Raw genomic sequence first — 144,179 nt, forward strand, 5'->3', positions numbered from 1 at the left:
GGAGAGCAGAGGATGACGCGTGCCACCCTAAGACGAGCGAGACGAGAGCAAGAGCAAGACAAGCAGAAAGTTATGGAACCTCCAAAGTGTACTTATAGTGAAGCTGTGGGAAGGGCGTGGTCCAAAGAAGATATAGGGGTCATTTCAGACGTGCTCCAAAAGCTTTGGAGCGTCAAGATTGGTGACTAAATCTCTAATTTAGAATGTCAATGGATTAAATTCATCATAGAGGAGAAAGAAAGTTTTTCAATATTTAAAACAATTTAAGACTGATGCTATTTGTTTGCAAGAAACGTATATTAGGGTTATGGACTAAAAGTATTTATTGAATTTAAGATTGGGTACGCAAGCTCCTAATCAATAACAAGTTGATTTTTCTTAACTTACTACATATAAAGGTTACTTAATTGGATTATAAATTTTTTAAATTTTTTATTTTATTTTCATTGGAGATTGGAATGGTGTCCTAGACGTATAAATGGATGATCTGGAACTGTGAGACATTTGGTGTGATATATGCAAGAACTATTTTTGATCATAGTTCAGTTTGGTTGAAGATTAATAAGGTTAATAGAGATAGGTGCTTTTGGCGCGTAATTGAGAATTTGTTTAGAATTTAGAGAAATGTGGGAGAATGTAAATAGTAGATGAAAATTTTTTTTTCTTTTTTGAAATTAATATGAATAAGGATTGGGATTAAGAAATTTTATTCAGTATTTGAGTAAAGTTCCTTTTCTGTTTTCTTTCTTTTTTTTCTTATCTGTAATAGTAATATTGTTTGTAATCATTCTACATGAGCTAGAGGGTGATAGAATTAATAGTTTATTGTGATAGCATATGGATACTTATGTTTGTTTTTCCTTTTTATACCCTGTATTTAGCTCTGGGAAGTCGGGGGGGGAGGAGGGAATGGGGGAGAGGGATAGGGAGGGTTAGATAGGGGTGGGGGAGGGGGGATTAAAGTTAAAATGTACTGTAAAACTTTTTAAATAAAAAAAAAGAAGTGGATGAAATATTTAGAATGAATTCAAGTTACGCGAGGAAACACAAATAGCCCAGATAAGTCTATGTAAGATTTATAAAGAAAACAATGAGGGATGAGATATTAAGAAGAGTCATAGATAACCCATTACAATATAAAGAAATACTAGTGCTGAAACAGATTCCCAAGAGAATAAGGGATACTTGAAGATAATATTATTTGTTGACTACAAAGCTGATTGCAAAAGGAGTACATTTTATATGACAGATGCCAGAAGGGATTCTAATCAATTGGCATAATACAAGATATCGTTTGGATTAAGTGTGGAAGGCAGAGGATTTTGATGAGAGATATAGAGCATTTCTGGGAGAAAGAACACAATATCAACAAGAGGATGGAAGTTTTAAATAGAAACATTAAGCAAGATCCAGAAATTAAAGGATTGAAAATAAAAGGTGACACCTACAAACTGCAGGAATTTTCAGATGATTTGGTATTCATTCTAGAGGAACCTTTAGAGATGATTCCTAAACTTTTGTAAAAGATAGAACAATTTTGAGAGATAGCTGGATTAAAGATAAATACCGGTAGAGAAAAAACTAAAGTGATAGTTAAAAATCTTACAGATAAACGAAAAAAGCAATTATCAGAAAAAAATAGAATTGCAAATAGTCAAAAAGGTCAAATACTTGGGAATATATTTGACAGCAAGATGTTCAACAATAAAAGAAGATAACTATATTAAATTGTTAAATAAAATAAAGCTTGATTTGGAAAAAATAGAAGAATCTGAAACTGTCGATGTTATGAAGAATTGCTACAGTGAAAATGAATATATTACCAAAAACATTATTTTTGTTTCAAACAATGCCTATAAAACCGGAGAAAAAATTCTTTGAAGATTTAAACTCTATAATTAAAAAAAATATCTGGCAAGGAAAGAAAGCTAGAATTAAATTGAAAATGTTACAAGAAGCCAAGGGAAATGTAGGTTTTGGCTTGCCAGAATGAGTTTTATATTATCAAGCATCAGTGCTAACATGGATAAAAGAATGGTTAACTCTTAGAAATAAAAGATTGCTGAAAAGGAGGGACATGATCTACAACTTAGTTGGCTTGCTTTTTTATGGTATAGGAAAAAATAAAGTACATAAATACTTCCAAAACCACTATATTAGAAATGCACTATTATTGACATGGGAAAAAATAAAATGTAAAATTTATTTGAAAATTCCAGGATGGCTTTCAACAATAGAAGCATTTGTACATCCAAATCTAGTCAGTCTCGATAAAATATGGACATACAAAGATATTCTAAATTCTGAAGAGAACTTAAAATTCAGGCAAGAGATGGAAAATCAGGGCATCGATTTAAGATGGTGGTCACATTTACAAATGCAAGTCATATATGACAAAGATAGTAAACAGTATGGATTTTATAAAGAGCAGACTATGTTTAATCAGATATTACTAACTTCAGATGAAAAGTTAATTAAAAAAATGTACAATTTGTTATTAAATTTCAAAATGGAAGATGAACCAGTAAAAGAGACAATGACAGTATGGGCAAAGAATTTTGGATATAATATAGACTTAGAGAACTGGCAAAGTATGTGGGAAAGAAACTACAGTATAAATTGACAATGTCAACTTCATATAAAGAATACTTATATAAAATGTTCCATAGATGGCACTTGCCACCAACAAGATTAGCAAAAATGTTTAAAAATATGCCAGAGAAATATTGGAAATGTAAACACAAACCAGGTACACGTAGTAAACATGTGTTAAAGCAAGAAGATATTGGATAATAATCCACACTTGGTTAGAAAAAATGTTAGAGAAACACATAGACTATAAACCTGATTTTTTTTACTAGGTATAATGCCAGAAAAACCTGATAAGCAAAGTACATATTTGATTCTACATGTGATAACAGCAGCAAGAATTATATTTGCACAATATTGAAAGAACGAAGAAATACCACCAGAAAATGAAATAATAAAAAAAATACTAGACTGTGCAGAAATGGACAGACTTACTTTAAGGTTTAAAGAAAAAGAAGAAACAGAATATTTTCAAACTTGGGACCTATTTTATCAATGGTTAGAGAAAAGATTTAGGGATTAGGAATTTAATTTGTATTAGTGAATAAGATACTCAGCACATTTTTGTTGAATGATTACTATTGAATTCTGTTAAAAAAAATAATCACTAAAACTTTATACAGTATATATAAAAAGAATATCTAAATCTGTTTGGGACCCTGTCTTTGGCACTATAATTTTGGTGGGAATAGTGAAAGGTGGGATGGATTGACTTACCATTAGATTATTTTCACCATCCTCATCACTATCATAAGGGCCAGAAGGGGCAAGTGCTCAGGTGGAGCTCTTGCTTCTCCTTGGGACACAGAGGAGATTTTGATAGCTTGCTCCTGTTGAGCCCAATTAGACTTCTCTCATCCTTCTCATGGTGGTGGTTTTCTTGGCTTAGTGGTCAGTGCTGGTGCTTTCACTTGGGGGGGGGCAGGGGCTAAGCAGTTGGCGGCACAATGACCTGCTGTCATTGTGAAGCATTTGATAGGAACCCCAGCTGGTGCCTGAGAAGCATCAGCTGTCAAGGTGGCTTTGGGTCGCCATCCAAACAGGTGCTTCTCTGGACCTCATCTCAGTTTTGGGTTGGTGGTAGCTGGTTTCTTGACACCATACAATTTGATGTCTAAGTATACTGCCATGCTGTACCATTCTCATAGCTGGTTCAGGATCCCTCGGTATATGTAAGCTTGGAGTAGGTTGCGGTCCAGCCTTTGCTTGAAGTAGTGGATCAGTGACAACTCTGGCCATTGTCCCAGGCAACCTGTGACCCTCTGGAACTCCTGAACATATTCTTTCATTGGGCTACCTCTCTGTCTCAAGCAGTGGATCTCCTTTTCCACCTGCAGGGCTTCAGATTCATCCTCAAATCTTGCCCTCAATTGCTCTATGAATAAGTTCACATCATAAAGTTGGTCACCCACTCTGTCACCTCCTCTTCCAAGTTGGCTGTCACTGCATTCACCATCTTGGCATTATCGGGGTAGGCATAAGCATAGCAATCATGGTGGACCCACACTTGGTTTAGGAAGAAAGGCAACCTCTCAGGGTCTCCATCGGACATGGGCTTGATAGGGGGTGGTTCCAGATGTTGCAGGGCCAGGTACACTGGTCACTGAGCAGTTTGCTGATCTTGGGGTTGTGGCCATACACACTCCAGAATCCCCTATGCTGGGTTCCTGGGCTCACGGCCCGATGCTGCCATAGAGGGATTGGCTCGGATCGGGGGCTTGAGATTGCTGCTGATGGGGGAGCGGGTGACACAGCCCAGGCCCCAGCAATGGGACTGGGACTCTGGCAAGGTGATGGAAGTGATGGATAGGTTCTTGCTTTACTCCCCCTCGAACACTCATACTGGGCTGAAGAAACCACCTCTGACTTCCAGCTGGTCAAACTTCTCCTTCAGCTGTTTGACTGAGGGACTGTGGACTGCCATCTGATACTTCCACTCCATGGGGTGGTTCCAATCTTCAACCCCTTCCCTTTCTTCTGCACTATGGAAGAAAGACCTTGGAGCAGAATTAACAACAGCTCCTCTTCAGCAGTCTTTGGGTGCTTCTGCGCTTAGGGGCCATCTCTGCTGGGTAGCGTGTCACTGAGGTTTTTTTTTATTTTTTGTCAGTAAGCTCCTTGCAGTCTGTTTCTTTGCAAGTTGAATTGTTATCTTATCTTTGTAACCATGGTGAGTGTCACATGTTCAGCCATGTATTTTGTTTGGTTTTATATTTATTACTGTGTGTGCATGTCCAAAGCAAAAGTTACTTTCTTTTTCCTTTCCTTTGTGCTCTCTGGGGAGATAGACATGCAGGCATGAGTCTTTCTGTGTTTTTACAAGTTTCTTTGTAATTAAAAGGTTAATAGCAGAATATATTCTTCGGGTTTTCTTTGTTTTACTTGCTGTTTATCATGCATCAAATGAACCACGGTTCATCGCCCTCTGATAGAGCTGTTTATTTACTCTTCTGACATAGAGGTCTGCCAGGATCGTGGTTCCCTCTTCCAGCACCAACTTCCCCAGTTGGATTATTCAGTTCTTTGACCAGGCCCTCATCATTAGACTTTCTTCAATGGATGTAGCACCCACTTGCGCTCCACCAGCCAAATCCCTGCTGTGACCAGTGGCAGATTCCTCTCTCTTCTTCATACCAAAATCTTCACTGAGTCTTCGTTGTCCTCCCAAGGTGGTGGATAGGCAGGAGGGGCTCAGCACCCCAGGAAAATAGCATTTTGAGTGAGACTTGGTTAAGGTTCTGATAGACGAGACCAAACAAATCAGAACTCCAAGGATAGAAACTCCCTCAAAAACCATGTTTATTGGCTACATAGTATCAGCATGGTCAAAAGTAAAATCAAATCTGAAATCCCTTCCAAAGAGAAATACTATTACAACATTAGACTACCCACCCCAGTGCTATGCAATCAGCTATTTTTCCCAATAGAACAATTTGGCCGGCTTTCTAACCAAATACTTATGGCCCCCACCTAACTGACAGAAATGACCTTTGTTCCCACAGCACAGTGTAATGTTTAGACTAGCAGAAATCCTCCGCACCCTCTCCCATTCTTGTGGCAACCTAGAATGAGCAAGATGGCTACAGCCAGGTTTGTTATAGGGTTGACATTACATTTATTCATGTATAGCTTGCGCTGTAAAATTAATGACTTAGTAGCTAACCTAATTTTGGTTATGTTATTCCATCCCCTGCTTTTTGTATAATTTTGCCAATAATCTTCATTGATTTTTTAAGATAAGAGATGAAATGAGCATATAATTTGCACAACTGTTAAAGCAATCTGTTACAGCATCTTTTAAATGACTAAGTTGCTTAAATTTCACAGGTGATGAATGGTGCACTGCATATAAGAAATACTTTTTTTAAAAAATGGGTGGGGGGGGGAGAGAAATCCACAACCCTCCTGGTCTTTGCAATAAGCTATTAATTTCCTAAAGCTAACTTGCTATCAACACCAATTCTTTGTCATCTTAATTTTTTAAAAACTAAAGAATATAAAGAGGAATCTATTGCTTCACTTTCAAAATGAACAAGACTACCTGCAAAATTGCAAGAATTATTTCCTGCATCTAATGGATGTTGCTTTTTTTATCCTGGGTATTATTTAAAATAGCACAAGCTTGGTGAATAAATTGAATTCTGCCATTTTAATCATTTCTGTTTCTAAAAGAGCAACAAAGATGATTAGGGGACTGGAGGCTAAAACATATAAGGAACGGCTGTGGAATTGGGTATGTCTAGTTTAATGAAAAGAAGGACTAGGGGTGACATGATAGCAGTGTTCCAATATTTCAGGGGCTGCCACAAAGAAGAGGGAGTCAAAGCTCCCGAAGGCAGGACAAGAAGCAACGGATGGAAACTAATCAAGGAGAGAAGCAACCTAGAACTAAGGAGAAACTTCCTGACAGTTAGAACAATTAACCAGTGGAACAACCTGCCTCCAGAAGCTGTGAATGCTCCAACACTGGAAGTTTTTAAGAAGAGACTGGACAGCCATTTGTCTGAAATGGTATAGGGTTTCCTGCCTGAGCAGGGGGTTGGGCTAGATGACCTCCAAGGTCCCTTCCAACTTTACTATTATGATTATGATTAAATATATATTCATGATAATTGTTTTTTATTATTACTATATTTCTGATTCAAATGACATATTTTACTATTTATTTGTTTACTATGCCACTCATCTCATATTACTTGGCATATTAGTAGTGATTTTGCTATAAATTATTTTTATTCATGTTCATTAACTGCTTAATTCCCTTTTTCAGAAAGAAAACAGATTTAGATCATTGAAACTTAAAAAAATACTGAATAACTAATGAATTTAACCATTGCCTTAGACAAAGGATCCAACTGAAATTTCTTGAGTGTTATTCATATTTGACCCACTGAACATGAATGGGATACTTGATGATATTTAGAACTGAGACTTATCAGTTATGAGACAGAAAGCATGTTTTGAGGCTGTGTGAACAAAAATGAATTGCAAACAGAATGTTTTGTGTTTTTGATTATGGAAATAACTGGAATAATTCTTAAAAATTTCCTAAATATTCCTGTATTATTTTTTTAAAAAAATCAATTTGAATTCAGTGAGATAAGAGAGAATTTTGTTTGGAATTATTTCAGAAAAGAGAAAATTTCAAGGTAGGGTGAAGAATGTGATGGCTTTGCGATTACTTAGTGACAGAGTACCAAGAGATACTGTATGTCTGAATTCCTGTCTTTCATTATAGAATTCCTTCTCTGATCATGTCAGCTTTCCTAGATTTTAGGACTTCACCTAAACCCAAGTTGAACTTATTCCACAATGAAAGTTTTTCTGAACAGGATAGTGAATGCCAGTTGGGAGGCACTGAACACAAACCAGAATCAATGATAGCATTTTCTTTTCTACCATTAATAATCTCAGAAACATTTTATTAAATGTTAAATAAGGCAATCAAGTTAATAATAACAACATGAACCAGTTATTACAAGTAAAAATTACTTGCACTTTGGGTTGCTGTTTTCCAGAATGGAATCATATACATTCATGGACTGCTCAGTTCCTATTTGAGTGTGCAGCAATGTTTGAGTTAAAGAATTAAAGAATTAAGATGGTCTTGGATGGTATGTCTAACGGTGTTTTTAAGGATTTGGACAAAAACTCAATGTGGCTTAATTAATATAGAATTAAATACAATAGTTATTATTGATAATTTTTACATTGGTTCACAATAATAATTTCAGTGGCAATTTTTGGAAGCAAAAGCTTCCAAAAGAGCCAAAAATATTGAGTGTCCCTATGATATTTTATAAACAATGAGAAACTGAAAGAAATTAGACATAAACTACTGTGAAAAATAAATCATGGCATATTTAATCCACATATACAAAGTTCTGTGCATCAGTTCTGAAAAACTCCTTAAAATGATGCCATTCATGTTTAAAAATCCAGACTTTTCACATCCAGATTTTATTATTTTTATTAATTTTAAATACAGAAATATTTTCTTTTATCTAGATCAGTGTTTCTTAATCTCAGCAACTTTAAAACAGGTAGACTTCAAGGCTAAAGAATTGTGGGAGCTTGCCAAAGAAAGATACAATCTAGAAGTAAGGAGAAATTTTCTGATACTAAGAGCAATTAATCTTTGGAATAGCTTGCCTCCTGAGGTTGTAGGTGCTCCATCACTGGAAGTTTTCAGAATTTAAGAACAGACAGAACTATAATCCATTTGTATAAAAAAAATTCAATTGAAACTTTCCAAAACAAACTTTTTTTAAAAAAAGTTTCTGAATTTACATATAACTTATATTTCCTTAGGACTCAATTCCAACTTTGTACATATAGCTTCCAGCAAGAAACATGTCATATGCTGGAACCACTATGAACCTCCCTTATGATTGGGGGGGGGGATGTTTACTGTAAAATCTGATTGTAATGTTGTGAAAATGAAATATTTTAAAAAAATGTTTACTCCTCTACAATTAAATTAGGTAGAGAGAGCAGGCAAAATATGCTTTCCAAGCTTTTTCGGTTGGAATCATTTACCAACAGTAACAACAGGAAGTATTTACATGTAAGCATTTCTGTGTAAATGTACTTGTGTGTTTCTGCTATTACCTGGTGTGATGTATTAGTGTGTTGTGTACATTTTTGCAAATACAAAGGAGGGAGAAGATGAGGAACTTAGAATGGAAGAACTGGCAGTATTCTGAGCCACTGCATAACTACCTCTCTCATAGGGATGCTTGGGTGTGTCCCCCTCCCATATAGTTATTCTCTGAAACTCCCAAATCAGGTTCATCCCATTTTCAAACTTGACCTTTCCTTTGCCACCAGGATAAATTTGTTTCAATTTGGTTCAATTTTTGGAGAGTCATTCTACTGACAGATACATTTCTTTCTAATATTTTGTTGTGTTAGAAAGAATTAAAAACACTTTTTTAAGAACTGGTAATTTATAATTAAATAAATAGGTAATCCACACTTCCATCTCAAAAAAAGAGTGCTGACATTAACAATTTGCAAGTAAATTTTAATTGATTTTAATGACGATATATTTGTCATAATATTTTTCCATTAAGATGTCCCAGCCCTGCCTAATCAGACTGGGAAAAAGAGTCAATCACCTGCTACTTGTTGTAACTAATAAGTTATTCATCAGAGATAAAGTTGTTCATATTAGGGGAATGTAGTCCATAAAGAATACTAAACAAATTGCTAACAGTATTACTATAAAGTCCATCTCTTGCATCATTTTATTATTGTAATTGTTCAGCCAGCAGGTATCCCAAGACTCAGGCACACTATAGTTCAGTGTTTTTCAACCTTGGCAACTTTAAGATGTATGGACGTCAACTCCCAGAATTTTGAAAGCTTGCTAGAGCTGAAATCTACATAGTATAACAAGTTGAAATTAACACTGCCATTGTTGCTGGAAACTCATTTTCCATCTCTTATGCTATGCTATGTGACAATAAGGCTACAGACCCTCAACTATTAGCATCCAGAAGATATTAAGAGAAAAGTTCTGTGTCCAACCAAGGACTTAAGAACTAATTCCCTCATCTTACCTCTTCCCAGCAATATGGACAGCTGCATTTGGAAGTCTTTCTTGCCACCTGAAATCTTTTATACAGTTATGACATAATTCAATTATAGCCAAGATTTTTAGGATCCCTTTATGTTGTCAGAATTGAAGGTGTAAGAGCAACGTTTCGACGAAATCTCATCCGTCATCCTCAGGCTGGTGGCTTCAGTTTCGTTCTTCTGGGAGAAGTGTGTGGTAGTGGCTGTTTGTTCCTCTTTTTTAAACTGCCAGAGGGGGTGTGTTCTGTGGGTGGAGGTGTGCTCTGATTGGGTGGGGGGTTAGCTGTGTTCTGATTGGGTGGGGGTGTGTTTTGAATGGGGGCTGTGTTCTGATTGGGTGGGGGTGTGTTTTGAGTGGATGGGCTGGTCTCAGCTGCCAGCCTTAGACCTGAACTGGTGAGTTGTGCTGCTTTTGTTCGGCTCCGTGTTTGTGGTGGTGCCATGTTTTTATAGTGGGTGTCAGTTTGCTTATTGTGTGGTTTGGAGGGGTTTAAAGTGGCTGATGTTGCAGCTGTAGTTAGGTTTCTGTTTTGTGGTTGTGTGTCGTTATCGTTGTGGGTTCGGATTTGCTTTTTGAATGGTTGTGTGGTGATGTCATGTGATGTTATCATGAGTTTGGGTCTGGTATCATTCTTGGTGGTTGGGACTTGTCTGTCAATCAAGGCGGGTTTCCAAATGGCTGGTAGGCAAGAGGTATCATCTCGTTTGTTCATTCTGTGGGGGCGTTTTTCTATCTCAATGGCTTCTCTGATTATTCTGTTGTTAAAATGTTCAATTTTGGTGATAGTTTTGGTTTTTTTAAAATCAATTTCATGTCCCGTGGCTTTAAAGTGTTGGAACAGGGATGAAGTTTGTTCTCCCTTTCTGACACCCACTATAAAAACATGGCACCACCACATATATATATATATATATATATTAAAATTTCTATTGAAAATAATAGGATTTAAAAGTGTTTAACAATAGCAGGAAATGGTCCTGTGTTCCATTACAACTCCCAGAACTACTGGATTGCATTCAAAGTCCAGTATCTGGAATATACGGTTAGTGGAGTATATGTTTCTGAAATCTAGCATTGAAAGGTAAGCCATGAAAAACAAAAGAATATACCAACTTTTACCAAATTTTTGGATAATTACAGTTTTAAGTTTTTGACATCACTCCAAAGCTATAGAATGTACTACCCCACTGAATGTTTGCCCTCTCATTCCCAATCTTTTAAAAAAAACTGTCTAAGACCATTTATTTTTATTTTTTAATGGTCTTTGAAATCCAAAACCCAGCTGATAACCTTTCTTTATATAGATTTATTATGTTATCTGGCTCTTTTATTGCTGAGTTTGGAGTTGATCTAGACATTTTTTTGATTGCAGTTTAGACATTCTGCAAATAAGTAAGTTCAAGAGTTTTGCATACACACTTTGGGTCAGTTTAATTCTAACTAAAAATATTGCAATATTGTAAATATGGTTGAAGCAAATGTGCATTATAAAACATTTGTATAATCACCTTTAGTATGATAGACTACTGCAATGCTTTCTACATGGGGCTGCCCTTGAGGACCACATAGAGGCTTCAGCTGGTGCAGAATGCAGCCGTGCGAGTTGTGATGGGAGTCTCCCGATACTCCTGTGTAACACCTCTTCTCTGCGAGCTGCATTGGCTTCCAGTTGCCCTCCATGTGAGATTCAAGGTGCTGGTGATGATGTATAAAACTCTAAATGGCATGGGTCCGGATTATCTCAGGGAGCACCTGCTGCCAGCATCAACTTCCCATCGTCCTGTACACTCCCACAGGGAGGGCCTCCTCAGGGTCCCGCCGGTCAGGGATTGCTGGCGGGCGATCCCCAGGGGGGGAGGGCATTCTCTGTGGGCACGCCTGCCCTATGGAATCAATTGCCAGTGGAACTCTGGATCACCCCCAACCTTCGTTCGTTTCGCCGGGACCTAAAAACCTGCCTTTTTGAGTTAGCTGGCCTGGACTGAGGGGTTTTAAGGTTTTTAAATTCTAATTTTAAATTTTGGGGCTATTGATTTTATTTTATTTTAATTTTTATATTGTATTGTTTTAATTTTGCCCTGTAAACCGCCCTGAGTCCTTCGGGAAAAGGGCGGTATATAAATTGAAATAAATAAATAAATAAATAAATTCAAGGTGCAATTCCATATTTGATTTGAAATAGTTCTGACAGAAATTAACAAAAAACAAATAATTGCAGTATAAATTTGACAATACCTATCCACAAAATTGAGATTGAATAGGGGAACACATATTCATACAACAAACACATTTATATTAAATGCTATTTCTTAAAAGTTGAAAACCAAATATGGCCAAATTTAAAATAGCCAATCTGCTATGTTCCCTCTGAAGGGAATGTTCTCTATTTTGTCATTTTGTATCCAATATTTTCAAAATGATGCCTGATGTGTATGAATACAAACTTAGCAGAAAAATCATAGGTCAAGGTGATTTAATGAAGAACCCAATTTAAGATTTTCTTGCATTATTGACTCTGAGCTTTATTTGCAATCCTGGAAAAAATAATTTCTTGCAAAACACGGTTAATTATCCCCAAATGCCAATATGAATGACTGCCATGGCATAACTACATCTGGCAACAATGAAGACAAATTAACAAGAAGAGTCAGAAAACCTGGCAATTGGATAAACAAAAGCATGAAAAATCCATTCTGTACAGCGAGACCACCAGTGTCTGAAGATAGATTAACTTCCTGTCTCCAAAGCTAAATTAAAGAGGGAAATTATACTGCAATCTGGATACCAGGTTCCTTGATAGGGGAAAAACCTGGCTTCTTTGACATTGCTAGATGGGATGGTGCAAATGGGGGAACTTTTCTTCCGCATCTGAAATATGTGGCTTATACAGTTCTGTCTAAACAGCTGCTTTCAATTTTCTTTTGAAAAGATCTTGACAACTATATAAATTTGCTCTTTCAAAGTGAATGGGTTGGATGGGGGAGGAAGCCTTATAAGATTAATCCATAGGAAGATACATGGGTCTCAAGAACATTGCTGACATGAAGATTCAGTTTTCAGGAGCCTAGACTACTGTATTGATGGAACAGATGGGACTGTACTAATTTATCCTTAATTGCCCCAAAGTACTACTCTTTGATATTTTAACCAGAAAAACAAGCTCTGATCCTTGATTTGAAACAACCATTAAGGGGCTTTTCCTGAGGGGAGAAGGTGAAGGAAGGGAGGGAAAAGGAAAACAGGATACAGTTTTAGTTTAAGTTTGAGTGAAAAATGATGCACTTTTCAGTTTAATTTTGAAATAAATTTGTGAGAACGTGAGATTTGAAAACTGAGTAATTTCTGAGTTAAACACTGAATTGTTTTACTTTTAATCTGAGTTTGTTCAATTAATTCAAAATAAATTAAACATACATAAGCTCAGCCATTTGCAGAAATACTTCATGGTGAAGTTTATGACATAGTATGATGAACTCAGAACACCTGAAAGCAATATCTAAAATTTTAATCTCTGTAATGAGAATTGTTCTTAATGAAAGTGATCAAAAAGAACAAAATCTCAGCTTGGGTTTCCTGTTAAAAAACTAGTAAGAAAGTCAACTTTTTAAATCCTGATGTTAGGCTTTCAAATAAATAGCTGGACCAAAATATTACAGCTTCCTAGTACTTTGTCCCCTTCATGGATTACTGCCTTGTCGTGGAAAAGGACTTGCATAATTCAGTGAAGCTATGAGCTGCCGTGCAGGGACACCCAAGATGGATAGGTCATAGCAGAGAGTTCTGACAAAATCTGATCCATGGAGAAGGAAATGGCAACCCACTCCAGTATCTTTGCCATGGAAACCCCATTGACAGTACCAAAAGGCAAAAAGATATGACACTGGAAGATGAGCCCTTCAGGTCGGAAGGAGTCCAATATGCTACTGGGGAAGAGCAGAGGGCTAGTACTAATAGTGTCAGAAAGAATGAAGCGACTGGGCCAAAGCCGAAAGGATGCTCAGCTGTGGATATATCTGGTGGTGAAAGGAAAGTCTGATGCTGTAAAGATTTTTTCTCCATAGGAACCTGGAATGTAAGATCCATGAACCAAGGCAAACTGGAACTGGTCAAACAAGAGATGACAAGATTGAACATTGACATCTTAGGAATCAGTCAACTAAAATGGACATGGGTGAATTTAATTCAGATGACCATCAGGTATACTACTGCGGGAAATAATTCCTCAGAAGAAATGGAGTAGCCTTTAGTCAATAAAAGAGTAGGAAATGCAATACTGGAATACAATCCCCAAAATGACAGAATCCAAGGCAAACTATTCAATATCACAGCAGTCCAAGTCTATGCACCAACCACCAGTGCTGAAGAGGATGAAATTGACCGGTTCTATGAAGCCCTACAGCACCTTATAAAACTAATGCCAAAAAATGATGTCCTTATCATCATGGGGGATTGGAATGCTAAAGTAGGAAGCCAAAAGATAACCGGAATAACAGGCAAGTTTGGCCTTGGAGTACAAAATGAAGCAGGGCACAGGATGAGAGAATTTTGTCAAGAGAATACGATGGTCATAGCACTCTTTTCCAACAACCCAAGAGACGGCTGTACATGTGGACATCACCAGATGGTCAACACAGAAATCAGATTGACTATGTGCTCTGCAGCCAAAGATGGAGAAGCTCTATACAGTTAGTAAAAACAAGACAAGGAGCTGAGTATGGCTCAGACCTTGAGCTTCTCATTGCAAAATTTAGGCTTAAACTGAAGAAAGGAGGGAAAAGCACTAGGCCACTCAGGTATGAACTAAATCATATCCCTGATGAATATACAGTGCAGGTGACAAATAGATTTAAGGAATTAGATCTGATAGACAGAGTGCCTGAAGAACTATGGACGGAGGTTCGCAACATCGTACAAGAGGTAGCAACTAAAACCATCCCAAAGAAAAAGAAATGCAAGAAAGCAAAATGACTGTCTGAGGAAGCTTTGCTGAGGAAAGAAGGGAAGCAAAAGGCAAGGGAGAAAAAGAAAGATACACCCAACTGAATGCAGAATTCCAGAGAATAGCTAGAAGAGATAAGAATGCCTTCTTAAATGAACAGTGCAAAGAAATAGAAAAAAAAACAATAGAATAGGGAGGAACACAGATCTCTTCAAGAAAATTGGAGATATGAATGGAACGGTTCATGCAAACATGGGCATGATAAAGGACCAAAATGGCAGGGACCTAACAGAGGCAGAAGAGATTAAGAAGAGGTGGCAAAATTGCACAGAAGAACTATACAAAAACGAGCTTAACGTCCTTGATAACTATGATGAGGTGGTCACTGACCTCGAGCCAGACATCCTAGAATGTGAAGTGAAGTGGGCCTTAGGAAAGCTGAGCAACAAAGCTAGTGGAGGTGACAGTATTCCAGCTGAGTTATTCAAAATCTTAAAAGACAATGCAGTAAAAGTGCTACACTCAATTTGCCAGCAAATTTGGAAAACTCAACAGTGGCCACAGGATTGGAAAATATCAGTTTACATTCCAATTCCAAAGAAAGGCAGTGCCAAAGAATGTTCAAACTATCGCACCATTGCACTCATTTCACATGCTAGTAAAGTTATGCTTAAAATCCTACAAGCTAGACTCCAGGAGTATGTGGATCAAGAACTAGCAGAAGTGCAGGCAGGATTTCAAAGAGGCAGAGGAACTAGAGATCAAATTGCCAACATACGCTGGATCATGGAGAAAGTTAGGGAGTTCCAGAAAAACATCTACTTCTGCTTCATTGACTATGCTAAAGCCTTTGATTGTGTGGATCACAACAAACTGTGGCAAGTTCTTAAAGACATGGGAGTACCAGACCATCTTATTTGTCTCTTGAGAAACCTATATGCGGGTCAAGAAGCAACAGTGAGAACTGGACACAGAACCACTGATTGGTTCAAAATTGGGAAAGGAGTTCGGCAAGGCTGTATACTGTTGCCCTGCCTATCTAACTTACAGGTGAAACTCGAAAAATTAGAATATCGTGTAAAAGTTCATTTATTTCAGTAATGCAACTTAAAAGGGGAAACTAATATATGAGATAGACTCATTACATGCAAAGCAAGATAGTTCAAGCCGTGATTTGTCATAATTGTGATGATTATGGCGTACAGCTCATGAAAACCCCAAATCCACAATCTCAGAAAATTAGAATATTACATGCCCCTTTTGCAGCAATTACTGCCATAATGCGGCGTGGCATGGAAGCTATCAGCCTGTGGCACTGCTGAGGTGTTATGGAAGACCAGGATGCTTAAATAGCGGCCTTCAGCTCTTCTGCATTGTTCGGTCTCATGTCTCTCATCTTTCTCTTGGCAATGTCCCATAGATTCTCTATGGGGTTCAGGTCAGGCGAGTTTGCTGGCCAATCAAGCACAGTAATCCCACGGTCATTGAACCAGGTTTTGGTGCTTTTGGCAGTGTGGGCAGGTGCCAAGTCCTGCTGGAAAATGAAGTCAGCATCCCCATAAAGCTTGTCTGCGGAAGGAAGCATGAAGTGCTCCAAAATCTCCTGATAGACTTCAAGCATCTTGCAGTGTGTGCCTCTCCATTCTTCCTCCAGACTCTGGGTCCTTGGTTTCCAAATGAGATGCAAAAGTTGCTCTCTTCAGAAAAGAGGACTTTGGACCACTGAGCAACAGACCAGGTCTGTTTTTCTTTAGCCCAGGTAAGATGCTTCTGACATTGTTTGTTGTTCAGGAGCGGCTTGAGAAGAGGAATACATTTGAAGCCCATGTCCAGGATCCGTCTGTGTGTGGTGGCTCTTGATGCACTGACTCCAGCCTCAGTCCACTCCTTGTGAAAGTCCCCAACTTTTGAATGGCCTTTTCCTGACAATCCTCTCCAGGCTGCGATCATCCCTGCTGCTTGTGCACCTTTTTCTTCCACACTTTTCCCTTCCACATAACTTTCTATTAATGTGCTTTAATACAGCACTTTGGGAACATCCAACTTCTTTTGCAATTACCTTTTGAGGCTTTCCCTCCTTATGGAGGGTGTCAATGATGGTTTTCTGCAAAACTGTCAGGTCAGCAGTCTTCCCCATGATTGTGATTCCTACTGAACCAGACTGAGAGACCATTTAAAGGCTCAGTAACCCTTTGCAGGTGTTATGGCTTAATTAGCTGCTTAGAGTGGGACACTTTGAGCCTAGAATATTGCACCTTTTCACAATATTCTAATTTTCTGAGATTGTGGATTTGGGGTTTTCATGAGCTGTACGCCATAATCATCACAATTATGACAAATCACGGCTTGAACTATCTTGCTTTGCATGTAATGAGTCTATCTCATATATTAGTTTCCCCTTTTAAGTTGCATTACTGAAATAAATGAACTTTTGCACGATATTCTAATTTTTCGAGTTTCACCTGTATATGCAGAGCACATCATGAGAAAGGCAGGGCTAGATGAATCAAAAGTTAGAATTAAGATTGCTGGGAGAAATATCAACAACCTAAGGTATGCAGATGATACCACTCTAATGGCAGAAAGTGAAGAGGAACTAAAGAGCCTCTTGTTGCGGGTGAAGGAGGAGAGTGCAAAAGTTGGCTTGAAACTTAACATTAAAAAAATGAAGATCATGGCATCCGGCCCTCTCAATTCCTGGCAAATAGATGGGGAAGAAATGGAGGTAGTGACAGATTTTATTTTCCTGGCTCCAAGATCACCACAGTTGGGGAATGCAGCCAAAAAATTAAAAGACACTTGCTCCTGGGGAGGAAAGCCATGGCAAATTTAGACAGCACACTAAAAAGCAGAGACATCACTCTGCCAACAAAAGTGCATATAGTCAAGGCTATAGTCTTCCCAGTTGCAATGTATGGCTGTGAAAGTTGGACCATAAGAAAGGCTGAGCGCCAAAGAATTGAGGCCTTTGAACTATGGTGCTGGAGAAGACTCCTGTGAGTCCCTTGGACTGCAAGGCAATCAAACTGGTCAGTCCTACGGATCAACCCTGACTGCTCTTTAGAAGGCCAGATCATGAAGTTGAAACTCAAATACTATGGCCACCTAATGAGAGGGAAGGACTCACTGGAGAAGAGCCTAATGCTGGGAAAGATGGAGGGCAAGAGAAGAAAGGGACGACTGAGAATGAGGTGGCTGGATGGAATCACTGAAGCAGTAGGGGTGAGCTTAAATGGATTCCAAAAGAGGACGGGAAGGCCTGGAGAAACGTTGTCCATGGGGTCGCAATGGGTTGGACACGACTTCACAACTAACAAGTAGTTTGTGGATCAATTATTATATGAACAGAATAGTCTACACCAGGTATCGCAAATTTTTCCCCATTGCCAGCAATGGGGTGGGCGTTGATTCAACATGGCGTATCTGGCCCATGGGCCGGCAGTTTGACATGCCTGGTCTACACTTAGAAAGACAAAAAAAAATGACTATTTTTGAAATGCTGAGCTTTTTGCTTAGCACAAACAGGATTAGGTTATGCTACAGAAAACCTAGCACTACCATGGTAACTTAAAGTGTCAACATCATTATAACCATGGATTTGGAAGGTACAAGTTCATTGAAACTATGGCTTCTTTCATGTCTCCTCGTTTACCAAAGCAGTGTAATAGGATAGTGGCATTAAAGCTACAAACTTCACCAGCCATTGTGTTTCATCAGCCATCTCCTAAAGATGACCCAACCACTCTCTAATCACCATTTGAAGTTTTAATTAAAATGGTTCTGTATTTTTAAAAAATACAAATACCCACCCACAATGATGTGTGCAAAATGCAATAGCATTCTTTCCAGCAATTGTCCTTTCCAGATAGATCTATTCTCCCCTGTTATTAAATTCATAAGTGTGCATGACTTCCCTAACATCAGATACTGCCTTATATTTGGTAACACTTTTCAATCTAATAGCCCAATTCACAATCTTATCTTCACAAGTATGTGCAATTGAATTAAATGAGTGTCTTAGGATAAGGATGCAAAGGAATATGGACCAACCCAGCAGTCTTCTTTTACTGGTTACAACAATCTAGGGGTCAGTCCAAGATCTCAAATGGATGTTTCCCCATACCTCTTGTCAATGATCAAACTTAGAAAGTCAATATTGGGTTGTACTGAATGCAGTAATTTAAGTGGCTTGTAAAAACCAAGGGTACATTACTCCTAAAGATAAGTAGATTTAGGACAAGCAGGGCCAAAACAAAGCTAATTGTGACCAGGATTTCCATCTATTAAAATATAACCTAGAAATGCAAATTGAATTACTGGAATGGATACATTATAATTTGAGATTGCTACTAATTTAGTTTGATACTGACCATGCATATTAACTAGACCTGGAATGTCTATGGGGAACAGGAAGTTTACAAGTGCATTTTTGCATATATCCAAAACATCTTTTCTGACACTGGCAACATTATGCACCACAGTGCAAGGGAAACTATCAAAAAAGATACAACTTCCTCATTCCCCTGAATATGATTCTTGCCTGTATATGTTCTTATCAGTGCTATTTAATGCAGAAATCAACAAAATGTAAGTATTATGTCAGATATTAATGTTAACCATCCATAATTTTTGACAGTTCCTTAAATCACAGAAACACATGAATTGGTATTAGTTGAAAACACTCATTAGAATAAAATGAAGTCTGTCTAAGTAACAAATGTATAGTTATTATTCACGCCATTAATTTACAAAAAATACAGTTTGGTTAAACAAAACTGTATCTGAAATATAAGGAATGTATAATCTGCCTGATAGAATACATTTTGTAAATAAACCAGCATCTGTATAAAAATCATAAATCTCTCTTAAAATACAACCAGAAGTTTCTTTTTAAATAATGTCCACTTTGAGGTAGTATAGTTCTTTATTTCATGAGTTGATTTTGGGTTGGCACTGATGGCAAACTATGTATCTAAGTCAAAAGACTGAAAAGTAGGAGTTCTATAGTTTTCAGCTGGTTGCCCACAAATAAAATTGCTATTGTCCACTTCAGGAAACGTCCTAATCATTTTTTCACCACCTTCAGACTCTGAGTCAAAATCCAATGATTCATTAGAATAATGTTGGGAGGCTTGTGGCTGCAAAAATGAGGACTGCTTATAGCTTGGCAAAGAATCGAGCTGGTGCTTCCATATAGGTTTTCCAAATGTTCCTAAAGAGATAAGAGAAAACATTTATTAGCAATTATAAAAATGAACAAGCAAAGTAAATTCACAAAATAGCCAACAATCAAGTCTATGTTAATATCATAAATTTAATAATTACACTTTCTAATTACTCAGTTCAGACCTATGTTCACAAAGTTTATTTGGGAGAAACAAAGCAAGACATTGATTTCCTATTCATCTTTCAAGATTTGGTGTCTTGTGAGTGTTAAGATCTGGGTTCACATTTTTATGCAGTCATGAAGCTTAGTAGATAGCCTTTGAAACCTGACATAAGTCTGTATGGCTCACTAAATGGTCATTCAGCCTACTCTACTTCTAAGGTTTATCAAGGGGATAATACTGGAAGGTATTAAGACTAAATATTGTGTGAGCTCTTTCAAGAAAGAACAAATAACATAGATGCTTGATGAATGGGACCTTTACTTCGGATGTGTGTATTTTGTCAGTTAGCAACCATATAGGAAAATGGGACTTTTTCAATGAATAGAGTAGTTTAAGTCCTCATTTTTCAACTTTACAGCCTTATAACTTTATTGCTTGCATTCTAATGTAGTTGTTGTGATTCAGGGTCAGCCTGTGGGTTCGGCAGTTGGGTCGGACGACTCAGAGGAGGAGGGGGGCGTTGAAGAGCTTGCTGAGGGGGTTGGAGAGCTTGCTGATGAGAGCCCTCAGCCAGGCCCCTCCCACCTGGTCACGACGCAGACCCAGCTGTATGAGCCTGACAGCGTGGATGAAGATGACCCACAGCTGGCCCTGTTCAAGGACACCCGACGCAGGAGGCAGTCAATCAGGAGTAAACAGAGGAAGGCAATGGGGCACCTCGGAAGGAGGCAGAGAGAAGCCACGCCCTGAACTGTATAAAAGGGGAATGCGTGGGAGGGCTGGTTTGCTGAAGGCAACCACTTGAATAGCTCCTGTTTCATGGTTCGTGTCTTGTTCTGTTTGCTTTTGTATCCATAAATTCGGCAGGCTTAGTTCCAGCCTCTTGCCTTCTTGTAAAAGGGGTTGTCCCTGCCTTTTCTGCAGGGCCGGTAGCAGGATGGTACAGAACAGTAGTAAGGCATAGCTTAAGCTATCCCAATATGGAGACATGCTGAAAATATCTTAGTGGGCATAGGCCACTAAGTGGTTACCCAAAGGCAAACCCAATGTTTAGTTAGCACATCTTGAAAAAATCTCTAAAGAAAATGTTCAATGGGTATGGAAGAGAACACTTTTTCAAAAAGCAATTCTGTTTACTTAATTTCAGTGTGGCTTGCTCCCCATTATATGTATTTAGGATTTCTGGATTAGAAAACAATTAAAACATACCCATGAAAGTGGTGCTTAGTGTAACAGAGGACAGTTTTTGATTTCTCTTAAATTCACATGTGTCTACATTTAAATGTGAGCTTCTTGTTCTATCCTCTTCACTTGGGGGATAAATAGAAGGAATCAACTTATTACTTGGCATGTGTATTCTGGAGATACTGAGATATCGGTCAAAAGGATCTTCAGGTAAGTGGATATATGGGTAGCAATCTTTTTTCTTTAAGCAGCTTAAATCATAAAGGTCCACGCATGCTATTCTTTGCTCTGAATTGCTGCCTTAAAAAAACCAACAGGGAAAGAAAAACCTTTCAACTTTACTAAAGACTGTTAAAATTTAAAAAGAGGGAAATAATTAAAACATGCATATAATATAAATTACCTGTATGGTATGCTTCAAACATTTCTGGGCTACATAAATTTCTTTTTAAATGCAGGCTTCCTGAACTTCCCAGGTAATGGCATAAGAATGGATCTGTTACAGCTTCCAGATCATTTTCACTGTAGCTATCTGTATGACAAAGTCCTTTGAAAGGGAGATGACATATATCAGTCTCCTTTTAGATTTTTTTTCAAACCAAAACATCTTCTTTGTACAGGTATTCCTCGAGTTATGAACATTCATTTAGTGAATGTTCAAAGTTACAACGTCCACGCCAAAAGTACTTACGAACAGGTCCCAAAGTTACATATGTTGCAGCACCACAATGGTCATTTGCCCTTATGAACGATTGCAGAAATGCTGCAACATGCTCCTTTGGTGCCATGCCTGAGAGCTCCGTGCTGTCCACATTCAGCTCCAACACAGCCTTGAGTGCCAGAGCCCTTGTCCAGCCAGGCAGAGAAGCGCTGGGCCAGCTTCTCCCCTTCCCCGCCGAGCCCCAACCTCTCTCACAAGAGGGCATGGCCCTGTCCTGCTACTTGCTGGAGCACCAAACATGCCCAGATTTCACAAATTGTGCCATTGTGGAGCTGGAGAGCTTGGTGTGCCACTGCCCTGCTCCCCTCACTTGCCAAAAGCACTCCTTTTCTATATTGCAAGAGGGGCTCCTAAGCAAACCTGCTTTCCAGCTTCATCAAGTTTCTCCCCACAACTCAAGACACTCTTTCACTGGAGAAATGGAAAAGCTGTGTTGCAAATGGAAGAAACATGCAGGGAATCCAAAGAAGTATCCTCTGAACTCATCACTTCCTCCAATGTGGAGCAGGAGAGATAAAGCAACTTCAAGAGACAAGTTCATGAGGCAAAAAAAAAAAAAAGTAAGACCAGCCTTTCCAATTTCTGGTGAAAAAAAGTAGGATTTCACGAAGTTGGAAAAGATGATTTTACTTTTCTTTTTAGCTTCACGAACTTGCTTGGTCTCTCCTGCTCCGCATTCAGAGGAGCAGCGAACCTGTCTGGATTTCAATAATCTTCAGAGGATTCTTCTTTGGTTTCCCTGCATGTTTTTTTTTTCCTTTTGCAATACAGCTTTTCCATTTCTCCAGCAAAAGAACAGTATCTTGAGCTGAAGGAGAAACATGACAGAGCCGCAAAACAGGTTTGGTTAGAAGCATCCAAGGATTCCACACCCGGGCATCTATATAGGAGATTTCAATAGCGCCCATACCCAATGGAGATATATGCTTAATGATACTAACGGCGAGACCCTCTGCGAATGGGCAGAGCAGAACAACCTATACCTACTTTTTGATGCTAAAGATCAAGGTACTTTTAAATCAGCTGCCTGGAAGAAAGAGTATAACCCTGACTTATGTTTTGTTACACAAGATAAAATCAAACCTGTACCTGCCTCTCGGCAAGTGCTACCAACCTTCCCCCATAGCCAACATAGACCTATTATCATTAAGACAGGAATAAAGATACCTATTATCAGATCTATACCCCGACCAAGGTGGAACCTGAAGATGGCCAACTGGGAAAAGTTTACGATGGACCTTGAGAACACAATAGGACGTATCCCGGCAGTTAGTAAAAGCTACTATCGCTTTGTCGGAGCAATTGTGTCATCGGCTAAAAAAATCCATCCCACGTGGCTTCCGCAAGGAATATATCCCAGGATGGAATGAAACCTGCGAAAACCTATACCAAAAACATCTAGAGAATGGTGATGCTGCGATAGCCGATGAACTTCTTCATAACCTTGACCTGGCGCGCAGGCAGAAATGGGAGCAAAGTATGTCTGGACTAGACTTTAAACACTCAAGCAGGAAGGCATGGAGCCTACTGAAAAAATTGAGAGGAGACCAACCAGCTCAACGCAAACAAGAAGAGGTTACTCCAGATCAAGTAGCAACTCGAATTGTCAACTTAACTAGAGTACCCCATGATAAGAAACATACTAAATTAGTGAAAAGAGAACTAAAGCACTTAAAAGGTTTATGCTCGCCTAACCAGGAATATGCTCGACCCTTCCAAGTGGCTGAAATAGATACTGCCCTGAAGAATGTCAAAGCTGGAAAATCTCCTGGTTTTGATGGAGTAATGCCTGAATTTATCATCCATTCTGGGCCTCGCACAAGAGAATGGCTGGCAAAATTCTACACAGATATCCTAACTTTCAGTAAGGTCCCTCCAGAATTTAAGAGTACCAAGGTAATCGGCATATTAAAACCTGGAAAAGAAAGCAACAAGCCAGAAAACTATCTCCCCATTGCTCTGTTAAGTGTTTGTTATAAACTACCTGAAAGGTTGATACTTAACAGAATTGGACAGAAAATTAACGAACAAATACCGATTGAACAGGCTGGGTTTAGATCTTATTGGAGCTGTGCCGATCAAGTCCTTAGTCTTACTAGCCACATTGAAAGCAGCTATCAGAATAAATTGAAAACATCTGTTGTATTTGTGGATCTCACAGCAGCATACGATAAAGTGTGGAGGGATGGTCTATTAAGCAAATTCCTCCACGCTGTCCCTTGTAGTACCATGGGCCGCCTAATAAATAACTTGCTCTCAGCAAGGACCTTTCAAGTCATCATGGGCGATAAAATTAGTAAGCAAAGACATCTGAATAATGGACTCCCTCAGGGCTCTGTATTGGCCCCATCCTTATTCAACTTATATATTTCCGATATACCACCCACGCTATCAACAAAGTTCTCTTACGCTGATGACTTGGCATTAGCATATAGCCACAAGGACATCGAAGTTACAGAAGGTGTACTTGCAGCGACCTTACAACTCTGAGCACATACATCCACCAATGGAGGTTAATCCCAAGCGTAAGTAAGACAGTCACATCATGTTTCCACCTTAATAATAAACTGGCAAAAAGACAACTCAATGTATACCTAAATAACAAATTGCTCCCATATGAGGCAACTCCAAAATATCTGGGGGTCACCTTAAGACAGGACCCTGTCTTTTAAAAAACATATTCAGAATATGGCTGCCAAGGTTAACAGCAGAAACAACATTCTGCAAAAACTATGCGGAACAACTTGGGGATCTTCAGCTCCAACTCTTCGATGCGCAGCCCTTGGGCTTTGCTACTCTGTAGCGGAATACTGCGCACCTGTATGGATAAACAGCTCACATACAAGACTTGTTGATGTTCAACTCAACCATACAATGAGATTAATTACTGGGTGCATAAAATCTACACCTATTCACTGGCTACCAGTTCTTAGCCACATACTTCCCCCGCACTTACGACGACAAGAAGCTCTCATTCAGGAGTATAGTAAGATCCTGCTAAACTGCTCTCTACCCATTCATGCCTATACCTCTAATCTCTTAAGATGTCGATTAAAGTCAAGAAATCCACCACTCCTCACAGCGCTTAAGCTGCTGGCTGAACATCAGAGCACTATACAAAAGTGGATGGAAGCATGGAGTAGCTATACCTCCCAAGATATTTCTGAGCATATTAATCCTAATAGTATACCTCCAGGATTTAATCTACCCCAACACATATGGGTGACATACAATAGAATTAGAACGACTTATGGGGTGTGTGCCGATTCTCTGTATAAATGGGGAAAGACACCTTCAGCACAATGTGATTGCGGGGCTCCCCGACAGACTATCCAACATATAGCGAGGGAATGCACTAATAGAAGATACCCAGGAGATTTTAAGGACTTCCTCTGCGTAACAACGGCAGCTACTGATTGGATCTCCAAACTCGACATTAAACTCTGAAATGTTATTTCTGTTTTCCTCTTAGGTTTTATAATTGCTTCTTTTTTTAAAAAAATGTTTTAACTGTTGTAACTTGTAAATATGAAGTGCTTTTAATTCTGTGTGTGACCAGCCATATGCTTGCTTGCTAGCTAGCTAGCTAGCTAAATAAATAAATAAATTCATTCATTCATTCATTCATTCATTCATTCATTCATTCATTCATTCTCTTACAATTTGGAAAAGGACTGCTTCTGGCAAGTGAGGGGAGCAGGGTGGTGGCACATTAAGCACTCCAGCTCTGCGATGGTGCAATTTGTGAAATCTGGGCACATTCGGCGCTACAGCAAGTGGGAGAGGTTGGGGTTGTGAGAGAGGCTGGGGTTCAGCGGGAAAGAGGGGAGGCAGGCCTGGTGCTTCTCCGCCTGGCTGGACAAGGGCTCCAGCATCCAAGGCCATGCAGGGGGCAAGCGTGGGCAGCACAGGGCTGTCAAGCATGGCACCAAAGATAAGTTAGCAGTTGGTGATGGGGTGGGGAAGAAAGGCCGAAGCAGCTAGGGACCCCAAAAGGTGGGAAGAAGAGCATGGGATCTCTCAGTGGGTGGGGAAGGCCTTTGGTGGCTGGACACAGTGGTCTTGTCCCTGCACTAGACCTCCCATGGCCTTCTCCACTCCTGAGGTACCCTGTGCGTTCTTAATGACCCACACATTCAATTAACGAATGCATTGGGGAGAGGAGGGATGGGGCTTGATCATTTAATGAGTTCCAATTAACAAATCCTCGGGTTATGAATGTAATTGGCAGACTCCATTACATTCGTAACTCGAGGATTACATTTATAGAGAAACCTAGCCAAATACCAAGCAATAATTAGCTGTGGTATGACAAGTTACAGATTCTTTCAGCAGTCACAATCTCGGTGGCTTCCAAATTTTTAGTAAGACACACTCTCCATTCACTTATTCACTAGCCACAAATTAAACACTCTATTGATGGATATCAAATTGATTCTGTTGGGGGAAATCATTAAATTCCTGTAAATAATCCTAACTTTCCCAGGCAGCTCTTCAAAAAAGTCTGAGGAATCTCTATTATGAGGGAAAAATACTGGAAAACATTATTATGCCAAAGAGTATGTTATATGACAAAAATCTAAAGTTATATTATGCTGAAATTCTACCTCTAATCCTGAAATAAACCAGATTGGAGGCATTGCCTAGATCATGGTTGAAATATTCTTTCTCCAGATGTGTGCACATACAGGGAGTGCAGAATTATTAGGCAAGTTGTATTTTTGAGGATTAATTTTATTATTGAACAACAACCATGTTCTCAATGAACCCAAAAAACTCATTAATATCAAAGCTGAATATTTTTGGAAGTAGTTTTTAGTTTGTTTTTAGTTATAGCTATTTTAGGGGGATATCTGTGTGTGCAGGTGACTATTACTGTGCATAATTATTAGGCAACTTAACAAAAAACAAATATATACCCATTTCAATTATTTATTTTTACCAGTGAAACCAATATAACATCTCAACATTCACAAATATACATTTCTGACATTCAAAAACATAACAAAAACAAATCAGTGACCAATATAGCCACCTTTCTTTGCAAGGACACTCAAAAGCCTGCCATCCATGGATTCTGTCAGTGTTTTGATCTGTTCACCATCAACATTGCGTGCAGCAGCAACCACAGCCTCCCAGACACTGTTCAGAGAGGTGTACTGTTTTCCCTCCTTGTAAATCTCACATTTGATGATGGACCACAGGTTCTCAATGGGGTTCAGATCAGGTGAACAAGGAGGCCATGTCATTAGATTTCCTTCTTTTATACCCTTTCTTGCCAGCCACGCTGTGGAGTACTTGGACGCGTGTGATGGAGCATTGTCCTGCATGAAAATCATGTTTTTCTTGAAGGATGCAGACTTCTTCCTGTACCACTGCTTGAAGAAGGTGTCTTCCAGAAACTGGCAGTAGGACTGGGAGTTGAGCTTGACTCCATCCTCAACCCGAAAAGGCCCCACAAGCTCATCTTTGATGATACCAGCCCAAACCAGTACTCCACCTCCACCTTGCTGGCGTCTGAGTCGGACTGGAGCTCTCTGCCCTTTACCAATCCAGCCACGGGCCCATCCATCTGGCCCATCAAGACTCACTCTCATTTCATCAGTCCATAAAACCTTAGAAAAATCAGTCTTGAGATATTTCTTGGCCCAGTCTTGACGTTTCAGCTTGTGTGTCTTGTTCAGTGGTGGTCGTCTTTCAGCCTTTCTTACCTTGGCCATGTCTCTGAGTATTGCACACCTTGTGCTTTTGGGCACTCCAGTGATGTTGCAGCTCTGAAATATGGCCAAACTGGTGGCAAGTGGCATCTTGGCAGCTGCACGCTTGACTTTTCTCAGTTCATGGGCAGTTATTTTGCGCCTTGGTTTCTCCACACGCTTCTTGCGACCCTGTTGACTATTTTGAATGAAATGCTTGATTGTTCGATGATCACGCTTAAGAAGCTTTGCAATTTTAAGAGTGCTGCATCCCTCTGCAAGATATCTCACTATTTTTGACTTTTCTGAGCCTGTCAAGTCCTTCTTTTGACCCATTTTACCAAAGGAAAGGAAGTTGCCTAATAATTATGCACACCTGATACAGGGTGTTGATGTCATTAGACCACACCCCTTCTCATTACAGAGATGCACATCACCTAATATGCTTAATTGGTAGTAGGCTTTCGAGCCTATACAGCTTGGAGTAAGACAACATGCATAAAGAGGATGATGTGGTCAAAATACTCATTTGCCTAATAATTCTGCACTCCCTGTATAGAGGGGGAACCTCTCCTTCCTTTTTTGCAGGAACTTTAATCATGGATAGACAAAACTGTCAGCATAAAATGTAGCCTCTTCCTGTTCTGCCATGTGCTTCATAAGATCACTGCTGAGAACACAGGTTTAAGTTTGGGGTTAGGTTAAATCTTTAGAGAATATCTTGGAATATAACTTCTATTTCTTCTTTCACAACTGTGAAAAAAAATCAGAACTTTTCTGTCCACAGCAAGACCTTAGCTAGTATTACAGTTGAAAATACCTAGCAGCAAACTGTGTGTTTTTAGCATCATGGATTTTTGTTGAAAAACATGGCTCTAGGTAAAAACTAAAAATGAAATATGCAGAGTAACAAGAATGTTCAAGTCATTTCTTGGAAGTGTTCTTCAGCTGGAAAAAGCACACATATCAAGAAGATATACAGAATAGCACTACTGTAAAACTAGAAAATCTGGACATATACTAGTACATCTTTGGGCCAATAATAGTCAGAAAACAATCTTTCATAAAAACAGTTGATGAGCAATTTAGAAATAATAAAACTATTGTTCTCCAATTTATTTGGTCAAAGAACAAAAGTAGTGGAATCTTAAACTACAATTCTGCAGCACATTATCTTTGAATGAATCCCCAAATACACATGAATTACATAGATCTGTTAGATCCTTACCACTGCTTTCTCTCTGCTGAAAGAAATATCCACCTATGGGGGAGGACTGTACAAAGTGATGCTGGCTTCCACTCTCTGATGACCCATATCCATCTTGTCTTTCAGCTAAAGTTCCTTGGGATGACAGATAGCTTGGAACATCTGCAGGTAAGTTTGTCTCATCTATGATAATCAAATGTACATGCACAAAACTATCAGTGGCTGAATTCTTTGAAGTATTTTACATAAGCTACATAAGGATCAGTTTATTTACGTTTCTGAATTTGAATCAAAAGACAAATATTTCTGTAAGGAAACTTCAGGACGGTAACGAAAAACATCTCTGAGAGTTCTGTTCCAAGTTCTAGTTTACTCACCTGTGTTTGTGACACTGCAATCTTCATTTCTTCTCCTCGTGTGGTATATGATGACCACCCACACAAGGGAAGTGCCAACCACACAGCACACCACAGCTATGGTCACTACTCCCACAGTAGCCCATCCATCATCATCGAAAGATAGGGCAGCATTCTGTGGAGAATCACAGGTAGGAGTAGGAATCACATTAAGGCGAATATTGCCTCTCTCAGTTCCAAGTGTGTTAGACATTTCACATGTGTATTTCCCAGCATCTTCAAAGTCTGTGTCTACAATAATAAGCAACTGATTTCCCGCAGCAAAGAAATGCCTCTCTGTCACTGCTAAAGTGCCATCATCTTTGGTCCAATTCAGCCGAGGAGATGGGCTGCCCCCAGCAATACACTGCAAGACTGCTGTTTCACCTTTCATCACAGTTCGATCCACCAAGGGCCTCAAAAAGGAGGGTGTTTCTGAAAATGCATAAAAATTCTGAAGTAACTTAAGTAAACTCATAAAGTTCTCAGGCTAGAATCTTAACCACAGACTTATATTTAAATGTATTGAAAATAATAAGGTAAAGGTTCCCCCGCACATGCGTGCTAGTCGTTTCCAACTCTAGGGGCCGGTGCTCATCTGTTTCAAAGCCAAAGAGCCAGCGCTTCTCCGAGGACGTCTCTGTGGTCATGTGGCCGGCATGACTAGATGCCAAAGGCGCACAGAACGCTGTTACCTTTCTACCATAGTGGTCCCTATTTTTCTACTTGCATTTTTACGTGCTTTCGAACTGCTAGGTTGGCAGAAGCTGGGACGAGTAACAGGCACTCACTGTGTTATGTGGCACTTGGGATTCGACCTGCCAAACTGCCGACCATCTGATCGACAAGCTCGGCATCCTAACCCGAGCCACCGCATCCCTTTTATTGAAAATAGAGCAAGTCTAATACAGTTTTTCTTGCCATGTACATGTATACATAATCCAAACTAGACTGTGTTGTCTCTGTGTCATATAATATATGTGGGTATATGCATAATTCTGTATTTATTTATTTACGTCATATTTATGTAGTGTATATTGGAGGTGGTGACCCTTTGAGAGCTGTATGAAAAGAAATTTCATTTTAATGTATGCCGATTAGTGTACATTCAGTGACAATAAAGTTATTATTCTATTCTATTCTATTTTAATTTTAATTTAATTTAATTTATTAATATTTTTATACCGCCCTTCTCCCGAAACACTATGTGTATTAAGTTCTGTTTATTGTTTTCAAAAACAAAATGGTGAGCTACCAAATTACCAGTATTCAGCTGCCAGGGTCATGATATCCTTACCTAGTACTGTTAATGTTGCATTTGCAGAAATACTGCCTGCAGTATTCTGAGCTGTGCAGCTGTAAACACCAGTATCTTCAATTTTGACATCCACAATAAAAAACACATCATCCTCAGGCATCACATGCATGCGTCTCTTGCGTGCTGCAGGAAAGTCAGTACCACCATCTTTCTGCCAAGCAATCTGGGGCATGGGATGACCAACAGCAGCACACTCTAGCCGTGCTGTTGCCCCTGCACGGATTGTAAGATCCATGGGCATCTTGGTAAACAATGGAAGCACTATAAGAAAGAACAAATCCACATATTGGGAATGTTTCCAATGGAGATTTGTCACGAATTCTTTCAAGGGAAGGGCACAACTGATTTCCAATTCCCAAAAGAATAAAATAAAATGTCTTGCTTTCTCGGAACATTTTTTTCTCTATCTTGCTTTTGTATTTGTGGCTTTGACTCAGTCTTGATTCCTGGTAGTTGCCTCAGCAAGTACAGACAACTTTCTTGGCAGTTTTTGAAGTGGTTTGCCTTTGCCTTTTGCCCGACTAGGTGAGTAAGCACAACCTGAGTCTTAGCCTGGTGTCTTAGGTACTATACTGGAGCTTAGTTTGTAAATTTGCTGACAATTTATTGATTTACTTATTGATTTTTAATGATTTATCATTTTTAATATTTATTGTGAACTTTTTAGAGAAGACTGATGCTGGAAAATAAACAACAAAAACAAACTATTATACTGGTAGGTTTAAAGTCTTAAAAATGAAAACAGGCAAACAAATATATATCTGGTAGCACCTCTAGAGAGACAATTTTACCAAAAGGATGTTACCACCAAGAATCTTTTTGCTGCCACCTGTTTTTCTTCACTTCATAGGGTTCCTTGAGAAGACCCACCCATCATAGAAGATCGAGCAGATATAAAGATTAGAATGTTTTTATATAACCGCATTCTCTGGTTTATAAAGAACCTCATTTAATTCCTTCAGGAGAGCAGAAACAGAAGAGCTCATAAGAAATAACAGTTCTAAACCTTGCTTCTAGTTATCAACTGAGCAAATATATTTGAAATAGTTATTTCTAGCTAGCACTGAAATATAGTTTTAATGTTAATAAATTCCCAGGGGTTTCCACATGTTGTTGAATACCTTACAGAAACTCCAGCTAGAATAGCCAGGCATTGTGGATGCTGGGAGCTATAATATGAGGAGCCTAGTTATTTTACCTACAAATTACAGCAATCTAAATGGAAGCTTGCAGGTACAAGGAACTATGATTGAAATGAGAAGCAGGATTTACTCTTTTAAAGCTCTTCAATAAAACTTCAGCAAAAAAAAACTCATTTATTTTCTCATGTACTCATACAGCCAGCTAATACCTGCTCAATATCTATTAAGTATGCTAAGCAAAACCTTTTGGAAAGAATGCTATATCATATATTTTTATTTTAATGTGTAAGTATATTTTAAATGCTTACTGTTCACTGTAAGTTTAGCCTTAACAGAGTACGATGAGCCAAAGTGATTGGATATAACACACTGGTATTTTCCTTCATTACTGAATTCAACATTGCACAATCTAAGGATGGTGGTGTACTCCATCACTTCACCACCTTGTGCCCTAAGGTGAGCATAATTCTCCATTTCAGCATCACGTATTAATTCATTATCCTTTTTCCATGCAAAAGTCATCGGGGAATCACTGCTGCTGGCTGCTGAACATACAAAACTTAAATTGGAGCCTTTGACTGCTGACTGAGTTTCAGGTTGGACAGTTATCTGTGGCTTTGGAAAATCATCTATAAAAAAGAGCAAAACAAAAAGAGTAGCACTGAATAAAACCACACAATTTCTTGTCCATCTAAAAAAGTGAGATCAGATTTGAAAACTTATTAGTTCTGATACAGTTAATTTTATATAACACATTTTAAAAAAACAGTTGTTTTACTAATCTTTGTCTAAAACAGTCTTCTACAATTTGGTTGGGACCAATGCCAAATTAGGAATTGCTAATCTAGTAAATGTCAATCTTTCATGAATATTCTGCTCAGAAATATGTACCATCGAGTTCACAAATCCTTGTATACTTATATACAAAGGCATTCTGTATGGTTTAAAAGAAATTAGTTCCATTTTCCATAGCACACTCAATCACACAGCTACTTATTGAAAAGCTGGCTACCCAGTAACCTAAAAGCATAGAGAAGGAAAAGCTGCACTGATACAGAGAGAAAGACTAGATAGCTGTTTGTGCCTGGTCATCTCCCATTTAGATTATTGCAATGTGCTCTACATGGGGATATCCTTGAAGAATAGAGCTGGAAGGGACCTTGCAGGTCTTCTAGTCCAGCCCCTCGCTCAAGCAGGAGAATCTATACCATCTCAGACAAGTGACTATCTAGTATCTTCTTAAAAATCTCCAGCGATGGAGCACCCACGATTTCTGGAGGCAAGCTGTTCCACTGGCTAATTGTCCTCACTGTCAGGTTGCTTCTCTCTTTGATCAGTTTCCAACCATTGTTTCTTGTCCTGCCCTTTGGTGCTTTGGTGAATAACATGACTCCTCTTCTTAGTGGCAGCCCCTCAAATACTGGAATACTGCTATCATGTCTCCCCTATTTCTTCTTTTCTTTAGACTAGCAAAACCCAAGTCCTGCAGCTGTTCTTTGTATGTTTTAGTCTCCAGGCTAAAGAAGTTGCTCTTCTCTGATTTTTTTCCAAAGTCTCAACATCTTTTTTGTAGTATCGTGACCAAAATTGGTTGCAGAATTCCAGGTGTGGTCTTACTAGGGTTTACAAGACGGTATTAATACTTCATGTGATCTTGATTCTATCCCTCTGTTTATACAACCCAGGATTGTATTAGCCAGCTGCACACTGCTGGCTCATAGTCAAATGACTGTCTACTAGGACTCCAAAGTCCCTCTCACAGTTGCTGTTTTTGGGCCAGGTCTTACCTAATCTGTACTTAAACCCTTGATTTTTCCTGCCTCAATGTAAAAGTGTACTTTTCTCCACATTAAAACTGGAAAAGGCCCATTGTTCAAGTTTGTCAAGATCTTTTTGGGTCCTGAGTTTGTCTTCTGGGGTGTTGGCTACTCCTGCTAGTTTGGTGTCATCTGCAAATTTGATGAGTTCCCCTTCAATTCCCTCATCTAAGTCATTGATGAAGATATTGAAGAGTACTGGGCCTAAGATGGAACCTTGTGGTACCCCACTGCTTGCTTCTCTCTGTATGGATGTAGTGCCATTGAGGACTACTCGTTGAGTACGGTTTGCCAGCCAGCTACAAGTCCATCTGATGGTGATGTTCTCTATACCACCTTTTTGTAGCTTACCGAGCAGTAGGTTGTGGTCTATTTATCAAATGCCTTACTGAAATTTAAGTATACTACGTCCACAGCATTTCACTGGTCTATTAGTTTAGTTACTTTGTCAAAGAATGAAATAAGATTGGTTTGGCATCATCTGTTTTTAACAAACCCGTATTTTCTGGCGTATAAGATGACTTTTTAACCCATGAAAATCTTCTCAAAAGTCAGGGGTCGTCTTATACGCCGGGTGCTGAAACTTTAGGGACAGGGCTGGCTGGAAAACCTGGAGTGGATCTCCCATTTGGTCTGCAGAAGCTGCAGTCTGTGATTTTTTACAGGCTGGGAACTGGGCGTCTTTCCTTCTAAAGTTGAAGAGCAGCTGCAGTCTATCCCAACTTGAAAGGCAGGTGGGGAATGCAGCAGCCAGAGCAGCTGCTTAGCTCTAAGGACACATTTGACTCAGGAACTGGGTGGGCGGGCTGGCTGGAAAACCTGGAGCGGATCTCCCATTTGGTCTGCGCAGGGAAAGCTTTAGAGTGAATTAGGAAAAGTTTAATCCACTTGCACTGTTTTATGTTTACATGTTTGATAACAAACAGCCGTATGTTTATAAGTGACAGTTTTCCTACTAAGTACCTGCATGTCATAAGCATTTGAATTAAAATTACCATATTAAAATCAAATCTTATGTTTTTTAATTTTTATTTGGTGTGCGTTGGAAGAGGAGTAGTCTTATACGGCGAGTATAGCCCAAACCCTATAATTTAACAGGAAATGTACGGGGTCGTCTTATACGCCCAATCGTCTTATATGCCCACTCGTCTTATACGCCGAAAAATACGGTAGTTATAATTTTGTTTGCTTCTAGTTGTTCGCAGATCTGTTTTCTGATTATCTTTTCTAGGATCTTCCCAGGTATTGATGTTAAACTGATTGATCTGTAGTTTCCTGGGACTGTTTTTTTCCCTTTCTTGAAGATGGGAACCACATCAGCCCCTTTTCAATCCTCAGTTACTTCTCCAGTGCTCCAAGATTTATGAAAGATGTGGTGCAGCGGTTCTGAGATAACATCTGCCAGCTCCTTCAGAACTCTGGGATGTAATCTCTCAGGTCCCAGTGATTTATATTCGTCAAGGTCAGATTGTTGTTCTCTTAACATTTTCCTGCTTATTTTAATTTTTGTTTCTAATTTGTCTTTTGCAGTGGTTTTTTTGGTATGTTGGGCTATAGTTTCTTTTTTTGTGAAGACTGATGAGTTAAGCTTATTCTATTATTATTCTATTCTTTACATTTGGTTAGCCTAGTAAAGAAAACTGAAGTTTGTCCATCTCCTGAAATAAACTGCACAATAATATTAATTCAAATAGTAACTCTTCTAAATGGCATGCTGGGAATTTATTTTAAAACTATTAAGAAGCCAGGTGCTGCAAATGCTATTACCAAGTATCTTATTTTATATAAGATATGAAGTGCTACGACTGGATGCTTGGCAGTTGGTTACCTCTACTTCAGTTCAACTGAAAGTTATGAACAGTGGAATAGAATATTATATATAAATTACTTTGCCTCTTCTTTTAATAGAGTCTTAAACTGTTGGAGAAAACAGTAAAACAAACATGAGAAATTACACTGATGCTTAGGTAGTAAAACCATTATTTCCCTTTCTTTATCAACTTGATCTCTTGCTATAATGAAAGTCCAATGTGCTTGGCACTTATTTCTAACTGAGTACAAGCTCACTTGGAAATTAACCGTATAAATGCGGCGAGAACAAGATTAACTATTAGATTTAAGATGTGAAGTTTCTCCTGGACCAGGGCACCAATAATATTTTCACAGAGCAGGTCTCCCTTTCTTGATGGAAAGCACCACAGTCACTTGTTTGAATTACAACATGCTGGACTAAGGTGAAGCTTAAGCCAATAAAGGATATTTTTAAATCTCATTTACCCTCACAAACTCTGTGCCTTTTAAAGGCATTTTTCTTTCAGGCTTCCTTTCCAGTTTCCTGACTATTCTTCAGATATAGTAATATGTGCCCTTATTATGGAAATATCAACCCTCCTATCTGGACTGGAACAGTCCAAGACCAACTGATTAATCTCCTTTTACATAACATACTAATTATTAGATAACACTGCAAACATAAAGTGTTTTTCTTGCAATTTTTCAATTGTGAGCATGTATCCTTTCCATTCAGAAATGCAATCTATAAGATGTAGGGAACCAGTAGTCCTTCTGTGTTATTAAACTTTCAGAATCCCCAGCTACAACAACCATGATAATAGTTGTTGAAAGTTGTAGCATATCAACATCTGGATAACGCTAACTTTCCCAGTGTAGCTGAGATAGTCTTATGACATTTAGGCAATAAGAGGTGATGCTACAACTCTGAAAAATACCAAGCCAGAAGATGGACAGTGCCATGCTAAATGGAAATAAATATAGCATATACTTCCTAATACTACAAGAATGTTAGAAACACAGAGTATACTGAGAAGACAGCAAGAAAAAAAAGAATATGGTTGCCCTAATTACATAAGTATAGTCAGATATAAGAAAGATTTCTTTTAATGAGAAAATGGACAGGGATTCTGGAGCCATATTCAGGATTCTCAAGCATTTCTAGATTTGTGGGTTTTATTGTTGTTTTGTGCTGTTTATTGTCCTATTGTTTTCTCCTTGATAATGAATTGCTGTATCAAACTATTACTCTTTTCTTACTGTAAGGGCCAGTCAAAGATAGTAATAAAAAATATTTGATTTGGTTTGTGAGGAAGAGAAGAAGGAGGAGGAGGAGGAAGAGGAGGACTGGATCTGATTATTAGTTAATCATAATCATATTTAATCATAGTTCATAATCATATTTCACAAGTGAAAATGTCACGCTATTTGCATTTGAGAACACTAAACTTGCACCAATTTAAACATATTAAACTACATTTCTTACCTAACAAATATATGTATTTTACGACCCTAGCATATACCGTACATAAGCCACCTTCACTGTAGAAATATGCATGCATGATCAATAATTACATGTGATTCCCAGTCTGAAATTGCTTACTGTAATATATGCAGTTCATAGTACATGAAGAGTTAGAAGAAAAAGATTATCCTACACACACATATAGTGAAAGAGAATTAATTATAAAACATTAAAGATAAATCTTGTTAACTCTCTTTTAGACAAGAGTTAAAAAGGACAGTTTAAACTTACCACATACAAAACCTTCTAGGCTGACAGCAAAAACATTTCTTCCTTTTAATGCCTGAGGATGGGCACATGTGGCATTTACAAAAGTCTGGAATGTATTGTCTATTAGCCATTCAGGTAGCCATTTCAGCTGGCAATCACACAAAAGGCTTGATGTATTTATATATCTGGAAAACAAACAGGAACACATTAGAATTGTAAGAAAAATAGACCTCTACATCTGAAGGGAACAATATTAAAAATAACCCAGTGGATAAACAAACAACAAACTGATGCCCAACATCTTGCTCCATCATAACATATCAAGACAGTAACAAGTAACTCTCACATGATGGTCTTTCCGTCCAGGTTCCTAATAACAAGCTTTGCATTCTTTAATAACATATGCCTACTAGGGTCGTGCAGGGTCTCAAAGTTAAAGAGAAAAAATTGATTGAGAGCTTGCATGGGTGCACATGTAGCAATTTATAGGAACTCCTTAAATTATACATGTGTCTTCCCAGACATGTGACTCTGGGAAAAAGATTTAACTGCTTCAAGGAATTCTGCATATTTCAAAGCAACTTTTTGTCTTTAAAACTAGAGCCTTAACTCTTCATGATGGCCCAATTTGGAACCTGTATTCCATGATGATCTCTCAAAGCTGATTTCAACTCATATCAAACTCATTGAAACTAAAAAAATCCTCTGCACTCTATCAACACAAAACACATTTGAGAACACTAAGCATGCACCAAACATATTAGTATCTACAGGATTTTAAATAGGGTGTGATACAGAAAGTATGCCTACAAAACCTAGAATTATCCTGAAGAAAAATGTGATATTTCACTAATTAATTTTACTTTTCAGTATGAAGTCTTAAAAATATTGTTGCTTGAATTCCATTAAACACATGCTTTTTTCAGGGTTTCAGAACAAGAAGTCAATTTCCCCTCTTTGTTTTATTTTAGTCATGGTGAGATCTGATATCAGGGTATTTTCCACAGTGTGAGAACTAGGTCTCACAGTTCTTTTCACAAGTGAGCAACCTCCTCCCCCTTATTTCATTGTGTCTTAATAAATGGAAAGACTCCTCCAAATTAACCTAAATGTAATTTCATGAAAACTTCCATGTGATTTTTGGGGAGAGGGAGAATAATACAGATGTGACTTACCACTACCTCATTCTGGGATTTGTTCCAACTGTCTGGTTCCCATCTCTCACCTTGTGATTTCCCAATGCAAGTACTAAGTCTAGATTTAACTTTTTTTAAAGCTTAGCTTAGGTCTCATAAATACTGCAACCTTAGATAAACTCAACTATTATTGGGTATTTTTAACTAAGTGAAAGCTCTGTTGGAGGAGACAGATAGATACCGTACTTACAATTCTTTAAGATTCTTCATTTGTAAAAATGTGTTTCCTTGAATTGACATGATTGCATTGTTACTCAGATCTCTATAGGAGAAAAGAATAATGCAGATCAACTTAGGGCAAATTATATTCCAAAAAGGAGAAAATAGACCATTTGTATCTCATTGCAATTAGACAGAACAATTTACCAATATTTCTGGATAAAAATAACATTAAAAATGGTAAAGGTAAAGGTTCCCCCGCACAGGCATGCTAGTCTTTTCCAATTCTAGGGGCCGGTGCTCATCTCTGTTTCAAAGCCGAAGAGCCAGCGCTTGTCCGAGGACGTCTCCGTGGTCATGTGGCCGGCATGACTAGATGCCAAAGGCGCACGGAACGCTGTTACCTTCCCACCGTAGTGGTCCCTGTTTTTCTACTTGCATTTTTACGTGCTTTCGAACTGCTAGGTTGGCAGAAGCTGGGACGAGTAACAGGCGCTCAGTCTGTTACGCGGCACTCGAGATTCGACCCGCCAAACTGCCGACCATCTGATCGACAAGCTCAGTGTCCTAACCCACTGAGCCACCGCATCCCTAAAAAATAACATTAGGTAAGGGAATTCTTTTGATGAATTAAAAAAAGAGATTTCAATTTTTTAAAAAAAACTGTAAACGTGTTTGGATTTTTAAGAAATTAATACAGATAGTCCTCGACGTACAACAGTTCATTCAGTGACTGTTCAAAGTTATAATGAATGGCACCAAAAAAAGTGACTTTTGACCATTTTTCACACTGATGATCATCGCAGCATCCCCTTGGTCACATGATCAAAATTCAGAAGCTTGGCAAGTGACTCATATTTATGATGGTTGCAGTATCCCAGAGTCATGCAATCACCTTTTACAACCGTCTGACAAACACAAGTCAATGAGGAAAGCCAGATTCACTTAACAACTGTGTTACTAACTTAATAATAGCTATGATTCACTTAACAACTGTGGCAAGAATGGTCGTAAAAAGGGGCAAAACTCACTTAACAAATATTTCACTTAGCAACATAAATTTTGGGCTCAATTGTGGCCATAAGTTGAGGACTACTGGTATGGCCTAAGGAGGGAGAGAGGAAGGAAGAAAGGAATGATAAAAAGGTGATCTTAACTTCACTTTGTGTGTCGGTTTTCATCATTTTTTTTTATAAAAAAGCCCTTTTTAATTCTTTAAAGTCTTTAAAGTCTATCTAGCCTCTTGTTGCGGGTGAAGAAGGAGAGTGCAAAACTTGGGTTGAAAGTAAACATTAAGAAAACCAAGATCATGGCATCTGGCCCTCTCAATTCCTGGCAAATAGATGGGGAAGAAATGGAGGTAGTGACAGATTTTATTTTCCTGGGCTCCAAGATCACTGCAGATGGGGACTGTAGCCAAGAAATTAAAAGACGCTTGCTCCTGGGGAGGAAAGCCATGGCAAATCTAGACAGCACACTAAAAAGCAGAGACATCACCCTGTCAACAAAAGTGCATATAGTCAAGGCTATGGTCTTCCCAGTTGAAATGTATGGCAGTGAAAGCTGGACCATAAGAAAGGCTGAGCGCCAAAGAATTGAAGCCTTTGAACTATGGTGCTGGAGAAGACTCCTGCGAGTCCCTTGGACTGCAAGGCGATCAAACCGGTCAGTCCTAGAGGAGATCAACCCTGACTGCTCTTTAGAAGGCCAGATCCTGAAGCTAAAACTCAAATACTTTGGCCACCTAATGAGAAGGAAGGACTCACTGGAGAAGAGCCTAATGCTGGGAAAGATTGAGGGCAAGAGAAGAAGGGGACGACAGAGAATGAGGTGGCTGGATGGAGTCACTGAAGCAGTAGGCGTGAGCTTAGATGGACTCCAGAAGATGGTAGAGGACAGGAAGGCCTGGAGGAACATTGTCCATAGGGTCACGATGGGTCGGACACGACTTCGCAACTAACAACAACAAGTTGAGGTTCAAGGGTAAAACATGATTGATGTACTTCCTAAAATGACAGAAGTCGATACTTCAAAGAAACTTTTACTGCTACAGGCTTTATTAAAAGCTCCAAAAAAACACAAGGATCTAACTTACTCACTTTAATAATAGAAATGAAAATAAAGACAGTTTAGAAAGTAAGTGTACTCACAACTACCTATAATGTAGATTTTCCAATTGTAGATAAATGCTAGCTGGACTGCATCACACTTGTCCTTTCATGGATCTTTTTAACAGTGACCTCCATTTTACGCCTAGGGTAAAACTATTTTTAATCCCCAACCCAGAAAAAGTATTCAATTTTTGCTTGTGGACAGTGCATTGCCAGCCCCTAAGCAATCTTTTTAATATTAGCACCACTGTACATTTTAGTAACTTTATTTAAGAATAATTTTGAAATACTTACAAGTGTTCAAGTGCATCCAGACCAGAAAATGCTTTCTTGGTAATAGATCTAATTCTGTTTCCTTGGAGAAGCCTGGAAATATAATACGTAACAGATGTAATAAAGTAAGTATATCTGGAGATTTTGATAATACCTTTGGAGCCATATTTTATCATGTTGCAATTATTTGCCTTTTAAGCATCTTCCTGCTACAATGATTCCATTTGCTAAATGGGTGCTTTTATTTTGGTTCAATAACTAAAAAGATGAAGGCATTTTAAAAATGTTTATTAACCTAATTTGGTAAAGCAATTATTTTAGGAATCCACACAACCCATCCCGTTTTTCCACCTGTTGGAATCTAAAGAAAATATATGCATTCTAATGAAGCTATAAAATGTTGTCTCTGCACACAACTAATCAGCATTTCAATGATGTAATTACTTAAATATCTATAAGGAATTAAAATAAGACATTTTGTAGTACTATATGTGACACTAAGAAATTATTATTTTTATATATTGCTTTTATTGATTATGTTTTCAAGATAAAAAGCAATGAAAGCAAGATCAATTTAAAATCAAAAACATCCTGTAAAATATACCCCAAATAATAGCATGCTATGAAATAGAAATATGTAGAGTAGTGATTAAAACAGATTTAATCATTATTAAGCGAGAACAGAAAAGCCACAAAATCAACAGCAAGAAGTTGAATTATATATCAAATCGTTTTCATATTTTTGCATTAGAAAGATAGTATGTCAAGGATGAAACTTTGGCTACAAAGTCTCATAGCATGTTATTTACATTTCCCCATCTCCATCTTAGCTAGTTTTCACACTCCACATTACAAGAGAAATAAAATGGATGGGTTTGAAAAGAAAATTCCAGTTAGCTTTGTGCTACTAATGATGCAAACACTGAAAGTACTCTAAAGGTAGCGTCAAAGAGAAAACATAAAAGCAGTGAGCAAACAAACATCAAAGTTAAATTCACACTGCAGGCAGCTGCCAGCTGGTCTAATATCAACTAATACTATCTAATTTCCCTACATATTATGTCTGGCTATCAGTGATTTATCATTTCATCTGTAGTTGTTGTTTTATCTATGGACTTTTATGGAACCATAATAATAACTATTATTGCCACAAGAATAACAATGATATTAACAATGATAGTAATTATAATTTGCAGGAACTAGTGTCCTTGATATAGTTTCATATCCAAGACCACAGAAGAAATATTTATCATTACTCAGAGAGAAGTTATACTTACAGCCATCTAAGTTTGTCAAGTCCAGAGAAAGCACCATTCATATCTTCAATTGTCCATGAGATTTCATTATTTTTAAGGTCTCTGTAATGAGGGGAGGAAAAGATTTTAAATCAGTCCTAAAATATGAAAAAGGTACACCTTTTTTTTGAAATCACAACTTTAATTTATGTAACTCTTAGTTTATAATCTTTTGTGTGTGTTTCTGTGTTTCTGAGTCAATATTGACTCCTGGCAACTACCTAGAGAGGTTCCTGCAGTTTTCTTGGCAAAGAAGTAGTTTCCATTATCTTCTTCCTAGGTCTGAAAAAGAGTGACTGGCCCAAAATCATCCAGTTGACTTTATGACTAAGGAGGGACTAGAAGCAATGTGTCCTGGTTTCTACCTTACTACACTACCTGAATTTTTGTCTGCGGTTTAGATTATGTATTAATACTTGTTCTGTGGGGGGAAAAGGACTCAGTATACTACCGTGTTTGCCCCAAAATAAGACCCGGTCTTATATTTTTTTGCCTCCAAAAGAGGCATCAGGTCTTATTTTTGGGGGATGTGTTACCTGCTTAACTTAGGACTGCCGCAGCCAGGCCTTCCATTCTCCAACACCTGTTGAGCCTCTGCCTGAGTTCTTCTGCGGCCGCTTGCAGCCCCCCACCACATTCCACTGGTGTCACCAGTTGCAGCAGGCCGCGAGGTTCATTGCACCATTTATTTATTTATTTATTTTATTATATTTATATACCGCCCTTTCCCAAAGGACTCAGGGCGGTTTACAGGGTGATTAAAACAAAAAATACAAAAGTTAAAAACAGATTTAAAAAATTATATCCGTCCCTGAACAAATAAAACCCCAGTTAAAATTAAAATTAAAATTCTCAGCCTGGGCCAGAGAGCTCTTCAGGTCCTGGCGGAACGAACGGAGGTCGGGGGCGGTCCTAAGCTCCATTGTGCATGCTCGCAATCAATGCAATGGGCCTCATGGCCTCCTGCCGTAAGTGACAGCACCGGTGCGATCAGTGCAATGAGCCTTGTGGCCTCCTGCTGCAACTGGTGGCACCGGCATGATTGGCATGATGCACTGTGTGACCTCCTGCCACGAGCAGCAGCACTGGCGCAATAAGCCATGTGGTGTCTTGCTGTGAGCCACAGCAGTGGCGAGCCTTGCAGCCTCCAGGTGCAAGCAGCCGGTGGCAGCATCGTGAAGTGCCATGTGGCATGCGGCCGCAGAAGAAGTCAGGCAACAGCAGATGTCAGGGCATAGGAGGCCTGGCTGCAGCGGACCTAAGGAAAGTGGTGTGGGACACATGGGGCAGCTTCAGCCCCCCACCCCAGCTTGTTTTTTATGTGTGTGCCTCGAAACAAAACTAGGACTTATTTTGGGGGTAGGGTTTATATTGGGCACACCTATAAAAATCAAGCTAGGGCTTATTTTCAGGATAGGTCTCACTTTCAGAGAAACATGATATTCAGTTCACTAAGCATTGATCACACTTTATCTATGGTAGTTCCATCTGCAAATCATAAACTAAAATTCTATTTTATGGTATCTTTGTAATTTTAATGCTATTACGAAACATATAGGGCTTTTATGGATCATAAAAATACTCATCAGAAGAGCTACTATGCCAGTAGCAAGGGGTGAGGGGAGTTAAAAAGTCAAGCAGGCTAATTGTAACAGAGGCTTAACTGTTGGATTAATGTACATGGATGGTACCAAAGACCAGACATTTCTTACACTAAAAAACAAGCTATTATTGTCTGATTTACATGTCATAATGTGAGTTGGAATACAGATATTCCCATCAACGGAACATGTAAACATCAGTGCATGTAGGCAACAATCGCAAGTACTGTAAATGGGTGAGTGCTTTTATAACAACAGCAACAATAAATGATGTTGCTCGTGGTTCCCATTCTTTTCCATTATGCCATTATGCAGATTACAACACCATCACTGAAAGCTTTTCAGTGGTAAGCACACAACTAGAAGTTGGCAACAATGCTCCAGTGAGTATCATAGGATATATGACCTGCCCCCAAATAAGCAATGTCTAAAAATCCAAAATTACTGTGAGCAGTTTTATATCCAAATACGTTTTATTCCTTTACAGTTTCCATCATCCCTTAAAATATTAACAGAATCCACAATGGTCTGAGAATCAGTATCTCCAGTTAATCAAATTAACAAACTTCTTCAAACCCTGAAATAAGTTACCCAGACCTAATCAACATATTAAAAGATAAAATCTGTAGATACAAATAGTACTAATTAAATTAAGTCTCCCAACAGAACTGTATGTTCACAAGTAAATACTCTCTGTCTCTCACTCTTTCTCTCTATCTCTCCCAGTACATAGACACTTCCACACCCTGGACAAGCTCCCTCTATAAAAGTTTGGCACTGTATCCTGTTTTTCTGTCTGCCTCTAAAAGCAAATGGTTTTGCTTTCAGGAATAAATATTTCTTCTTTCCTCACAACTGTCTAGATCTCATTTTTATTTATTCTTGTGCAACCCTAGCTTGAGTTGGAACCCCAAATTATTCTTCTGACATTATAATATTTTTATGTATACGAAATTCTATCTTCAAATATCCCAATATTTTGTGTTCCTTCCCAAAATTTTGCTGCTGGAGTTTCACCTTTTCCCATGATGGTACTGTATGATATGTTCTGTATTATAATTCCTTATTTCTATAACAATCTGTCTAAGTTTTTAACACATAATTTAAAATGGAAATTCATACAAAAGTAAGCAATATGTTGTTTTTTTGATACCTAGACAAAGAATGAATTTTGGTGCTTTTAAAAAGTCCTTGGTTCCAAGTCAATCTGTATTAAGAAAACTGCACCTATTACTGAGTTTTCCTTCATACGTTTCTGAGACCCATTACAAAAAGACAACATTGTTTTATTATATCTTAATGTCTTTTATATGGAGTAGTCCAGTGTTTCTTAACCTTGGAGACTTTAAGATGTATGGACTTCAACTCCCAGAATTCCCCAGTCAGCAAATGATTGAGAAACACTGAAATAGTCTTTAGTTCTCATAATTTTCTTAAGTTTTATATAATGTAGAATTATGAGTCACCCAGAGTTAGTTGCTGAGATGGGTGGCTATAGAAATGAAATCAAATAGATAGATAAGATAGATAGATAGATAGATAGATAGATAGATAGATAGATAGATAGATAGATAGATAGATAGATACATACATACATACATACATACATACATGCAAAGAATCACTTCATTGAGATGGGTGGCTATAGAAATGAAATCAAATAGGTAGGTAGGTACATATGTACATACATAAGTAAATGCCAACAGTCACTTCGTTGAAACTTCTTGAAACTTACAGAGTTTGTAAACTGGATAATCCCTGGAAGGCACAATCTGCAATGTAGCTGACTTTGTTGTTCCCAATATTCAGCCTTACTAGTAGGCTTAAACCAACAAAGCTTGAATCTTCTAGTTTTGCTAAGTTATTGTAAGTTAAATCACTGCAAATTAAAAAAATGGGAGCAAATGTTGGTTTTAAATCAGCATAAACAAAATATTCAAGCTAAGAACGCAACTTCTTAATCAGTTTCAGAATAATTTATTTTTAATACAAGTTTGTGGATTATTTTCCATGACATGTAATATTATTGCAGAACTAGTTTCTTTTATTTGATATTACAGTAGCAAAGTCAAAATTGTTACTGGTACAAAGCAACACAATTGGCTTCAGTTCTTACAACAAAGCATCAATGAATTCAGCACATGCACATAAAAGCAAATGTATTGTCATCATGTAGTCATTATCCAATTGTTTTTCCAGTCATACTTTGGCCTGCACCTTACTTTTAAAACAGAGGAGAGCCAAATACACACACTCACACCACAAACTCACTACTCACAGCTCACTGAGTTTTTGGCAAAACTCCCAGGCATCAGGTCTGATCCTGCTGATTGCATTTTGGCTAAGATGAAGCTGCTGTAACATGAACAAGCCATAAAGCCAGCCTTTGGAGATCTCTGTTAGGTTGTTATGATCCAGCTCCCTAAGAATACAAAATGAAAAACCAATTTATAGCTGCAAGCTTTAACCATTAAAAGGTAGAAAAAAAGATCAAGTATCTTTCTCATACAAACTAGAAATTTTTTTATCATTTTGCATTTTGTACATAAATATTTTATGAACAAATTAGTCCTCAAACACAATTAATTGTAATATTCAGAATTATTCTTTCTTGAAGACTGAAAATATGTACTTACAGAATTTCCATATTACTTAATCCCCAAAAAGCTCCATCCATGAGCCAAACAAGCGCATTTTTCTGTATTTTTAATGATTTCAAAGAAGGCAGTCCTTGAAAAGTAAGTCCATCTATTTTTTTAATTCTGTTGCGACTCATCTCTCTGAAGGGAAAAAATATTCCATGTTATTGTAGATAAATTTCAGTTTCTAAGCACCGTGTGTGTGGCCCTATGTCTTTATATGTTTAGAAGAAGTACAAACCAGACTCTTCAACTAGACTTCTCTTAACAAAAAAATATTGAACTCTAAGGCATGACAGTGCCAATAATTTTGGTTAACTTTCAAACCTATTTTACTTTTTTGCCAGGAATTCAGGGGGTTCAGTTAACATTTTAGGAAGTTATTTGCTATCCATGACTATGTGTGCGTCAGTGTGCATTTGGTCCTACTTCTGATGTTCTCTTATGGAACATTTAAAATGTTAGTTAGATTTGCTGTACATGACATCTTTTTTCAGCACCTTAATTTTTACAACTATGTTCTATATGAATCTTTTCTGTCACTTCTATGGTTGTTATTCCTTTTACCCATGTAAACTCTAGAGCATTTTTTCCTTTCCCCACATCTTAAATCTTCTGTAATTTAAAGTATTATTAATGAATTAAAAAAGAGTAATTCAGAAAGCTCATGCTAGCTTTACTGTGATGCAGCCTCTCTTTTAAGCTTTTGCAGTGACTCTTACCAAGCCCCTCAAATACCAAATTGTTAGCCTTCTACATATTCAGGTTCTTGATATTTTTATTTATTTTAATTTTTGGAATTGGTTTATCTGTGGGCAAACCACTGGCTATCCATTTTTCATGGAATTTTGGTAAAAATCGAGAAATTAGCTTTTCCTTGGCTGGGCTTATACACAAAAATATATGGTAGTTTAACAAAGAAATTCTGTTAATAGTAGTGAATGAGCCCAACTGTGGATAAGCTGAACACAATTTTGGGGTGCACTTTGACACCTAAAATTCTCAGGTTATTATTGAGTATACACAGTAAGTACAATGCCATGTGAGGTCATGTAAATCTTGAAATATTTTATTCTCTCATAATTTTTTTAGAAATTAAAGGAAATATTGGAGCTCTTTGATTACTACCTAAGGGCACCATGGATGCCATATTGCAGGGGTGTCAAACTTGCCATGTCACATGACGTGTCACAACATATCGCGACTCTTTTTGCATTGCTGGCAATGGGGTGGGCATGGCTTTGGTATGATGAAACTGGCCTGTGGGTCGGCAGTTTGACACTCCTGCCATAGTGCCTTTTCAGCACTGTGTTATGGACATCTGGTCATTATTCTTGAAAACTTGGTTCTCCCATTTCATATTTTGAATTCCACTAGTCACTGAATCAAGAAGTTGGATTTTAATAATGATAGAAACATTTCTTCTGAAACTGTTATTTATATATTTCCAGGCATTGTTATACCTTATTAAAGTTTTAATTAAACTTTCAGTGACTTACTGTGTTTCCTACCCAGATTATTTCTGAGTTCTGTGAATGTGCCCCCAATTGAGACCCATTGCTTCTGTTTATTAAGCTTTCTTATTCTGTACTATACAACTACTTCTTATCTCTTTGAGAGGCAAGTATTTCTTTGCATCTCTAATATCTGACACTTCTCTACTAGTTTTCTCACATTGCAGTTTACACATACAGCATTTTTATCAGTTTCTCACTTAACTTTTCTTAACAAAAGAAGTCATCAAGGAGGTTAGTTTAATCTGAGAATGGGATGGTGAATGATGAGGGTTGGGCCATGTGGAGAAAAGAAGTAACTTCTTTTTTTGGTACATCCAGTCTTTCACAATTTTCCCTGTCAATATTTTTAGTGATTTACTAACAATGAGAGAAAAGAATCTAAAGAAAACGTCTTACCTTCCTTCTATACAACACTATAAAACACAATAGCATTACAAGTATCTTAATCCAGGCAATGCAAACAAAATAAATTAATATAAACATTCAGAAAGTGAACCGGAATTGTATTTTTGCTGCATCTAAATCTCTCCTAAGCTTATGTGATTGCTAATAGGGCTAATGCTCAACCACTGAAGGAAGCCTGCATATATCACTGAAAGGAACAAGGCAGTTGGAGGATGTACTCACAGATGTTGGAGGTGGGGAAGTTTAAACATCTTCTGTGGAATGGTTGAAAGGCGGTTCTTGTTCAGCTTCAAGACTTGAAGCGTGTTAGTCAAGTTGTCAAAAATGCCTGGTTCCAGTGAAACTATCCGATTGTTGCTAATATGGCTGGGAAAAAAGGAAAGAATAACATATCTGGAAATGTTTAAATTCTGTACCCAAATCCTAATCATCTGCTGTTTGCAACTACTCATCTTAATCTTCATTTTAAAATTCTTTACCCCATCATTAGATAAGCATCACTTTGAACGGCTCTTAAAATTCAGAGAATCCCCCGCATTGATTCCAAAGAAATATATTTTACACTTTACATTAATCCTGAAATGACAGTGATAATAGAATAGAATAGAATAGAATAGAAGCTAGAAAGGATGGTGCCACTGCCCGTTCCGAGGTGAGCGCGCACGTCTCCGAACGGGCGGAGGTGCGTGCTAGTTGGGAAAGCTGCTGCGGCCCATTTGCAGAGCTGCCGCCTTCAGAGGAAGGCGGCAGCCTGTAAACAGGCCGCGGCAGCTTTCCCAACGGATGGCGCCACTGCCCGTTCCAAGAGGTGCGTGCGCACCTCCGCCTGAATGAGCAGTGGCGCCGCTCATTGGGAGAGCTGCTGCAGCCCGTTTGCAGAGCTGCCGCCTTTAGAGGCTCTGCAAATGGGCCACGGCAGCAGGTCTGTAAACGGGTGGCGCCACACGCGCACCTCTCCAAACGGGTGGAGATGCGCGCGTAGCTCTCCAAACCTTTGGAGAGCTGCGCGTGCACCTCTCCGAATGGAAAGTTGCTGCGGCCCGTTACTAAACTCTACATATTGCAGAGCACACATAACTTGCCAGTTTCTAAGGAAACTGGGCAATTTTTCCACTCAAAATGTGGCGCTGAACTAAGCGATGGCAACGGAAATGCTATGGACTTGCACTTCCGTATTTCATTGCGTTTAAGAGGCCAAAGAAAGGCTGGTTTGCTTTTTAACAAGTGCCAAGCAGTTCCTGACGCGACTCGGCTCTCAGAGGCTCCAGAAAAACCAAACCCGTCAGCTGTTTAGCTGGGAAAATTAAGTCCTGGGAGTTCTTTTTATAGCCACAAAGCAGCAGGAAAGTTCAGAGTAGGCGCGGTTGGGCCTCTCAGCGCTACCCTTCATGTAGTCCTGCACAGAGGTCCCCTTTTTCTGCTTGGGAGAATGCGAGGCTTCGGTGACCGAGGCCGCGATCGCGATGGGTAAGGAAAAGGGAATCGGGCTTCTTTCAAGGGTTTGTCGTATCTCTGCCACCCCCCTCCAACCAGTCTCACCCCTTGTGCTCTTTCTGCTGCGTGGGAGGCAGAAATACTGGGGTAGCCAGCACTGCCTGAGGGCTGATCGTGCTAAATTTCTGCCTTTCTCACAGTTATTAAAGCAATGAATGGCACCAAGAAGAGAGGTGGGGTTCTGCCATTTTGTCAAAATGGGAAAACGTCGAAGTTGGGGAGCAAGTTCCTCGGAACTCTTTGGGACTTTTTAAATTAAATCAGCACAATACTAGGCTGTGTGGAGAGCTGATGCAATGGAGGAGGGCTGACAGTTTGTAAGGTTTGGGCTTTTATGTCGAGGGGAAAAGAGCACTTTCACAACAGGATCTTTTCTCGTAAAGAAAAAACAAAAGGCTCATGCTCTGTGTGATATTACGGAAGATTACGGAAGCTTTGCCAGAAAATTTTATGCGGGTGGTTGAAAGATGGCATCACAATAAGGAGGTGACCGTTTGACTGGGTGCCAGATTAATGTCGGCTCTGCAAATGGGCCGTCGCGCAATCGGTTCCATCACACATAAAGTGGCAACTGCGCACGCGCGTCTGCGCACGCGCAAGAAACAAAACGTTTTGCACATGTGCAAAATGTTTTTTGCACATGCGTGTGCATGGACACATGCACGCGGCTCCCACTTTTTTTTATGTGTGATGGAACCGGTTCCCAGTGGCTCTTTTGCTTTTTCAGGTTGCCGACCCCTGACCTATACCATCCCAGTCAAGTGACTGTCCAGTCTCTTCTTAAAAACCTCCAGTGATGGAGTGCTCACAACTTATGAAGGCAAACTGTTCCACTGGTTAATTGTCCTCAATGTTAGGAAGTTTCGCCTTTATTCCAGGTTGCTTCTCTCTTTGGTCAGTTTCCAACCATTGTTTCTTGTCTTGCCTTCTGGTGCTTTGGAGAATAATTTGATGCCCTCTTCTTTGTGGCAGCCCCTCAAATATTGGAATACTGCTATCATGTCACCCGTTTCTTCTTTTATTTAGACTAGCCAAACCCAAGAACTGCAGCTGTTCTTCATATGTTTTAGTCTCCAGGCCTTGGATCATCTAAATTGCTCTTCTCTGAACTTTTTCCAAGGTCTCAACATCTTTTTTGTAGTATGGTGACCAAAACTGATTGCAGTAGTCCCTTTGTGGTCTTACTAGGGTTTTATAAATATTTAAAAATATTCAATTCAATTTTAAATAGTTTCAAAATATTATACTGAAATATTTGGTCCTTTTTGACAATAGTCTCAAATATCTATTGTTTTATTATATAAATATTGACTTGATTTACAGAACATTAAAAATACTTTGTGAGATAGTTGTCTCTGTCTTTAAAAAAGTATGATAATTAGGATGAAAAGGATTAATGAATGAATCAGTTGGCACAGTCAACAAAGTCCAGTGAATTTTCTTTTGATTAAAATGATGGTTCTCTCTTGAGATTCTGACTGTTGTCCTTTACAACTTGCAGTGGACATTCCTAACTCTAAATTCTAGGCATTATGTTCACCACTACTTAGTTTGAAGCTATGAGAACAGACTATGCAAATATAACATCCACTGTGCATGGGGTGAGAATAAGATGAACAGAAAGCAAAATCTGCACAAGGCACTATTTTCCCCAAAATTATCTTTATAATAGAGTCACATGAATATGTGTTATTATTTTGAATTTGATAATCAATTCTAGCCAGGAAGTGATAGCACGGTAGACAATTGCCAAATTCCAAAAGTACCGGTACACTGGTCCGTGTGGCCATTTTTAACCTGTTTTTTTAAGGCCAGATGTTAGGAGCAAAAAAAAAAGCCCATTCCCACAGAGCTTTTTGTGAATCACTATGAACCTCTTCTGATTACAGTAGGGGATCAAAAAGGTTTTGGTTTTTTTTAAAGAAAACTTTGGATGAAATGAAAGCTTGAACTTAACTTACAGGTTTTTGAGCACCAGGGGAGGAAATGACCCCATCTCAAGCACAGAAATATTGTTGTTGCTGAGATCTAAAGTTCCGAGAGATTGAAATGGTTTCAGTTCTTCAGGCAGAATGTTCATGATCTTGTTATTTGTCCTGAATTAAAAATTAGCAATCATATTAAAATCTTCTTCTGGACCACCAACAAGCTTTATATTTCCCAATAATTCATTTTAATCATATACACAGGCATGCATAGTATCAACATCATATCATACATTGTTTAGGAAATACTTAAAATTACTAAGTACCAAATAAAGATCTAAAAGTTTTGAAATGGAAGAAGGGAAAGGGAAGAATGCTAGCAAAAGGAGTATCAGAAAACGATTTTGAACTCTAACCCAGAGTTAACTAAAAGTAAACTTTTAGCAATAAAATTAAAGCCATTTTATAAGTAGTAAGTGCTGCACATGAACAAAAAAGAGAACCTACCTTTTCCAAGCCATGATATATTAACACAATAAAATTATTGTAATAATAATAATAATAATAATCATCATCATCTCTAAACAAAAATTAGAGAAAGTGAGGAGGAAGAAAACATTTCCTTCCAATAAAGACAGTGGAAGAAAGGAAAAGAAGTAAAAGAATAAAGAGATTGATCCCTAGGAAAGTATTATGATAATCAAAGAAATAAGACTTCTCTTTTTTGAATAAGTTACTCAAAGATGAAGCAAGTCAAAAATTTAAAAGCCCACTTACAAAAAAAACAAACCTGAGAAAAGAGGCAGAATGATATGAAATAGCACAAGAAAGACCAAAGCAAATTAAAACTCAAGATAGAACAAACGACAATAGGCATATGAGGAAATAGGAGGGATGACCAGAAGACGAATGTAAAGAACATGGTGATATGTAAGTAAAAATCAAGGAGGAAATCTAAAAAAGAAAGTTTATCTAATAGACAAGAGAAAATCATTTATCCCATAATAAAAAGATCAATATATGTAGTTTAATTAAATTCAATTGATATCACATTATAAATATGATATAAACTCGTGAGACAATCAAGAAGAGTGTCAGCATAATTGTGATGGCTTTTGATTATACCATTTATAGGATATACAAATATTGGAAATGTGCCTTTCTGCTACAGTATTGGCAGATATCATATTCTAAATTCAATTCAATTATTTGGGAAAAAGAAATGAGTTAGAATTTCCTGAGGATTACTCCAGCAAAGGAAATTATTTCCCTCATTTCTGATCTTTTAATTCAGAGTACTGATATTAGATATCTAATTAACTACTATTGAAATATTCTACCCTTCTTCAGTCAGAACTCTATTAAAAACAAAAGCTGTATCATTCTCCTCCAATAGTAACCCTGTAAAGTGACTTCTGCTCTTTGAGGAAAATTATAGAAAATTGATCTCACTGCGGAGAGTGGACTGTGCAGGCAACAAAAGTGCAGTGCCACATCATTAGAGAAAAGTTTTTAATCTCTCTACCACAGTTGCATCTTTTCTTCCTTGTATATTATGTTAAGACATTTGATTCAAATTACAGAACGATTATAGTTTTCAGGTGCAAAATTTTAAAATAGGTGGTACTTATTGATATAAAGGTAAATTCCAGATTTTAGAGGACTCTAAAGTGGGTTCATCCCTATGTTAATCCCTGCCGAGCTTTGTATCAGATAGCGACAAGCTGAAACAATATCCCAGGAAGAAACCAGAAAGGATGATAAATGCCAGTTTGTAGGCTCCACTGTGATGAAATGTATGGATGAACTCGGGGGAGAAGGAAAAGAGATCTGCCTAGGAAACAATCAAAAAAGAGAGAATCCAAGGACTAGTCAGAAAAGAAACTTAGGAATGACCCACCCTAATTGATTAGATGGTTAGAAGTGGTATGGTGGTATGTCTGTACCTTCAGACTGCCAAGATTCTAATAATGTAGCCCTAAAGGTAAAGGTTCCTCCGCACGTGCGTGCTAGTTGTTTCCGACTCTAGGGGCTGGTGCTCATCTCCGTTTCAAAGCCGAAGAGCCAGCACTTGTCCGAGGACGTCTCCGTGGTCATGTGGCTGGCATGACTAGACGCCAAAGGTGTCTGTTACCTTCCCACCATAGTGGTCCCTATTTTTCTACTTGAATTTTTTACGTGCTTTTGAACTGCTGGGTTGGCAGAAGCTGGCAGGTGCTCACTCTGTTACACGGCACTCGGGATTCGACCCGCCAAACTGCCGACCTTCTGATCAACAAGCTCAGTGTCCTAACCCACTCAGCCACCGTGTCCCTAATGTAGCCCTACAATAAAGTAAATTTAACTCATTGTGTTGTGTTTCCTGTCTAGTGTACTTGAGGCTAGGGCTGATATTAAATTATTAAATAATAATAATAAATATACAATAAATTAGTATATATTTATTATATTTATATAATAAATATATAAATAAATTAACAAAAATAATTTAATAATTATTAAATTATTAAGAAGTTGTCCTACATTATGTATTATCTTGGATGCCCTGCTGAGTGTTTTGATAAATCAAGTAAATATATAATTGGTTCTGAACTTGATGAGGAATTAGAAAGGGAAATTGTCCAAATACATCTACTAACATAAGGTTTTCTATTAGTCCAACTGCTGAGACAAAAGGAATTTAGAGCAGAAACTTAACAAGTATATTAGATTATCTGCAGAAGAGAGGAAGAAGCTTGTCTGTCTGTCCTTTCTTAGATGTTTAAAAATTGTATCACTTAAAATATTCTGAATGCATCAATAGCACTCATTCAGAACAAACTATTCCTAGTTAAAACAAGATGTCTGGCAGTGTCCAAAACAGCATTAAAAGGAAGTTGTAAGACTGTTATTAATTACCACTCACACAAAAAATTGACATACACATAAACACAAAATTGAAGTTGTGGATTTACTGGTCACAGCAGATGAGAAAACAAGAAATGCTGTTTTGTTATGCTCAGATATTGTTCTCAATCAGCATCAACTTTCAGTCTTGCTTAGGTCTAGTCCTGATCCTTAACTTTAAATCTTGGCTAGAAAGATTTACTTTAAAATATCTTTAAAAAATAACGATGTATAAGTTAGATTTATTAGCAAGCAAGATAAACAGAGACCACATGTTTATGAGGCCTTAATAAATTGATTACTAACAAGCCACTAAAATTGTCAATGATTAAGTGCTAAATAAACTTTTCCTTGCTGTAAAATTAAACCTAGACCAGCTTTGCAATGTGAAAAATATTCAGTTAAGGTAACAGAACATATATCTTTGGGTCATCACTGTTTGGTAGAACAGTTTTCCCCCAACTAGTTAGATAAGGTTGTTTGTATCATGGGGTTTAGCAGTTCGTAATGACTCCAAGCAATCCCATCCTCTAATTAGATTAACTGCCTAGCAGATTACTTGAGGCAGCCTGTTCTACAGACAACTTCCATTAGATTTTAATGTGGTACTGCAAAGAGAGACCAGCAGGTGAGACATTAATGATTTAATTGCATCCCAATGTAGTCCAGAGAACTCAGTAATTAAGACACGCAACATTATGTTGGCTGCTATCTGAAAAGGAGCCTGACTTCTCAGGAAAACATTCCCAGATGGGGCAGATTGAGCTAGTTGGGTTTCTAAGATTTCAGACTCATTGAGTGCAATTAAGTGCTCAGTCATAGCTACTGCTACACAAAAATCAGAACTGCCGTATTTTTGATGATTTATTAGTCATTAGCATCTCTTACATTAAAAAGTGATAGCCAAGTTGCTCCAAAAGACTCCCCCCACCAAATTCTTCATTACAGCGATATCTGTATTAAGAGCCACCAAAATAGTGCATACTTTTGAGTTCTTCAGAGTTATTAATGCAGCAAGAAGTTACAAAAAGAGGGAAGAAAAATCAAAATTGTAATAATGTATTTGAGCCCATATCTGTGATTTTAGTAGACTAAGGACACTAGGTAGTAATAATTGTTGAAATCAGATTACCGTACTTTTTGCATTCTGAAAGCCATCAAACTCCAACAACAAACCAATTAAATTGGTTTAATTTTCAACTGCCCTTTCCCTATTAACACAATTGTTAATATGGCATTACTTCCATAATTCTTTTAACTTGAACTATTTGGGTGGTTAAATTAGACTAACCTTCAAAAGGGAAGAGTAGTGGTTTGGACATCTGTAGAATGGAAGACCTAACCCTATTCAATTTAAATGAAAATAAGCCTATTAAATTTGAACATCCAAACTGGTTTGAACCAAATCTTTCATTCATATCAGATTCAGTGTGTACCAAATACAATGATTAAAATACATACATACATGCCCACTTGTCAAAAGTGCCTGAATTGGACAAAATTGATTTGGACATATTTGATTAAATGGATCTAATAAAACTGTCTATTCAATTTGTGAAATGAATTTGACATTCAGAATTGGTTCAAATCAATTCAGAGCTTCAAAAATTTAGACACAGTAACAGAAATAAATCCAAAGATCTGGAAAGGTAACAAGGTTTTTCTATTGCTCTGGACTAGAATTATCTTTGTGAACTTGGACACATGCTACCATTTTAACTAGATTTTATTATTATCTATTCAGCTGCCATGGTATATTTGTGGGCTAGTGGAACTAAAGAGGCATTTCAAGGTCCAGTGCTATTTTCTGTAAAGAATCTAATCTCTATAAAAGTATTCTAAGAGTTTCTATTACACTAAAATTCACTGTCAGTAGAATTATTTAGTGCCTAAAACAGTGTAAATGCTTAGAATAAATGTATCTCTAATAAAACGTAAGGCATTTAACTTGCAATTTAACTTGCAACTACTTCAACAGCCATCAATCCCACGGAGAATCAAATGTGACAGTAGACTGTGATTTGTAACACCACTCCATTAATTTTCCTGCAACCAATAAGGACCCACCAAGGACATCTAAAGCTATGAATCTAAACCTGAATAGAGGCAGAAGAATGCATTCACTTATTTCAAGTTTTACTTATAAAACTCCAGTTCTAACAGAATCCTCACACCCTTTAAGAAAGTCCTCCGCAATATTTTTGCTTTACTAATCACTGTTTCACTTGGCAGGTTCAGATTTGATGTAAGAATATTTCTAGTTTTTGGTGATGCAGCTCTTTGGAAAAAAAATTAAAAAGATAATTAGAAACTCTAAAGCAGGGGTGTCAAACTGCCGGCCGGATGCATCATAGCAAAACCACACCCACTCCATTGCCAGCAATGGCAAAAAAGTGTGATATGTCACGACATATCACGTGACATTGCGAGTTTTGATACCCCTGATCTAAAGCAGGGATTTTCAACCAGTGGTATGGGTACTACCTGTGGTACATTGGCACCTGGCAGGTGGTATGCAACCATCCTAGACAATTGGTAGTGGGGGAGGGGAATGAGCTGAACTGGCGGCAGGACCACACAAGCCTGAGCGAGAGATGGCTGGAGCTGCAGGGCTCAGCGGAAGCACCAGGATCAGCGCCAGTCTGTGGGAGGTGCAGCAGGTGAATAGTGATGCCGTGCGGCTTCTGGTGTTTGGGGGGGGGGGTCTTTTTAAAACAGCAAAATGAGGCAAAAAATAAAAATCTCCCACTCCACCCCCATTCAGATGTGATTTTTTTTCTTGTTCAGAAGAAACACTCTTCTGTTTTAACCATTTTTCCTGGTGGTTTTTTGGAGTTTTCATCCTGCTTTCGTGAGAGGGCAGCATTTGGGGGAGGTATGAAGCTGCCGCCTTTCCCCCAACCCAAGCCATCAGCCAAGCAAGACACCGGCCTGCCTGTGCTTTTCCTCCTCTGAGGTTTTCGTTGTCGTGAGCATTTCTGTTGAGAATTGGCAGGGGGGTGGGTTGTTTGGTTTTTATTACCCCCCCACCGACTGCTGAGTGGTTGCAGAAGGTTTTGGTCACTTCTGTTGTGCTGGGTGGTTACCCACGAAGCACATTTTTTTGGTGGGATCCCCACTCCGGTTGCTAAACTTGTTAAACCCTCTTCTTCCTCCTTCTCATTGGAGCCTCCCTTTGTCTGCAACAGTGGGGCAGGAAGACCCCTGCCAGGCCAGGGATGATGGGGATCTGTCCTCCGTGGACAGGTTTGTTTTCCTTTCTTTGCCCCCCCCACTTCCCCTGCTTGTAGCTGCCTCTGAGCCCCTCATTTTGGGGAGTTAGCATTGCCGGCATCTCTTTATCCTGAGCCCCTCATGCTGGGTTAACTGTTGCCACCCAAGAGCTGTTTTAAAGTTGGGGAATCGTTGGGGAATAGCCAAACACGCCCCCATGCCCCCACTTCAAGTGCAGAAGCCGCATCCCCCCCTCCAAAGCCCCTACAAACACCTATCAGCTTCTTTGAGTCAACCAAGAGAAAAGGGGATAGAACTGTGCAAAGATTAATGTCAGAGAAACAGGCACAAATTTCCCATTAAAAATGTGGTGAATGAGTGTACAGATAGTCCTCAACCTACAACAATTAAGCCCAAAATTTATGTTGCTAAGTCAGAAATTTGTTAAGTTTTTTCCCATTTTATGAATCACTGCAGTTGTTAAATTAGTAACACCGTTAAGTGAATCTGGCTTCCCCCATTGACTTTACTTGTCAGAAGGTCACACAAGGGAATCACGTGATCCTGGGACACTGTGACCGTCATAAATATGAATCAGTTGTCAAGCATCTGAATGTAAATCACAAGATCCTGGGGATGCTGCAACAGTCATAAGTGTGAAAAATGGTCATAAGTCACTTTTTCAGTGCTGTTGTAACTTCAAACAATAATTCAAGGACTACCTGTACTTTATCACTTTTCTCCTTTTTTTTCGTCAAGTTTTTGACACCTTGCTAGGCGATTGCTGGTACTCGGATATTGCCATATCCTAAAAGTGGTACAATGGGTGAAAAGGTTGAAAAGCCCTGCTCTAAAGCACTATATCAGTTAATGGGGCTAGGACAGTCTTTCTCAATATAGTGTCCTCCAGATATTCCAGTTTTTATTCCCTTAGCTTCCAACTGGCAGAAACAGCAGAAACTGATTCAGATAATTAATCAGTTACTAATGTTTCTACAGTGAATTATTTAATTAATTGCTATATTAATACATAAAAGCACAAAACAGCAAAAACTGTGTATTATTTTATGTATTACATTCTGCTTGTCTTCAATTCAATGTACTTTTATATATTTTTTGTTTATCAGGGATATCCACAATTCCACTTACAGTGTTAAGATGTCCTTGGGCCAAAAGGATTCCTGTACATTTAATTTTCTTTTATGTTTCTATTAGAAGAGAAATAAAAGATTACAAGTAGGATAAACTACTATGGCTATGCAGCTCTTCAGAGTTCAAAAGGTGCTTTGGACATGTGTACATACCAGCTTCTAAAACTCCTTAAACAAGGATTGGCTGATATCATCCCAATATAAGGGTATTTTCCATCTGAATTGGCTTCCAGACTGAGTCTAAATCAATGTATTAGTCTAAACTTGCAAATTTTATAGATGTCATGAGGCCAAGATACCATATCTTCATCTATATTGACTTATCTAGTATGTCTTTTGCTTTTTAAAACTTTATTTCAGGCTCATGTTTGCTTCTGTTTCCTGCTTTTTTATACTTTTCCTCACTGTTGAATTTCTACTTCCTTTCCAATTGTGTACTTCTCTGTGATCTCATTTATGTGGCATGCTTCACATATGCCGAGGCTCCCACATACTCATTTGTTTTTTGTTCCTACATTTTATTCTGCACTACGGACCAAGCATTTAACATGGAGATGAACGATTTATCTTTATCCTGAATCACACTTAAGAACTCCCCAAACCTGCTCCAATCTCCTTTTCTGCTTTTTTCTCTTGCCTCTCCATAATGACATTGTGATGGGCAATTTTACTTAATTTAATAAGTAATAATAAATAAAAATGCCATACTTTTTATTCCATGGATTTTTTTCCAAATGAATTCCAAGAAATTCCTTGCCTGTATTTCAATGTGCCATGTGTCTATCTTCATTTCAAGTTTAAGCTTTCTTTTTCAAGAGTCGCATGCCTTTAAAGCCTGCCATAAAAATGCTAATAGAAAATAATTTTTAAAATGTGATCTACATTATTTTAACTAATTTTGGATGTATAGCTTTTAGTTATAACCTATTTTTCAATTAGATTAGAATTCCAAGGTTCTGAGATGTTTTCAGGCATATGTTGACTCTTGCTTGTACATGTACAATCATCATCACAGAAGTTCAAAGTTCCTCAACCCACAATTATTTTCAATTGAAATGTATCAAAATATGATGAAAATATACAGACAAAGGAGAAATCTAATGTACATATATATGTATTTGTAATTCTGAAGAAAGTAACAATTTTACATGTATAACCACAATTCCAATTAGAATACTGAACTATATTACAGATGAAAACTATAGCTGTCAGACTTCCCACAACTTGAACCTATAAATAAAAATGATCTTTGGCTCCATTTGTTGAGTAAGGTATGGTTTTATTAGAGATCAAGTGTATTGCAGCATTGCATAGCCAGAATCGCACACCAAAATCCCTAAGTTCTACTTTCTCCCCCTTTACTGTCTCTCATTCCCCATCCCAGGGTAACCAATCAAGTCCATGCAAGATGTTTTCATAATAGTCAGTCCAAGCACAGGTTGATATGCAGCTCCCTTCTTCTTCCAGCTGGGTGACCTTGAGGTAGCATCTGGAGAAAGCACAGCATCTACTTTCTCTGACTCCGGCCTGGGGGGGACGGCCCACTGCCGCCACCCCCCGCACCCCTGCCCACAGCTGCCCCGGCAGCACTGCCCACCCCGACATGTAGACCGGGCCCTGTGGCTGCCACAACACTAGCTGCTTTGGCGCTGACTCCAGCCTCGGGGGGCAGCCCACCGCCGCCACCCCCCGTGCCCCTGCCCTGCCAACAATGCCGCCCGCCCCGCAAAGAGCGGGCCCCGCAGCTCCCACAGCACCAGCCGCTCCGGCTTTGGCCCCGGGGGACTCCGCCAGCGATGCCCAGCCCAGCCGCATCAGCAGGTTCGTCAGACATCAGAAAGCAAGACAAAAAAGGGTTTCCTTGCAAGCAGAAGGGGAGGATATTCTAAATAAGTTCACACATCATATTATTAGGCCATAGTTTCCTGATTATGCCCCAAACTGACTTATTTAGGACATACACTATGTCATAAATGTTGCTTTGCAATGACTGGATTCAAACATCACTTGAAGCAGCAAATGATTGATCCACTTTAGCATGTTTGACGAATCCAGATTAGATGTATAATTTATGGTATATATAAAGTATGAATAAATATAGTATAGCTAAACCAGGGTTCAGCAACCTGAAACGGTGAAAGAGCCACTCGGAACCGGTTCCCTCACACAAGGAAAAACTGGGAGCCGCAAAAAATGTGTGCGCATGCGCGTATATGCGCAGAACAGGGTTTGACTGAAGAGTGGAGCCAAGGCGAGATATGCACCTACCCTGCATATTTGAATTGATTGGTTGAACTTTTTTAGTCCCACTTTTTTTTTTTTGGACTACACATAGCAGAAGACTGGGAGCCGCAAAAAATGTGTGCGCATGCGCGTATATGCGCAGAACAGGGTTTGACTGAAGAGTGGAGCCAAGGCGAGATATGCACCTACCCTGCATATTTGAATTGATTGGTTGAACTTTTTTAGTCCCACTTTTTTTTTTTTTGGACTACACATAGCAGAAGACTGGGAGCCGCAGGAGACAGCTGAAAGAGCCGCATGCGGCTCCGGAGCTGCAAGTTGCAGACCTGTGACTTAGACTGTGGGACAATGTGTATGAATCTTGTCAATGGTGGTTTATTGCAGTCAAACAATATGGCTGAGCATAATGTATGAATCCATAAAAAAACAGCATTATTTCAGACAAGGATTTGCCTGTTTTCAAAAATAATCTATAGTACTCAGTTCCAGAATACAGCAAAAATACAATAAAAACTGCCACAATACAAGCTTCCCCCCTTTGTACTGGTGTTGTAATGTAAGGGGTGGAATTTGTGTCGTATTTTAATACATCCCGCTTCCCAGTTATTGTGCAGCTAAGCTGAGTGACAAAAATCCAGATAATCAGTAAATATATAATTTTTAATTATATAAATATATATATAAATAAAATTATATAAATAAAAGATTAACAAGATGAGAGTTCCGGCACCTTTTTTATATATATAAAAAAGCACTGTGTATCACTGATTCAAGTGGGTATCAGATTAAACTTTCCTGAAACCATTAGAATAAACATGTTTGGTCAGTGCTTATAGGACTAGTTGCTAAAAATATCTTGAGATATCCAGCTCAACTATGGCCACATCCATACAGCTGTTTTGCTATGCTATACTTCTCATTATAGAACCTGCAGAAAATCATGTCTCTCCAAATCTTAAAGGCCCTTCCCCCAAGAATTTTACTGAATAATTTGAATAGACATTGTGTTGCACTGCTTTCCTTACAACTTTAACATACAACACTCTAAAGATTGATGATTTCCTTGGGTGAAATTTCCTTGGCCTAACATCACCCATCACATGAAAAAATTCTAATTGGCATGTACAATGCTTTGTTACTCCATGATCTATAGGTTTTTTTTTCTTTCTTTCATGTTGTACCAAAGACTAACTGAATAATTGTTGTTATTCCAAGAAATTATAGGTTGGAGAGTCAACAGTTTCATCTATCAAACACTAGGTGACAGCACAGTCGGAGATATATATTTTTAAATCTCTTGCCTGCCAACTAATGCTCTTGATGAGTTGTTGAAATAAAACTGTTGAGTTAGAATTAGAAAAAGGGACTTATTTGTTTAAAGAATAAAGCAGGATTATTTAGAAACATTCAGTTGATACAGATTAGTAGAAATTGTTATTTCTCAGAAAACCTGATAATCAAATAGTTGCAAATATGCTCTACACAAAAACTGACAAATGGCCATCAGACTACATTTAAAAAATAACTAATCATCACATAAAAATTAGACAAGACTAAAAGGAAGGAAGAAAAGAAGGAAGATTTTTTGACTAAGCTAAATGGAGTTCTACAGTACATTCAGAAAATATTCAGACCTCCTTCACTTTTGTCAACTTTGTTATGGTGCAGCCTGATTCTACAGTTGTTGAAATTCATTTTTTCTCATTAATCTACATTCAGTACCTCATAATGACAAAGTAAAAACAGAATTTTACAAATGGCTGTAAATTTATTAAAAAGAAAAAACCTGAAATACCAGTGGCATAAGTAATCAGACCCTTCACCCAGTACTTTGTTGAAGCATCTTTGGCAGCAATTACAGCCTTGAGTCTTTTGGGGTAAGACACGACAAGCTTTGCACACCTGGATTGCGGGATTTTATTCCATTCTTCCTTGCAAAACTTCTCAAGCTCAAGGTTTGATGGTGATTGTTGGTGGACAGTCATTTTCAGGTCCTTCCAAAGATGTTCAATAGGGTTCAAATCAGGGCTTTGGCTGGGCCACTCTAAGACATTCACAGAGTTGTCCCTAAACCACTCCTGTGTTGTCTTGGCTTAGGATCACTGTCATGTTGGAAAGTGAACCTTGAACTCAGTCTGAGGTCCTGAGCACTGTGGAACAGGTTTTCATTGAGGATATCCCTGTACTTTGCTCCATTCAGCTTTCACTCAACCCTGACCAGTCTCCCAGTCCTTGCTGCTGAAGAACACCCCCACAGCATGATGCTGCCACCACCATGCTTCACTGTTGATATTGGGCAGGTGATGAGCAGTGCCTAGTTTCCTCCAGACATAACATTTAGAATTGAGGCCAAACAACTGAATGTTGGGGGGGGTTATTATTATTATTTTATTGGGGTTATTTATTATGTATTAATTGTTCTTTTAACGGGCATGTATTTAATTACTTTTAACTTTTGTATTTTATTCTTGCCCTGTACACCGCCCTGAGTCCTTCGGGAGAAGGGCGGTATAGAAATATTAATAAATTAAATTAAATTAAATTAATCAGACCAGAGAATCTTATTTTATTTTATTTATTTTAATTCCATTTATATCCCGCCCTTCTCCGAAGACTCAGGGCGGCTTACAAGCTTAGCAGTAGCCTTCATTCTATGTATATGCCTGCTTATTAGGGCTTTCACACACACCCCAAGCGGCATTATTACAAAGTCAGCTTAATTGCCCCCAACAATCTGGGTCCCCAACAATCTTGTCCCTCACAGTCTGAGAGTCCTTCAGGTGCTGTTTTACAAACACCAAGCAGGCTTTCATGTGTTTTGCATTGAGGAGAGGCTTCCATTTACCCATTCTGCCATAAAGCCCAGATCGGTGGAGGGCTGCAGTGAGGGTTGTCCTTCTGGAACTCTGTTCCATCTCCACACAAGATCTCTGGAGTTCAGTCAGATTGACCACTGGGTTCTTGGTCACCTCTCTAAGGCCCTTCTCTTCCAATTGCTCAGTTTGACCGGGTGACTAGCTCTTGGAAGAGTTGTGGTTGTGCCAAACTTCCATTTGAGAATTATGGAGGCTACTGTGCTCTTAGGAACCTTCAGTGCAGCAGAAATTATTGCAGCCTTCCCCAGATCTGTGCCTTGCAGTAATACTGTCATTGAACTCTGCAGGAGTTCCTTTGACCTCATGGCTTTTGCTCTGTTACAGTATGCATTGTCAGCTGTGAGGCCTTCTATAGAAAGATGTGTGCCTTTCCAAATCATGTCCAATTTAATTTACCACAGGTGGACTCCAATCAAGGTGTAGAAACAGGTCAGCAATGATCAAGAGAAATGGGAGGCACCTAAGCTAAATTTCAAGTGTTGTGCAAAGGGTCTGAATACTTATGCCATTGTGATATTTCAGTTTTTCCTTGTTAATAAATTTACAGATATTTCTAAAACTCTGTTTTTACTTTGTCATTATGGGGTACTGAGTGTAGATTAATGAGGAAAAAATGAATTTCAACAACTGTAGAATTAGGCTGCAGCATATCAAAATTGACAAAAGTGAAGGGGGTCTGAATACTTTCTGAATGCACTGTATGTTTGAATACAATCATTCTTTGAAAGATTAAACATCACCATAATGCTACTGTAGCAATTTATACTGGGTTTGTTTCAAAGAAAATACTGTAGTCTTAAAAGTTCATTACAATTCACTGGATTTTAAAAAAAAAGTTTGCTGCAAAATTATGTTTTATAGTGACAGAAGAGTCTGCTATTGCACTTTCACAAATCGTGGCAGGGAACAATTAACTGAACCAAGGCAGAGTGAAAGTCACCAGTTACACACTCAACTGCCACTTGATCCCTATATGTACTTTTTATCTTAAGGCTATGGCTTTCTTGCCAAGTGACTTTCAGGTCTATCTATTTCTAATTCCATTCTCCACAGAGTTCACAAGGTACATGGTACACAATTATAACCTTAGCTGAGTTCTGCAGAACATAATTAAGTAGTCTTCTGAGGGGAACATGGTATGTTTTAAAATATGTGCAGTGCCAACAAGATATTTTTCAAACAGCTCAAAGGTGCTGCATAACAGTTTAATTTTCAGGAAAGATCTTAAAAGAAAAAAAAGGAAAGGAAGCTGAAGGAGCAACCTAGAATAGCCCTACGGCAAGATTGGCAGCAAATGAATGAAACCATCAATGCGTTTCTAAGAAACACATTACAGTTGAGTTGAAAACCTAACAATCTTATAAGTTGTAGAATCAAAATAATAATGATGATGATAGTTAGCTACTGCAAGAAGTTCTCACAGTGATTACAAATAACTGCATGTCAAAGTAGCAACAATGGTGAATTGGAAAATCTGCAAGAAATACCATTTGCCTGCAAGCAATAACTGGCACAACCACAAAATAAACAAAGTAATAGAAAATGAAGAAGCTAAACGTGCACGTTGGGACTTTTGAATTCAAAGACTAGCATCTGCCACTTAACACTTAGCAAGAAAGACAAAAAAAGTCTGAATAATGGACACTACAATACAGGTAATCCCCGAGTTATGAACGTTCACTTAGCGCCCGTTCAAAGTTACGCAATAAGAGCCCCACAGTGTTTACAAACTCCCAAAATAACGAATGTTGCAGCACCACGGCAGTTGTTCACCCTTACGAAGCTCTGCAACATTCATCCTATTCTTCCCCCGCTCTCTACAACTGCTTCCCCCTCCCATCCTGCCGTGTTGGACTCACTTATCTTACAAAGATCTGTCTCCCCTCTGCCGTGGTTTCTTTGCCTTTGAGGGAGAGGAGACAGCTTGGAAATGCTTTTCCCACAGAGAGTAAAAGGTTCTGGGGGCTGTGATTTCACATGACTTCAGGCACCCATCCACTTTTGCAGAGAATGCGTACCTGAAGTTACGCAACATCGTGTCCCCGCCAAACATTTCAATCCTGGTACAAAAAGCATTTGCAAGCCAATTGTGTCTCACCCTGTTACATACCAATACCCCGGGAGCCTTCAGTCCAAACGGGGAATCCCTAACCCGGCAGCCGTTGACAGTTGACAGCTGTCAAAAGGCTGCCGGAAGAAGTCACGCATGTGCACGAGCCAGCCGGCAGCCATTGACAGTGACAGCTGTCAAAAGGGCTACCGGGAGCATACACGCATGCGCCAAGACCGATCCAGCTGACAGCCGCCGAAGCTGTCAGAACGCCGGTTCTCAAACAGGTCCTCCAGCCAGCCGGCCGGTCAGCTGGCGGATTCCCCAAGCAGCCGAACAAGCACAGCCCCCAGGAGCTGTCAGACTGCCGGAAGGCTATTGGCTGCCGCCCGAGCGGCGGGAAAACACGGTTCCCTGATTGGTTGTTATGTTTGACAGTTCTCTATATAAAGCGGGTTTTCCGCGCCTGTCAGCTGTCCGGAGCTGAAGCCAAATAAACGTTCTGAAAACCTGCCTGCCGCCTCCCTCTCGTCTTTCGCTGAACATTTTACACCCAGTGTCTGAGCAGCTTGCAAATGCTTCCTGTGTCAAGACTGGAAGCTTCTGGGTGCCATGATCTTGCATGACTTCAGGCCGCAAGATCACGGAGCCCCTTAGTTTCCAGTCTCTGTGCAAATGTTTACAGGCTGACGGAAGGCTTTGAGTAAGCAAAAGCACTGCCTCAAAGCATCTGCTGAGATTCCAAAAACTTTGGGCGCCAAGACTGGAAGCTTCTGAGTGCTGTGAACTCACGGCCTGAAGTCATGTGAGATCACAGTGCCCAGAAGCTTCCAGTCTTAGCACCCAAAGTGTTTGCAAGCTGTGCAGATACTTTGTGGCAGTGACCCAAAGCATCTTGTGAAATTGCAAGCACTTTGGGAGCCAAAACTGGAAGCTTCTGGGCGCCATGATCTTCTGCGGCAGAGAGGCTGGACAGGAGACAGCTGGAGAGGAGACAGCTTGCTAGATCTCTGCAAGGTAATGACATTGCAGGATGGGGAGGAAACAATTGTGAGGAGCATGACGTATTTCAGTGGGTGGGGGGAAGCCTTGGGTCGTCTTAAACAGATGGCCTGTTCCATCAGTAGACCCCCTCGTGGCCTTTCCCACCGTGAAAAACCTCAATTGCACTTAACAACCCATGCATTTGATTAGTGAATGCATGGGCGAAAGCAGGGAATGATTGCATTGAAGATACGTGTGTCAATGCTGTGACAATGGATGTCCATGCTCTGACAACTGAAATTCAGCAGCCATTTTACCTTTGTTTTTAATGTGCCTTTTCTGTTCTTTTAGAGTTCAGATGTAGAAGGGGGATGGGGTAAATGCTTGAGGGTTTAGCTAGCCATAACAGTGCAGAGGTGTGGGAACTCAAGGACATTGTCTGATAAGCTTTTGGTGGGCTGAGGAGACAGAGAGAATAGCCCGTGTTTTGCTCTAATTGGGGAATGTGATTTATGACAGCTTTTGTGGGGTGGGAATTGCAACTTGTTGCTTTGCATCTGGGGGGAGAGAATCTCAGTCTTGGGTTCAACTATAAAAGTGCCGATACTTTGTTTCCTGAATAAAATGTTCTTTGAGGAAGAAACTCTTGCCTTGAAGTTCTTTTAATTGGTTTCATCTATCGGAACCATGACATTAACCCAAGACTCCCTTTTTCTTTAAAATTACAGGGTCCAGAGCTCTAGTCACCTACCCAAAGTAGAAGGGAGGCTGACAAAGACTCAGGGAAGATCCCAATATGGAGAAGGAGAACCCTGTCACTGGCATCATAGACACAGCTGTTACATCGGCGGATGGAGCACAGGCCATCACGCCAATTGAAAGCGTAGTCTCAGATGCTTCAGCGACGGGGGCAAGACCAAAACTAAAGAGCTCATCTAGTCATCTGAATGGACCCTACCTAATGGAGATCCAAAGTGATCAGAAACAAGCCAGCAGAAGGATTCTTCGAAAGCTACCAAAACCGAACATTCGTTGCCAGCTCCCCAAAGGACACACTCTCCTGATAGATGGGCGAAAAGGATGAAACCATCGGATGACTCAAGTGATTGGAAGTACATGACTGCAGTCCAGAGGCAGTCAGTTGAGCACCTTAGGGACATATTTGAAATGATGGAAGTGGGGAAAAAGGAGGGTGCCATCCGTCCACTGCCTACCAGTAAACGGGGAGATGAACGAGGCAGGAGCAGTTTCCTGAATAGAAGTCCTAGTCCCACACTAGGGGACAGCGCTGCCTCCCCACCTTTGCAGCCACCAGCATTAGCCTCGAGCCCCATGCGGGAGAGCAGTCTGGACTGTCAGCAACAGCGTACCAGTCCCGATCATCACTGGCAGTCAGCGAGTCCAGCCCATCGTCAATGTGACAACCTTGGGTGTCGAGAATGGTATGTTAGCCCTGAGCACCATCACCCCTCTGAGAGCCCCGATTGTTACCCGCCATTACAGAGACCGGGGTGGCTTTGACCAGTACAGAGACAGTGGCAGCCCTGACCATCACTGCTATCACTGAGCTGTGTTGTTGATGACACAGCCCTGATCCTTACCCTCGTTGCCATGCCAGTCCCGGGCCCCTTCCCAGGAGGGAAAGGAATAAAGGCCTCCATTGTAACCTGATGCAGCATTATGGGCGAATGCACAATCTGCTAGACCAATAGCAATGCATGGCTGTTACCCCCCGAAAGCTACATTTGATGGGGACCGTGAGAAATGTCACTGCGTGTTTTTTTAAGTGTTTGTCAGCTCCACACATCTCACTTTGTTTCTCTGCCAGCTGCATAGTAATCTTATCAATGTAACCAAGGTGACTGTCACATGTCCAGCCATGTTATGGTCTCATGCCTAGAACTGCTAGTAACTGTGCATGTCTACAAGTTCTCACTTTACTTTTTTTTCTTCTCTTTGTATTCTGTCTGATGAGAGGATGTAGTCAGTTAGGAGTTTTCTTTTGCTTTCCAATTAAAGTTTTATATACAGTAGAATATGCCTCGGTTTTGTTTATTTTTACCTGATGTTTACCATGCGTCGAATGAACCACGGTTCATCACCCTGTGATAGGGAAGTATTAATTTACTTCCCTGACGTTGGTAGCAGAGGATGGTTTGTTTTTGTTTTCAAGATTTATTGCTACTGATAGGCAGTTAGCCAGCTCGTTAGTCCGGCGACTGAGGAACGCTGTGATTAAATTGCTGCAATATGCCAAAGAAAAAGAAGAAGGCCCATTATCAGCCTGCTGCGGAGGAGACAGTTTCTTCACAGAGACACCTCCCTTCCAGTCTACAGACTCCGCTCGCATCTGCTACACGTCTTGGAGAAGCAGCCTCTGATTTAAAGTCGGTCTCACCGTTTTCTGCTATTACAAGCCCTGATGTTATTGCAGGTAACCTGTAGGGAGACACTTCTGAGTGGCTCAATAGTCTGTACAACGAGCAAGCACCTGAACAATGAAATTTCAACCTATTCATCAGGGGGTTGAGAACCCGATTTGAAGACAATTCCATAGCCTTGAGAGCAGAGAAAGACATTCATGAAGTGAAGCAAGCTGTCAGACCAACAATGGATTAGGTGCGCGAATTCAGAAGGGTCACAGGCCTTATCGAGTGGTGGCCAGAATGATTCCTGGTGCACCATTTCAAAGAGGGCCTGGACGACGACCTATTCCAGGCCTGTGTCTACCGAGGAGTTCCCGACCAATTACAAGAATGGTACCAGATAGCAGTAAAGATAGATATCAAGTTAACCCATCGAAAAAAGTCAGCAACTCCCGGACCGGTTCCAAGACCAGAACCTGCCAGATGACCACCTCCCTGTCAACTTCCAGCGATAAAAGCAGCTGAATCACCCAGGCCCATTCCAGCACCACTGATCAAGTGCTTCAGGTGTGGTCAGCAGGGACATCGAGCAGCAAATTGTCTGATCCTGTACCCCCAACAGAGGTAGATTGGGACCGCCAGAAAGGAAGAAGCCCACTCAGCAGCCGAGCAAAGAAGTCAAGCTGGGCTGCCCAAGAACCCGTCACCCAAGTCGCATTGCCTATGCAGGAGAGAGTCGAGACCACAGCCGATTCCACCACCACTCTGGCTTCCTACAACAGCGACAATAAGGGGGAAAACGACCCAATGGTGAGTCGACCCAATCCACCTTTTTCACTCGCTGCCAAGCTCATAGTTCCTAAGACGGGTACAAATGGATTTGAAGGTGCTAGTGGACTCAGAGTGCTCCTGATACATTAGCAGCTTGCCAACTGCTCTTAAAATGGGCATATGAACAAGACTGCTTTCCAAACCCATGAGATTTGAACAAGCAGATGGCTCTTTAAAGGGAGGAACCTTAGTCACCCACCTAACTGAACCGGTACATTTAGAAATAGTTGAACATTGGAAGCTCATCCATTTTGTGGTGGCTCCAAAAATGATGGAAGCTGTGATTTTAGGTCTAGCCTGGCTAGACAAGTAGTAACCTTTCATGTGGTGGGAAAAGGGGATGAGGGCCGTGAGATTGCCGATAGGACCCACACGCCCTTGTGGTTCTTTTGACATTAACGCAGAGCCCGATCCACCGGCAGAAACAGTGAAAATAGCCACCATTCCCTTGTCAGGTGAGCCACTCATCCCCAGGGAGTACCGGGACTTAGCGGAAGCATTTAGTGAGAAGGAATGTGAACTCCTAGCATTGCACCGACCCAATGATTACGCCATTGAATTAATACCAGGAGCCAAGCTGCCTAAACCAAAAATGTACACCATGTGCCCCCTCGAAATAGTGGAACTACAACAGTATGTCAATAAAAATCTAGCCAGAGGCTTTATTGAACCGGCTAAATCCCAAGTGGGCGCTCTGGTGTTATTTAAAGAGAAAAAGGACAGATCGCTGAGGCTCTGCGTAGTTTACAAGGGGCTAAACTGTGTGAGTGTGGAGAATAAGTATCCCCTCCCCCTCCTGAATGATCTACTAACCCATCTAGCAAAGGGCTGTATCTTCATCAAATTAGATCTAAGAAAGCGTACTACTGAGTAAGAATAAAAGAAGGACATGAATTGAAAACTGTTTTTAACTGTCTTATGGGCAGCTATCAATTCAAAGTTATGCCATTTGGACTACAAGGAGCTCCAGGTGTTTTCATGCAGCTGATCAACCAGGTGCTGCATGATCATCTATACAAGGGAGATTTGGTGTATCTTGATGACATCTTAATCTATAACAAGAATATGACTTTGACTATTTGCAAACACTACATTTATTTTTACAAATTTTATCGATTTTCTAATATTACATTCACATATTTGAAAAACAACGTGGTGGCTGGGTAGTAGTAGTAATTCAACTACATACAGATATCATTAGTACAGATTTCAAATTGCTACCATAAACATTTCCTCTCTTTTTCCCTTCATATATAGTATTTGTAGATTAAAAGACACATTTTATCCTATCAATCACATAGAAAGTAACTTTCTTACATATATCGTTTTTAGTTTACACATATTCTAATTGTTTTAACATACAAACTTTTAGACAATCAATGACCTAATAGATTTTTCAATTTTAATTTCCACTAACGTTTAGATTTAACGTTTGATATTTATCATTTCCAATTCATCTATCACCATTACTCACAAAATCTAATATTCAAAATACACATCCCATTTACTTAACTTTTCAACCTCTATGTCAACAAATTAAGGATACAATATGATATCCTTCCTTTTTTGCTAATTTTCAGTTGTATTTTTAAGTAGTAATCAAAATTTATTTTTATTTCAGTATTTAATACGTCTCTTCCTCTTTGTATCTGCTATCTCTTGCTTAAACTGATAATTTTTGTTTTTAACCTTCCATATAGACCTATTTATTACTTTCAACAATAGGTTTTTAGCTTGTCTACATTATTCACCTTTACATGACCTTTATGCACAAATCAATATTCAAATTAGTTATTAATATTTATACTGCTAAATTTTAATGACCAAATTTTTTTCTTTATCTCAGTTCATAACAATGTCTTGTGTTCAACATACACATCTTAAGTACATTCTGTTTCAGATTTCAATAAGATGGTCAAAATTCCATTCTTCTTGAGTCTTATTCTGGCTTTTTTCCTTTGCCAAATCATCTTCCATGTCCTTGTTTTTGGGTCATTGAACCAATCTCCTTGTAATATCATGTATGTTAATTGATATTGGCAAAACCATCCAGTTGAGAGAACTTGTAGGTCTAGTGGGTCGTTTCTTTATTCTTCCATATCGACGTAGTTATTCTGAATTGTTTATCTTCTCATCCATCTGTTCCTTTTGTAGATCCTCTAGTTCCTTCTGAGTTGTATAAGAAACCTTTTCCTTTTTCCAAATTATCAATGTCTTTTCTGGATTTTCAAATATAAATATTTGTGTTTTTTTTTATTGAAAAGTTTTAAAATACAGTTTTCCTTTAAAAAAACCCCCTTCCCCCTCCCTGCTCCCCCCACCTCCCCCCAACCTCCCTCCCTCCCCCTCCCTCCCCCCCCTCCCCCCCGACTTCCCAGAGCTAAATACAAGGTATATATATATAAAAAGGCAATCATGAACAACCATATACTAACAACTATAAATTCTAAAATCCATCACTCTCTAGCTTATATAGGATAAGACACACCTTAGCAATATTAAATATATATAAAAAACTAGAATAGAAAAAGAAAAGAAAAAATGAAAGAAGAACTTATTCGAATGCTACATAAAACTTCTTAACCCTATACTTGTTCTGGATAAACTCAATCCATTTTCTCCATTCCCTAATATAACGTTCTTGCGAATGATCTTTCAAATAGGCCGAAATCTTCGACATCTCTGCCAGGTCGGAAACCTTTAAAGTCCACTCTTCTATGGTCGGCAGTTCCTCTTTCTTCCAATATTGGCCTATCAAAAGTCTTGCCGCCGTAATTAAGTTCAACATCAGCTTGGTGTCCACAACTGTAGCGTCTGCAATTATTCCCAACAAAAAAAGTTGCGGACAAAACTTTATCCTCTGTTTAAAAATCTTCTGCATATTCCACCAGACTTTTATCCAAAAAGCCTTAACTTTCTTACATCTCCACCATATGTGAAAATATGTTGCATCTTCATCACCACACCTCCAACATTTAGGCTGATAATTCGGATACATACTTGCAAGCTTTTTAGGATCTAAATGCCATCTATAAAACATTTTGTAAAAGTTCTCTCTTAGATTTTGAGCTTGAGTAAATTTTACGTTCCTCACCCAAATCTTTTCCCACGTGTCCATTGTAATAACTTCCTGGATGTTTTGGGCCCATTTTATCATACAATCCTTAACAAGCTCTGTTTCCGAGTCAATCTCTATCAATGCAAGATATATCCGTTTAATATGTGCTGGTCCCTGATTTCTAATCTGCTTTATCAAATTTTCATCAGTCATTGTAAATCCATTTTTCTGGTCTTCTTTCCACCTGGCCCGTAATTGAATATATTGAAACCAAGTTTGAACAACCTTCTCATCTCGCAAGAGACTATATGGCTTCAAACACCAAACATTTCTTTCCAAGCTTAAAATCTCCTTGTACGTAGTCACATCATGTTTGAAACCAGCATGTATATTTTCTATTGCGTGTTTTGGAATTGCCCACAATGGTATCTTACAATCTAACTTATGTCTGTACTTCTTCCAAACTCTCAGCAAAGCCTGTCTTAAAATATGCACTCTAAACACATTATCTACCTTCTTATCATACAGCAAATATGCATGCCAGCCAAACAGCAAGTCGTGGCCCTCAAGATTTAATAATCTCTCTTGTGTCAAATTAAATATTTGTTGAATAGTAGGTTCTTCTGTCATCGTACTTGAATGTTTCATTTTATCTATTGTATTTTGTATAGATGATTCTTTAGTTGTGGTCAGAGTTTGGGCTTTCACATCTGGGCTGTCTTCTTGTTTCTTCACATAGCCTCTTAGTATTTCATTTGTTGTGGTAAGAATTTGGATTAGTGTTTTCAACATATCACTTAGAAAAGCCAAAAGAGAGATTTTCTTTTCCTAGGTAGGAAACACAAAGCCTTTCACAGCTATTCCCTCACTGCAGGGGGGAGAACGTTTAGCAGCTTAAGAAAGTACAGAAAGTAATTAGGGTGTAAAAGAGGTAGATCTCACCCAGTCTCTTCCGCGCTGCTTTAAGAGTTGCCTGGTAAAAAATGTAACTTCGTCTGTTCACAGCCTAGGGACCAGCCATAATGGCTGGTCCTTTCGTCCGCTGGTTTGGAGGGATCGCCAGGTCTAACAGGAGAGTTGCGGTTCTCCTGCAATCCAGTGAGCACCCCTCTTTGGGGCAACTTTCGGCCCTTTTCAGGGCTCCCCAGCGATGTGAAACTGGACAGGGGAGAGAGAGCAAGTCTCCCAGCCGTCCATAACATTTAATTCGCTGGTTTTGGTGACTGACTTTGGGGAAAAAAAGACGTGGAAAACTTATGTCAAAAGCTGTGCAGTGTGTGCCACCTTGAAGAGAATTCCGGGAAAGCCCCCTTGACTATTACAACCAGTCGCGGACCCTTCCCAACCATGGGAAGAGATTGCGATGGATTTTATAGTTGAGTTACCTGAAAGCAGAGGAAATACGGTAATATGGACTGTGACTGATCTTTTTTCAAAGCAATCTCATTTCATCACCTGCAAAGGAGTCCCGTCAGCCCAGAAATTGGCCAAGATGTTCCTTAAGCACATTTAAAGGCTGTAAGGTGCGCCAAAACGAATAATCTCTGACAGAGGGGTGCAGTTTACAGCCACGTTCTGGAGGGGTTTCCTGAAAATAATTGGTTCATCGCAGGGGTTATCGGCTTTTCATCCGTCTACGAATGGGGTGGCTGAAAAAGCAAACTCGATGGTGGAGCAGTACCTTAGGTGTTATGTGGATTATCAACAAACTGGGTTGACCTCCTCCCTTTCACTGAGGTGGCTTAAAACAACACCGTTTATAGCAGCACTGGTTTCATGCCTTTTAAGATTGCTACGGGGAAAGAATTCAACCCAATACCTGAGTATCCTCAAGGACCTTCTACCTCCCAGACTTTTGACCAATGGATGTCAGGATGGGGGAAAATTTGGGACAAAACTAAAACTGCACTGAAAAAAGCCTCAGAAACATATAAAAAGCAAGCTGATAAAAAAGGTCTCCCCAGAGATCATTCCATATTGGGGAAAAGGTTTATTGATCCACAAAATATCTATGACTTAAATTGCTTAGTAAGAAGTTGGGACTGGAATATCTAGGTCCCTTCTCCATTGTCAGGATCATAAATCTAGTCACGGTGGATTTGAAACTACCATGACTTCTAGGAAAGATTCACCCTGTATTTCATTGCAGTTTATTAAAACCATTCTGGGGATCTACTTTATGATCTCCTCCCAAGAAAGTACCTGGTCTCCTAGTGGTAGCTGAACAAACACATTATAAAGTGAAACATATTCTTGATTCTAGGTTTCACAAAGGAAAGTTGCAGTATTTAGTACAGTGGAAGGGATATCCATTATCAGATGCCACATGGGCAAAATCTAATGAAGCTAACAGGCTCAAACACCCAAATAAGCCAAAGGGCAACCCTTAACCTATGCTTCTGTTTAAATTGCAGTATTAATCGTTTCTGTTAAGGGGGGCTGGATGTCAAGAGCCTTGGTGGAGCAGTGGGCTAATGCCTCCTTAAGTAACACCAGCTGCCTGCAATTAGTGCAGGTTCGCATCCCACCAGGCTCAAGGTTGACTCAGCCTTCCATCCTTCCGAGGTAGGTAAAATGAGGACCCAGATTGTTGGGGGCAATTAAGCTGACTTTGTAATAATGCCGCTTGGGGTGTGTGTGAAAGCCCTAATAAGCAGGCATATACATAGAATTAAGGCTACTGCTAAGTTTGTAAGCCGCCCTGAGTCTTCAGAGAAGGGCGGGATATAAATGGAATTTTTAAAAAAAATGTCCACGCTCTGAAATTCAGCAGCCATTTTATCTTTGCTTTTAATGTGCCTTTTCTATTCTTTTAGAATTCAGATGTAGAAGGGGGGATGGGGTAAATGCTTGAGGGTTTAGCTAGCCATAACAATGCAGAAGTGTGGGAACTCAAGGACATTGTCTGATAAGCTTTTGGTGGGCTGAGGAGACAGAGAGAATAGCCCGTGTTTTGCTCTAATTGGGGAATGTGATTTATGACAGCTTTTGTGGGGTGGGAATTGCAACTTGTTGCTTTGCATCTGTGGGGAGGAACTCTCTGTCTTGGGTTCAACTATGTAAGTGCTGAAACTTTGTTTCCGGAGTAAAATGTTCTTCAAGGAAGAAACTCTTGCCTTGAAGTTCTTTTAATTGGTTTCATCTATCGGAACCATGACAACACAATTCACTCCTATGAATCCTCAAGTTAAGAATGGAATGGGCAGGCTCCATTATATTCGTAACTCGAGGACTACCTGTACCAGGGGGAACAGCAGAATAGAAAAGAAAGAACTGGAGAAAATCACAAAATAAGGCCTGTAAACAGAAGTAAAATGACTATGGAAAAGGAAATGAAAGGTAGCACCATTAGTGAAAGGCCCCTTGGGTGCAATTCCAAAACATCTGGAACACCATTGGCATTGACAAATTTATCATTGGTCAATTGCCAAAAGCAGCTTTTGTTGGAACAGCTTACATCCTGTGATGATAACTTCAACACCATTGAAAAACAACATCTGTCTATCCCAGGTTCTTGGGAAGGACTCGATAGGTGGACAAAAATACCAAATCCAGTTTAAACTGGCTGACTGTACAATCAACCATAATAATTGCAGTGAACTAATGAGACAGTCTGATTTAGTTTGCATCTACTTGGGATAACATGAAATGGTATAGAATGTTTCAGAGAAGGAAAAAAACATTACAATCTCAATTCTTATTGTTTTTGCTTTTTCATTTGTGACATATCAGTTTGATTAATGTGAGTTAATAGGTGAGAAAACAATTGCTACATTAGAATATCTTTTATTTTTATATTAGTGTAGAAAATGAAAATATAAAAAACCAACAGAACAAAGGATATACATAAAATGTAAATAAGCAAAATTAAAGTGTGATCATATGAAATAATAGTCATTAAACATTTTAACATATTAATATGCTAGGTATAAATACATATGTTAGATTAATTCAGCTGTATCACTTTGAACAGCAGCTAATTTATCAGAATATTAGAAGAGATATGAAGAGAAAGAAATTCTCTGAAGGAAGTGATTTTCACACATTCATTACTGAGAATTAACTTATAGAACTCTATAGCAATATTTTAAATAGTTCTCTTTTGCTGTGTAATATCTTTTACTTTTTAATATTTGCTTCCCATACAAGCTAATCTTTAGGAAAGTTAAGCCAACATCAAATGTTGCCTATTCTTATTTAAATGGAGCAAAAGCATAAATAGCAGCGGTACCAGTTGACTTGATTAACCCAGGCCAAGAGTAAATGGTTTAATAATGTCACCAGGTATAATCAACTAAATACATTTTCATTAATGGAACAATTTCCCAAAATTTATTTATTTATTTATTTTATTGAAAAGTTTTAACATACAGTTTATCTTTAACAATCCCCCCTCCCCCTCCCCTCTCCCTCCCCCCTCCCTCTCCCCCCTCCCCCCCTCCCCCCCGACTTCCCAGAGCTAAATACAAGGTATATATATATAAAAAAACAATCATAAACAACCATATACTAAAAACCATAAACTCTAAAATCCACCACTCTCTAGCTTATATAGGATAAAACAAACCTTAGTAGTATTATATATATATAGAAAAGCTAAAATAAAAAAAGAAAAAAAAGAAAGAAGACTTATTCAAATGCTACATGAAACTTCTTGACCCTATACTTATTCTGGATAAACTCAATCCATTTTCTCCATTCCATAATATAACGTTCTTGCGAGTGATCTTTCAAATAAGCCGAAATCTTCGCCATCTCTGCCAGGTCGGAGACCTTTAAGGTCCACTCTTCTATGGTCGGCAGTTCCTCTTTCTTCCAATACTGACCTATCAAGAGTCTTGCTGCTGTAATTAAATTTAACATCAATTTAGTGTCCACAACCGTAGCATCCGTAATTATTCCCAACAAGAAAAGTTGCGGACAAAACTTTATCCTTTGCTTGAAGATCTTCTGCATATTCCACCAAATTTTTATCCAGAAGGCCTTAACCTTTTTACAAGTCCACCATACATGAAAATATGTTACATCTTCATCACCACATCTCCAGCATTTTGGCTGATAATTCGGATACATACTTGCAAGCTTTTTAGGATCTAGATGCCATCTATAAAACATTTTATAAAAGTTCTCTCTTAAATTTTGAGCTTGTGTAAATTTTACGTTCCTCACCCAAATCTTTTCCCACATGTCCATTGTGATAACTTCCTGGATATTTGGGGCCCATTTTATCATACAATCCTTGACAAGTTCTGTTTCTGAATCAATCTCTATCAATGCAAGATATATCCGTTTAATATGTGCTGGTCCCTGATTTCTAATTTGCTTCATCAGGTTTTCATCAGTCATTGTAAAACCATTTTTCTGATCTTCTTTCCACCTGGCCCGTAGCTGAGTATATTGAAACCAATTTTGAACAATCTTCTCATCTCGCAAGAGACTATATGGCTTCAAACACCAAACATTTCTTTCCAAGCTTAAAATCTCCTTGTACGTAGTCACATCATGTTTGAAACCAGCATGTATATTTTCTATTGCGTGTTTTGGAATTGCCCACAATGGTATCTTACAATCTAACTTATGTCTGTACTTCTTCCAAACTCTCAGCAAAGCCTGTCTTAAAATATGCACTCTAAACACATTATCTACCTTCTTATCATACAGCAAATATGCATCCCAGCCAAACAGCAAGTCGTGGCCCTCAAGATTTAATAATCTCTCTTGTGTCAAATTAATCCAATCACTTATACCTGCTAACGCAGCAGCTTCATAATATAACTTAAAGTTAGGCATTTTAAGACCACCTCTTTCACGAGTATCCTGCATAATCTTAAGTTTAACTCGTGGCCTTTTCCCTGCCCAAACAAATTTGTTGATACCTCGCTGCCATTCCTCCAAATTAGAATCTTTCTTAAGAACTGGTATCATTTGAAATAAAAATAAAAATTTAGGCAGGACATTCATTTTTACTGCTGCGATTCGCCCCAACAAAGACAATTGCAGTTTTTTCCCAACTCTCCATTTCTTTTGGGATTTTTCCCCATAATTTTTCATAATTATTTTTATATAATTTTATATTAGAGGGCGACAAAAACACCCCCAAATATTTAACCCTTTTAACAATCTCAAATCCAGTTAACCCTTCTAAAAGGGCCTTTTGCGATGCTGTCATGTTTTTAGCCAAAATTTTAGTTTTCTGTGCATTAACTTTAAATCCAGAAACCTTCCCATATTGCATTATTATCTCCATCAGGTCCACAACAGAACTCTCCGGCTGGGTCACTGTAACAACCAGATCGTCTGTGAACGCTCTCAATCTATAATCCTGATCTCTAATCTGTATACCCTTAATTCTTTCCGAATTTCGTATTTTTACCAATAATATCTCCAATGTTAACACAAATAACAAGGGCGATAACGGACACCCTTGCCTTGTGCCCTTCTCAATATTACATGCTTCTGTCAGGCTATTGTTAACTATTATTCGGGCTGTTTGTTTTTGATATAATGCCCTGATTGGTTGCAAAAATTTATCCCCAAAATTCATTTTGTCTAAAACTTTCATCAAAAATTGCCAATCCAATTGATCAAAAGCTTTTTCAGCGTCTAAAAAAATTAGCGCCGCAGGGATCTGGTTGTTCCTTTCCAAAAATTCCAACACATCTACTATATGCCTCACATTATTTTTCATTTGCCTACCACTAATAAACCCAGTTTGATCCCCATGAATCACCCGTTGCAGAACCCTCATCAATCTATTAGCCAACACCTTAGCAAATATCTTATAGTCTGTATTTAATAGTGATATCGGTCTATAGTTTTTAACTTGAGTAGCATCTTGATCTTCCTTCGGAATCAAAGAGATAAAGGCAGTTCTCCAAGATGGAGGCAGCTTTCCCCCTCTCTGGATTGTCTGGAACAATTCCTTTAACGGTTTAACCATCTCTAATTGTAAATTTTTGTAGTAGGCCGCAGTCAAACCATCTGTACCTGGCGCTTTGTCTACCTTCAACTCCTTAATTACTGTAAATATTTCTTCTTCTGTAATCAGTTGATTAATCTCCTCTTTTTGTACTTGTGTAAGCACCGGGATGCTAGCATTCTCCAAATATTCATCAATGTCCTTTTCATTAATCTTCTCCTTAGCATATAATTTAGAATAAAAATCCACAAAGGCTTCCTTAATAAAATCCTGTTGAAACACCATTTTTCCCTTGTGTTCAATTTTGTCTATATTAGAAGCCCTCTGCTTTTTCCTTAGTCTGTAAGGTAGCCATCTACCTGGCTTGTTAGCATTGCAAAAAGTGTTATGCCTGGCAAACCTCAAATTGGTTGCCACTTGATCAGCCATTAATTTGTCAAATTGTCCTCTTCATAGCTTGATAGCCTCCTTAGTCTTCACATCCAATGGATTCAAAATCAAAGCACTCTCCTTTTCCTTAATTTCATTCTCCAATTGTTTCCTTCTAGCTTCCAACGTACGTCTATATTTATTGTTCATATATATCAACACTCCTCTCATATAGGCCTTGCTAGCATCCCAGACCATATCCATAGAAGTATCCTTATTCATATTAATTTCAAAAAAATCCTTCATTCGCTGTTTACACTCTTCCACATTTTCCTGGTTTCTAAACAAATTCTCATTTACACGCCATGAGCGCCTATCTCTATTATCCTTATTAATCTTTAACCATACTGGGCTATGGTCAGAAATAGCTCTTGCACAAATCTTTATCTTCTTAATCCTAGAAAAGAAATCATTAGTCAACAAAATAAAGTCAATCCTAGAAAAAGATTGGTGTCTATCAGAAAAAAAAGTATAATCCTTTTCATACGGGTGTGTGTCCCGCCAAATGTCTCGCAATTCCAAATCATCCTTCATTTCAAAAAAAGACTTAGGCAGTCTGGCATGACACGGAATACGCTTAAAAAAACCAGCCTTATCCATCTGTACGTCCAAAACGCCATTCCAATCCCCCATAAAAATAAACGATTTGTAATCCAACTGAGTAAGCTTTGTGTGCAGTAAGCTAAAAAAGTCAGCCTGTTGTTGTTGATTAGGAGCATACAGTCCAACTAAAAGCGTTTTTTTGCCTTCTAGCAACAAGTCAATCATTACGTATCTTCCATGCTTATCTGCTTCAATTAAGTTCGCTGTTATAGCACTTTTAATATAAACAACCACTCCATTTTTCTTATTCATTGCAGAGGCAACAAATTGCGTACCCAGTCTTGAGTTCAGTAAAAACTTTTGGTCCATAGCCCTAATATGCGTTTCTTGCAAGCATATAACATCAGACTTAAATTGTTTTAAATATAAAAAAACTTTCTTTCTCTTCTGAGGCGAATTTAATCCATTAACATTCCAAGTCAAAAATTTAGTCGCCATTCTTATCGCCCCGAAGCTTTTGGAGCACCTCATTAATGGCCCTGCCTCCTTTGGGCCGCGCTCCTCCCACTGCCTCGCTGTAAGTGCGCTTTGAAAATTCCATAATCTTCTGCTGGTCTTGTTCCTTTATTTGTTTTGCTCTTTTTAAAGCAGCACGCGTCACTCTCTGCTCTCCAGCATCAGCCAATGAAATTATAGTTTGATCCCCTCCTGCACCATTCTCCTCTGTCTGTCCATCTTCGGCCTCTTGAGGTTTTCCTTCTCCAGATCCCTTTGCAGCTTCCAGAAGTGATAGTGGGGTTGCTTTTAAAACATTATTATAGAATTCACGCGCCTGTGCCACAGTAACCAGACGATATCTTTTACCTTCATGCATCGCCACCAGCCCAACTGGGGTCTCCCATCTGAACCTTATGTCACGTTGTTTAAGTTCCTGCACCAAAAATGCAAAGTCCTTTCTTCTCCTTAAAATCTTTGGAGGAATTTCCTTTAAGACCAAAACTTCTTGATCAGCAACCACTACTTTAGTATCATAGGCAGCTTGAATAACTTCATCTCTAATTTCTCTCTTTGTAAAGTAAACCACCACATCTCTAGGTAGCTTCCTCTGTCTGGCAATCCATGAATTCACACGAAAAACTTTATCCATACATCCCTTTATTTCAGATGCTGGCTGACCCAATACTGCTTCCAGGGCTTCAGAAATCAGCTGCTTTAAATCTTCTTTAAGATTTTCTTTTAAGCCCCTAATTCTGATAGCATACTGCATCTGGTGAAACTGAACAAGGCTTAACTCTCTGTCCGCTTTGTCTTCATTCTCCAATACCTTAACTTCTAATATAGCATTTTTTGAGTCAAATCTTCCACTTTTTCTTCCAATCCTTGTACACATTCAGCCACACTTTCCACTGTAGACAAAATGTCTACCCTCATCGCATTAAATTTCTCTTCCATCCTCTCTTCTATTCTCTCCTCCATTTTTGCCAGTTTATCACTCAATGTTACTAAAATTACCTGGGCATGCTTTTCAAGGGCATCTTCTAAATCCTTGGATGTCAATGCAGCAGGAGGAAGCAAGGCTTGCAACGATGTCTGTTGCACCGGAGAAGTTCCAGCACTCCGAAGAGTTTTAGAAGGAGGTTTAGCCGCCATCTTTTACTTTCACTTGTGGCGCACTTTCACTTTAAGTTTAAAAAGTCCATTAAGCTCGAGAGTAAAGTATAATAATCCTCTTCACCTTTTCCTCTTGTACCGCTCTGCCTGCTCCTTTAATTCCAGAGTCTTTCCTTCAGGCAGGGGTGGTCGCAAACGCCTGGCTCTGCTCCAAGAAATCCGGAGCAGAGACGCTGGCCAGCTGGGAGCAACCCAGGCTACGGGGGAGTTCGATCCTTCAGCCGCCCAAGCTTTAAGCTCAGGCGGCCCCGGAGAACTCGACCCCTACCTGGGGCCTCACCCCCTCCTCTTCTCCCGAGGAGGGGGCTTCAAATTCACCCGAACAGCTGATTGGCGCTGTTTCGGGTGAAAATTACACAGCTGAGCCGCGGGCAGCCTGGGAAGGCTGTCTCCGGCGCCGCACAGCCACCGAAAGTCAATTTCCCAAAATTTATTACATTAGTTTAACACTTTCTGCATCTTTATTAACAGGTTTCACATATCTTCTTTGTAATACATAGTTTACTTCAAGATATAACTAATTATATCGGACAAAATCGCTCGGATCCGGACCGGTTTGGACTCCGACTGGGCAGAGTCTGACGAAGAGGATACGGGCGGTCTTGTCGATTTAATCTGGGAAGAGTTCGATCCTGTGACCCCTGAAGAAGTGGACAAGATCATGGGGAAGCTGAGCTCCACCACGTGTTTGTTGGACCCGTGCCCCTCCTGGCTGACTTATGCAGCCCGGGATGGGACACGAGGCTGGCTCCAGGCAGTGATTACTGCTTGTTTGAGTCAGGGTAGTTTTCCCGCCGCCTTGAAGGAGGCGGTGGTGAGACCCCTCTTCAAGAAGCCTGCCTTGGACCCAGCAATTTTAAACAATTATCGTCCGGTCTCCAACCTTCGCTTTTTGGCGAAGGTTGTTGAGAGCGTGGTGGCGCATCAGCTCCCTTTGTTCTTGGAGGAAGCTGACTACCTAGACCCGTACCAATCGGGTTTCAGGCCCGGGTACAGCACGGAGACGGCATTGGTCGCGCTGGTGAATGATCTCTGGCGGGCTCGGGACAGGGGTTGTTCCTCTGTCCTAGTCCTTTTAGACCTCTCAGCGGCTTTTGATACCATCGACCATGGTATCCTGCTGCGACGTCTCAGGGGGTTAGGAGTGGGAGGCACAGTTTTCCAGTGGTTCTCCTCTTACCTCCTGGGACGTTCGCAGTCGGTGTTAGCAGGGGGGCAGAGATCGACCCTGAGACCTCTCATTTGTGGAGTTCCTCAGGGATCGGTTCTCTCGCCTCTCCTGTTCAACATCTATATGAAGCCGCTGGGTGAGATCATTCGTGGTTTTGGAGTTGGGTATCACCAATATGCTGATGATACCCAGCTTTTTATTTCGACCCCAAACCACCCCAGTGATGCCCTCGATGTGATGTCCCGTTGCCTGGAGGCGGTCCGGTTCTGGATGGGGAGGAACAGGCTTCGACTCAACCCTGACAAGACTGAGTGGCTGTTCGTGCCGGCATCCCAGGAAATTCCGATTATTCCATCATTGGCCATGGGGGGTGAGCTATTACCCCCCGTAGATAGGGCCCACAACTTGGGTGTCCTTCTAGACTCACAGCTCTCTTTGGAAGAGCATATTGGAGCTGTGACTAGGGGGGCCTTTGCCCAGGTTCGCCTGGTGCGCCAGTTGCGGCCCTATCTAGACCGGGATGCCTTGCGCACAGTCACTCATGCGCTCGTGACCTCTCGTCTAGACTACTGTAATGCTCTCTACATGGGGCTGCCCTTGAGGTCCACCCGGAGACTCCAGCTGGTGCAGAATGCAGCCGCGCGAGTCGTCTTGGGAGTTTCTCGATACTCCCATGTTACACCTCTGCTCCGCGAGCTGCATTGGCTACCGGTTGCTCTCCGGGTGAGGTTCAAGGTGTTAGTTATGACGTACAAAGCCCTTCATGGCATGGGTCCGGATTACCTACGGCAACACCTGCGGCCGGCATCAACTTCCCTCCGTCCAGTGCGCTCCCACAGAGAGGGCCTCCTCAGGGTGCCGCCGATCAAAGAATGCCGATTGGTGACCCCCAGGGGCAGAGCGTTCTCTGTGGGCGCGCCAGACCTCTGGAACCGCTTACCGGTTGAGCTCCGGACAGCCCCCGACCTTCGCTCCTTCCGGCGCGATCTTAAAACATTCTTTTTCGAACAAGCTGGCCTGGTCTGACGGGATGGGGTTGGGTTTTTAAAATTAGTTTTTAACTTAATATGTATTGATTTTATGGGCATGATGTTTAATGGTTTTTTAATTTTTGTATTTGATTTTTATTGTGTATTGCCCTGTTCACCGCCCTGAGTCCTTCGGGAGAAGGGCGGTATAGAAATCAAATTATTAAATTAAATTAAATTAAATTAAATTAAATTAAATTAATTACTTCACATTAGTCTACTATAAGATCTGTGTATGAAGCAATGTAAATTGCTTTGGAGTTACCAGTTTCATGAGACAGATCAAAAAGAATAAAACAAGCCATTAATTTCATTAAAGATGAATAATCCATTCTTTTTTTCCCAACTGCTAAGAGACTAAATCTTTATTAATAAAAATGAGTGATACTACTGAAATCCCCAAAAGACACAGAAAACTGTCCTGCCTCCCTAAATCATGAATATAAGAAGGATGAGGAGGTGTAGCATGATCAGAACTTGCAAGATTTTGTTATTATAGTCACTCTCAATAAAAGTACTTTTAGAATTCCTCCGGAGGTGATTTAAATGATGGTGCTAAACATTATCATGACTTATGGGAAATATGCCCAGCCTTACTCATCTTAAGGTCCAAACTATGTAATCTGTCTGGAGCAGCACAAGGGAAGCACCTATGTTTAGAAATGGGGGAAAGTGAATTATCCCACATATACTGTCATGTTGTAAAAGAAAATTCAGCAATTCTCATCTGTAAAATAATAATTTAATTCTCATCTGTAAAATAATAATTTTCCATGCTAACAATTTTTGCAGTATACCAAGGTTTTGGCAAGCTATATCTCATCCCTCTGCTGTGTATCTTTGCTTTATGGTTTATTTGTTTGTTTGTTTTTTAAAAAACATAGCTAATTTTATGTGATGGCCACTTCCCAAAGCCCCACCCAGTTCTTAATTTCTGCTGGTTTACTTCAGGGTTTTGGGCCAATCAAATGTCATCAGGCAGTAAATTTTGCCACATTACCAGCCCAAACCTAAAACAAATGGTTAGCAAATACATCACAGCATAGGCTTCCATGCTTGACCAGAAGCATTCATGACAAACTATAAATCACTGCTATTATCCTATACAATACATGAGTGGAGACTTTATGTGCATTCTACCAAGAAATTAAGGATATTAAACTTAACTGGATACAGATTGTATAAATATGCATATAAATGCATGCACATACAAATTTATCATACACACACACACACACACACACATTTAAAAATCACAGATACATTCACTGTACAGATTTGAATCCTACAAATATTCTTCATAGTCATAATCTGATGCCTGTGTATTTCTCGCTATGTGTAATAGAATGTACTTCTAATGAAATGTGAATAGATTTGAACACATCACCATCAAAATCTATGAAAATGATACAGTAATTTGATTATGTATGCATCAATGTTTATTATGTATCATTTGGCTATCAACACTTTTAGAAACCTTTAATAAAAAGTGGCATATACATTTTAAAGTAAACAACCAGTCTTTCCCAAGGCTAGATGAATTGAGATCACATCTACATTTCACTTTGATCTATACAAACCTCAATGTACGTATCACTTTATGAAGCTTAGGGATCAAGACAAAGTTACATGTATTAGTCTACCCTACTAGTTCTATTCAGTCAAGACCTTAAAACAGCAATGAAAACCTCTAGGATTTAGATCAGACATGTCAAACTTGTGACGTCATGTGACGTCAGGAGACTTATTGGGACTGTTTTGCCATTGCCGATAATGGGGTGGGTGCAGGTTCTGGATGATGCGAACGGCCCGTGGGCTGGCAGTTTGACACCCCTGATTTAGATTATAGTCCTTCCAACTAATTAGTGGCATTTTAGATTTTTTAAAAAGTTTTCTTCCATACTATCTTTGACTTGAGCTAATCTGTTTTCCCAAGCACCCATTCAACCAAGGGCAATAAAAATGAACAACAATGACAGGTTATAGTTAGATACTTTCTACTGTGACTGAAAGTGGTTCTTCAAGATTTCAGAAAAAGTCTTTCCTGATTATAGCTTGAGATACAATAAATTGAATTCAGAAGTTGTTTTGTACAGAATTCAGGGGAAGAATAAACCATTCTCAGAATTTGAGCTGTAATATTCTCTAACAAGTACAATTTCTACAATATGTGTTTCTATCCCAGAAGAAGAAATATATCATGACAGTCAAGGTGATTCAAAGGTGGCACTATATTAAACATATTTTAATGCTATCATTTCAAATATTAGCTTTATCTTTGAAAATATCTGATTAATATTGGGCATAGATAGAAAATATGTCTATATATTTCTTTTCATATAAAATAAATATATGAAATCAACTTACAAAGACAGGAAAGTAATGTTTATTGAAATAGGTCCCAGATTTGGAATAGCTTCCAATTCATTGTTGTTCAGTTTTCTGTTTAAAAAAAAATAATGAAAGCTTAGCCAAGACAGACATAAATGGTAATTGGTATCTTCTAATTTTTCCTTCCCATTTTATCTCTAACAACTTACCAGTTTTCACCTCCCACACTCATAGTGGCACAATTTCCCAAAGAAACAAAGTCTTTTAATGATGCTGACTTCCACAGATGCCCACTGAATTGCTGTAGGTCCTTTGAATATTGCACTTACCATTTATATACGGAATAATAAACCAGAGAATTCTGGCTTATTGAGAGTATCCTTTGTGTGGTACATGTGGCTCATTTACTCCTCTGAAGGAGTGAAATCACACACCAAATACACACACACACACACACACACAGAAACTGGTTTACTGTTTTCTTTTTTTACTCTTAGTAGTTGGTTTCTGCATATAGATAGAAAATCCATGGCTAATGATTGCTTATGGTTGTATAACATCTTCTGTGGCTTGGCAAATAACTGTTACTACTCATGCTTTCCATCAGCTGAAAGCTCAGCTATCAAACAAGAGGAGCTTTTACTTAGGAATTTGGGTCAAGGAGTGTAGGCTATCAAAATACAGCAATGTTCCATGTGTCTAAATAAGTAAATATATGTTCATGAGTAGGCAGAAAAGATTGTTCCTCATGTTCCACCAAGAACCTGGAGCTTATGAAGCGAAGGAACTGGATGAGGCTGTCGGCAGGCCCAGAGGAAGAAAGAGGCTTTTGGAGGAGTTGGTGGCGGCGGCAGCAGCGTGCTGCAGGGGCGAAAAGAAGCAAGGCCTCTTTAAGGAAAGGGTGGAAGAGTCAGGATCAGAAAAAGGAAAGGAGGCAAGGTTGTCAGAATACAAGCAAATTTGAGGGCTAATCCACATGGAGCCCCATTTCCATCTGTCCTGTTTGCCATCGTTCACTCCCTAGAGACTAAAATGGACAATGTGAAATTTGAGCGGGCACCAAACAAGGAGTATATATCGGAGGTGGTGACCCTTTGAGAGCTGTATGCAACGAAATTTCATTTTGATGTATGCCGATTGGTGTACATTCAAAGTGACAATAAAGTTATCATCATCATCAAATGCAAAGCAAAAGCCAACTGCTTTATATATCAGCTTTCTTTGGAATCACAACTTATCACTGAATACAAATAAAATCATTCTAGGTTTTATATGCACATGTCATTATGATTTTAGAAATTTAAAATAAAGCAATGGAAAAGAAGACATCTTGCAACACAGACAGCCATAAGAATCTGGAGGCAAAATAACTACTTACATTTCTCGCAGGTTATAAAGATGACTCAAAGAACTAGAGTTGATTGAAGACAACCTATTGTGGCTTAGATCACTGTAAAGTTAGAAAATGCATAAATACTCATCAAAATGAGAGATATTTAAAAATAATCTAAATACATTTTGATTTCTATTTCCTCCCATGATAGCCTTTCATATATTTTTATATGATGTCTATGAAGTGCATACAACTCAAAAGCTATTTTCATAGAAGCTTAAAACAATAAAATAAAAAACTATTTAAGATCAGCATGGCAATAATTGTCCCATGTACCATATAAATCAAACTTTTTTTTTCTATCTTGGCAGCATAGGAGAGACCAAAGACACATCTGGCAAACAAAGCATTAAGGTGTCTTTTCATTTATAATTTTTACTTGGTATGTCTAAATTTGTGGTATATGGATATATAGATGTTTGGGTGACATGGAAACTTCTTCCATTCATATGTCTCTGCATCACTAATTCTCTCATATGAAATGATTAACATTTGAACCATATGCAATACCCGGAATGAAAAAAAAAACCCTGAATAAATATTTCAGCTTCAAGGAATAACTCATTTCAGATTCAGTAATGAATAAAACTGTTCAATATGCCAAAGAAATCTATTTCCTGCAAGATCATATGTTTATTTCTAGGGTGCATGTTCTTGATGGGTATGTATGTGTACCTTCTGGAAGAACTGAAAAATACATGAAAATGATATATCAATATTGTGTAAGTGGTCTAAAAAAACTCAGAATTAAGAAAGACTTCCCCTGATTTATACTACCGTATTTATTTAGTATTATTTATACTAATACTGGTGGGACGCGGTGGCTCAGTGGGTTAGGATGCTGAGCTTGTCAATCAGGTCGGCAGTTTGGCAGGTCGAATCCCAAGTGCCGTGTAACAGAGTGAGTGCCTGTTACTCGTCCCAGCTTCTACCAACCTAGCAGTTCGAAAGCACGTAAAAATGCAAGTAGAAAAATAGGGACCACTACAGTGGGAAGGTAACAGCATTCCGTGCGCCTTTGGCATCTAGTCATGCCGGCCACATGACCAGGAAGACATCCTCGGACAAGTGCTGGCTCTTCGGCTTTGAAACGGAGATGAGCACCGGCCCCTAGAGTCGGAAACGACTAGCATGCATGTGCGGGGGAACCTTTAGGTAAAGGTAAAGGTTCCCCCGCACATGCGTGCTAGTCGTTTCCGACTCTAGGGGCCGGTGCTCATCTCCGTTTCATAGCCGAAGAGCCAGCGCTTGTCCGAGGACGTCTCCGTGGTCATGTGGCCGGCATGACTAGACGCCAAAGGCGCACGGAACGCTGTTACCTTCCCACCGTAGTGGTCCCTATTTTTCTACTTGCATTTTTACGTGCTTTCGAACTGCTAGGTTGGCAGAAGCTGGGACGAGTAACAGGCGCTCACTCTGCTACGCGGCACTCGGGATTCGACCCACCAAACTGCCGACCTTCCGATCGACAAGTTCATACTAATATTTGACTTTGGATCAAAGCATTATAATTTTGTAAAGTTATGGTTATTACAATGTTATTACAATATTAGACTTTATTCTGCATAAGCAAAGAATGTAAGATCAACTATTATTTCAACAGTGTTTCAGGTTTCTATTGACTTAGTCACAGATAAATGCACACATCCTTTCTTCATTTTACACAAGGCACCAAGGTAGAAACTAGCTAGAAGACTATGAGTTCTAGTCCCACCTTAGTCACAAAGCCAGTTGGGTGATTTGGGGCCCATCACTCACTCCCATCCCTAAGAAAAAAACAATGGCAAACCTCTTCTGAAATATTGCTGAGAAAACTTTAAGGACTTATCTAGGAAGTTGACATTGATTGGAAGGCATGGACACTAAATAAATAAATAAAGGTAGGAAGGAATCAACATCATGAAACAATATAGAAGACATACTTTCTTTAGGACCTGTCACACAATAACAGAAGTGAGTAGAATTGTTTTGGTAAAGTTATAACTCTGGGAATGTAGTGGGGTAGGAACCTGGCCCAGATTTTATATTATAGAAATCCTACTGTTGCAACTGCTGTTAATTATCACTAAACTAGACTCAGGGATTTTTCACTAAAGAGCTCAGGTGTACTCTCCATCTGGACTCTATAACTTGAATTTGCATTATATTTCAGACTACCTTTGTATTTTCAGGCACTGCTCGTATCAGCAGATTTTATGTGATCTGTTCTTTCCCTTCTTCTTGTCCAGATTTTTAGTGCTCAGTAGCCAAAATCAAATACTATGACAAGAAATTTAATAGACTTGCCATTTAAATCTATTTTTAGCTTGCAGAAGCATACAAAAAGGAAAAGTTTATTCATTTGAAGAGACATTCCTACAAAACAAAAAGAAGTACTCTAAGAGCTGAAATACAGGTGTTCCTTTCTAACGTCGATTTTGAAGAAGCTTCCTGACAAACATAGGTTTTAAAATGCATCTCTTTCTGGCACCTCGAAATTTTTTTGAACGAAATCCTTAAACTGGTATGAAATAATATTAAGCAATCTTTCCTTATAATTTAGCAGTGAGCACCAGCATCACTGAAGTTCTGGAGCACACATTTTCCACTCCTCTGGCCTCCTCCCTCTTTAAAACCACAGTTTTAAATTAAAATCTCTCCAGTGGTTTTAGATCTCTAGTAGCAATGGAAATTTTAAATGACTAAGAATGGCTGGACTCCGGGATTAAAATACACATTTCACTTTTAAAAAGACAGGCCTGTTAACATGCCAGCAGTTGGTACAATCTTCCAAGGAGGAAGGCTCTTCTTTAAGCTTTCCAGGGCAACTAGCAGAGGCCTTGTAAATGCCTTCCTGGATGTGAAAATTACAAAGGACATCTTGAAACACTGCATTTTGTTCAGAAACTTTAATGTGGTGAGGTTTTCACAGCAGCAAGCCTCTATGTACCATATCCAGACAGATGTTGATCTATAAAATGGATGAAGATAAAGAGCACTTCATTCATTTCTGCCTCTTCCACTTACTTTCCATAAGGCTCCAAAGAGAAGAATCAAAGCTTTGGATTCAACACCACTACCAGCAACTTTACAACTTGTTGTTGTTTGTTGTTAGTTGCGAAGTCGTGTCCGACCCATCGCGACCCTATGGACAATGTTCCTCCAGGCCTTCCTGTCCTCTACCATCTTCTGGAGTCCATTTAAGCTCACGCCTACTGCTTCAGTGATTCCATCCAGCCACCTCATTCTCTGTCGTCCCCTTCTTCTATTGCCCTCAATCTTTCCCAGCATTAGGCTCTTCTCCAGTGAGTCCTTACTTCTCATTAGGTGGCCAAAGTATTTGAGTTTTAGCTTCAGGATCTGGCCTTCTAAAGAGCAGTTAGGGTTGATCTCCTCTAGGACTGACTGGTTTGATCGCCTTGCAGTCCAAGGGACTTGCAGGAGTCTTCTCCAGCACCATAGTTCAAAGGCTTCAATTCTTTGGCGCTCAGCCTTTCTTATGGTCCAACTATACGCACTTTTGTTGACAGGGTGATGTCTCTGCTTTTTAGTGTGCTGTCTAGATTTGCCATGGCTTTCCTCCCGAGGAGCAAGCGTCTTTTAATTTCTTGGCTACAGTCCCCATCTGCAGTGATCTTGGAGCCCAGGAAAATAAAATCTGTCACTACCTCCATTTCTTCCCCATCTATTTGCCAGGAATTGAGAGGGCCAGATGCCATGATCTTGGTTTTCTTAATGTTTAGTTTCAACCCAACTTTTGCACTCTCCTTCTTCACTCGCAACAAGAGGCTCTTTAGTTCCTCTTCACTTTCTGCTACTAGAGTGGTATCATCTGCATATCTTAGGTTGTTGATGTTTCTTCCGGCAATCTTAATTCCAACTTTTGATTCATCTAGCCCTGCCTTTCTCATGATGTGCTCTGCATATAAGTTAAATAGGCAAGGTGACAGTATACAGCCTTGCCGGACTCCTTTCCCAATTTTGAACCAATCAGTGGTTCCGTGTCCAGTTCTCACTGTTGCTTCTTGGCCCGCACATAGGTTTCTCAAGAGACAAATAAGATGGTCTGGTATGCCCATCTCTTTAAGGACTTGCCACAGTTTGTTATGATCCACACAAAGGCTTTAGCATAGTCAATGAAGCAGAAGTAGATGTTTTTCTGGAACTCTCTAGCTTTCTCCATGATCCAGCGTATGTTAGCAATTTGATCTCTAGTTCCTCTGCCTCTTCGAAATCCTGCCTGTACTTCTGGTAGTTCTCGATCCACATACTGCTGGAGTCTAGCTTGTAGAATTTTAAGCATAACTTTACTAGCATGTGAAATGAGTGCAATGGTGCGATAGTTTGAACATTCTTTGGCACTGCCTTTCTTTGGAATTGGAATGTAAACTGATCTTTTCCAATCCTGTGTCCACTGTTGAGTTTTCCAAATTTGCTGGCAAATTGAGTGTAGCACTTTTACTGCATCGTCTTTTAAGATTTTGAATAGCTCAGCTGGAATACTGTCACCTCCACTAGCTTTGTTGTTGCTCAGCTTTTCTAAGGCCCACTTCACTTCATATTCTAGGATGTCTGGCTCGAGGTTAGTGACCACCTCATTGTGATTGTCAGGGACGTTAAGCTCATTCTTGTATAGTTCTTCTGTGTAATTTTTCCACCTCTTCTTAATCTCTTCTGCCTCTGTTAGGTCCCTGCCATTTTGGTCCTTTATCATGCCCATTTTTGCATGAAACGTTCCTTTCATCTCTCCAATTTTCTTGAAAAGATCTCTGGTCCTCCCTATTCTATTGTTTTCTTCTATTTCTTTGCACTGTTCATTTTAGAAGGCATTCTTACCTCTTCTAGCTATTCTCTGGAATTCTGCATTCAATTGGGCGTATCTTTCTTTTTCTCCCTTGCCTTTCGCTTCCCTCCTTTTCTCAGCTATTTGCAAAGCTTCCTCAGACAGCCATTTTGCTTTCTTGCATTTCTTTTTCTTTGGGATGGTTTTGGTTGCTACCTCTTGTACAATGTTGCGAACCTCTGTCCATAGTTCTTCAGGCACTCTGTCTATCAGATCTAATTCCTTAAATCTATTTGTCACCTCTACTGTATATTGAACAGGGATATGATTTAATTCATACCTGACTGGCCTAGCGCTTTTCCCTACTTTCTTTAATTTAAGCCTAAACTTTGCAACAAGAAGCTCATGGTCTGAGCCACAGTCAGCTCCTGGTCTTGTTTTTACTGACTGTATAGAGCTTCTCCATCTTTGGCTGCAGAGCATATAGTCAATCTGATTTCTGTGTTGACCATCTGGTGATGTCCATGTGTAAAGCCGTCTCTTGGGTTGTTGGAAAAGAGTGTTTGCTACGACCATCGTATTCTCTTGGCGAAATTCTATCACCCTGTGCCCTGCTTCATTTTGTATTCCAAGGCCAAACTTGCCTGTTATTCCGGTTATCTTTTGGCTTCCTACTTTAGCATTCCAATCCCCCATGACGATAAGGACATCATTTTTGGGTGTTAGTTCTATAAGGTGCTGTAGGGCTTCATAGAACCGGTCAATTTCATCCTCTTCAGCACTGGTGGTTGGGGCATAGACTTGGACTACTGTGATATTGAATGGTTTGCCTTGGATTCGAACTGAGATCATTCTGTCATTTTGAGGATTGTATCCCAGTATTGCTTTTCCTACTTTTTTATTGACTATGAAGGCTACTCCATTTCTTCTGAGGGATTCTTGTCCACAGTAGTATACCTGATGGTCATCTGAATTAAATTCACCCATTCCTGTCCATTTTAGTTCGCTGATACCTAAGATGTCGATGTTTAGTGTTGTCATCTCTTGTTTGACCACGTCCAGCTTTCCTTGATTCATGGATCTTACATTCCAGGTTCCTATGGAGAAAAAGTCTTTACAGCATCGGACTTTCCTTTCACCACCAGACATATCCACAGCTGAGCGTCCTTTCGGCTTTGGCCCAGTCGCTTCATTCTTTCTGGCGCTACTAGTACTAGCCCTCTGCTCTTCCCCAGTAGCATATTGGACGCCTTTCGACCTGAGGGGCTCATCTTCCAGTGTCATATCGTTTTGCCTTTTGGTACTGTCCATAGGGTTTTCATGGCAAAGATACTGGAGTGGTTTGCCATTTCCTTCTCCAGTGGATCACGTTTTGTCAGAACTCTCTGCTATGACCTTTCCGTCTTAGGTGGCCCTGCACGGCATAGCTCATAGCTTCATTGAATTACGCAAGCCCCTTCGCCACGACAAGGCAGTAATCCATGAAGGGGAACTTTACAACTATGCAGATCCTAACTATGATATAGTGTAAAAAGGCAAGATTAGACACCAAGGATTGAATTTGGCTTTAAACATGACAAACTGCATCTTTTTACAAATATACTATTGTTGCTGAATCATAGAGAGCAAAAAGCTCAGGAGCCTGAGTTTCATTCATGTAATATTAAATCATTTCTTGTTGTATTTAAATGTTGGAACTGAAAACAGAAATCCTCATTCAAACCAGTATCATCTTACTTCAACTCCTGAATACAAATTCCTGAATTTCCTCATTTCCTTAGAAGTAGGGACAGATGTTAGTTTTATCCTTCACAATTCTTGCATTAGGACAATGAAGATTTTTAGAAAGCAGCCATGTTATTCAAATGCTCAAGACATTATCAAAAAATATTAATATATATCATCAACTCAAATCTGAACAAAATGGTGGTAAAGAAATAAAGGTAAAGGTTCCCCCGCACATGCGTGCTAGTCGTTTCCAACTCTAGGGGGCGGTGCTCATCTCCGTCTCAAAGCTGAACAATAATTTAATAATAATAATAATTTTATTTGTATACTGCCCTTCTCCCGAAGGACTCAGGGCGGTGAACAGGGCAAACATATAAAAATACAAAAATACAAAAGTTAAGAAAGAATTAAACAAAATGCCCAAGTTATAACAATAGGTTAAAATACATTTAAAACAACAATAAAATCCAAACCCATCCCCCATCAGGCCAGGCCGGCTTGTCCGAACAAATAAGTCTTCAGATCGCGTCGGAAGGAGCGAAGGTCAGGCGCCATCCGGAGCTCAACCGGCAAATGATTCCATAAATCCGGGGCGCCCACAGAGAAGGACCTCCCCCTGGGGGCCACCAGACGACATTCTCTGACCGGTGGCACCCTGAGGAGGCCCTCTCTGTGGGAACGCACAGGGCGGAGGGAAGTTGACGCCGGCAGCAGGTGTTCCCTAAGGTACTCCGGACCCATGCCATGTAGGGTCTTGAAAACCATTACCAGAACCTTGAATCTCACCCGGAAGACAACTGGGAGCTAATGCAGCTCACGGAGCAGAGGTGTAACATGGGAGTATCAGGAGACTCCCAACACAACTCTCGCGGCTGCATTCTGTACCAGCTGGAGCCTCCGAGTGGTCCTCAAGGGCAGCCCCATGTAGAGAGCATTGCAGTAGTCTAAATGAGAGGTCACGAGCGCATGAGTGACCGTACGCAGGGCATCCCGGTCTAGAAAGGGCCGCAACTGGCGCACCAGGTGAACCTGGGTGAAGGCCCCCCTAGTCACAGTTATCATGTGGTCTTCCAAAGAAAGCTGTGAATCTAGGACTCCCAAGTTGCGAGTCCTATATACGGGGGGTAATAGCTCACCCCCCATAGAAAGAGATGGAATGTTCTGAATATCCCGAGATGCCGGTACACACAGCCACTCAGTCTTGTCAGGGTTGAGTTGAAGCCTGTTCCTCCCCATCCAGACCCGAACCGCTTCCAGGCAACGGGACATCACGTCGAGGGCATCACTGATGATACCCAACTCCAAAACCACGAATGATCTCACCCAGCGGTTTCATGTAGATGTTGAACAGGAGAGGCGAGAGGACCGACCCATGAGGAACTCCACAAGCAAGAGGCCTCGAGGTCGACCTCTGAAGAGCCAGCGCTTGTCCGAGGACATCTCCATGGTCATGTGGCCGGCATAACTAGACGCCAAAGGTGCACAGAACGCTGTTACCTTCCCACTGTAGTGGTCCCTATTTTTCTACTTGCATTTTTACGTGCTTTCGAACTGCTAGGTTGGCAGAAGCTGGGACGAGTAACAGGTGCTCACTCTGTTACACGGCAGTTGGGATTCGACCCGCCAAACTGCCGACCTTCTGATCAACAAGCTCAGCATCCTAACCCACTGAGCCACCGTGTCCCTGGTAAAGAAATAGAGCAACCTAATACTATGCCCCAATGTTCATAAAACTTGTTCTGTACCAGCCTGCTACCGGCCCTGCAGAAAAGGCAGGGACAACCCCTTTACAAACGGCAAGAGGCTGGAATTACGCCTGCCAAATTTATAGCTACAAAAATAAACAAGACACGAACCAAGAAACAGGAGCTTTAAGAAACACGAACTATCCAAGCGGTTGCCTTCAGCAAACCAGCCCTCCCCACACATTCCCCTTATATAGAGTTCAGGGCGTGGCTTCTCTCTGCCTCCTTCCGAGAAGCCCCATTGCCTTCCTCTGTTTACTCCTAATTGACTGCCTCCTGCGTCGGGCGTCCTTGAACAGGGCCAGCTGTGGGTCATCTTCATCCACGCTGTCAGGCTCACACAGCTGGGTCTCCGTGGTGACCAAGTGGGAGGGGCCTGGCTGAGGGCTCTCATCAGCAAGATCTTCAACCCCCTCAGCAAGGTCTTCAACACCCCCCTCCTCCTCCTCTGAGTCGTCCGACCCAACTGCCGAACCCACAGGCTGACCCTGAATCACAACAGACTCAGTAATTTCAGAGACACTTAATCTTCACAAAGCATAAGTGGAATTGACTCAATGTACTTCATTTTAAGTATATTATCTTTTTTTCTTGGAAATGCTGAAATGTAAGTAGTTTTTTTAAAATGCAAATCCAGCAACATATTCTTAATTAATCCCCCACTGAGACCCTTAGAACTGCTAATTCAGCAGAAAGAAGGAAAGCTAAAAAACAAAGAGGTAGGCTGTAGCTGTTTTAAGACACAGGTCTAAAGTGACTCATAAATCAGCCTGCTTTGTTCAGATTCTAGTCTGGAAAATACTGCAGAACAGCTGTGAAAACTATCCAAACTTTTTTCCTCTAGCAATTCTGGTAAGGACTACAGAGTTTAGAAAATGTAAATACTGAGATGTAATACAAACATTAGTAGAAAGCATCCTTTAGACTTCCCTCCCTGTCTCAGTAACAGACTTAACATTCTTAAACAAACCCTAGTTAAATATCTAAAATTCCCAAGAGAATTGAAAAACAGCAAAGATGTTTGGTAATTATTCAGATCTTTTCCCATCTGGCTGCTAAACTTTAAACCTAACAAAAGCTACATTCTTAAAATGTGGAGTGTTTCTATGAATTCTTAAACATCTATGCTCCAAGTAAAATTGGACTGCAGATGTATTTTTGATAAATTATTATAAATTCACTGCTTTTGAACAGTCTTGGCTTTATTTTTAGTATATGCACACATCTTTACTGAAAACCTGCATTAAAACTGTGTTAAAACTGGCTGTTTTCCACCACCCATTTTGTTATGTCAATCCCATTTTGTTATGTAAATCACAATTATAAGAGTAACCACAACACTGACAACATGTAAAGATAATTTCAGCCTTCCAAGAGCCAGGAGCCTTCAGAGAGCTTCCAAAATTTAAAAAATATTAATTTCAATATTTGTACTTAACATTTGTTCCTTCCAACCATCCAGCATTTATTTTATCTAGAACTCTGAATGTGAAAATAAGAAAGTGTTGTCCCCCAAAGATATTATACAAAGAAAAAGGTTGGCCTGGCATTTCAACTTAACACTGTAGGGTTACACTCTGACTAATTACATTACCAGTAATAAATATATAAAGTAAATTTCTCCTAGGGTTCTTTATTTCTTTATTCTCTCTCACACACACTCACTCATCCCCCCCCACAGAGCTATATGCATGTGCATGAGTGTGTATTTTTAACAAATCAAATCTACTGAAATCTTCACTAAAAATAAAATAAAATTTAAAATCTAGAATTTAAATACAGAAACAGACCAAATGCTTTTTTGTTATTTATCTATCTATCTATCTATCACCCTAGGCATTCTATTTATCCTGTTGCCAATATATCAGGACATTCCTCACAGACAAACTGGGTAAACAATTATCAGTACTAAAAACAACAGCCAATTTTGTTTAGTTATTAGCATTTGAGGGTTCCTGGGGCAAGAGCAAAAGGAGGCCAAGGGGGGGGGGGGAGGAAGGAAGAACCAGTTTGCTAGCTTTTCTTAAAGGCATGAAAAGCAAGCAATGAACAGTGACTGCTGAAGGCATTTAATTTTAACAAAAGAAACTTGTTAAAAAACCTACCAGACCACATAGTCTGATGACACTTACAAAGATGTCACCCAGTGAGTTTAAGAACAAGTGACACAGCTGCCCATGAGTGATCACTACAGGGTTCCTTACAAAAGACCAAGTGCTTATTTATACAAATGGAGCCCATTTTTCACACTTCTTGTAAAGTAATGTGAATGTACATATGGACAATTCACCTCTACAAGGGAAATCCAATTAGAAAGCTTCCACTGCTTTTGCAACCACAAAAGATATCTTTAATTTAACAGACACTAAATTAACTGTCACCAAGATACCTTGTTCTTATTTTGGTTAATCCACCATCCATTTGAAAAGAACATTTTTTTTAAAGTTTTAAATCCTAATTAGTGAATTACTAGCTACACATGTTGGGTTTTAGTGGTTTCTTACAAGTAAAATTGGTTATCCAGGAAATCGGTTATCAAGGACATTGGTCCCCAACCCCCAGTCCGTGGACCGGCACTGGGCCATGGCATGCCAGAAACCGGTCCACGCAAACAAAGCCCCATCCGTGGGATGCAGGCAGTACATGAAACCACACCCCCTCGGGTCCACAGAAAAACCTTTCTCCACAGAACCGGTCCCTGGTGCTCAAAAAGTTGGGGACCTCTGATCAAGGAAAACATGAACTTATGAGGCAATGCTAATACATGCCTACTGAAAATTAAGTCCCTCTGTGTTCAAGTGATTTTATTTGCAGACAACTAATATATGGTTATTGCTTTTATTCTTTCTAAATAAAACAGCAGAGTGCCTTAGGTAAACTCCCTCAAATCAAGCCTGACTCCTGAAGACTTCATGGATACATCTATGTTGTTTTCTTCTGTTTTCTACTTAAGAAATAACTGAGGTATTTCAGTGAAGGATTGGGAGACATTCAGACAGCTGGATTTTATATTTTCAGAAACAGGAGGGGAAAAAACCCCACTGCATATTTATTTCTTCTTCCCAAAAAACCCGTGAGTGTCCTGGTGCAACCTGACACTACTGAAAGCACCTGAAAAGGCTCTATTTGCATGTCTGTAGTCTACTCCCACATTCCATCTAAAACTAATAAAATGCAGACATGGTTGAACATCTGCCAATTTTTCCCTCTCATTTGGTTTTTCTAGTTTAGTTTTTTTTTAAAAAAAACCAGAGAGACACAAAGATCTTGCCTGATAAGAGTGCTTAAATACTGCACATTTTGTGAACTGATACTTATAATAAACCTTGAAAAGCTTTTGTTCAAATGTTATATACAATTAGGTCTACCATATATAGATTGGTTTGGGGCCTATTTGCTATTATATAGAAGTTTTCTGGATATTTACAATCTACATATAATAGCTTTTAAGAAAAATGAAGATTTTTATTTAAAAGTATTTTAAAAAAACAATTATTCAAGCTGATCAATACTTCACTTTTTACTTAGCAAATAAATATTTATTCTATGTTTACATTCCTTGAATCTTCCTTCTCTAAGGCTGCAATTCATATATTTAGAAAGAGTTACTGTATACAGGGGGATTTACATGTGAGTAGACATTTACAGCTATAATCATACATAGTTGATCCCATATGCCTTACCATATGGTATGAATACACCAGTGTCTTTTTTTTCAAGAAAGCAAGGACAATTTCCAGAAGAGGCATTTGAATAGAATTAGCCACAACTAATTGAAAGACTTCCTGTTACTTTACACATCTTATCTTTACTAGCTTCTGAAGTGGAACAGAAGTTAATACTTCTAGAAGTAATTGAAATGACAACAGATACAGAACAAACATACCACAACAGTACATTTCAATTCCTTGCTGACTTTAAACAAATATAAACCATTAAGATTTTGTATAAGAAATGCCTACAGAATTAAACAATATCAAAACTATCGTGCCCATCATTCATGCAAATAGACATACTAATTTATCCCATTCTTAACAGAAATCAAAGTCAGAAGGAGAGGGTGCCTAGTGTATTACAGAAACTACGGTAATAGAGCAATTAAATAAAATCACATGGACAAAAAAGTATTTAGAATCCTTCACTTTTACCATACAACTCTGCATGCAAGATTGCTGCTCAGGAACCATACTGAATGCAAAGTTTAAATACAAATAGAATTTTTCTGTATCAGAAATAGGAAGAAAATGGTTCTTAAAATCTTTTTGGATTTCAGCTCCCATTGTTCATAATTGCTCTGATTAATAGTCATGGTGCCTTAAAATAAATCCATGTGAATATCATTGACAGCATTTATTTTCTCCCTTACATTAGGTATTGTTATTGCTTCTAAAAAAATTGCACTGGTCCTAATTTAGATTTGCCCTTCAATTTTCAAATGATAAGCAACCCTTATCTAATCTTATCTCATCTCCACCCCAAACCAACCCAGTGATGCCCTCGATGTGATGTCCCGTTGCCTGGAAGCGGTACAGATTTGGATGGGAAAGAACAGGCTCCGGCTCAACCCGGCCAAGACTGAGTGGCTTTACATACCGACATCTCGTTTAGTCCAAGAGGTTCCATCTTTGATTATAGGAGGAGAGATGCTACCTCCCGTTGATAGAGCACGCAACCTGGGCGTCCTCCTGGATTCACAACTCAGTTTTGAAGATCAATTTGGAGTCGTGGCTAGGGGGGCATTTGCCCTGATTCGCCTGGTACACCAGTTGCGCCCCTTTCTGGACCGAGATGCCCTACGTACAGTCACCCACGCACTCGTTACCTCCCGTATAGACTACTGCAATGCTCTCTACATGGGGCTGCTCTTGAAGACCACCCGGAGGCTTCAACTGGTGCAGAGTGCAGCTGCACGGGTAGTGATGGGAGCACCCCGATACTCCCATATTACACCCCTCCTGCGTGAGCTGCATTGGCTACCGATTGCCCTCCGGGTGAGATTTAAGGTGCTGGTACTTACCTTTAAAGCCCTACATGGCTTAGGCCCGGGATACTTGCAGGACCATCTGTTGCCGGGAATGAATTCCCATCGCCCAGTACGCTCACACAGAGAAGGCCTCCTCAGGGTACCGTCGGCCAGACAATGTCGGCTTGCGACCCCCAGGGGAAGAGCCTTCTCTGTGGGAGCGCCAGCCCTATGGAACCAGCTCCCCCCTGAGCTCCGGATGGCCCAAGATCTCCAGTCCTTTCGCCGCGGCCTCAAAACACTCCTTTTCCACCTGGCTGACCTGGACTGACAGGGATTTTAATTATGTTTACAATTTTAACTCTATTCTTTAATTTATTTTAATTTATTTCAATTTTTAATTTTAATTTACTGTACAGAGACCTTTAAGTTTTGTTGTTGTTAGCCCCCCTGAGTCCCTCGGGAGATAAGGCAGGATATAAGTCCCATAAATAAATAAATACATAAATAAATAAATAAATAAATAAATAAATAAATAAATAGTTATTTTAATCTGCCACTAGAAACATCCAAATAAAATAATAAAGCTTCTGGCACCTTAAAGACTAACAAATGAATTATTGCATAAGTTAAGAATTCTATTCAAATTCAAAGCTTATGAAATAATAATTTGTTAGTTGTGAAGCATCATACAACTGTTGTTCTTTTGCTTTTATTTGAAAGACTAACTGGTTACTTCTCCCTCATCTCCTACATCACGGGTGTCAAACTCAATGCATCACATGACATGTCACGATGTATCATGACTTTTTTTGCATTGCCAGAGCTGGGTGGGTGTGGCCTCTGCATGACGCAACTAGCCCACAGGCCGGCAGTTTGACAACCCTGTCCTACGTGTTCTGGTGCAATACATCAGAAGATCAACTTATATAATCTTATCTTATTCAAGTTTGGAATCAACATATATTATCTTCTCTTACTCAAGTGTGGAATCATATTCCCAGTAGAGAGTAACACTTACAAACAGCTAGACTAATTAGCTCTATCCTGATAAATTCTAGTATTTTGTATTACAATTACCACAATCCTTAACAATATATATAAATTGTATTTACACAAAGCATATACCAAGTTGAGGGAAATTCATGTGCACTCTTCAGAGTTGCATGAGCAGACTTCTTTTATAAAAAATACTTCCCATTTTAGGATTTTGCAAAGCATTTTTTTAAAAAAAAAAGATCTCTTAAAAGATGAAACCCTAACAGGAAAAAAAAAAGATACAAGAGAAAAACAATGGCCTTTCTATTGGAATAGATGTAGACTTGACATGAACACTGGCCTACAACCCAAGTTTCAATGATTATTGACATATAAATCTGTATGTTTTCCTCAGTTATCTAAATGGCAACATCTATTCCCCATTCAAAAGATGATTAGGACGTATAAAAATGTCAAGAATTTTTCCTGCAGTATCTAGCTGTTGATGCATCTCCAAGGCCTTAGCTCTACAAAGAGCGGAACATGTAGGCCTTAAGGTCTTTTGGGAGTTTCTGGCTTCCTTCAGTAAGTAGATTTGTTTTCTACTTTTAAGCCAACAATTGTTAACTCTTTTACCAACTCAGCCAGAGGCAGCACAAACCGACAAATCATAACTGAAAGGAGCTACTCTTTGTTTTCATTCCACTATTTTTTCCTTCTATGTAATTATGGCAATAGATTCCTACCTACCTGCCCCAACCCAGGCAATCAGATGTCAGTAGAAGCTGTCACCATTACTGCCTTTCATTTTTCCAAGTGAGAAAAGGAAAGCCTTCCCATGATCACTGGCTTGCTCTTTCTTCTAATAATTGGAGGACTGGCTCAAGCCCCAACTTCCATGGTGCCCTGAGTTTTAAAAAAACTTTGCTAGATCTCCTGAGTCATCCCCTTTTCCCAGGACCAAGGACTATTGAGAGGCACAAAATAAGTAAATGCCAGCTCCATTCACACACAACAGGACATACCACATATCAGAGGTTGTTTCACTTCTTAACTGCTTGCCTACCTTTGAGTGAAAGGACCATTAATAGTTGGCCCAATCCTGATTTCTATGATGCCTAGACAAGAAGTATATAGGTGAGTAACTAAACTACTTCCAGGTGATGGATAAGAATTATGGGAATTGTTACCTTTCAACATACTTGGAGTCCTAAATGGGGAAGGATGGCTTAACTGCTAATTCTACTGATGCTACTGCAAATCATCAGCTAGGACTGTGCCCACCAACTTTATCTCTGCAACAGGAAGTACCAAGACAACAAAGGTAGACTGGATTTAAAATGTCCTAGTTTGCCAAATCAATTTTATTGTCAGGCCTTGCACAACAGATCCATAAACTATCCACAAGGGCTGGGTCCACACAAAGGGCTGAATCATAATTTAGCCACGGACATCTTAGCCTAGTTGTAAATCCTGCCTTAATGGCCAGAAAGGTGCAGGGCAACTCTACGAGATTGTCTCCATGCGGTCCAGCGGCCTGAATTAGGTTGCAGAGGTCGACGGGAGAGGTGGGAAGCTGAAATATTTGTGGGCAGGGCAGCCATAGTGCTGAAGACTTCGTTTTAGTTCCTCTCCAGCACCTCTATTTAGAAGGCTCAGCAGAGGAGAACCTCCTAGCGCTGGAGACCCGCGCCTCAGACTCGTCGCCAATGCTCCCCCTCCCCAGAAGAGCGCCTGTACTCACAGCTGCACCATCCTGCTGGGGAGCAGCGCGGGCACTTCTCTCAGTCTGAGGCGGCTGCAATCCAGTCGTTCCCCAAGACAACGGCAAGGAGCCGGGCATTCTTGGGCCAGACCTGAGAAGAAAAGACTGTAGCATAAAAGCAGGCGTCCTAAAAGTGGCGGCGGCAGCGGCAGCTGCAGCACCCAGCGGCGCTCAGAGGAGCCCATGTTCGGAGTCCCTCGCGTGATTAACACCTGGGGCTTTCGGGCTGGGCGAGTGGAGTGAAATCGAGGTAGGGCTTTGCCACTCTCAGGGCGCTGGGAAGCGTCGTTCCATGCCGCCACCACCCCTCCCCAGGCAAATCTGCGGGCAAGTCTCCGCGCCGTCCGCCCAATTCTGCTCAGTTCGCCAAACTTTCTGCCGCTTCCCGCGCCTGCCCGGACCGGCGGAACCCGCCCCCTGCCATGTGATAACAACAAAACGGCGGGCCGGGGACTGACGGGGCGGATTAGCTGGGGAAAGACGGGGCCCCCGGGGGAAGCATAGCTTTGACCCGGGGAGCCGATCGGAGTGGAACGCTTTGCAAGCAGTGCTGCCAGAATAAAAGCCGTGGAACCATCTCAAGCCAACCCGGACCCGCTTGTGCAAACGTACCAAATGGGCGCACAAATACGCCCAGGAGGTGATAACGGAAACTGAACGTCCAGTCAATAATCTAATCAATATCTTGTTTTTAATAAATTTGAATTTTATGCCACACACAACCATGCACCACATAAATACTGCATATGGAACAGTCTACCGTACACATTCTGGAGAGAAAGAAGTTCCCTGAGGATAGGCTCCAGCAGGAGTCCAAAAGCTTGGAAGACTAAAACTTGGTCCTGGTGACCGACTCAGATTGGATCCTGCAAAATTTAAGTTATTCAAGGTCTAAGTAGAGGTCATTCAATAGCAGTTGAAAAGTGCTCTTTCTGCTGATATGAACCTGGGCTTGATTGGAAAGTGTTTTAAAACATCACAGCATTTCTTGAGTGTTGGCAAGGGCAATGACACAAATAAGTGTTAATAGAGGCATTAAACGTTTACTTTAACTTTCAAGAAAAAGACCAGGGTCTAAAAGGGCCTTAAATTATGGAGAGTTTAACCTCATTATAAAAAAACACACGAATGACTAGAAATAAGGTGCTCTTTTATTTGTATGTTAAAATAATTTATAGGTAAAGGTTCCCCCGCACATGCGTGCTAGTCGTTTCCGACTATAGGGGCCGGTGCTCATCTCCGTTTCAAAGCCAAAGAGCCAGCGCTTGTCCGAGGACGTCTCCGTGGTCATGTGGCCGGCATGACTAGACGCCAAAGGCGCACGGAACGCTGTTACCTTCCCACTGGTGTGGTCCCTATTTTTCTACTTGCATTTTTACGTGCTTTCGAACTGCTAGGTTAGCAGAAGCTGGGACGAGTAACAGGCGCTCACTCTGTTATGCGGCACTCGGGATTTGACCTGCCAAACTGCCAGTCTTCTGATCAACAGGCTCAGCGTCCTAGCCCACTGAGTAATATACCTAAGAATTTGGAAGTAGTGATTGCAAATATGTGGCCTTTACAGGATGCAATAAATACAGCATTGTTAATGTGACTGGTGTCAGAATTGTTACAAAAAGACTCAAGGTGTGATAGTTAACTAAGATGGTGTTACTGTTAAATAGTGGGTTCTTTGGCACAGGAATGAAGACGCTAAGCTGAGTACAAGGTAACTCATAGTTTATTTCGTGCAGAAACTGTACTGGGGAGAAGGTTGCAACTAGCCACAATATATAGTCTAGCCACTAGGTGGCAGCCAATAGGTTTGAATCAACCATTGCAGCCTGGAGATAGCCAATTGCAGCACAGGAGACTTGTAGTCTGGGTTGCTGGAGAGCCCTTAGCTGCTCCAGCAATCCACGTGGTATTCTTTAAGAGCCCAGTATATAACACCCCTCCCCTCTTAGACCAGACCATAATAACAACAATTAGTCTCAACAATTGTCAAGACTCATTATCCAAACATACTAAAATAAAAGTGATAATAATAATAAAAGTAAAAAAAACAATGTAGTTTACAATGTTATTAAACGTCTCAATGAATAGGCTTCAAAAATGGCACTATTAGACAGTTACATCATAGCACTAGTTTCTGTAGTGTAGTGGCAACAGGAATTACAACAATAATTTATTGTTGCAATGTAATCTGCAAGATATGAAGGAGGCTTGTGTGCCCTAGAGGAACATCTTGGAGTTCCCATCACTTTGTGGTCTAACAGCTTACCCAGTGGGCTGGGTAGACTTGTGTCCCTTTGTGCTCCTGAGTCAAGGGGATTCGATGCACTCTGGCTGGCCTCTCCAGGTTGGCCCAACCCAGAGTCAGACTGTTTGGCAGAGTAGTCACAGCGGTTGCTGTAGTTCGGTTGGCTAGCTCCTTCAGGGGAACCATGTTGCACTCCAGGGCTCCCCAGTTCTCTCTCAGTTCTGCCTCAGTTAAGAAGGAAAAGTCCTGATAGTCCATGTGAGGACTGGCTTGGCCGCATGTTTGAGGACCTTGGGAGGGACTTATGACGCAGTCCTCACTTAGTGGCCATTCTGGAAACCGTTTCCTGAGCTGATCAATGTGTCATCTGACAACTCGCCCTCCCTCCACCCCCACTTCATAAGATAGGGGTCCAGATGCCTTGGTAATTTGACCAGGAACCCACAGATTCCCATGACCATAGTTCCTGGCCCAAACCCAATCGCCCATGTGCAGCCCCCTCAGGGGTTTTGGTCGAGAGGCTTCTGCTGCCACTTTATCTGGATGCAACCTGTCCAGTTTAGTAATCAAACGCCTCCCCCAATGTAGTTCTGCAGGAGTTTTGCCTGTAGCAGTGCAGGGCGTAGAATGCTGGCATAGTAAAAAAAATCTGTCAATCTGTGATGCCAGTCACCTGTGACAATGCGCTTGAGTGCTTCCTTCATTGTCCTCACTATGCATTCAGTTTGACCATTAGAAGATGGATGAAAAGATGCAGACATTGCATGTCTGATGAGATTAGGTCTAAGAAAAGCCTGAAATTCAGCAGCAGTGAATTGGGCCCCATTGTCTGAAAAAAAGACATCTGGCAACCCATGTGTGGCAAAGAGTTTTCTCAGCACCTGGATGGTCCTAGCAGTAGTCATGTTAGGAACTGGAATTACTTCCAGCCATTTGGAGTGGCTATCCACTACTATAAGGAAGAGCTGTCCCTGAAAAAGCCCAGTGTAATCTATGTGAACCCTAGACAAGGGAGTATGCGTTTCCTCCCACCTGTGAACTGGAGCCTGTGGTATTTCAGACCTAGATTGCTGGCATATATAACAACCATGGACTTGAGCCTCAATGGCCTTATCAAGGCCAGGCCACCAGAGGTAGCTTCTAGCTAATGCTTTCATTCTGACAATGCCTGGATGGCCTTCATGAAATGATTGTAAAACCCTGTCTCTTAGGGAAGTGGGAATTATGACTCTGTTTCCCCATAAAATGCACCCTTTATGGGCAGATAACTCATGCCTCCTGACAAAATAGCTCTGAAATTCTGAGCCTGGACTTTTATCCAACTAGCCCGTGTATACCCATGACAACACTCTACTAAGTAATTTATATGTGGCAGTTTCAGCAGCAATGTCCCCTGCATGGAGGGGAAATTCAGGTATGTCCTGAATTTCAGCAGCTGGAGCCAGATCTGGATCCATTAGTGGCAGTGGTAGTCTGCTGAGGCCATCAGCATGGCCCATTTCCTTGCCCAGTTTGTAAATTAATTCAAAATTGTATGCAGATAGGAAAACAGCCTTGGTGGAGCAGTGGGCTAATGCCTCCTTAAGTAACACCAGCTGCCTGCAATTAGTGCAGGTTCGAGTCCCACCAGGCTCAAGGTTGACTTAGCCTTCCATCCTTCCGAGGTAGATAAAATGAGGACTCAGATTGTTGGGGGCAATAAGCTGACTTTGTAAAAATGCTGCTGGGTGGGGGGCGAAAGCCCTAATAAGCATGCATATACATAGAATGAAGGCTATTGCTAAAGCACACTGATTTGTGCTTCTTAGATTGTAAGCCACCCTGAGTCTTCGGAGAAGGGCGTGATATAAATGGGATTAAAAAAATAGACCATCTCAGCATTCTTGGTGTTAGTATGTGGGGGGGGTTGTTTGTCTGTTGTGAAAAGTCCCAACAGAGGTTTGTGTATACCGTGAAATCCCTGCCATATAAATAGTCATGGAATTTTTTATTCCAGCAACGATGGCCAGGGCCTCTTTGTCAATCTGAACATAGTTGCACTCAGCAGAGGACAATGTTCTTGAGTAAAATGCTATAGGAACCTGTTTCCCATATTTTTCTATGTGACTTAAAACTGCCCCCAACCTATAGGGAGATGCATCACATGCAAGACATACAGGTTTAGACTCTTTGGTGAGTTGCAGTGGACGTTTCTGACAATAGTGCTTTTAAGTCCTGGAAACTTTTTTCATGTAAGTTAGTCCATTTCCATGGAGCTTTCTTATCTAGAAGCCCGTGAAGGGGCTCTGCTATTGCTGCCTTATGAGGTAGAAATGTGTGATAGAAGTTTAGGAGGCCCAAGAATGCTTGTAGCTCTCCTTTTGATTTGGGCCTAGGAGCCATTTTAATGGCCTTCACTTTAGAATCAGCGGGGTAAATGCCGTTAGCATCACTTCAGAAACCCAGGAATTCTGTTGAAGAAACCCCAATACTACACTTGTTCTTTTTTAATTTGAGGCCTGCTTCGCAAAGCCTCTGCAAGACAGCCCTGAGCCTACTGGCCAACACTTCTGGGGATTCCCCTGCAATAAGAACATCATCAAAATAAGTGCAGATGCCCTGAATACCCTTGAGTGTACACTTCATGATTCCCTGAAAAATACCCGGTGCAACACTGACTCCAAACTGTAAGCGGGCCTGTGTATGTGCCTAGGGTTGAATCAAAAACATATGCATATTCCTCACATACTGACGCAAGGTCTGCAGTTTGTGTCCGGTTTATGCCAGTAATCTGAATACCTAAGGCATCAAACCAATCGAGTCCAATGAGGCTCGTTCTATGGCCCCCTACTACTATTACATCCAGGTGCCCCCAAAGCCCTTTAAACTTTACCAACAAAGTGGCTTCTCCCATCACTTTAACGTGAGCATTTTGAAAATCTGTTAGGATTATATCTGAGGGTCTTATTTTTGCCCAATTACTGCGCCTACACATGAAGTTAAAAGTGTCTTGAGAAATAATTGAAACTGCAGAGCCAGAGTCCAATTCCATTTTACATGGAAATCCTTGTAGCTCTATCATGAGCTTAAGTTTGGGTTTGAGGGGGCGTCAAGCCCCGGTGTGGCATATGCTTCTATGGCTTCTGAAAAAGCCCACACTAACTGGATCCTGGGCCCCAGTACCTCTCCTAGTCGGTTCTTCCGACTGGTGTTTGGGTGGCTGGTCTCTCTGGCGGGCTCTGCAAACCACTGCGATGTGGCCTGTCCTTCCGCAAGCTCTGCACGTGGCTGATCGAAATCTGCAGTTGGTGAGAAAATGGTTAGCACTGCACCCCTTACATCTCGGTAAGAGAACTGCCTTGTAATTGTCCTCTTGCTGCTGGCTGTTTTGATGTTGCGCGTTGGGCTGCTTTTGGAGTCAGTTATTTCAGGTTCTTCCTCCTCAGAGAATTATTCGCTGCATTTAGCGTCCTCACGGTGGACTATTTCTTCAAACTTTGTCGATTTGGTGGGCTGCACTGTTTGAACGGCACCCCCGGCAGCTTCATCAGCGATCACCTCGTCTTGCGCTTCAGAAAATGTTAAATTTGGCCTAACAAAGAGTCTCTGCTGAAGCGTTCTGTCCCGTAGGCCACAGACGAGCCGGTCTCGTAGTTGCTCTTCTAAATTTGAAGATTTGCAAAGGTGTGCGGCCTGCCTCGGGCCTGCTATGAACTCGGAAGGTGATTCACCCGGTTGCTGCACTCCTTGGTCGAACCTGAACCGCCAAACCATTTCCGACATCTTGGGCTGGAAGTGCCCGGTTAGCTTCTTTTTGAGGTCTGCGTAGGAGACTGCTTCGATCGGTGTAGGCATGAAAAGGTTCTCGGCCAAATCAAAGGTTGCTAGGCCTCACATGCAGAGTAGCGTTGTGGCCTTCAGTTCTTCTTCCGCAATCTGATTGGCCCTGAGGTGGTTTTGTACTTGTGATAGATATGATGGCCATTCCTCCAGGTGTTTCACGTCAAATTCTCTGTTTCCCAACCTTCAGCATTCTTTTGCTGGTTCCTGCATTCTTCCGGGTCCTGCTTCCAGGCTCAGGGAATGAGTCCACTGAGCATGAGGTCGCTAGTGTAGCTTGCTAGTCGACCTTGAGAGAGGAGAGGGAAATGCCTTTTCTCTCTGGTATGCGCTGCCTTTCCCTCGTAGACTTCAACTCTTAATCAGTGAAGCAGGATCCCACCCTCATCACCACTGTTAAATAGCGGGTTCTTTGGTGCAGGAATGAAGACGCGAAGCTGAATACAAGGTAACTCATAGTTTATTTTGTGCAGAAACTGTACTGGGGAAAAGGCTGCAACTAGCCACAATATATAGTCTAGCCCCTAGGCAGCAGCCAATAGGTTTGAATCAACCATTGCCGCCTGGAGATAGCCAATTGCAGCACAGGAGACTTGTAGTCTGGGTTGCTGGAGAGCCCTTAGCTGCTCCAGCAACCCACGTGGTATTCTTTAAGAGCCCAGTACATAACAGTTACCATACAAAAAGATTTAATATTGGTTCTGTTCAGACTCTGATGGAACAGTTTATGCTACACTTAAAATGAACCTTTTTATACTGTAAAGCAGCTTGCCCCAAACAATTTTACAGATGTGTGTGTTTACAATTTCCATCACTTAAAAACATCTTGATCATATTGAACTGGGAATTATAAAAGTTGTAACTCCCAACTGACGTGGAGGGCAACAGGTTAAGAAGTAAGGAATGAAGACTGTGAATAATGACATGAGACAAGTTTACATCATTTGTCATATTGCTCTATTTTAACTGTATAAGGATGGGAAAGCCAAGAAGTTGACATTTGAATAGTTAAATTTACTCATTGGAGGATAACAATATTTTCATATTCAAAAATATAAGTAATTCCATTAAAACAATGTTTAAAAAATCCATTTCCAGATTTGCAGTTGTCAAGAAATTGTTTTAGCCTAATTAATTCAACCTATATGGCATAGTAGATGATAAGGATGTTGATGGTGTTATAATACCTCATTTCCTCCAAAAGGTGTTCAGTTATATGTATACTTCCAATGAAAATACTCAGTAAAATTTTGATAAAAATAATTAAACAAAATAAAAAGAATTCACATTTTGGAAAAAAACTGGTCCTGGAACAGTTGCAATCTTGAAAATACATAATGGTGAACAGAACTGTTTTTAATTGATTAAAACAATAATCAGCCAAATTTCTTTCAGGTGGGACTTCTGTAATTGTACCTTTGTCACCAAGAAGCCCAGCTCCTAATCACCACATCAAAAATTGAAGTTCAAAAGTAATACACTCTGAGATGTGGGAGAGACAGTCTTTAAATGATCCTCAACCATTCTCTCCCTGTTTATCTCACATGATTGTTGGGTGAATAAATAGAAATAGCACTTTGTGTACCATTATGATCACAATGAAAAAAAAATGGGGATGAAAACTCACGTTAAGTTACCAAGTTTCTTCCAAGTAGATGGATGGATAAGTGGATTTCACAGTTTTTATAGTTCACCCATGTTGGATGACATAAAGCTGCTTTTAAAGATTTTCTAGGAAAAAAAAGAAGCTTTATGAATCTTTTGGGAGAGGATACTTCTTTTAATTTTAAGAGGTAATTGCTTGACAAGACTGCTTGTGTGGGAAGTCAGCTCCCCAGAGAAGGAAATATTAAAAGGGCAGAAAAATACATTTCCTAAAAAGAAATTGAAGAACCAGGAAAGCATGCCCAGGTTTCTTAATAGTCTCAGGTCTCCTTCCTCCCAAGCAGAAAACCAGTTCTATAGCCATGCAAATGTGAGCCATCAAGAAGGTTGGACCCAGGAGCTTAGGAAAGACAAAGACATACAACCAGCAAGATTCCTAGAAAGGCACACCTGGACTAAGGACACACAGGAAATAGCCCAAAAAGGAACCGGAAATAACTCCAAACAATAGAGTCCAGAGGGTATAAAAACCCACTACGCACATGTGGTCAGCCCTTTTTTTTCTGGATCCATCTTCCTGTCAGGCTTTCCTCTGCAATAAACTGTAACCCTCTTCCCAAAGCAGTCGCTGTGTTGTTTATCCCCGGCTTGGATGGAACTAGGATGAAGACTTTTCTTCCAACACAGGAGATACATATAAGCTTATATACCGTATTTTCCGGTGTATAAGACGACTTTTTAACCCCTGAAAATCACCTCAAAAGTTGGGGGGTCGTCTTATATGCCAGGTCGTCTTATACGCCGGAAAAAAAAACAAATCAGTCGAGCGTCCCCGTTCTTGCAAAGCCGGGCCGCAGCGCGCAACCGAGCTATCTCCGGCGCGGCTCCGGGACACGGCTGGGCAGGAGCGTCGGGCAGCTCTCCCCACGGGAAGGCGGCGCTGCCTGTCGGCTCTTGTCCGTCGCAGAGGAGGTGAAGGCCCGACTGGCCCCACTGGCCCTCCCGCTGCTCCCGCTGCTCCCGCGCTTCTGCCGGCCCCCGAGGCGCAGCGTTTCCCGGGCGGCAGGCAGCGCCGGAGGGCAGCCGCCACCCCGCCATGGCCAGCGCCCCTCCTGCTTCCCCCCCAGGCCTTGAAGTTCTCCCATTCGGCGCAGGGTGGGGCAGCTCCGCCCGCAGTCTCTTTTTCATGTGCCGCTTCCCTCTCACCATCAGCCGAGGCGCGCTCGGCCCGGGCTCCCGGTCCCTCTTCCCGGCCGGCTTCCTGCCCTGCCCCTCATGGAGCTGGACTGGGCGTGCAGCCTCTCGGTGTGGCTGCTTTTCCTGGGCAGCCTGGCGGTGCGGCTCCTGCGCTCGGAGCTGTTGCTGAGCCAGTGGCTGCTGCTGCGCGTGGGGCTGCTGGCCGTCCTGCAGGCGCTGGGCCGTCCTGCCGCTGCCCAAGGGGAGGGCCTCGCGCCCACCGGACTCACCTGTGACCAGCACCGCTCTCCCCCCGCGGGGAATGCGCTTCCGCTGGGCGGTGCTGGCCGAGACGAGCCAGCAGGCAGCCGCCATGAGCGCGGCGCTGAGGGGCAGCGGCAGGACGGCCCAGCGCCTGCAGGACAGCCAGCAGCCCCACACGCAGCAGCAGCCGCAGCGAGAGCTGCAAACGCAGGAATAATGTGGAATGTGTGGATGGTGCTCGCCGTCGCCTTATCGACCTGCGTCTCGGGCAAGGCGGTAAGAGGTTGTTTTAATTTCATTTGGGGAGGGTGAAGCAGGGCAAGAAGCAGTTGCGAGGAGCGCTTGCGTGGATTCGGACGATTTCCATCCCCTTGGTCAGTGGTTGCCTCGCCTTTCCTGCTCTAACTCTTGGGGAACTTTTCCCGTCTTCTCCGTTCTGCATTAACCGGCAATTTAGCTCGATCCTGGGGCGCCTTGCACTGAACTCCCCTTTCTTGGTTCAGAAACTGGCTTCGGCCTCAAATTGGAGAAAGAGGGGCGGCGGGATGGGGATCAATCCGGAGCGGGAGGAAGGATGAGACGCCCCCGCTGTTCCCACATCTGCTGCGCAGAAGTTTTGCTAAGGTCATTTGCAAAGATCAAAACTTTTTAAACAGGAGGGGCACAGGGTTTTCGGCTCTGCTTAATGGTATGTGAAACAGGGGAAGGGAAGAGGAGAGAGCCATTATATTTTTATTTGACGGGTAGAAAATGTTTTTTTCCTCCTGGGATTTTGTTTTTTTGGTGGGGGGAGCAGACTTCTGAACTCGAGGGGCCTTAGTTTTTTGTAAAGACTATCGATAACTCTTGGGATACATTTTTATTTAAACAAAAAGCTGTCCGAAAATTGCAGATGGAAAGAGATGGGATAAGAACATCGAAAGACAGGACCATAAAAACAATCCTTTGAAAGGGGGAGGCGCGTGAGTGTTAGAGTGGTGATTTAACACTCCAGTTAAAACTGTCTAGCATATTTTTCATTCAAACCTCTCCTTAATTACTTCAGTCTGTTGAATTCAATGGAGGACTCTAGGAGAACATGATACCATGGTGATTCTGAATGTGACAGTTTTGGATCTGTTTGCAAATCCAGTCTGGCATCACTGAGTTGTGTTTGATTGATCCAAACAGAATTTTGGATTATGACAGACAGGGAGGGCAGGGCATGTAAGTATTTTCCGGCGTATAAGACAAAAAACCTTGAAAAACTTCTTAAAAGTAGGGGGTCGTCTTATACGCCGGGTCGTCTTATACGCCGGAAAATACGGTAACATCCCTTGAAAAAGCTGGTCATAAGTTTGTCATGAAATGGCAACTATTATTATTATTATTATTATTATTATTATTATTATTATTATTATTATTATTATTATTATTAATTTTATTTGTATACCGCCCTTCTCCCGAAGGACTCAGGGTGGTGAACAGGGCAATACATATTAAAAAAACAAGATACAAAAACTAAAAACGATTAAACAAAATGCCCACGAATAAGTTAAAACACATTAAAAAGTAGGTTAAAACAGATTAGTAAAACCCAACCCCATCCCATCAGGCCAGGCCAGCTTGTTTGAAAAGGTAGGTTTTGAGATCGTGCCGGAAGGAGCGGAGGTCAGGCGCCATCCGCAGCTCGACCGGAAGATGGTTCCATAAATCCGGCGCGCCCACAGAGAATGCCCTACCCCTGGGGGCCACCAGTCGACATTCTTTGACCCGTGGCACCCTGAGGAGGCCCTCTCTGTGGGAGCGTACTGGGTGGAGGGAAGTTGACGCCGGCCGCAGGTGCTCCCCAAGGTATTCCGGACCCATGCCATGTAGGGCTTTGTAGGTCATTACCAACACCTTGAATCTCACCCGGAAGACAACTGGAAGCCAATGCAGCTCACGGAGCAGAGGTATAACATGGGAGTGTCGGGAAACTCCCAACACAACTCTCGCGGCTGCATTCTGTACCAGCTGGAGCCTCCGAGTGGTCTTCAAGGGTAGCCCCATGTAGAGAGCATTGCAGTAGTCCAGACGAGAGGTCACGAGGGTGTGAGTGACCGTACGTAAGGCATCCCAGTCTAGATAGGGCCGCAACTGGCGCACCAGGCGAACCTGGGCGAAGGCCCCCCTAGTCACAGCTACTATATGGTCTTCTAGAGAAAGCTGTGAATCTAGGAGGACTCCCAAGTTGCGAGCCCTATCTATGGGGGGTAATAACTCACCCCCCATAGAGAGAGATGGGATATCCTGAATATCCCGAGATGCCGGTACGCACAGCCACTCGGTCTTGTCAGGGTTGAGTCGAAGCCTGTTCCTCCCCATCCAGACCCGAACCGCCTCCAGGCAGCGGGACATCACGTCGAGGGCATCACTGGGGTGCTTTGGGGTTGAAATGAAAAGCTGGCTATCATCAGCATACTGATGATACCCAACTCCAAAACCACGAATGATCTCACCCAGCGGTTTCATGTAGATGTTGAACAGGAGAGGCGAGAGGACTGACCCCTGAGGGACTCCACAAGCGAGAGGCCTCGAGGTCGACCTCTGCCCCCCTGCCAACACCGACTGCGAGCGTCCCAGGAGATAGGAGGAGAACCACTGAAGGACCGTGCCTCCCACTCCCAATCCCCTGAGATGCTGCAGCAAGATACCATGGTCGATGGTATCGAAAGCCGCTGAGAGGTCTAATAGGACTAGGACAGAGGAATATCCCCTGTCCCGAGCCCTCCAGAGATCATTCACCAGAGCGACCAATGCTGTCACCTTGCTGTACCCGGGCCTGAAGCCCGATTGGTACGGGTCTAGATAATCCGCTTCATCCAGAACCAGAGGAAGCTGATGCGCCACCACACTCTCAACAACCTTTGCAAGAAAGCGAAGGTTGGAGACCAGATGAAAGTTATTTAACACAGCTGGGTCCAAGGCAGGCTTCTTGAGGAGAGGTCTCACTACCGCCTCCTTCAAGGCGGCGGGGAAACTACCCTCACTCAAAGAGGCAGATATAACCCCCTGGAACCAGCCTCGTGTCCCCTCCCGGGAAGTTACATTTAGTAATCAGGCATAGTCTAACACCCTCCACTTCAGAATGAGTGGCATAAAGTGAGAGATGGATTAAAAAGTACAGACATTATTAACTTTTCTTTTTGGCTTTGTTTTCTTTTCATATGTTTCAAAAGTATATTAAGCCTTAATATATCTATGAGGCACCTATAATGTTTGAGTTGGAAAATTCCTGTTCATAATTGGCAATGTTGCCATCACATTTCAGCATGTCAAGTGAAAATGCTGAGAGCAGAAGATGCTGTAAGTAGTATAAGATGAATGTATTACATTAAGCCAGACATGTCAAACACAAGGCCCGGGGGCCGGATCCGGCCCGCGAAGTGGTTTCATGCGGCCCGCGAAGCCATCCTGGAAACATTGAAGGAATGGCCCCCACTGCCTTGGCCCTGGCCCAGAGACCCTCCTTCTGCCAGAGACCCTCAGATCTGTCCCACTCCTGCCCAGGCTCCCATAGGCACCCTTGATGCGAACAATGTAGAGCTGGCCACGCCCACCCAGTAGGCCATACGCACTCTAGCCATGCCCACCCTGTAGGCCACGCCCACCCAGGCCACACCCACCCGGCCCCTTGAGGGCAACCGCAATGCTGATGCGGCCCTCAATGAAATTGAGTTTGACACCCCTGCATTAAGCCAGTGGTGATGTGTTGGAAGAAATAATTCTGGAGAATAAACATCCAGAACCAATTCTAAAAATAGCAGCCCCTACATATTTCACAAATGCCAGTTTGGAGGAAACTGACAGATTATATGTGGGCATAATACTCTTTACAAAAGAGCAGGATTTTGATATTTCTACCACCATTTTTTATTATCTATGCATTATAGCAAAAGTTTTTATCTTCTTCCTTCTGTTTAGTTTTCCCCATTCCCTGCTTCCTTTATCTTTCCTAGATTCTTTAAGGACACTTTTATGCTCTCTAGGCAAAAAAAAGTTGATAATTTTATTACTATAATAACACAAACACACACAATTCTAATAACCATTTACCATAGATTCTGTGATTACTCACTGCAATTTCATGTGCCTTTGAGGAAAAAAACCAATAAAATGTGTTTAAATAATTTCCTAGTAATTGTAGAATCTTTTTTTTAGTGTGTTATAAGTCCATCGTGGATGTCTTGACATGCATCTAAATTTCTCCTTTGTGGTAGTAATTATACTTGATTTTGGGCAATCTTAAGACTCAACCGTGAAAACCAAATTATGGATAATTTGAGTTGTGCTGATTACAACTAGCAAAACCATATGAACTGTCTCTGAAAGTTTTGCCTAGGGCACCAAATGTTCAGCCATTTGTAGCATCTACCCAAATATGGAGTGTTTGTGTCTATTACAAATAAATTTGAGTCTCCTTCTGGCAATCCACATTTAATAATAATGTCTAATGTCTTCAACATATGTCCTAGGTATGGTAAATGGGAAGTTAATGGGAAGTTAAAGGAATTCTTGAAAGCTTGGTGGCGATAGGGGACAAAATAAACAGTCCTCTTTTTTATTATCTCTTTTAAATCTCTCTCTCTCTCTCTCTCCCTCCCTCCCTCCCTCCCTCCCTCCCTCTCTCTCTCTCTCTCTCTCTCTCTCTCTCTCTGTCACACACACACATCTAAATGCATTTGTTGGCCAGCTGTAGTGAACTGGAGATTATCTCCCTCTTTCAAAGCTGTGTCAACACATACTAGTACATGTGCATTTTTTTATTGAAAAGATTTACAATACATTTTTAAATACAAAAAAAGCTGCTCCTCCCCCTCCCCTCTCCCCAACCCCCCCTCCCCTCCCCTTCCCCCTCCCCGACTTCCCAGAGCTGAATACAGGGTATAATAATACAAATAAACATAATCTAAAATATGCTAACAACAATAATAAAACATTAAATTCTATCACACTTTAACTCTCCATAGTCAAAATATTAATAAAATAACTACTAACTAATTATACGTCATTAAAATCCGCTACTTATTCAAATGCTAAATGATACTTTTTAGTCCCATATTTATTCTGAATATATTCAATCCATCTTCTCCATTCCACAATGTATCTCTGTTGCGATTGATCTTTCAAATATGCTGAAATCTTTGCCATTTCCACCAAGTTAGAAACTTTCAAAGTCCACTCTTCTATAGTCGGCAGTTCTTCCTTCTTCCAATATTGTGCTACTAAGAGTCTCGCTGCCGTAATTAAATTCAACATCAACTTTGTATCTATAACAGTAGTATCTATAATAATAACCAATAAAAACAATTGCGGAGAAAACTTTATCCTTTTCTTAAATATCTTTTGCATATTCCACCAAATTTTAATCCAAAAAGCTTTAACCTTTTTACAAGTCCACCATATATGAAAATATGTTGCATCCTCACAACCACACCTCTAACATGTGGGCTGGCAGTTCGGATACATACTTGCTAATTTTTTAGGGTCTAAGTGCCACCTACAGTATAAAACATTTTATAAAAATTCTCTCTTAAATTTTGGGCCTGTGTAAATTTTACATTTCTAACCCAAATCTTTTCCCAAGTGTCCATTGTTATAACTTCTTGAAAATTCTGGGCCCACATTATCATACAATCTTTAACAAGTTCCATTTCTGAATCAATTTCTATCAATGCATTATATATCCTTTAAATATGTGCTTGACCTTGATCTCTAATTTGTTTTACCAAATTTTCATCAATCATCGAGAAACCAACTTTCTGGTCCTCTTTCCATCTTGCCTGTAATTGCCCATACTGGAACCAAGTTTGTACAATCTTTTCTTCTTTTAAAATATTATATGGCTTTAATTGCCATACATTCCTTTCTAAACTTAAGATTTCCTTATATGTAGTCTCATCATGTTTAAATCCCACATTTATATTTTCTATTGCATGTTTAGGTATTGCCCAAATTGGTATCTTATAATTTAACTTATGTCTATACTTTTTCCAAACTCGCAACAGAGCATACATTAAAATATGTATCTTAAACACATTATCCACCTTCTTATCATACAATAAATATGCATGCCAACCAAATAACAAATCATGACCCTCAAGATTTAATAATCTCCCTTGTGTTAAATTAAACCAGTTGCTTATCAATGACAAAGCAGCAGCCTCATAATATAATTTAAAATTAGGCATTTTAATACCGCCTCTTTCACGCGTATCTTGCATTATCTTAAATTTAACTCGTGGCTTTTTCCCTGCCCAAACAAATTTATTAATTCCTTTTTGCCATTCCTCCAGATTTAAATCCTTTTTAAGTATAGGTATCATTTAAAATAAAATTTTTGGCAAAACATTCATTTTCACTGCTGCAATTCTTCCCAATAAAGATAATTGTAATTTTTTCCAACTATCTAATTCTTTTTGTATTTTTCCCCATAACATTTCATAATTATTTTTATATAATTTCACATTTGAGGCTGACAGATATATCCCCAAATATTTAATCTTTTTAACTATTTCAAATCCCGTTAGCTCTTCTAAAACAGCCTTTTGTGATACAGTCATATTCTTAGACAATATTTTAGTTTTTTGTATGTTTATCTTAAATCCAGAAACTTTCCCATATAACATTATTGTCTCCATCAATTCTACAACTGAATAATCCGGCTGAGTTACTGTAATAACCAGGTTGTCCGCAAACGCCCTCAATCTATAATCCTGATCTCTTATTTGGATTCCCCTGATTTTATTTGAATCTCGTATTTGAATCAGTAATATTTCCAATGTTAAAACAAATAATAAAGGTGACAGCGGGCACCCCTGCCTTGTACCCTTTTCAATATTACATGGTTCTGTCAAACTGTTATTTACTATTATATGGGCTGTTTGCTTTTGATATATTGCCCTAATAGGTTGTAAAAAATTTTCCCCAAATTCCATTTTCTCTAATACTTTCATCAAAAATTGCCAATCCAATTGATCAAAGGCTTTTTCAGCATCCAAAAAGATCAGTGCTGCGGGGATCTGATTATCTGATTATTTCTTTCCAAAAATTCCAATAGATCTACAATGTGTCTCACATTATTCTTCATTTGTCTACCACTTATAAATCCAGTATGATCACTATGAATCACTTGTTGCATTACCCTCATTAATCTGTTATCTAAGATTTTTGCAAACATCTTATAATCTTGTAATATCTTTAAAAGTGATATTGGTCTATAGTTTTTGGCTTGGGTGGCATCCTGATCTTCCTTCGGGATCAACGAAATAAAAGCAGTTTTCCATGATGGAGGTACCCCTCCTCCCAATTGAATTGTCTTAAACAATTCCCTTAAAGGTTCCACCATTTCTAACTGTAAATTTTTATAGTAAACGGCGGTCAAACCGTCAGTTCCCGGTGCTTTACCCACTTTTAATTGTTTAATTGCTAGAAAAATTTCTTCATCAGTTATCAATTGGTTCATCCCTTCCTTTTGTTCTTGTGTAAGAACAGGAATATTGGCTTTTATCAAATATTCATCTATATCTACATCTCTAATCTTATCTCTAGCATACAACTTAGAATAAAAATCAAAAAAGCCTTTTTAATAAGATTCTGCTGATACACTACTTTACCCTTATGTTCTATTCTATCAATATTACAAGCTCTTTGCTTCTTCCTTAATAAGTAAGCTAACCATCTACCTGGTTTATTAGCATTACAAAAAGTGTTATGTCTTGCATACCGTAAGTTAGTTGCCACTTGATCTGCCATTAATGTATCAAACTGACCCCTTAATAAAGTAATTACCTCTTTGATCTTCTCATCAGATGGATTCAGAATTAAAGCATTTTCTTTTTCCTTAATTTCATCCTCTAATTCTTTCCCCTTAAATTCCAGTTTACGTCTATGTTTATTATTCAAATATATTAATACACCTCTCATATAAGCTTTACTTGCATCCCAAACCATCTCAATAGGAGTACCTTTATGCATATTAATTTTAAAAAATTCCTTCTGTTTTTTACACTCTTCCACATTTTCCTGGTATCTAAACAAATTTTCAATTAAATCCAAGACCATCTATCTCTATTATCTTTTTCTATCTCCAACCATACTGGACTATGATCAGATATAGTTCTTGGACAAATCTTGATCTTCTTAATCCTAGGAAAAAAATCATTAGTAATTAATACAAAATCGATCCTGGAGAAAGATTGATGCCTGTCGGAGAAAAAAGTAAAGTCTTTTTCTTGCAAGTTCCTTTCTCTCCAAACATCTCTCAATTCCAAGTCGTCCTTCATCTCAAAAAAAAAAAAGATTTAGGCAGTTTAGCATGACTTGGCGTGCTTTTAAAAAGGCCTCCCTTGTCCATTTGTACATCCAAGATGCCATTCCAATCTCCCATAAAAATACAAGATTTATAATCCCACTGAATAATTTTGCTGTGTAGTAAATTGTAAAAATCTCCTTGCTGTTGATTAGGAGCGTATAGTCCAACCAAAAGCGTTTTCTTGCCTTCTATTAATAATTCAATTATAACATATCTTCCTTGTTTGTCTGCTTCAATTAAACTCGCTGTTAAAGTATTCTTAACATAAATAACAACTCCATTTTTCTTATCAGGCGCGGAAGCAATAAACTGTGTGCCCAACCTAAAGTTTACCAAGTACTTTTGATCAGCCGCTCAAATATGTGTTTCCTGTAAGCAAATAATATCGTTTTTAAATTGCTTTAGATATTGAAATACTTTCTTTCTCTTATGTGGTGAATTTAGACCATTAACATTCCAGGTTAGAAGCTTTGTCGCCATCTTTTGCGACCTGAAGTTTTTGGAGCGCCTCTTCCAACATCACCTGCACTCTCTTTGGCCTCGCTCCTCCCACTGCTTCACTGTAAGTAGGTTTTTGAGATGCCATCATAACTCTCTGCTGTTCTTGCTCTTGCCTCATTCGTCTAGCTGTAGCGCATGTCATTCTTTGGTCTCTGACCTCCTCCGTTGGTACTGAAATCTGATCCACTCCTGTAACTTTCTGGAATTCTCCATCTTTCAGCTGTGTGACTCCTTCAGCACCTTGTGTACACTCACTTTGTGATTGACGCTCTCCTTCACCATTTTTCCTTTTGGATTCCAGAAGTGGTATGGGGACTGCCTTAAAAATGTTAGCATAAAATCATGTGCCTGTAACACTGTGAGAAGACGATATCTTGTGCCTGCATACATCACCACCATACCTACTGGGATCTCCCATCTGAACTGGATATCCCGTCTTCTTAATTCTTCTGCCAAAAAGCAAACTCTTTCCTTCTCCTTAAAATTCTTGGAGGGATCTCTTTTAAAATTAAAACTTCTTGCTCTGCAACTGCAAATTTGCTATTATAAAAGGCTTGAATAACCTCATTTCTAATTGCTCTCTTTGTAAAATAAACCACCACATCTCTAGGTAGTTTCCTTTGTCTTGCAATTCAGGAATTGACACGAAATATTTTATCTATATCCACCATAATATCTTCTGCTGAGCACCCCAAAACCTCTTCAAGGGCTTCTGAAACTACTTTTTTCAAATTTTCCTTAGGGTCTTCCTTCATCCCTCTAATTCTCACAGCAAATTCCATCTCTCTATGCTGAACCAATAATAAATCGTCGTCAATCTTTTCCATCACCGTTTCAGCATCCATCATTTTGGCATCTAATCTCATACTATTTTGGCTAAGTTCTTCCACTCTCTCATCCAAATGTTCAATATAAACAGCCATGCCTTGAAGTGCAAGTAAAATGTCTGCCCTTATTTCTGTGTTCTTCTCCTCAATAAGTTCAGCTAATTGTTGAGATTGCTTTTTCAAAGCCTCTTGCAAAACATCCTGCAGATCTTTTATTGTCAAGGCTGGTGCGGGTGCAGGTGCCGGGGGGGGGGCATTAAAGCCTGTAATGAAGATTGCTGAACTGGCGAAGCCCCCATGCTTCTAGGAACTTTAGATGATTTGGCAGCCATTTTCACCCACTTAATTCTGTTTCACTTTCACTTTTAAAAGTCTCCACAAAATCTACTGAGTTAAAGTTCATATACTTGCTCTGACAACATTCTCCTGTACAGCTCTGCCTGCATCCAAGTAATCCAAAGTTCATTCTCGCTGGCAGGGATGGTGGCAGCGTCCTGCTCTGCTCCAAAGCCCTGGAGCAGAGGCGTCCCGAAGTCTGGAGCAAACTCAGGCTTCGGGGGGGGGCTCAATCTTTCAACCACCAGAGTTTCAACTCTGGCGGTCTAGGAGAGCTCTACCCCTGCCTGGGCGCTCACCCCTCCTCTTCCCTTCAGGAGCAGGCTTCCAGGCCACCAAACAGCTGATCGTCGCTGTTTTTGGCGGCTCTATGGAAACAACGGGGCTGACAGCCGAAATGACTGCCGTCAACGGAGCCTTGCCACCCGGAAGTCCACTAGTACATGTGCATTGTGTTGTGTATATGTATGTGTATCTGTATGAATTGACACATGTTTGGAAGCTTTGGGAGAGGGAGATAAATATATACGTGTGTGTGTGTGTGTGTGTGTTTGTGTGTATTTCCTATCACTACTAAAATGGTTGCTTGCAATCAATATCAATATCATGAAATGTTGGCAAACCACATAGCAACATCATCAAGGATAGTTCCCAGAAGCCAGAAAACAACATTTTGGTGTCTAGCTTGGACTGAGAATTGCCCACTCATTCTGCTAATCTAAACTCCATCATATAGTACCTTGACAGAAAACAGAGCTTATAGCTTTCATGCTGAAGATCTCAGGTTCAATCCCTAATTACTTCAGGATCTCCAGTATGGATGCAAAACGTACTTTCAAACCATTACTACTATAGACTCAGCTGTGATTGGAGTAAAATGTAAGCCTAATAAAACAAATAAACTATCTTGGGCTAAATAAACAAATAGTTCAACTTAATAGAAGGGTGTTTCCTATCTTCCTATCTCTACATTATCTTTTATCTCCATCTGGTTATCTTTTGAACATTACTCAAGTGATTTATTCTTGTCCTTCCCTTCCTGTCTCTTTATTCCCTTGTTGTTACTGTAGTTTGGTAGGTTTAAACTTTAAAAATATGTAATAATTTAATGTATTTTTTAAAAAAAATGTCTATTAACTTGGAGAAATCTGTGCCCAGGTTTCTTCAATTTAAAAGCTGATTAATTAGCATAATACTGTCTTCTAATATTTTTGAACTCTGTAATATTCTAAATTTATGCAGTCTTCTGGTAATGTCTGAGTTTGTTTGCTCCTCCAATTTAACGCATTGAAAGTAGTTTCTCAGTGCTACAACATTTATGCTCCTTTGGCTTCAGCATATTTTCATGAAAGCAGCAATCAAGAATGTGTTATGACTAGATAAAATGAGAAATTGGTTAACCAGTTTCAAATTGCTTATTGCCTTAGGAAAGCTTTAAATATACTTTCATTAGATATGACTTCATTTTTTGGACTCCAAAATAAAGTTTAATGCAAACACTGGACTGGAATGAAGAAAACAAAGCCCCCAAATATTTCTTTTGAAGCTTAAGTAACATAGGAAAGCCCATTTTAAGGAAAATATTTGATTCCTATATTCTTTCATTACTGAAGTTACTGAAGCAGTAGGCGTGAGCTTAAATGGACTCCAGAAGATGGTAGAGGACAGGAAAGCCTGGAGGAACGTTGTCCATAGGGTCGCGATGGGTCGGACATGACTTCGCAACTAACAACAACAACAAATTCTTTCATTTTCAACATACTGAAAATGTTCCTGTGAATTAAGAGGAATGAGTATAAACAGCTAAATTTTAAAGCTGCTATAGGCAACCTGTCTACCCTTTCTTCTCCTTTTTTGTATCAAATACTTCTTTAGCGATTGACAACATATTTTGATTCAGTAGAGTTAATGTTTAATCTTAAATGTCTATAGCAGGGGTGTCAAACTCAATTTCATTGAGGGCCGCATCAGCATTGCGGTTGCCCTCAGGGGGCTGGGTGGGTATGGCCAGGGTGGGCGTGGCCTACTGGGTGGGCGTGGCCAGCTGTACATCGTTGGCATCAAGGGTGCCTATGGGGGCCTGGGCAGGAGTGGGACAGATCTGAGGGTCTCTGGCAGGAGGAGGGTCTCTGGGCCAGGGCCAAGGCATTGGGGGCCGTTCCCTCACTGTTTCCAGGATGGCTTCGCAGGCCGCATGAAACCACTTCGCGGGCCGGATCTGGCCCCCGGGCCTTGTCTTTGACATGTCTGGTCTATAGGATTCCGAACCCAGTTTCACCAACTTGCAATCTTGATAAATTTGAAAAAAGTGTTGTTTTCTTTGAAAATATATTTTATACCCAGAATTCTGCTTGCTTAGAATAGGGCAGGGTTCTTCAAACTTGGTCCTTTTATGACTTGTGGACTTCAACTCCCAGAATCCTCAGACAGAAAGATGAACAGCTATCAGTGAAATAATGGCTAGGAATGGAGTTTTATAAACTCTTATTAAAGACAGTGACTAACTAATCTGCAAGTTATTCAAGCTGAGAATTACTTCTAAGTCCTTGGCAAGTGGAAGATACAAAATCAGAACAATGCCCCTAGTGGAAAAGTATTTTCTTGCCAAACTTTTAACAGTCTCCAATACCCAGCCTTGCTATCTTCATTAATTGTGCCCAGAAACTGTCAGAATTAGCCAGCTTTCACTGCATAAGCTTTTGACATGGGTTAAATTTTGCTGAGATATTGCCTCTCTGTACCTAAACTAAATGAGACTCACATTTAGAGCAATTTCATTAAATACACTATAGGGAGAAGGCAAAAATGGATAGGGAAGACAATTGCTTCGTATGGATGGATGGATGGATGGATGGATGGATGGATGGATGGATGGATGGATGGATGTACTTCTATATGGATATGTTAATATTCCACAGGACCATTTGGGTTAGATTCATTTTTAAAGGAATAATAAGTATTACCCCTACAGTTAGTGATCTTCATTTCCCATAAAAACATACAGAATAATGGATGACTGGAATCAGTGTAACTGTCTTTCCCATAAATCCTGGAATTTAGAGTCCTGCCAAATAATGCCAGGGATTCACTGAAAGTGCTGCAGCAAGAGCTTAACTTTGTCTTTCTTTACTTCTACTGATTTGTTAGAAAACTATGCAGACATGCAGTTTGCTTCTCTTGCTTGCCATTCCTTGTCCTGCTTCCATTGCTTTTGCTCTGGTTCACTGCCACAAGTTTTGTGCAGCGCCTGATAAACAAATCACCTGGCTGATGCCTCTGGCTTTTTGTCCTTCCCCTTTTGCGCACTGTAACCAATAAAAAAACATCTGCCAATCTTGGCAACTGCAACAGTCTTAATCTTTACTGATCAATCAAATTAATATATGAATTTTAAAAATTGAATGGAACAAGAAAATGGAGACCCCCACTTTGCTTAAACAATGGGGAGCTGTTTTTATGTCTGCATCAAAAATTTCAATACATGGTAAAATATGGCTTATGTAATAGTTTAGACTTGTTGGATTTCATTGTATTTATAGAGAAAAGAAACAAGTACATCATTTTCTTTGTTTAGAATCAATAGAATAATGTTCATTAGTTCATACGGTTTTTGTGATATCCACGGTTGAATCCCGAGTGCCGCGTAACAGAGTGAGCGCCTATTACTCATCCCAGCTTCTACCAACCTAGCAGTTCGAAAGCACATAAAAATGCAAGTAGAAAAACAGGGACCACTACGGTGGGAAGGTAACAGCATTCCATGCGCCTTTGGCATCTACTCATGCCGGCCACATGACCACGGAGACATCCTCAGACAAGCGCTGGCTCTTCGGCTTTGAAACGGAGATGAGCACTGGCCCCTAGAGTTGGAAACGACTAGCACGCATGTGCGGGGGAACCTTTACCTTTTTAAAGTTGTTATGTTCTGGGAACAATAATTACATAACTTAATTTGACTTTGAGACAAGATTTAATATTTTCAGATGCCCATGATCTTTTGAATTGTATACCTATTGTGAATTGGTAGCTGGATAATGTAAATGGATTCTCCATGCTTTTCTTATTGCTAAGAGACTAATCTTTTGGTATTGGGAAGACACATAGATCAGGGCTTTCAACATTTTCACAGATTGTATCACTTTTAGGATATGATAATATTCAAGTACCACCAGTGCTTAGCAAGGTGTCAAAAACCTGATGACTAAGAAAAAAAGGGGGGATTTTGGGTTTTACTGATTAGATTCATTTGTTGTTATAGAAATGGTTAGTTTATACTATTATGGAAAAGTAAAAAGTTAAAGTTTGATGTTAATGCTTCATTCTATTGCAACAGAGGAATTCGGAAGTCAGTGTCTTTCCTTTACCGTATTTTCCTTTACCGTATAAGACGACCCGGCCTATAAGACGACCCCCAACTTTTAAGAAGATTTTCAAGGTTTTTCGTCTTATACGCTGGAAAATACTTACATGCCCTGCCCTCCCTGTCCGTCGCAGAGGAGGCGAAGGCCCGACTGGCCCCGCCGGCCCTCCCGCTGCTCCCGTGCTTCTGCCGGCCCCCGAGGCGCAGCGTTTCCCGGGCGGCAGGCAGTGCCGGAGGGCAGCCGCCACCCCGCCACGGCCGGCACCCCTCCTGCTTCCCCCCCAGGCCTTGAACTTCTTCCATTGGGCGCAGGGTGGGGCAGCTCCGCCCTCAGTCTCTTTTTTAGAACTCGTGCTGTTTCCCTCTCACTGTCGGCCGAGGCACGCTCGGCCCAGGCTCCCGGTCCCTCTTTCCAGCCGGCTTCCCGCCCTGCCCCTCATGGAGCTGGACTGGTCGTGCAGCCTCTCGGTGTGGCTGCTTTTCCTGGCCAGCCTGGCAGTGCGGCTCCTGCGCTCAGACCTGTTGCTGAGCCGGCGGCTGCTGCTGCACGTGGGGCTGCTGGCTGTCCTGCAGGCGCTGGGCCAGGCCATCCTGCCGCTGCCCCTCAGCACCGCGCTCATGGTGGCTGCCTGCTGGCTCGTCTCAGCTAGCACCACCTAGTGGAAGCGCATCCCTGCGGGGGGGAGAGCGGTGCTGGTGACAGGTGAGTCTGGCGGGCGCAAGGCCCTCCCCTCGGGCCAAGAGCCGACGGGCAGCACCGCCTTCACATGGGGAGAGCTGCCCGATGCTCCCGCCCAGCCGTGTTCCGGAGCCGCGCCAGAGATAGCTCGGTTGTGCAGGGCGGCCCGGCTTTGCAAGAACGGGGACGCTCGACTGATTTGTTTTTTTTTTCCAGCGTATAAGACGACCCGGCGTATAAGACGACCCCCCAACTTTTGAGAAGATTTTCATGGGTTAAAAAGTCGTCTTATACACCAGAAAATATGGTACTTTTTCCTTTCTCCCCCTCACTTTTTTCTCTTCTTCCTCCCCAATATTTGCTTCTGTATTTTTGTATTTTATTCTATAATCTAATAAAATGTTACAAACCGTAAAAAAGGGAAAATATCAGTTTGCTGAATCACTTTTCCTTTGCACTGACAAATGTATGACAAATTCATCCATATTTATTAATATGCACCACTACCTTGGTGATCAGCTGGCTGGTTGGCCCGTCTTCCTCTCTCCCTCTCCTGTCTCTTTTTCTGCCCTGCCTGTTGGCTCTCCTTCCATAACTTCTTCCTCCCTGCCTGCTGGACTCTCCTTCCACAACTACTTCTTCCCTATCTCCTTTTCCTCCCTGCCTGCTGGGGTCTCCTTCCACAGCTTCTTCTTTCTTCTTGCATGCTGGGCTCTCCTTCCAGAGCTTCTTTCCTGTCTCTTCTTCCTCCCTGCTTGCTGGGCTCTCCTTCCACAGCTTCTTCTTCCCTGTTTCTTTTTCTTCCCAGCCTACTGGGCTCTCCTTCCACACCTTCTTCTTCCCTGTCTCTTCTTCCTCCCTGCCTGCTAGGCTCTCCTTTCACACTTTCTTCTCTGTCCCCTTCTCTTTCCCTGTTGTCTTTTTTCCTCTCCTCCCAAAACCACCTCCTTTTATATCCTCTTCTCTCTCCCCCTCCTCCTTTTGTCTTCAGTGCACCTCCAGCTGATTCCTCAAGACTGTGCTTCTCAGTCTCTCTTTCTCCATCCCCTTCTCTTTTGTTTTTTGTTTTGTTTTTTTTTGTTTTGTCTTTTGTTTCCCTTTCCAACCAAAACCTCCTTTTGTATCCTCTCTCCCCCCACTCCTTTTCTCTTTGGTGCACCTCCAGCTACATGCTGCTTCTGGAAGCCCCAATCAGCTGGAGCCCAGCACTGATCTTGGGGATTCTGCTGAGCCCCAACACCCCTGCAGAAGCACTGATCAGTTTGCAGCCATGTGCACCGATTCTGAGGCTTCTTCTGAGCTCTGACAGCCCTGCAGCTCCAGCTGTCTCTTCCTCAGGCTTGTGCAGCACTGCTGCTGCTTCAACTCATTCCTCTCCCCCACTACACTTGTCTAGGATGGTTGTGTACCACCTGCCAGGTGCCAAAGTACCACTGGTGGTACACATAGATGACATAGATGAACTGAGGTTACCTGCAACTTCTGAAGTTTCTAATCATGTAAATTATATTGATAATCATTGAGAAACTAAGATGATCTCTTTAGGAGGCATTTTGAGTGTGCAGATTACTGATATTGACAGCACTATTGCCATTTGGCAGGGAGGAAGAAGCCAACTAACATAATGTAGTGTAACTTGCTGTTGTTACTGTTTTTAAAAAAATATTTGTTTTGAAATGGCAAAATATTTTTGCAGGGCTTCTTTGTGAACCAGCAAAAATGAAAGTACTGTAATATTTACTTTGGAGGGAAGGTTTATTCTTTGACTTGCATGATGATCCTCCTCCACCTGGCTGAGAAACATCTGGTTAGGTTTGTATTGTCCTATGGGACAATTTGAAGCAGCATTGCAGCTGAGGCAAAATTTCCATAGCAGAAGCTGCATCTATTTGCTTTTCAATAGCCTGATTCCCCCTCCCTTCTTAAAGAATAGTTAATATGTTGTTCTTAGAATGGAATAAAAGTTAACATCAGAATGTTTTCCACTTAGAAAATATTTCCCCCACCCAGTACTGTTGTCAGCAATTTTTCATAAGATAAATCTTGCTCAGAATCAGATCAACATGCAACTACTTGATAAAAATTTCCCATCCTATGTATTCTGAAAACAAACACAGATAGTACTGGGCTGATTCACTTTGCCAGCAAGAAGATGTATTAAAATGTTAAGTCTAAAACTGCCAGTTGCCCCGAAGCAAAGTTTGCTGTAGAAAAGGTTTCAGCTCAGTCATACTGCAATACAATTCCCTATTGTAATTTGGTCTGAACAGGACAATATTTTTTAAAAAATAACCCAATCCAGCTATAATCATTTTATGTGTATTGGATAATACCACAATTACTCTGTCTACAGCAGGGGTATCAAACTCAATTTCATTGAGGGCCACATCAGCATTGCGGTTGCCCTCAAGGGGCCGGGTGGGTATGGCCAGGGTGGGCGTGGCCTACTGGATGGGCATGGCTAGAGTGCGTATGGCCTACTGGGTGGGCGTGGCCAGCTCCACATCGTTTGCATCAAGGGTGCCTATGGGGGCCTGGGCAGGAGTGGGACAGATCTGGGGGTCTCTGGTAGAAGGAGAGTCTCTGGACCAGGGCCAAGGCAGTGGGGGCTGTTCCCTCACTGTTTCTAGGGTGGCTTCGCGGGCCACATGAAACCACTTCGCGGGCCGGATCCGGCCCCCGGGCCTTGTGTTTGACATGTCTGGTCTACAGAGTAAGAAGATACTCTGTTTTTGGAAGGTGGACTATACAATTCAGTCTTCATCACCTTCTATGTAATATAACACAGTTTGGCCAAGAGTCTTACGAGTTTTACCTTCAGAGCTAAGTGAATCAACCCTTTATTCTTGAATGGTCAGTATAATCTGACACTTACAGTTAATATGTGCACTTGGTCTACAGTCTTCATCAGGACAAACTTTTTACATGAGAAATATAAAAATGTTGGGATGGTTTATATAAATGTTTTCTTTGGTTTGTCTTTTTTTCTTTTTGCTCTTTTTATCTTTTAAGATATGAGAAATGTACAAACGTGATGGCTTGTATGAGAAAAAAGATTTAAATACTTAAGTGTATCCAACTTTGAGAAAATCTTAACCAGTAAAAATGTTTTGAATGCTGTGGTGAAAACAAATTTAAATTAGAATGTAAACAGGATTTATGATGATGCAATCAAGATGATCAATGAAAAGAAACTTTATACTGATGTGGTTATTATTTGCAGAAACATGAGAAAATGTTTATATTAATTGTCATTTATTTAAATGAGAAGTATTAATTTAAACTTGGCTAAAGAGAATATTATTGGAAGAAGAAGAAATCAAGTAGTTATTATACAGACTATAGAATTATAGAAATTCATTGTTATTGATTGTTTTTAAATACTAGCCCAGACAACATGATGTTTACCAAATATTAAGGTGTATGTTAAAAATCAATAACAAATATTTTTTTAAAAAGATGTTCCACCTAAAAGATTTTATTTTCCTTTTTTCATTCTCCCAACTACCTTATGATCCAGATCATCAAAAGACAATCTAGTATGATAATAAAATATTATTTTTTAAACAATCCCTTTTTTTGAAAAAAAAAAAGACTTTAGACCATAAAAACAAGCAGAAGCCTGATCCTTTTGGCCTATTGTAAGCCATTAAATACCTTGATGTTCCCTCAAGCATTGGGCCAGGAAGTTACCCTCATGTACTATTACTTCTAGTTCACGCTGTTTGTTCCTCAAGCTTTGAGCATTTGTATATAAGCATTTAAGACCTTTATGCCTCTCTGTGGGTATGTTTCCTGCATCTCCTACTTGTTTGAGGTTTTTTTTTCTCTCATCACTCCCTACTTCATTGTTTTATTTGTTTTCTTGGGATTTATGATTGGTTTTGTGTTCTAGAAATTCTAAAGATTGGAGACCCTCTCCTCAATTTTACTTTAAAGCCTTTGTGATGAGTTGGGCCAGTCTTTTTCTGAATAGATTTTTCCCTGTTTTTGTGAGGTGCAGCCCATTCCTTGCTAAGAGTCCTTCATTTAGGTAGAAAAGTAGAGGCATGAGTTATTTATTTTATTTATTGTTTATTTATTAAATTTATATGCCACCCACCTCTTTGATAAGCCCCTGGGCAACCTTAGTTACCTAGGGCAATTTTGATTTATTTTCATTTTAACCCTGGTTCTTGAGCTCTGATTATGATGATGATGTTATGTTCAGTCATGTCCGACTCCTGGCAGTTCTCTCCATATCTTCCAGTCTTGCACTATTTCTTTGAATTTTTCCATGCTCTGGCTGGTGTCAGTTTTGATAATGTCTAGCCATCATGTTCTTTGGCAGCCTGTTTTCCTTTTACCACAAACTCTTCCAAACATAATTGTTTTCTCCAGTGAATTCCCCTACAGGACATGGCCAAAGTAAATGAGACTTGAGCTTCAGAAAGGCTGATGTGCTATTATATGGTCCTAAAACACTTTGACATGCAAATATCCTCTTAAAAATATATCCGAATTTGTATTTCTGTTAGTTTAGTTAACTTCTAAGTGTAATATTTAGCCAGTAGGTACCTTGTTTATGAACAGTTTTCAATGGCATTATCATCCACATCTGTGAAAGATGAATAAATTGAGTGTGATTTTTTTCCATCAGAGCTTATTGAAAATAAATATTTCTATATGGCATTATCTATGTTTGGTATTCTTTGTGGCAAAGCAGAGCAAAATATAACAAAATAATTATTAAGATATTGCTGAAGACATTTCCTCCTACCTAGCATTTTTTAAGAACTATATCCAGCAACATTTTTTTCAAGCTTTCTCCACTGACAGAAAGAGCATAGAGCAAATGAAATTATATTATTGAAATTCACATCACTTTCTAACTTGGGCTATAGTATTTACATAATAAAATGTGTGCAGGCAGGCAAAATAAAATGTATTTCCAAATATCCTGCATGCCATCTTGGATGTAATTTATATCAATCTAACTTCCACGTTGAGTGGAACATGAGCTAAGTATTTGTGAAAATACAGGAAGTTAATATCACTGTCAGTGGTAAAATTTTGAGCTCATGAACATTTTCAGGCTTGGACCTAGACATTTTGATAGTTCAGCCTTGAAACAAGCTATCTCCACATCTTGATGACTAAACTAAACAGAGCAGGACAGGTTCATTGTACAGGTTCTTGGTGTGCATCCCTTGAGCAAAGCATTGTCCATATGTATACATATGGAAGGTTTGGCCTAGTCTGGCTGCCCTTCTGTTTGTGTGCAGGTTTTTCAGATTTTTTTTAATTATCTGGCGTACATTAGAAGAAAGTTCCATAGGCAACCAGCAGAAACAGCTGATAAGTAGCAAGAACATAGAATAGAATAGAATAGAATAGAATAGAATAGAATAGAATAGAATAGAATAGAATAGAATAGAATAGAATAGAATAGAATAGAATAGAATAGAATAGCTTTATTTTCACTTTAAATGTGCCACTAATCAGCATACATTAAAATGAGATTTTGTTGCATACAGCTTTCAAAGGGTAACCATCTCCAATATACATGCATAAACATGACATGAATGAATGAATGAATGAATGAATAAATAATACATATACCCACATACACACACATATATGGCCCAGAAAAACAATACAATCTAGTTCAGATGTATACATATAGATGGTGAGAAAAATGAATCCTGTGAATTTACCAGATGGATTGCATAAGAAACAAAGCTGTTACAGAATATGGTAGTCCTACTAGAAATACTTCAAAACCTCCTCCAGAGGGGAGCAACAGAAACAGACCATGAAGTGGGTGCATGTGGTCTCTAACAATGCTTTGAGCTCTAAGCATGTAGCACTTATAAGCAGTGTCCTGAATAATGGGAAGCAGGCTTCCTATAAGTTTTTCTAGTTTTCAGATGCCATCTTATTCATATAGGTGTGGTCTGTGTAGTCTTATAGCATAGGGCTCCCTAAAGTATTTACGTCCCTACTTTGCCAAATAATAGGACATCTTTTTTGTGTGTAGTTATGGCTGATGGAGTATATCATGTTTCAGATAACTTCTGGAAAGAAAGGTACAAGTTTCACAAAGATTTTGGGAGGAAACAACAAATGTTTTCCCTTTTTAAGGTTTCCTTTCTTTCCAAAACTGAAAGTTTTGAGAACAAGAGAGATGTCTTCTACTTTCCCATTTTAGTGACATTTTTATTATATGTTGCAATCCATCATTCCCAACACAATCTGCTCCTTCTAAACTGTCTCAGGGATACACCTATATTTTAGGGATGTGCAGAGAGATTTTTCCTTGAGTAGCACTGGAAATTCACATATCAAGTTCTTTTTCTGTCTTGGTCTGCATTGGTATTGACTCTGTGGACTTTCAGACCTTTCCAAATTTTATATGTAATATGCAGTAACTTAAAAAAATAACAACAGAACCCTTTACAAGTATAGAAAGAATTATTGCTCTTTGGATCCTATCCTAAACCATTTTTTTTCAATTAGATATCCTGGAAATTGGCAACCACTAATAAGCTGTTTGTAAGTACCAGCCAATTTCCATTTTAAACATTTCTTTCAGGTAGAAGGGAAAAAATATCCAGATGATATCATACAATTAAATGCTATTGTGTTTCCCCCAAAATAAGACCCGGTCTTATTTTTCCTCCAAAAGAAGTACCAAGTCTTATTTTCAGGGGATGTCTTACTCGCTTACCTTAGGACCATCAGAGCCAGGCCTCCCACGCCCTGACAACTGCCTTGTCTTGATGGCCCACTTGTTCTGCGGTTGCTTGCCGCAGCTCATATGCATCATCACCGGCCTCTGTTTTCCCATCAGAGGCCTTCCAGAAATACTTCTGCAGTCAAGAAATGAGCTCTACATTAACGTGTGTGGCACCCCTCAGCTTCCATTTCACCATCAGAGGCCTTTCCGGAAGGCTGCAAACATCTTGAAGATTAACTGACCAACATGAGATAAGTGCAACTGTTCAGTAGTTTGAAGCACTCTCTGGCACAACCCTTTTTGGTACTGAAATATAAATTGATAATTTCTAGACTCTTGACATTGCTATATTCCCTACACCTGCTTACAGACCACATGTAGCACCTTAACTGCATCATTCTGTAAATAGTTCTGCTGGTATTTCATCATGCATCTTTGTTAGCAATAATTCCCAGGATTTTTCATCATGCAACATTGTTAGAAACATTTCTCGTGGCTTGTTTTATTTTGCCTTTCCAAAATGTGTGGCTCTACTTTGGTTATCAAAACTACATGTATATAATTGATTTGGGGACTTTGGTTACCAACTGGAACAACTTCTTTTTTATATGAAGTCTGAATAGTTATTTCTCATTTTTTTGCAGCCAAAAGATCTCTGAATTTCAGATGGTAACACTTTTAACAACTTAAATTGGTAATAACAAAACTGAACTTTAATTTTCTTCTCAGAAATTGTTTTAGGAGCAGCTAGTGTAGCCTGAGGATTCTATATCCAACAAGACTGTTTGAATACCCGGAAATGTCTCTCATTCCAATAAGAATGGGGGGGGGGAATCAAATTTTCTTTTCTTTTTTCCTCTTTCCATTCTTGGAATCTCAAAAGCTTGTAACTATTTTGAAAAACTAATATTGGACTAATAAAATTATTGTCCCTACTGATTTTATCTATTTTCATCATAGATAAAAATAAGTTCAATAATTAAAACTAACTCTTTTTTCATGATTTCTCAGCAAGCATAAATAAATATTAAACAGGCTCTTTGGGATTGTGAGTTCTGCCATCTGTGTTCTGGATCCATGCCCCTCCTGGCTGGTTAAGGCCTCATAAGAGATACTATGTGGTTGAAACCAAGCAGTGATTAATGCCTCCTTCTGGGAAGGGACAGTACCACCTACTCTGATAGAAACAATAGTGTGCCCCCTTCTCAAAAGGCCATCTTTGGACTCCACAGTATTGGACAACTTTTGTCTGGTCTTCAATCTTTCCTTTTTAACTATAAAGGGTCCTAAATGAAGCAGATTTTTCTGGACCCTGCTCAGTTTGGGTTCAAGGCTGGGACACAGCACTGAAACATCATTGATAACACTTGTTGATAACTTTTGGAGGGCTTGGGATAGAGGTGGTGCAACCATTCTAGCCCTCCTAAATATTTCAGGGGCTTTCAATACCATCAACCATATATCCTTCTGGACTGGCTTCGAGGGTTAGAAGTATTAAGTTATCATGGTTCTCCTTTTTCCATGGCTGGTTTCTATCATGTTGGTAGGGAAGGAAAGATTAAACCCTAGACTCCTGCAAGGCTTGAAATTTTTGCCATCTACATGAAATTGCAATGGGAAGTCATCTGTTGGTATGGGGTTTGGTATCATCAGTATATATCTCTACCCTTAGCTAGACAGATTATGCTGTGGAGGTTCTGACTTGAGTACCGGAAGGCTGTAGGGGTTGGGCAACTCAACTCTGGCAAGAAGAGTGGCCATAGATGTTTTGTCTCCTCCCCTCCCATGCCCAGATGATCTTTGACTCTGGATGGGTTGGCACTTCCCCTGATTGAGCTAGTGTGCAAATTGGGAGTCCTTCTGGATTTGCACTCCTGTTAAAGGAGCAGGGAGCAGCCACAATTAGAGGAGTCATTCATTTAGTGCAGAGTTCCTAGCCTTTCTGGCTTTGAAGACTGGCTGGGGGTGGTAGTGGAGAGGGGATGGTTTTGTGCAAATGGCGGTCAAGTGTGCCCACTGCTTGCACAAATGGAGAGAGTATTTATGTGCCTGCTCACTGCTCGTGCAAATGGGGATTCATGCACACATGTGCTCCCCCACCACTTTCACAGCCTGGTTCTAGACAGCTCAAGTCACAGGTCATGGCTTGGGGGTTGGGGACTTCTGATCCAGTGCACCAATTCCACCTTTTCCTGGACTGGGAGGCCTTGCTCACTATCATTCATCCCTTGGTCACCTCCGGTTTGGATTACTGTAATGTGTTCTTCATGGGGCTGCCCTTGAAGAACACCTGGAAATTTCAAGTGGTCCAAATGCAGCAATGTGCACAGTAATGGGGGCCACTAGATTTGCTCAGGCAACACCTTTGTTTGCCCATGTTACACTTTTATTGCATGAGCTGCACTGGTTTCCAGTTTCTTTCTGGGTGAAATTCAATGTGCTGGTCATTACCTTTAAAACCCTATATATCACAGGAACAGGTTATCTATGGGACCACCTTCTCCTAAGAATACCTACATGTCCTGCCAGATCAGATAGGATAGGCACACTCCTGGTCCTTTTCACTTAATAAATCCATCTAATGGAAGCTAGGAATCTTGCCCACTGCATGGCACACTCTGCCCTCTAAAGTTCAGCTGGCCTCTATCCTCCTAGCTTTCTGTAAAGCTTTAAAGACCTGGTTTTCCCCCATAATTGCTAGGATAAGATTAGATGTCTGCATATTAGAAGTTTGACTTGCTGTCAGGTTTTTATTGTTTTCGGCAGTTTGGCGGGTCGAATCCCGAGTGCCGCGTAACAGAGTGAGTGCCTGTTACTCGTCCCAGCTTCTGCCAACCTAGCAGTTCAAAAGCACGTAAAAATGCAAGTAGAAAAATAGGGACCACTACGGTGCAAAGGTAACAGCGTTCCGTGCGCCTTTGGCGTCTAGTCATGCCGGCCACATGACCACGGAGACGTCCTCGGACAAGCGCTGGCTCTTTGGCTTTGAAATGGAGATGAGCACCGGCGGGGGAACCTTTACCTTTACCTTTATATTGTTTTAACTTTTGACTGGGAGCCAATTGCTTTAAAATTTAATGTTTAAATTCTGTATCCAAATGCCAGCACATCTAATACAATAAAATCTTGTGGCACTAAGTATCAATTCTCATTTACTTTGCCAGATGAAAAGTACTGTGCAAGAGAACTTTTATAATCACCTTTAAGCAGTTTTATCTTTTACAACAAAATAAATGCTTAATTTGTAACTTTAATACATTAATACATTTCCACAAATGTTGAAATGTTTTGTTTGCATTGCAGGCTTACATTTTTTTCCCCTCAGTACATTTAGAAGAAGTTTTTAGAAATTAAAGCAGTGCTGTCTAATTCTAAATTAGACATATTTGCAAAGTTGTATTATAAATAGCCTGTCATAAATGTTATAAAGAAGCAGTTGCATCACACATATTCAATTTGTTTAATAATAGTTATTGAAATATGAGCACTATATAAGATAACAGATTAATATTAGATTTTGTTACTTGTTACTGACATTGAAGTATAACAACTTTAATTTTATTATATTTTACAGCAATGTTGAAGATATTGTATAATCAATTTCATATGAGTTTGAAAGAATTGTTCAGTTTTGAATTTGTTTATGTTACAAATTAGGTGCTTCAAAAACAAAAACGTATGTGACCAATGAGAGTGCTGATCTTACCAGGTTTTTGTTTATTTTATTCTTAAAAGTTTATTTATTCTTAATACATTTATTCACAAACTTAGTGCAAATTTTGAAATTCCACCAGTACCAGGAATCTAGGATTGGCATGCTCTGGGTCCCTTTAGTGAAACAATGTTACTTTGTCATGATATCCACCTTATTGAACAGCTTTTTCCTAGAGTTATGAATGGCACCCAACTCTGTTGACCCTCAGGAAACTGGTGAAGACATAGAGCCAGGATTTTGATAGAGCTAGCATGGGATAGTTGGTGGTTGAATAGGAATTGTATTGGGCCCCAATGTTCTTTATCTTATTAAATTTTTTGGTATTTTTATTTTGTTAGCTTCCCAGAATTCTGTTAGGGTGATATATAAGTGTCTATTAAATGATAAACATCAAGTCCAAAATCAGCTGTATTAGCTCAGTCAGGGATTCTGTCAAGGCAAAATACAGAAAGTTTGCTACTAGATTTCCAGTCTATTCCTGGTCTCAAGAATGAAGTACATACTCTCAGTATAGACCTGTTGTCAGAATCCATTTATATCACATTCATAAATGTATGTTTAAAATACTGTGCCTTCCCTGGATTCTGCCATTTCTCCGAGGGGGAGAGGAGAAGGTGTTTATTCAGACTGCATTCAAAGACCAGGGAAAACCCTTTTGATCTTAGGACAACAAAGGAGGGGATGGGAGGGGGGGTCTGGTTTGTATCTCCATTTGAATCTGAAAAGGAAGGAGGCAATAATCATAAAGACATGGGAAGTTCCCTCTTTCCCACGAAAGGGTTGACACCAAAGTTTAATTGATGTGGGTCTGACCAAATGGGTTTTGAGGGGAGGGGGTGGAACCGGGAACTCTTTATAAAGTATCAAGTTGTAACACAATGCCAGATCCTGTCTTGTATTTCCACAACCGATCACATCCTAGTAAAACCTCCTTTTGGACAAGCCCTGGCTCCAAGAGTTCTTTATTTTCCTAAGATGTGGATTGGGGTGGGTCCTGACACCTGTTCTTTAAAGGGACAGTGTGAGCCTTATGATCACAAACACATACCTTGCCATCCACATGTCCAGGTACCCATACAGAAGAAACTGGAAATAAACTAATAACCTGCTTCTCTCCAGCCAATTTTTAATAGGTAAGTCAAGTCAGTATTTTCCTGTGATCAAATTGTAGATCTTTCCTTCATATTGAACTAGCATGATATTGCAAGATAAACTTTCCCAAAGCCTGAAGTTAACAAGGCTGTTAGAAGTTGGAATAATTTTTGCATTTGTAATCTATCTTAGATTACTGCAATAGTGTGCTAGCCTGCTAATGTCAAATCTTCCAAAGATGTATATTCTGTTCTGCCACATGCTTGCTGACCTATTGCAATATATACACTAAGAAATCAATTACTTAAAAGGAATATTGCAGATAAGTGCAGACATAAACACACCGAAAGAGTAATTCAAATTTCTTTATCCATGGGCTACCACAATCACTCCACTAATGTCTTCTCAACATCACTAGAAAAATTAAGGTCCTTGTCTGAATATTACTGTCCAAATGGCTTCTCCAAATGGTTTGTTTCCAAGGCCAACTGGTCTTAAACACAGCCTTCTCCAAGAGACAGACAGTGGCTGGATAAAACAATACTCTCAAAACTCAAAACTCAAACTGAAAAGAAATATTAGACAAGATATACAAATTAAAGGATTAGAGGTAAATGATGAAAAATATAAACTACAAGCTTTTACGGATGACCTGGTTTTCGTATTGGAGGAGCCACTTGAAACAAGCACTAAACTGTTGGAGAAAATAGAAAAGTTTGGAGAAGTGGCGGGTCTGAAAATAAACAGAGAAATGACTAAAGTATTGACAAAGAATTTAACAGATAAACAGAAAAGTCAGCTTACAAAAAAGACAAATCTGCAAATAGTTAAATACGGTAGTACTTGGAAATTTATTTAACAGCAAGATGCATAACACTAAAAGAAGATAACTATGAAAGATTGCTAAAACAAATAAAATTGGACTTGGAAAATTGGAAAAATCTCCAACTCTCAATGTTAGGAAGAATAGCTACTGTGAAAATGAATATTTTACCGAAAATACTCTTCTTGTTTCAAACGATTCCTATAAAATTGGGAAAAGCCTTTTTTGATGATTTGAATGCAACAATATTGTGATTTATCTGGCAAGGAAAAAAAGCATGAATTAAATCGAAAATGTTACAGAAAGCTAAAGATAGTGGAGAATTTGGACTCCTGGACTGGAGATTATATTACCAAGCAGCTATTTTAACATGGCTTAGAAATAAAAGACTATTGTACCTAGAGGAGCATTACCTACAGATTGGTTGGCATGCCTTTCTGTGGTATGGGAAGAATAAAATACACAAATATTTTCAAAACCATTTTATAGGGAATGCACTTCTTTTAGAATGGGAAAGAATAAAGAAGAAAATTTATATCAAGATACCTGAATGGCTTTCAACAATGGAATCTTTTGCCTACCCAAATTTAATTAAATATGACAAAGTTGTGACATACAAAGACATTTTGGATACTGAAGGAAAACTGAAAGATAGACAAGATTTACAATGACAAGGTATTGATTTAACATGGTGGCCATATTTGCAAATTCAAACGAGATATGAAAAAGATGAGGAACCAACAGGATTCTATAAAGAACAGACAGAATTTGATCAAATATTATTAAAAATAGATGAAAAGTTGATTAAGAAACTTTATAAATTTCTGCTAAATTTAAAGATGGAAGAAAAACAAGTGAAAGAAACAATGATAACATGGGCAAAGAACTCTGGGTATTCTATAGACTGGCAAAAACTATGGGATAGAAATATTAAATTAACTAAAGCAGTGCCATATAAAGAAAACTTATACAAAATGTTTATAGATGGCATATGACACCAGTAAGATTAGCGAAAATGTTTAAAAATACTTCAAGTAACTGTTGGAAATGTAAACAAAGGCCAGGCACTTATTATCATATCTGGTGGACATGTCCTAAAGCAAAAAAGGTTTGGGGTATATATGGTTGGAAAAGATGACTAAAAAACAGATAGATTTTAAACCAGAACTGTTCTTGTTAGGAATATTAGGAGCTAATTATGAGAAGGAGAGTGAATATTAATATTACATATATTAACAGTAGCAATATTGGAAAAATGAAAACTTACCAATTGAAGAAATATTAAGAAAATTCTAGATTGTGCAGAAATGGATAGATTGACTTTAGAGATTAAAGAGAAAGAAGATTCAGTTTATTTTAGAACATGGGATAACTTTTATCAATGGCTAAGAAAATGAACTAGTGAGAAAGGAATGTGATATGCTATTTTGAATACATACTAGTAAGAATAATGTTATGGATTGATTAACTAATACTGTTTATGATAACTAGTCATACTTACTATTGATATCTATTACTATATTAACTATCATTACTTAAATATATGTACCCAGACAATATTCTGTTTGTTAAATATTGAAAATGTCACTGGGGGATAACCCCAATGTTGACCCCAACCCCGTTCTTATCCCAATCCCGACCCCAACCCTAGCCTAAACCCTAATCCTAATTCTGACCCTATTTTATCCCTAACCCTATAAAATCTAATAAAATTCTTTTTTAAAAAAACCTCACAGTTCTTCTAATGAACTATGATAGCAAATAATAGCAGATCTGTTCAGCTGCTCCTCTGATATTTCCTGTTACTGCTTTGTTTTGCTGGTTGCTTCCCATAACAGTGTAGTATTTTCAAGCAAGAAGTTTTCCTACTGAAATATATGTGGAACAGGAAGGTTAGAAAACACTTAAATTGTAAATAAACTCCATTTCAGACCTTTGCTATGGTCTAAAATAATATAGCTAGTCAGCAATATTAGGCCAATGACTCTGTTAAATAGTATCCATGGACTAGCCAGAAAATGTGGAATTATCATCATATTAAATCCATGATTGCTTTTCTTTAGCAGAAACCAGGCATAAAGATTTGTTCTCTGTTTACTATGCAGCAGTCAGCCAGCTCTGAGGACATCAGTTTGAGAAGCCCACCTCTGTTCTTTGAGCATGGCACTAGCTCTTGAAAAGCTAGAGTTAGAAGCATGACTTATTCATAATGGTGGTTAATAGTAAGAAGCACGGCTTCTTCATAATAGTGTACTATCCTGCTAATATCAACCTTTGTAATAGCCACCAGCTTGAGACTGTCTTGGAGTATAATTCCTGAGGAGGCTGTGGGAAAGTTCAGAAGGGAAGAAGCTGGCCTTGGCAACAAACTATTTGGGGAAGACTGAGTTATATTAAGATAAGGACGCTAATTTTTCTAGTGATGTTGAGAAGACATTAGTGGAATGATTGTGATAGCTCATAGGTAAAGGAATATAGATGTAGATACAATAGGATGGGCCAATTGATTTTTTTTTTAGTACAGAGCATATTCCGTGACAGGCATATCTTCTGTTCTTTTTATAATTAGCAAATGAGACAAGGAAATGACAAAATTTGACCATTGCTAGCCCAATTCTTGTAATGTAACTATTTCCTGACATGCAGCTTGTTCTAATACCAAAACAGGATTGTCATCATGCTGACTGGCTTAATTTGATATACTGTACACCAACTGACTTAGATATCTGAATTGAAATCTTAAAAATATGATATTTTTTTTATTAAAGAGTTTTACAAAAACAAAATTTTACAATATATCCCCAAATCCCCCCCCAAACCCGCCCACTCCCCCCCCACTTCCCAGAGCTAAATACAGGATTATAGTTATAATAATCATATTCTAAATAAAAATTATGCATAATATACAATTAACCAAATTCATTATGTGCTTTAACTCCCCTTTAACATAACTACATACGAAGTACCAATAACAATATCCCACTAAAATCTACTCATAAGCTAAATGGAACTTTTTAGTCCCATATTTGTTCTGAATATAA

At 40.0% G+C, this 144,179-nt stretch overlaps 1 protein-coding gene across 5 annotated transcripts; it reads right to left on the reverse strand.

Moving 5' to 3' along the window:
• Positions 1–19,263: 19,263 nt before the first annotated feature.
• On the reverse strand, positions 19,264–105,012 carry LRIG3 (leucine rich repeats and immunoglobulin like domains 3). 5 transcript variants are annotated; one of them, XM_083365239.1, is made up of 19 exons: positions 104,859–105,012; positions 104,626–104,737; positions 88,691–88,762; positions 87,349–87,423; positions 51,598–51,732; positions 48,365–48,508; positions 46,218–46,361; positions 45,860–46,003; positions 45,317–45,460; positions 41,963–42,043; positions 40,707–40,778; positions 38,333–38,404; positions 36,968–37,131; positions 31,912–32,232; positions 30,441–30,722; positions 29,126–29,578; positions 28,770–28,931; positions 21,528–21,671; positions 19,264–19,821 (listed from the first exon to the last, which is right to left on the reverse strand). In XM_083365239.1, exons 2-19 carry the CDS (start codon positions 104,634–104,636, stop codon positions 19,574–19,576), a joined length of 2,868 nt encoding a protein of 955 aa, XP_083221365.1. In that variant the 5' UTR covers positions 104,637–104,737; positions 104,859–105,012; the 3' UTR covers positions 19,264–19,573. The 5 variants fall into 5 exon arrangements, with proteins under 5 accessions (XP_083221365.1, XP_083221362.1, XP_083221364.1 ...); XM_083365236.1 differs by having other exon boundaries at positions 104,626–105,005; XM_083365238.1 differs by lacking the exon at positions 46,218–46,361 and having other exon boundaries at positions 104,626–105,005.
• Between the last annotated feature and the right edge of the window lie 39,167 nt (positions 105,013–144,179).

This window comes from Vipera ursinii, assembly GCF_947247035.1.
Source record: "Vipera ursinii genome assembly, chromosome: 6".
Taxonomy (NCBI): Eukaryota; Metazoa; Chordata; class Lepidosauria; order Squamata; family Viperidae; genus Vipera; species Vipera ursinii.

Bases quoted from the DNA above. Each gene is read 5' to 3' on its own strand.
- LRIG3 (XM_083365236.1), bottom strand. From the start codon at position 104,831: ATGGGCTCCTCTGAGCGCCGCTGGGTGCTGCAGCTGCCGCTGCCGCCG. The intron at 37,132-38,332 runs GTAAGTACGGTA...TTTGTTTTCCAG, and splicing joins ATGAAGAATCTTAAAGAATT to ATATATAAATACATCAAGCC. The intron at 30,723-31,911 runs GTAAGCATTTAA...TCTTTCTTATAG, and splicing joins GGCTAAACTTACAGTGAACA to TGCTTCCATTGTTTACCAAG.